This window comes from Cuculus canorus, chromosome 11, assembly GCF_017976375.1.
Source record: "Cuculus canorus isolate bCucCan1 chromosome 11, bCucCan1.pri, whole genome shotgun sequence".
Taxonomy (NCBI): Eukaryota; Metazoa; Chordata; class Aves; order Cuculiformes; family Cuculidae; genus Cuculus; species Cuculus canorus.
Genome location: NC_071411.1, coordinates 3,435,909 through 3,571,400, shown reverse-complemented (window position 1 = coordinate 3,571,400; position 135,492 = coordinate 3,435,909). Strand labels below are relative to the sequence as shown.

The window sequence follows — 135,492 nt, the reverse complement described above, 5'->3', positions numbered from 1 at the left end:
ATGTGTAACCACACAATAGGGCCAGCCAAGCCAGGGGACGTGGCACCTGTCACTGGGGTGACAGTGAACGTAACACCCCAGCAAGGAGTCCTGGGGGGTCTCCCCAAGCTGGAAGAACCCCCAGACTCGGTGCTAATGGCTCAGCACCTTCCTGCTTGCTGCCTCACAGCCCCCCTTCTCCCCCAGCATGGTGCTGGTGGAACACGGATTCGACAGGGGTCCTGACCACTGCTATCCACTGCCAGGGGGAGACGGGCCAGTCCAAGCTTGTGCCCTATGCCTCGCTGGAAGCTGCCAAGAAGGACTTTGAGAAGAAGTTTCGGGAGAAAACCAAGAACAGTTGGGCAGCGAGGGAGAACTTTGTGGCCCAGCCAGGAAAGTACACACTCATCGAGGTGCAACCAGGGGCTGGGCAGGAGGTGGAGGTCATCGTCAAGGTAAGTGTGCAGGGCAGCTGAGGCATTATCACAATGAGGTGGTCCCCACATCCCACCCAGGCTCGTTGGGCACCAGAACATCTGAAAAGGTCAGCAGCATGGAATGGGTTTTAAGAGGGAAAGGGATCTGGGTGTGAGCTGAAACAGCCTGTGGGCAGAGATTTGGGGCTGATGGGTTAGGGTGGGAAGACATCCCAAGCAAGCATCATGGGCATCTGGGTGGCATCAGTGGTGGAAAATACCAGCAGTGCTTGCCCATGGCTCAGCTGCTTGAAGAGCCAGGCTCTCCCACTGGGCAGCTGCGGTTCCTTGTCCCTGCAGCCTCCTGCAGGCTCACAGGCGGCACAGTGATATTGGGACTCTGCAGGTGGATGATGTGGACGGGGACAAGGCCTGCAAGCAGCGGGTGCTGCCGTGCACATTGGACAAAGCCACGCAGGACCTCGTGTCCCTCATCTTCAGCAGCGACATGTTCCGTGATGCCATGCAGACCATGAATATCGGTAGGAGGTCATGGGTGGCCTGGAGTGGGTCGGGCGGTGCAGGTGGGGAGGTGAACAGGGTGGAGGTGCTGGTGGATTTTAGAGTGCCCCTGCTGACAGCCTGGCACCTGGTGGGACCGTGCCCCCCCCCCCCCCCCAAGTCAGGTGTCCTTGTGTGCCTGTGATCATGCTGGAGGTTCTTGGAAGTAGGTGTGGGGCAAGTGGAGTGGGTGGGTTCACTCACGCAGTGCCCTGTGCTGCCAGCCAGATGTGAAGAAGATGCCGCTGGGAAAGCTGACCAAGCAGCAGATCGCAAAGGGCTTTGAGGTGCTGGAGGAACTGGAGGCAGCGCTGCAGGAGCAGCCCCCCTCAGCCGCCCACCTGGAGGAAATCTCCTCCCGCTTCTACACTATCATCCCCCATAACTTTGGGCGGGCACGGCCACCTCCCATCAGTTCCCCTGAACTGCTGCGTGCCAAGAAGGACATGTTGTTGGTGAGATGCCAAGGGACATGGCGGGTGTCATCCATCCCTGTGGAGGGCTCCTGCCTGTGGGACAGGGAAGTGCTGGCAGGAGGCTGGTCCCCCCAGGCACTATGCCCAGCACTGGTGGTGAGGGTGTCCCTGGTCTGTGCCTGCCAGGTGCTGGCCGACATCGAGGTGGCACAGAGCCTGCAGGCGCAGAAGGTAAAGGAGGAGGAGAAGGAAGTTGCCCACCCGTTGGATCAGGATTATGCCTTGCTCTGCTGCCAGCTCTCCCTGCTGGACCCAGCTTCCCGGGAATACCAGGTGCCACTTGTGCCACGGTGCCCCATGATGGGGAATAGCCATGCCAGGCCTGAGGGCACCCCAAAGGTCCCTGCTGTCCCAGGATGGGGCACTGCTGGGATGGCTGACTGCATTGACACTGCTCTCCTGCCTCTCTCCCCGGCAGCTGATCCAAAACTATGTGACACAAACCGGGCACGAACTCCACATTCTCAACATCTGGCAGGTGGCCCGAGATGGTGAGGTGAGAAGAAGGAGATTATTATCCCCATCCTGCAGTGGAGAAGCCCTGCTTGCAGTAAAGGACTGCATTGAGGCTCTGGCTTTCTCCACCCAGGGTGGACCTCAGCCCAGCTGGCCGGGGCAATCAGATACCTGCACCCTTGTCCCTCCTGCCTGGCATCCGTGTTGGACTGGGGAGACTGGGTGGCAGTCCCCCAATCCCAGGCATCCATGACTCCCCCTGTGGACAGCCTTTAGCTCTTCTTCTCTCTAGGATGAGCGCTTCAAAGCCCATGACCTCTTGGAGCACCGGCGCCTGCTTTGGCATGGCACCAATGTGGCAGTGGTCGCAGCCATCCTGAAGAGCGGGTTGCGCATCATGCCCCACTCGGGTGGGCGCGTAGGCAAGGGCATCTACTTCGCCTCTGAGAACAGCAAGTCAGCCTGCTACGGTGAGGGTCGTGGGATGGGCAGGGCTGCTTGAGATGCTTTCAGGGACTGTGCAAGCCCAACTACCTTTGCATACCCCTGCCAGGCAGCTGTGGGCATGGCAAGATCCTTGGCTGCCATGGTGGCCGGTCCCTGTATGCCAGGGTGGCCTGGGCACAACCAGATGGGAACACCAGCACTGGTGCCATCATCCCTATCTCCTTCTCTCATGGCAGTGGTCTGCACATCCAAGAATGTTGGTATCATGTTCCTGTCAGAGGTGGCCCTGGGCAAGCCCTACCACATCACCTGCGATGACCCCACACTGTGTCAGCCACCCGCCGGCTACGACAGTGTTCTGGCTTGTGGCCAGACAGAGCCGGGTGAGCCTGGGGCAGGAGGAAGTGCGGGGTCTGTGGGTTGGGATGGGCATGGGGTGGGAAGATCTTGGGCTTGATGTGGTGTTGATGGGATGTCTTCTCATGCAGACCCTGCGCTGGATGAGGAGTTGCTGTTGGATGGCAAGAAGGTGCTGGTGAGCCAGGGCAAGCCTATCCACATGCCCGCTTACAAGGACTCCTCCTTCACCCAAAGCGAGTACCTCATCTACCAGGAAAGCCAGTGCCGGATCCGCTACCTCATCCAGCTCCGCTTCTGAGGGTGCCTGGATGCCCCATAGACCTGCCCCAGCACCAGCTGGTGATGCCCACCAACCTGGAGAACGATGATGTGGACTCTCTGGCCACCCCACCTTGGGCTTGGCCAGGGACAGGCTAGTGTGGGGACAGAGCTTGCTTTGCCAGTGAATAAAAACACTGTGCCTTGTATTGAGTAGTGCCAGATCTTCCATGCCCGCGAGGTGGATGTGGAGCAGGGAAGGGTGGTGGTGGGTCCCTGCAGGGATGGTGGTGTGTGGCTCGGGGAGGGTCTGCAGCCTGTTGTGGTCACCTGGTGCTGGCAGCCTTCAGGTGAAAGCTAGTGGCTTTGTGAGCCAGGTACCCTTACCACCTTAGCAAGGCACCTGGCTAGTGCCCATCCCCGTGGTGTCAGAGCTATGGAGGATGAGCAAGATGTGCTGCCCTGCTTGGACGTGGAGCAGCTCATCCATCCATCTGGAGGGCAAGTGCTTGCCCTCCCTCTGATGCCATGCTTGGAGGCATGCCTGCTGTCCTGTCCCAGGCTGGTGCCCATGCCAAGCCCCTGTCTGTGCTCCTGCTCACATGTCCGCGTCCCCAGGGTGCCGGAGAAGGCCACTTCCCAGCTGGGTTACTCCGGTGCTCCATGGATGCTCCATAGCACCTGGAGGTGGGGAGAAGACACCACAGACTGTAGGTCTGTCCCCTGAGCGCTGGGGACCTCGAGGTTGAGCTGTCATAGAATGGTAGAATCATTTGGTTGGAAAAGACCTTTAAGATCCTCAAGTCCATCTGTACCTGTCCCCTCCTACTACTTGCAGAAGGACCGGGTTTGGTGCAGTGGGTGGCCACGCTGGTAGGGCACAGGGCTCAGAGACCCCAGTCCCCCCTTCCCAACCCCCCGCTGGCTGCTAGGACCCAGCAGCTGTCCCCGTGGGACTGCCACGAGTGCAGGCAGCGCCCGGGAGTGACAGCTGGTGCCATCCGCAGCTGGCGGGCGGCAGGCAAACAGGATGACGAGCGGGTGACGGGGCGCGAGGAAGGGGGAGTGTGGCCTTGCAGAGTCCCTGATCTTCTGCAGGAGCGACGCTGGTGAGAAGGAGCCCTGGTGAGAAGGAGAACATCACCCACCTTCCCAAGACCAAGGTGCGCTGGGTCCTCACCCTCAACACCATGGGGTCCCTTGTTGCTGGAGCAAGGAGCAGGGATGGGGCAAAGGGGTTCATGCTGTCCCTCCTTGGGGCATGATGGTGCGGTTGGGGCAGTTTAGGGTAGGATGACACCTCAGGGATGGGGTGGCAGCACGGCATGAGTGCCTGCTGGTCCCTGCAGTGCTGTCACCGGCCAATTTGGGGGACAGCCTAGATGCTAGCTGTGGGGTCAGCAGGGTGCCGCCACCTCGTCAGGCACCTCTCTCTGCTCCGGCATCTGGGAGAGGTTTGGGACATCTCTGGGTTTCTCTGTGGCTCTTCTTCCATTTGGTTCTTCTCCTTCATGCCCCACTCCCCTCCCTAATAGGCAGGGAGAAGATAGTGGCCATGGTCACGGTGGGGTTTCCCTCTAAGAGATGCAGGAGAAGAGCCCTTACTGCCCAGGCATCGGAGCTGCTGGCTTAGCCCTCAGAGGGGATGGCGAGCCGAACGGGGCTGAACACCACGGACAACCTAGATCTGCTCTCTGTCCCCGAGCAGTCCATCGCCCAGGAGGTGGTGGGCCTCTTCTGCATGGTCCTGCTCACCCTTACTGCCTTGGTGGCCAACACTGTGGTGATGATCGTCATTCTCAAAACTACCCTTCTCAGGAAGTTCATCTTTGTCTGCCATCTCTGCGCAGTTGACCTCCTCTCTGCCATTTTCCTCATGCCCCTGGGGATCATCTCCAGCTCCTCCTGCTTCAGCAGAGTGATCTACAGCATTGCTGAGTGCCAAGGCTTGATGTTCCTGAATGTCTGTTTCATCAGTGCTTCCATCCTCACCATCTCCATCATAAGCGTGGAGCGGTACTACTATATCGTCCACCCCATGAGGTACGAGGTCAAGATGACCATCAGGCTGGCAGTGGCCGGAGTGATCTTCATTTGGGTCAAGTCCGTTCTCATCACTGTCTTGGTAGTGGTGGGTTGGCCTCAAGGCACCGGGGCCACCAGCGCCAGCCGCTGCACGGTCTACTGGAGCCCTGGAGCCTACAAGGTGGCTTTTGTGATCATCTTCAGCATTGTCTGCTTTGTTCTGCCCACCATCATCATCTTTGCTGTCTACTGCAGAGTCTACCGTGTGGCCCGGATGGCATCCCTGCAGCACGCGCCCGTGCAGGCACAGGCAGTTGTGCCAAGATACCGATCCAACTCCATTGCCAGTCAAGTGACCATCATCACCACCAGGAACCTGCCGCTGCCCAGGCTGATGCCAGAGCGCTTTTTGGGAAGCAATAAGGCCATCCTCACCTTGGTCCTCATTGTGGGACAGTTCTTGTGCTGCTGGCTGCCCTTCTTCGCTTTCCACTTGCACTCCTCTGTCACCACTGGCACAGTGGGTGGTGGGCATGGGGAGATGGTGGTCACCTGGATTGCCTACTCCTCCTTTGCCATCAATCCCTTCTTCTACGGATTGCTGAACCGCCAGATCCGGGAGGAGCTGGCCCGGTTCCGGCGCAGCTGTCTTAACCGGCCACTGGGCCAGGAGCTCTGTCTTTCTGTCTCAGAGGCTTCTGTCCAGGAAAACATCTTGCAGTTCCTCCAGAGAGCAACTTGCACACTGGAGACCCATGCCAGCTGCATCAGCCCCAGTCCCAGGAACAGGCTGGACCAGACCAAGATGGGCTTCCCCATCCCGGGTCAAGTTCCTGAAGAAAGCAGCTGAGAAGCAGGAGGCCCTGTCCCACCACGCTGGGTAGAAGGGTGGGCAGGGGACCAGCAAGAGACCAATCAGACCTGCTAGGACTCAGCCTCTTGGATTTGGAGGGGTCCTTGTTCAGGTTTTGCCTCTTCTCTGAGCTTATGGTAGAAGACGGTTTCTTTACCCAGGAGAAAGCACCAGATCTGGGGAAGCCTCATTTCCTTTCTGCAGGATGGGATTGTCTCTGGCTCCACCAACACAGTTGCATTGACGTGCTCTCCTCGGGACACAGGATGCCAAAGGGCTATTACATGGCCAGGCAGAGAGGACCCCTCCATCTCTGTCACCCTGTTGGGACCACTTGTGGCCAGTGGGGAAGAGCAGATGTCCCTTGCAGCCTACCCAGGAGCAGTGGCCCAGCTAATACCACTAACACCAGTAACACCAGGGCCATGGGCACCCTGCTGAGCCTGAAGCCATCCATCCTTGGCAGTTTAACCCAAAACTAACATCTGGGTGCAGGAGCTCCTGTCACCCATGGTACCTATCAGGAGATGACACCTGTGGGGCTGGCTCTGACCACGGCTGTGTTTTTCATGTCAATGATGCCTGTGGCCATGCCCGGCCATGCCCTCTGTCCCATCCCCTCCATCTCTGGAAGGACGTTGGCCGGCTGGGTGTCGGTGCCAGGCTCTTTATGGACACAGCTGCCCAGCTGAAGCCCAGCCAGAGGTGACACATGCCAACCAAACCAGGCTGCTGGCCAAGGGTGCGCTAGGGTGGATGTGGTGGCACAGGGGGATGGTGGGGGGCCATGTGGGGTGCCCCCAGGCAGCGGCAGTTGGAGGGAACCAGGAGCTTGTCCCCCTTCAGTCTCCTTGCTTCTGCAGGGCTTGGGAACCATCCCAGGAGGGAGGTGGTGAGCTGAGAGGGACTGAACAGCACGGACAACCTAGAGCTGCTCTCAGTTCCTGAGCAGTCCATAGCCCACGAGGCTGTGGGCTTCTTCTGCATGGTCCTGCTCACCCTTACTGCCTTGGTGGCAGACACAGTGGTGATGATCATCATTTTCAAAACTACCCTTCTCAGGAAGTTCATCTTCTTCTGCCACCTCTGCAAGCAAGGACCCTGCTGAGGGGATGCTGGACCCACAAAGGTCCCACAGATGGTGCTGGCACAGCAGCACCACAGCACCACAGCACTCTATGTGGTCTCAAACTGCCCCGTGGCCTCTGAAGTGTCCCATGGCAGGGAGGGGGCTCTGGGAAGACCCTCCAGGGAACCGAGGCTGAGGGCCAGCACCCGCCTGGCCACTGGGATGTCCTTCCAACCACCACCCTGTGTCCCTAGAGCTGGGGCTGCCCCTGGGGTGGGGAGGTGTCTCCATCCAGGGTGGAAGATATTATTATTATTATTATCATCATCATCTTGTAAATTTTATCTTTTTATTAAACCATTGATAAGTTACAAAGGAGGAAAAAATATAGACTTATATATACAGCATTTCCAAGCCAGCAGGGACCAGCTCTGGGATGGGGTTGCTGGGAGGCGATTGCCCTGGGGTGGCCCGGGGAGGGGTCTCACCAGAGCCCGGTGACAGGGGATGCCAGGAGAGGCCAGGCAGCCCCTCATCTGGTGGGACCTGCCTTTTGGGTGCCAGGCGGAGGGTGGGCAGGAGCAGGATGGCAGGGCGAGGGGTAGGAGGTGGAGGTCCCACTCCAGCCCAGGGCACTCCAGGCTGGTTGGGACATCCCACCCCCCATAGCAGGGCACATAGTCCCCGTGTTGGAAAATCGGGGCACAGCGCTGCCAGGACAGGCAGTGGGACAGCCCTTTCCTCCAGCAGACATCGCTACTGGCAAGACCCTCCCCTGGAATGGGGGGCAAGGGGGTCCACCCCGGGCATGGGGCACCTGGCAGGGGCTGGGGACAGGGTGGGCAGTCGAGAGGTGGCACCAGGTGGCACCCCAGACCCCTTGCCCGTCCAGTGGTGGGGTTCAGTAGGGTGAGAACTTCTGCCGGTCAGCTTTCTTGGTGCCGTTGGCTGCTGAGATCTTGTTCGTGTAGGTCGCAGTGCCGCCGTTGGGACCTGCCACGGAGGATGGGGACAGCGCCAGGAAGGATACTGGCTTCAGACCGATGAAGTTGGAGAGGGAGATGGTGTAGGGGGTGCCCAGGAGGGCTGGAGGGCCTGGAGCGACGGCAGGCAGTGCAGCACCAGAGCCCGGGGTGAGGGGCTGGGGAAAGCCCATGCCGAGGTCCACAGAGCCAGGGCCTGGTGGCGCCTGGGAGGTAGATTTGGCCGTCTCTAAGCTGGGAAGTGAGTAAGAAGGATGGAGTGGTGAGCACCACGGTGAAAGAGCAGGTCCTCCACCCCAACCTGCCCATCTCAGGGTGCAGGAACCTCACACCCCATCCCTTCTGTCACAGGTCTCCATGGCACAGCCTGGGCATCCCACTGCAGAGGGTTAAAAGCTGGGGCTCAAACCCCATGCAGCCTTGGGTTCTGCACCCACCATCTCAGGACATCAAAGCACGAGCCAACTCATCCTTCCTGAGGATGCTGGAGTGGGAATGTCCACAAAAAGATGCCACCTCTCACTAGGAGCCAGCATGCGTCCCCCCAGGGCTGGCACTTACCAGGCTGTGATGAGGTACTGAGCCAAGGTGATGCTGACAGGGGACCCTGTGATGGTTATATGCCGCTCGCTGGAGCCCTCGGTCTGGTTCCCGATCTTGATGTGGGCACCTGACATCTGCCGGATCTCACTGATCTTGCTGCCATGCCGGCCGATGATGCAGCCGATGAGCTGGAGAGGCAGGGACTGAGGTGAGCTGGGAGCAACTGGAGGACCCACACGGTGCAGGAGCTCACCCTCTATACCAAGGATGACTGGGGAAACTGAGGCAGGCACCGGGAGAGCAGGGTGCTGCATTCCTTGAGCAGATCCTGCTTTTTGGTCTCACTCAAGTCCCCGTGGCTGGCATTGCTGGGCTGCCACACCCCAAGGTTCTTCCTTGCCACTGGCCAAGCCCTTTCCCTCTCCCATGCCTCAGTTTTCCTTTTCTTCCAGTTACTTCTACCCCAGCAGCCCCTCCTGCTCCCAAGCTCTGGGGCTGAAGCAGAGCTTCCGCTGTGCGCAGCAGTGGGTGCTGGCCCTTGCAAAGTGGCTGCGGGGTGGGACACATGCATGGGGGCAAGCTGTGGTCCCCCTCACCATCCCCGAGACCCACACGTACGTCATTGGGCACCAGAAACTCCTGGGAGGTGCTCTGGGAGCTGGGGTCCAGGCCTGGAGGGAGAGACAGAGGTGTTAGCAGAGGGGAGCCAGGTCTCCAGAAGTTCCATGTCCCCACCCCACCAGTGACCTTGAGGACAAACCTGAAGGATTTCTAGGGAGAGACAGGGAGGATGAACATAGGCACCAGTTGTGCTGGTGCTCCCCCACTGCAGGCTTGGGGGACTCTGGTGGGTTCAGGGATCTCAGGAAATCAAGGACAGGGTCGTTCTGGGGGGCAGGTAGCCAAGCTGGGGGGGCTGGGACCGGAGAGGATGGGGATGTCCTCATCAGGGCCAAGTGCCTGGCGGGGTCAGGAGATGCTCACCTGGCACCATAGGGGGTGCATGGCCCAGGGAGGCGAAGGGGAGCGTATGCCCTGACAGTTGCTGCAGCTTCGTCACCTGCCCAGGCATGGAAAGAGGTGAAAGGAGGCGTTAGGAGTGATGGCAGAGGGTCCCTGTCCCCTCCTGGTGCCGGACACTGGCACCCAGTGCCCCCCAGGACAGGCAGCCCTGGCAGCACCCATCCTGGCGGGCACAAAGCCGGTGTCCACGGGCACAGGACAGGCTGCCACAGGGACAGACTCACCTCCGCGGGAGAGAGCCCACTGTACTGGCCCTGCATGGAGAAACCCTGGGAGGGTAAGGGAAGGGACATCAGCGGAGAAGCAGGTGGAGACCCCTGCCTCAGGTGACCCTCCCCAGCAGAGCCCCCAGCCACCCCACGCCCCTGTGGAGGCTGCAGCCCCTTACCTGGTTGGCAGAGAGCAGGATGGTGCCCAGGGAGAGGCCGGGGTGGTAGGGGATGGTGGCCCCCTTCGGAGGCGACTGGAGAGGGAGGGAAGGAGGTGGAGGGGGTGAGAGATGAGGTTGAATGTTCCGTGAAGCCCCCTGGAGTGCCTTTGGCTCCCCACATCCCCAACAAGCTAGGCATGGCCTCGAGCAGCCTGATCCACTGGGAGGTGTCCCTGCCCATGGCAGGGGGGTTGGAATTAGGTGATCTCTAAGGTCTCTTCCAACTCAAACCATCCTATGATTCTATGACCCCCAGCACCACCAAGGCAGGGTGCTCTTAGGGGCTTCTCCATGGAGAACCCTGGTGCCCAGGTCCAGGTGGGCACAAGGAGCCCTGGGGAGCGGAAGGCGGGTGGTGCGTGCCCCCCCTCCTCGGGCTGGGCAAGGGGCTCAGCAGGTACCTCCAGGATGACGGCGCAGATCTGCCTCACGCACTGGATGATGGTGTCTGGCACCCCCGAGACGGTGACAGCCCGTTCGGTGGAGTTGGGCAGCAGGTCACCAGCCACTTGCACCTGTGCCCCTGTGCTCTGGTGGGGAGGAAGGGAGATTCTGGGGTGCCTCAGCCATACCTCACCCCAGAGCTCAGCACCTCACACCTCCCCTGCTCCCTCCTCAGCCCCTGGAGACCTTTGGAGGACGTGCAAGGTGATGCTTCACGCCTGCATCATCTCCCACAGCTCCCATGGGACTGGGACAGCCCTCACACCATGGGCTGCGTGGTCACCCAGAGGAAATGAAGCCCGCACCAAAGGCACCCTCAGCCTCACCTCCCGGATCTCCCTGATCTTGGCTCCTGCCTTGCCGATGAGCGAGCCGCACTGGCTGGCGGGGATGACGAGGCGCAGTGTCACTGGCACCCTGCCTGCTGCTGCCCCATCGCTCCCTGCGAGGTCCTGCGAGGCCTGGGGGGGAGATGCCACGTTGGACCTTCCCTGAGCCCATCGGCATGGGGGGAGCGCTCCTGGCCCCGGGGCACGCGCGGTGGGGTGGGGTTGCCTACCTCCTCCAGCTTGAAGGCGATCATGGAGACAGCGCGGAAGACAGCATCGGTGGAGCCGGTGATGGTGGTGATGCGCTCGGGGCAGGACCCCTCTGAGATGGTGATGCGCGCGCTGCTCTGGGGATGGTGTCACACCCCATCAGGGACATCATGGGCCCTGAGCTCAATGTCCCCCCACCCAGGGAAGGGCTCACTGCAAGTGGCCTCCATGCCTGTGGACTTAAGCTTTCCCTCTCCCAGCTGCCCCGGGGTGCAGCCGTGTCTCCCCGGAATCCACCTGGGAATGGGGTGGGGGTGCCAGGGCTTGGCACATGGGAGCCACCAGGCGCAGGCAGGACAGACAGTGAGACCCAGGAGCACCCCAGCATGCCCTTACCTGCTCTCGTATCCTCTTAACAGTCTCTCCTTTCTGCAGGGAGAGTAACGGGGGGTGGTCAGGTCCAGGACAGCCCAGGGTTGGCAGCGCCCCGGACCCCAAATCTTACCTTGCCGATGATGCTGCCGATCTCCTGCAAAGGCAGGGACAAAGGTGGCCTGTCAGCAGGCAGCTCCCTGCCTGCCACATTCCTGCTCTGCCCACAGCCTGGCCAACAGGACACAGGGAGGCCCACGGGGACACTGGGCGTCTCATTGGTGACGCTGGGGCACGGGAAAGGGGATGGGTGAATAAATCCTACTGGGAATGCTGTTCTTGAGGGGATTTGGAGCAGGGGAAGAAAACTGGGTGTGATGAGGGGCTGGTGCTGCAGCACGGCCCCTGCCCTGGGCATCGCTGACCCCCCCTTGGTGTTACCTTGCCATGCATGAGCATGCGAAGGGTCAGGGTGATGCTGAGCTCTGTCTCCTCGGGGCCACCACCCACGCAGATGGCTCCATCCGGCGATGCCATGGCGGAAGGGCGAGCTGAGCCTGCGGGACGCAGTGATACCCAGAAAAAAGGACGTCCCAACTAACAGCTCCCCCTCCAAATCTGCAACCCGAAAAGCATCATGGCTGGGAAGAGAGGAAACTGAGGCAGGGGCAGCACTACATCCGCTTCCAGTGGTACCCAGGGCCACACCAGCATCCTGCACCCCTAGTCCCCAAAGGCCCCTGCCACCATGTCTGCCTGAGCCTGGTCTGCACAGAACCCTTGGCTGGAGCCAGCCCCACACCTTCACAAAGCCAAGAGCTGGATGGATATTGGGGGAGAAGGGGAAAACTGTGGGGAGCACAGCCAGGGGAAGGAGTTCAGTTTGCGAATGCTTGCTGGGGTGGTGGCATCCGGGGTGACGGGGGCAGAGGTGGCCTGGGTGGCCTCACAGGCTGCGCAAGTCTTCCTCCTCCTCCCCTCCCATGCGTGAATCCCATGGGAAACTGAAGCAACCTCTGAGACAGTGACCATGAGCCCGACACACACCATGGCGTGATGCCCCACGCACGATGTCGCTGCACCGTCCCCCCCGAGCACCCCAGGGCCCCCCAGACTCTGTGCCAGGGCAGGGCTGGGAGGAGGACAATCGCTGTGTGTCCTGGCACGGGTGGGCGGCTGCGGCACCGCTGGCTCCCGGCAAGCCGGGCGATGCCAAGCGGCTTTGAAACAAAGCACCCGTGTTGGGGCTGGGCCCCGTGTCTGCGGGCATGGCGGGGGGGGGGGGGGCAGTTATTTTAGGTGCTGGCAGGACTCGTCACCGCTACGGCACATCTCCTGCATCAGGGTAATGGGGACAGGGGGGGCAGGTTGGTCACCTCTGCACCCCCTAAATGCTACGGCTTGCACCCCCAAGGTGGTTTGAATCCTCCATCTTCCACCAGGGGCTGGAAAAGGGGGAAATAATCACATTACAGATAAAGGGGAGCCTGAAATGGGGGGGCTAGATCCCCCTGTATCCCCTCTTTCTGCAGTGTGGCGCCGGCAGGGGTGGGCATCATGCCCAGATCCCCATACCCCGGGAATGAACGGTTGCAGGGACAAAAGATCCCACTGGGAAGAGAAGGATGAGGCAGGCGGTGGGGCAGGGGGGGAGGCGGCAGGGTCACGGGTGTCCCCCCCACTGCCACAGGCAGGGTCCGCGGGCAGGGGGTGGTTCTCTCCTCTAGGATAAACCAGGGATGCCAAAGGCCACGGTGATGGGCACAGGCCACCTGCCCCAGCGCCATCGCACAGCGGGCATCGCAGCAGCCGCCAAGCTGGGCACCGCCCGTCCTTGGGGCACCTGCCAGTGGCAAAGGCGGGGGACGGCGTGGGGGGACAGGAGGGAAGCCCCCACCCCATCCCAGGGGGAACCTGTCTCCGCTCGCCCTCCCGTCCTCCCCAAGCCCCCCGGCTCCCGCAGGAGCGAGGCTTGGTGGGTACCTTTCCGTGCGCCTCGTCCCTCCGCCGCCGGCCACCCCTCTCAGTGCCACATTGTCCCCAGCAGCGCCCAGTGACACCCGGGGCAGGAACAATGAGCTGCTTGACAGGCCAGGGCCAGGCTGGCAGCCTCGTCCCCCACCCCGGTCCACGCTGGGGGCCCCCCTTGCTCTTCCCCTCTCCCACATCCCTCCCTCCGGGATCCTATTACAGCGGATAAGAGACACTAAAAGGAACAATGCACCCTGGGTAAGGCCATCTGCCACCGCTGGGGACATTCCTGTCCCCCCCCTGTCGTGCCCCCCCCCCCCCCCCTTTTGGCTCACACATCGCCCCTTTTTTTAATTGCCGGCTTTTTTTTCCTGGAAGCTGATCAGCTGGCAGGGCTGGAGGGGCTCAAGGACATGGTGGCAGGCAGGGATGAGGCGGCTGGCACCCCAGAGCCTGCCAGCACCCAGGGGTGCTGCTTGGGGGGAGCGCTGGGGGGTGGGAAGGCACCCCTGTATGGGGGCTGGGGCTGCAACAACCGAGCTGAAGTTTGGAGGGGGGGGGGGTTGGCAAGGGATGCTCCAAACGGGGGTCACAGACACCAGCTCCTGCCCCCCGGCCCCCACACAGGCGTCCTGCGCCCACAGACAATGCCCCCCCCTTCCTCCCCTCCGCTAAATCCTCCTGTGCCCTGGCGTAAGCAGCTAAAGACCAGGCAGGCTTGGGAAAGAGGGGGGGGGCACTGGGGGGGCACCCCGCTGCCGGCTCCATCTGTGCCCCCCAGTGCCCGGTACAGCAGCACCAAAGCGAGAGGAAAAGGCAGGTGGTGGGAAGGGGGTTTGTACCCCTGTCTGTCCAGCTAGACGTCTGTCAGGCCTCTCTGCCCGTCCCCCCCATCTGTTCATGGCAAATCCACCCCCCTTCGCCGCCTCCCCAGGGCGCTGGGCTGCTGCCACCGTGGGCAGGAGCCTGGCGGGGCTGGCAGGGCCCTTTTAAGCCCCTGCGGATTAGCCTGGCCTTGGGTGCCTGCCAAGGGGTGGGAGGAGGAAGAGGAGGATGAAGAGGAAGCTGGGGACACAGGTGCCACCACCGTGGGTGGTCTACCTGTGCCCAAATGCAGCCCAAGGGCTCCCCGGGCACCTCTGAGGCTCCTGCCGCAGGTGACGGGTGGGTGGCAGTGGGTGACCTCGCAGCCAGCACTTAACCCACCCAGAGGGCAATCATCACCAAACGCCCCGTCCCTGCCCTGCTGTCACCCCTACACGTGTGTGGGATGGCAGCCACCGAGGAGGTGGGGATGGGGGAAGGAGGTGGGAAGGGCAGAAAAATGTGGGAGGAAGGTGACAGGAAAGTGGAGGCAGAGGCTGGAGTTTTATTTGGTCCCAAGGGAGGTGGCAGTGCCGGCTGGGTGGGGATGGCAGGCAAACCACAGGGCTGGTGCAAGGGTGTGTGTGCAGATGGAGGGGTGAGTGCACTGGCCACATCCCCCAGCACCAGGACCCCTCTGGGCAGCCTGTCCTGCTCAGTCCAGCTGCTGCAGGAAGGCCAGGAGCCCGCGGTGCCACTCCACAGGCTTGTCCAGGTAGCAGGCATGGCCGGCACCCTGTAGCACCAGCACCCGGTGCTCGGGAAGGTGCCGCAGGTTGTTCAGGCTGACTTGTCCCAGCTCCACGTCCTGGTCCCCGTACACGATCAGCGTGGGGGTCTGCAGAGAGGGAACATACCCTAAGCCTGCCGAGAGCACCCAGGCACTCGCTTCTCTGGACTGGACACCCTGAGACCAGGATCTGGAGGGGAAATGCTAGCAGTTCTCCCCGACCCACGAGGACAAGCAGAAACTGAGGCTTTTAAGTCTCCCAATGTCCTCTCTTTCCCTTCTGCTACCCCAGGGTCACATTCATTCACCACCACATACTCCTTTTTCAGTGGCAATGGAGTTTCTGGCCTGTACGGTCTTTCCCCTGCCCAACTCTGATGCCAAGTCCCCTCCTCGCTGTCCCCTCCCTGGTCCCCAACCTCCCTCCATCTCCCTCTAGGCCGTACTTTGATCTGGGCATACTGCTCCGGGGTGAATTTCTCGGTGCAGATGGGTGCCACGGGCACGTACGCCTTGACCAGGTGGTTGTGCTGCAAGAGGAAGGGCAGGGAGTACATCCCGCTGAGCGATGGGCTGATCACCACGGCTGGACCGAGGCTCAGAGCCTCCGAAACAGCTTTCAGGAAAGTTCCTGGTGCCGGCTGGCCCACGGGCGCCGGGGCCACGGCATCCTTCGAGCGCCCCAGCCCTGAGTCATGGGAGACAGAAGATGCGTTCTCACACTCTCCACCACCACACAACCCGGAGAAGCCGGCACAGCGGGATGCTGGGGTTGCCATCCAACCCGAACAGCTGCATCAGCTTCCCTCCGGCCCCCACCTTGCTCCTGGGTTGTGCTCTCCGTCATGCCTTACCCGGCAGGTCGATGGCCACAGCTCGGTAGCCGTTTTCAGCCAGCGTGGCAAGCGTCTGCAGCTGAAGCCAGGTGTCGGAGGAGAAGCGAATGCCGTGCAGCAGCAGTACCGTCAGCTTTGGTGCCTGCTGGGCTGGCTCAGCTCGGCGGTAGAAGAGGGTTTGCCCTTCCACCGTTACGGTGCTCTCGGTGAGCTGGGGGGTGGCCATGCCTGGGGGGGGTCAGAAGAGTGGGTGGAGGGAGTGAGAGGTGGAAAAGGGCTTCGTGCCGGCGGTGGCATTGTGCAGCCCAATAGAAGTGGTGTTGGGCTATGTCCTGGCATCGAGGCCTGGTGGCGGTGGGGAGGGAGGTGGGCTGTGGCACTGGCACCAGGAATCATAAAATCCTTTGGTTGGAAAAGGCCTTCAAGATCATCAAGTCCAACTGCACCTGACCACTGCTAAACCTGAGCATCTAATCTGCTCGTCCTTTAAACACCTCCAGAGATGGTGACTCCAGCACCTCCCTGGAGAGCTGTGCCAGGGCCTGAGAACCCGTACAGTGAAGAAATTTCTCCTGATATCCAATCTGAACCTGCCCCGACACAACTTGGGGCCATTTCCTCTCATCTCATCTCACCTCATCTCATCACTTGTTACTTGGGAGAAGACACCTGCACCCGCATTGCTACACCAGTTGTAGACAGTGATGAGGTTCCACTTCAGCCTCCTTTTCTCCAGGCTAAACAAGCCCTGTTCCCTCAGCTGCTCCTCACAGCCCTTGTTCTCCAGCCCCTTCCACAGCTCCGTTCCCACTCTCTGGACACGCTCCAGCCCCTCAATGTCCTCCTTGTAGTGAGGAACCTAAAACTGAACTCAGGATTCGAGGTGCAGCCTCACAGATGCTGAGTCCAGGGGCACAATCCCTTCTCTGGTCACGAGAAGAGGGTCTACACTGGCATCACCACCTTTTAGGTGGTGCACGGTGCATGTTGCGTGTTGCACGGTGCACCGGGAGGGTGCAGGGCTGCTTGCTCGGGCCGGGCAGGCGCACGGGCAGCCCTTGCCTCAGTTTCCCCGCCCGGCGCTGGGCTGGCGACGCTTACCTGCTCCTCCGCCCGGTGCCGCCGCTCTCGCTCCCGCTGCACCGCGGGGCTGGGGGCACCGCACCCCGGGTCCAAAGGGCGCCGGGGCGGGAGGGGGAGCGGCGGCACCTCCCACGGGGCGCAGAGCCCGGGGCAGCCCGGGAGCAGACACCGCCCCGCCGGGCCGGGCCGAGCCCAGCTAAGCTGAGCTGAGCTGAGCTGAGTTCTCCCAAGCCGAGCCAAGCGGGGCCGAGCTGAGCTCTGCCAAGCCGAGCCGGGCTGAGCCGAGCCGAGCCGAGCTGAGCTGAGCTCTGCCAAGCCTAGCCGAGCCAGGCCGAGCTGAGCTCTGCCGAGCCGAGCGCTGCCGAGCGCTGCCGAAACAAGCCGAGCGCTTCCGAGCCGAGCCGAGGGCTGCCGAGCCCTTCTCAAGCCCTGACGAGCGCTGCCGAGCGCTCCCGAGTGCTTCCCGAGCGCTGCCGAGAAGAGACGAGCGCTCCCGCGTGCTTCCCGAGCGCTGCCGAGAAGAGCCGAGCGCTCCCGAGTGCTTCCCGAGCGCTGCCGAGCGGAGCCGAGCGCTCCCGAGTGCTTCCCGAGCGCTGCCGAGCGGAGCCGAGCGCTCCCGAGTGCTTCCCGAGCGCTGCCGAGCGCTTCCCGATCCGATCCTATCCGAGCCTGGCGGAGCTGCGCTCGCCTTCCGTCCCTGTCCGTCCTGTTGGGGAGCTGAGCCGCGGGCCGGTGCGGCCCCGGCGCTCGGAGCTGCAGCGCTGGGGGCTCCCGGCAGGCGGAGCCCGGCGGCAGCTGCGGGGCCGCGGCGGAGCTGAGCGGCTCCGTTTTCGGGGCTCCCAGCCTCGCTGCCTTCGCCCTCCTCGCAGGGGCAGCGGAGATGCCGCTCGCCCGCAGCCTGGGGCTGCTGCTGCTCGCCCTCGGGCTCGCCCTGCTGCTCGCTCTCCTGCTCCCCGCCACCCAGAGCCCGACCCGGGCTGGCGAGGGCAAGCGAGGCCAGCGAGCGGCCAACGCCACGGCACGCGTGGGGACCACTGTGGGAGAGCCCCCCGTCTGCTACAGGGAGGTTCCCGCAGCGCCCAGCCCCGGGAGGTGGGTCACCCGCCGGCTCCCGGGGCGCAGAAAGGTGGGGGGACAGAGCTAGGCATCGATCCCGCCACCCCTCGTGGCTGCTGGATGCCTGCGGGTACAGCATCCTTGGGTATTGCATCTTTGTGGTACAGCGTCTTTGGGTACTGCATCTTTTGGTACAGCATCCTTGATTATTCATCTTTTGGTACGGTGTCTTTGGGGACCGCATCTTTTGGTACAGCATCTTTGGGTATCGCATCTTTTGGTACGGTGTCTTTGGGCACAGCATCTTCCCTGACTCCTTTCCCACCTATCTTCCCCACTGCAGACCTGATGTCCTGTTCCTGCACGGCCAGGCGTTCACCTCCAAGACGTGGGAAGCCTTGGGCACGCTGGCATTGCTTGCTGGAGAAGGGTACCGTGCAGTTGCAATAGATCTGCCCGGTAGGACCATGGTGCTACACTTCAGTTGACCCTTGTGGGCAGCTCTGGTTTCTTGCCTCAGCCGCTGGTGGGCTCTGGACCTCTTCAGGAGGGCTTTGTGCCCCTTTAGAGAGGGCTCTGGACCCCTTCAGAGAGGGCTCTGGACCTCTTTAGGGAGCAGCAGTGGTCCCTGGGGCAATGTGCCTGGGATTTGGCTTTTCCCTGGTGACGCTGACCTCTGTGGCCACCCAAACCCTTTGGCTTGGGCTGGCTCAGTCCAGCCAGCACATGGCTGTTGAGCTTGATGGGGTGCCTGGGTTTTGCCAGGCTGGCTAAGCCTTGGATGATAGACACTGTTGCAGGCTGTGCAGTTTGCCCTGCACCCACCCTGCATCCTCTGTTCCTTGCCAGGCCATGGGGACTCACCCCCAGCAAAGACAGTGACCACAGCGCAGGGCCGGGTGGACTTCCTTGACCATGTCCTCCAGGAGCTGGGCATGCGGAGACCTGTTCTCATCAGCCCCTCCATGAGCGGCCGCTTTGCCTTGCCCTTCCTCATGGCACGGGGGGACCGTCTGGCCGGCTTCGTGGCTGTGGCACCCGTGGGCACCAAGGACTACACCAGCAAGCAGTACCAGTGGGTGCAGGTGAGCTGGGGCACTGGGCTCCTGGGGGACCCGAGGTGCTGGTGAGCCTCGTGGGCCAGCTGGCTGTAGGGTGGCATAGAGGGGGTGATACCGAAAATGCCAGCAAATAAACTCTCTAAGACTCATTTCAGAGTTTTAGAAAGCGAGCAGCCTTTATCAGGCCTGGGCAACGCGAGGGAGTGATCTCCATCAATTGTGTGCGGTGGGACAAGAGCTGGGACAGAATCATTTCCCACTTACATGCGTGTGGATATATTTTCCCAGAAATCTTATGCATATTTTATTACTTTCCAAGGACTCATTTTAATGTTATTATGAAGTTCACAACAGCAAATCTCTTGGTGATTTGGAGCTTTGGAGCCAGCTCTGCCCGACCTTGCATTTGGGAGGGGGAGAAACTGCAAACAGAGGGGATTAGGGAAAAACACACCTCTGTTCAGCAGAGATCACACTGAACAAAAGACATTATCAGCTCCAAGGAGTGATCAGTGCCTGGAAAGATACACTGTTTGAAAGAAAACATCAGAGAAAGAAAACATGCTATCAGAAGGATGTTCTTTCTAACTTTCAAAACCTGCAATTACTTAGATGAAACTTTACCTTACATCAAAAATATTCCACTTTTTGTAATAGTAACTACTTGTTGTATCAGGTGGCCCTGTTTTGAGTTGACAAAGCCCAGGGAGAGCTGGCACCTGCCTTCCTCCGCAGCCGCTGAGGTGGGCACAGCCCAGGGGGTGCGTGGTGGCCGCTTCCCCCTCTGACGCTCCCTCTGATTTTCTCTCTGCCCTTATCAAGACGCCCACCCTGATCCTCTACGGTGACCGCGACACCAGGCTGGCTCCCCAGGCCCTGCAGAGCCTCCGTCACCTCCCTGGGCACCGCGTGGCCGTGGTGGCCGGCGCTGGCCATGCCTGCTACCTGGACAAGCCCGAGGGCTTCCACCGGGCGCTGCTGGGCTTCCTGCACCAGCTCAGTGAGCACGGAGGGACTGGGGCACCCAGGGGGACTGGGAGGGACTGGTGGCTGGTCTGAAGGGTGCTCTTCTCTTTTGGGGTGTCTCCAGGATGGGGAGGGAGGGGACTGAGGGTGTCCCTTGCTGGTAGGACAAGGGTGAAGCGTGTCATGAAGCCAATAAACTGATGCTGCTCTGGTTTTTGCCTGTGTCCCCAAACTCTGCGGGACTCCCCAGCCCCAGCTTTCTGACTCCCATGTGGGGCTGCCCCCCCCGCCCGTTGCTGCCCTGCTCCTGCTCCTCCCCTGCCCGCCCCCTGCCCGCCCCCTCCCCGCGCAGGCGCCGGCACCAGCGCCGAGGCTGGCTCGGAGCAGCAGCCCACTCGCCAACGGTACCCTGCACCCCTTCGTGCCCCCTTGCACCCCTAACCGCGGTCTCCGTACCCCTTTGCACCCCTCCTTTACCCCCATGCACTCCTAACTGCGATATTCTGCACCCCCTTGCTCCCCTCCTGCATCCTCTGTACGCCTTTGCACCCTCCTCTCCGCTCCTGCACCCCGAACCGCGATACTCTGCACCTCCCTGCACCCCTTGCACCCTCCTCTCCGCTCCTGCACCCCGAACCGCGATACTCTGCACCTCCCTGCACCCCTTGCACCTTCCTCGCCGCTCCTGCACCCCTAACCACGATACTCTGCACCCCTGTGCCTCCTTGCATCCCTTCTCTACCCTACTGCACCCCCTTGCATCCCTCTACTACCATCCTGCACCTGTGTAACCCCTTGCACCTTCCTCTCTCCTCCTGCACCCCCGTATCCCCTTGCACCCCTCCTTTATGCTCCTGCATCCCAATAACCGCTGTACTCTGCACCACCCTGTACCCCCTTGCAGCCGAAATGATGGTATCTTGCACTCTGCACCCCCAACCATGGTATCCAGCCCCCCCTGCCCTCTTGCTTTTGCTAACCCTGCACCCCAATAGCTGCTGCACCCCAACCCATGCATCCCTAACTGCAGCATCTGCCCCCTGCACCCCTAACCCCTGCACTTCCCCTTCACCCGCACCCATCGTACCCCGCACTCCTTGCAACCCAAATGGTGCCCCCACGGCACCCCAGCTGCAGCGCCTCTGCACCCCAGTTTTCCGCCTCCCTGAACCCCAGCCATGGGGCCCCTCTACCCCACTTGTGCCCCTCAGCACCCAGCCACACTGTCCCTGCATCCCTAACCAGTCGTCGTCCCCCCTTGCAGTCCCTGTGCACCCACTACTCCCACAGCCCCTCTGTGCCCCCCTTCCCCCCTCCTGCTGCACCCACACGTGCCCCTAAGCACCCCACATTGTCCCACCTCCCCTGGCCCCCCTTTGCTTACCTGCACCCCACCTTCCCTGCCTGCACCCCGCCCCCCGCATCCCACTGGACCCCCAAACACCTCCTGGTGCTCCAGACACCCTTCTTGTCCCCAGAACCCCCTTCCCCACCTTGTTGTCCCCCTTTTCTCCCTAGAAGCCCCCTATGCTCCATCTGGCATGGGGTCACACCTCATCCTGCCTCTCTACCCAAGTCGGGGGCACCTCTCCCCCATGGCAGCGTCCCAGAACTCGTGCCAGTGAGACCTTTGTCCCATCCTTCTTCAGTTTCTGTGACGCCTGAGCTCGCCGGTGGACTTTGGAGGGGCCGGTGGGTGATTAACCATCACCCCGCTCTTCCCACCAGAGCATTGCAGCCCCAGGCCCTGCCATGGCACCTGGGAAGCCCGGGAAGAGCACGGGGGCTTCAGAGAACCCCTCCGTTACGCTTTTCCGGGAGTACCTGAAGATCGACACTGTCCACCCCAAACCTGACTATGGTGAGGATGGAGGGGATGGGATGGGGAGCCGTGCAGGGATCCGGCAATGCGGCTTTGCAGCTCTGGTCTTTGGACCCAGGTGCCTGAGTCCTCAGCCAGGGCTGTTTTGATCGTGGTGTAAAGGAGCGAACGCCTTTGTTCCTTCTCTGCTAGTGCCTTTGGTTGGGACAAGGACGTCTTGAGTGCACCCAGAGGTGCTGCTTGCTCCCTCCAGCCCTGTGCCCCAGGGCCCCCTCTTTCCATACTGCCCTGGCTCTGGAGTGGATGCTTGTGGTGATCTCGTGTAGATCTCCTTCTGTTAGCGTTTCCATCCTTCCACTGAAGTGCATAGAGAGTTTTTTATTAGTGAGGAGTTCTCAAAACTCCTACAGAGGGCTGTTCCCCCTCAACTCATCCCCTTTTTTTCATGCTCCCCTAGTCCTTGCCCAAAAGAGACGGTGACAAGCTGCTCCTGTTCCTGCTCCTGGCCACCTCTTGTGCCCAGAACCTCCATCCCCTGCCCTCTCTGGTCACCTCTTTCCTTGTCCTGGGAGCCCCAGAGAGCCTTGGGGTCCCCAGGGAGTTGTGATGGGAGAGGAGGGAGATCCTGGCGTGACTCCAGGCCTCCTCGCTTCTCCCCAGATGCAGCTGTGCAGTTTCTGGAGCGCGTTGGCACCGACCTGGGCTTGGCCTGCCAGAAAGTGGAGGTGAGCAAGGCAAGGAACCGCCCCAGATCCACCCATCCATCTGTGCCCAGGTCCTTACTGACCGGAGCTGCTCTCCTGCTATGACCGCGGAGATGGGCAGGAGTGAATCGCCTCTGCCTCTAATCCTCTGCTGACCTAAGCCCTTCCTTAAGCCTGTGTTCCGGCTGGTCCTCGCCGACCTTTGCAGCCGCTGTGCTATGATTAGCCTGGCGGGGTCATGTTGGCTGGGAACCGTCCCTTCTGCTGGGCACCGGCTGTCCCAGGGGACTCCTGGGTGCCAGGCGAAGATGCTGGATTCCATCTCCCCTCCTCTGCTTAAACTGCAGCCAGGAGCTGCTTCTGAGCTCCAGCCCGCCTGTCCCAGCTGCTCTGTCCCCAGCTGGGACCCTGATGACATCCTGCCCTTGTCCCACAGGTGTGCCAGGGCCACGTGGTGCTCATCTTGACCTGGCAGGGCACGAACCCCCGCCTGCGCTCCATCCTCCTGAACTCCCACACTGACGTCGTGCCTGTCTTCGAGGTGCTGGGACAGGGCTGGCATGGGCACGGTGGGGAGGGTTGGAGGTGGCAGGTGAATGGGATCCGGTGCCCACTGCGCCATTCTGCCATCACGGCCCCTGTTCCCCCCAGGAGCACTGGACCTACCCACCCTTCGAGGCTGTTAAGGACTCGCAAGGCAACATCTATGCCCGGGGTGCCCAGGACATGAAATGTGTCTCCATCCAGTGAGTGGAGGGCATGGCATGGAGATGCCTCAGTGATGCAGGATAGGATCCCACCATCCCCAGGGTCCCTGGGGCTGAGGGTGCCACCGCTTGGCTCCACCAGGGGTGGCTCAGAGCACACCAGCCCCTCTCCTCGGTGATGCCCAGGCACTGCCTTCTCTCCACAGGTATCTCGAGGCCATCCGAAGGCTCAAGGCAGAGGGAAAGTGTTTTGCCCGCACCATCCACCTCACCTTTGTGCCTGGTGGGTCCCCAGAGTGTCCCCTCTTGGGGGCACAGGAGAGGCTGGCAGCTGGGTGATGCTCTGGAGTTACCCACAGTGTGGCAGCCGGGCACCCTCCTTGCCAGCCTCTCCAGATTTTGAGTTCCTCTGTTTCGAGGCTGAAAGGGTCTCCAGGTCCGAGGACGTCTGGTGCGCTGGTGGCACCCAGGCTGGTGTGGAAGGAGGACCGGGAGGTGGTAGGCCAGGGGATGTCCCGGTTCCTTCCTCCATGCCAGGTTCTACCCTGCAGACGAGGAGGTGGGTGGACACAAGGGCATGGAGATGTTTGTGCAACGCCCCGAATTCAGAGCACTCAACGTAGGCTTCGCCCTGGATGAAGGTGAGTGGTGACAGGGTTGGCGTGGGGAAGTGTCTTCTCTTGGCATGCACCCTGTTAACATCACGCTGTGTGCACTGGCGACTGGCACAGCTTCCGGGGACCCCTTGGAGCTCCTTCCCAGCTTGGAAGGGAAACGCTGCCAGGGCAAAGCAGAGAGGGGTGCATCATTTCACCCCCGTGCCTCGCTGATCCCCAGTCTGTGCCCACCACAGGCTTAGCCAGCCCATCTGACACCTTCAGCGTCTTCTACGGAGAGAGGAGCCCATGGTGTGAGTAACTTTGTGCCCACCGCCGTGTCCCTGGCTCTGCTGGGTGCTGGGGTATCTGTGCCACCCCGGGCTTGGTGCTCAATGCCTCCCTCTCCCACTGCTGCTGCAGGGATAAAGGTGAAGTGCATGGGCAGCCCTGGACACGGCTCCCGCTTCATCAGCAACACGGCTGCCGAGAAGATGGTGAGAGAGGGGGTACACCCTGTGCACCCCTCCTGGCCACCTTGGGGCTGCCAGGTAGCCCCCCGTTGGGCTGGTCATCACCTTCCACCTTTCCCTTCCCAGCACAAAGTCATCAGCTCCTTCCTGGCCTTCAGGGAGAGTGAGAAGCAGAGGTAGGAGCCAGGCGGGATGGCTGCGGCTTCAGTTTGGTCCGTGGAGAGGGTCTTTGGGATATTGAGCCAGGCTCTGACCCCGTGCCTTAGTTTCCCCATTTGAGTGTGGTTGTGGAGTGGGGAGCATATCCTCTCCTCCCTGGGTGGCAGAAGGTGACTCTCCCTTGCATCCCCCGAGGCTCAAGTCCGACTCAAGCCTGACCCTAGGGGACGTCACCTCGCTCAACCTCACCATGCTGGAGGGGGGCGTCTCCTTCAACGTGGTGCCCTCAGAGATGGCAGCCAGCTTTGACATCCGCATCCCACCCACTGTGGACCTGAAGGTGGGCGTCACACTACCCCCACCCTGGGGAGGAGCAGGTTGGGGGTACTCTGCTCACACCCCTCCTCTGATCTCTGCCTCAGGCCTTTGAGGAGCAGGTGGCCGCTTGGTGCCGAGGTGCTGGAGATGGTGTCACCTATGAGTTTCACCAGGTGAAGGATCTCAACCGCCTGGCTGCATGGTGCCCATCCCTCCCCTGCCACGTGCCCACCCCCCTGCCCCTCACCTGCGCTCTCCCTCCTGCAGAAATGCATGGACCAACACATCACCTCCACCGAGGAGTCGGACCCGTGGTGGAAAGCCTTCAGCGGGGTCTGCAGGGACATGTGAGTAACATCCCCAGGAAGGGCAGGACCCTGATGGGGACATCTTCTGGTGGAGCCAGGTGGTCCCTGAGCTCGTGGCAGGGGGTATTTCCCTATGCCCCCCAAAAGAGATGGAATTGAGGGCTGAGGGACCTTCCTGGTGTGGTCTTTCTCCCTGTGGGGTGGTAAGGGGACAGTGGACTTGGCTGCCCCCATGCTGACGCCAGGTTTCACTTCTCAGGAAGCTGCAGCTGAAGCTTGAGATCTTCCCAGCTGCCACCGATAGCCGCTACATCCGAGCGGTGAGTGCGATGCCAGCCCAGCCGGGAGGAGATTTGCAGCCCCAACCAGGAGCTGTGCCCGGGCTGAGAGGGGCACCCACTGCCCATCCCACCCCCATCCTCATCCCGTACCCCCTCATTTCCAGGCAGGACGCCCTGCTATCGGCTTCTCGCCCATGAACTGCACCCCGGTGCTGCTCCACGACCACAACGAGTTCCTCAATGAGCAAATCTTCCTGCGGGGCATCGACATCTACGCCCGCCTCCTGCCCGCCCTGGCATCCGTGCCCCCGCTGCCCGCTGAGGGCTGAGTGCCGCCGTGAGGAGCAGGATGGGGGCTGCCGAGAAGCAGGACACGAGGCACAGCGGGCACAGCAAGTGCCTGCCAGCGCGCGGGGGACACCGATGGTATCGTGCCACTTTGGCTGTGCTCAGGGTTGGCCCGACAGTGATGTTTGCACCCTTAAAACCTGGGTCCCAGCCACTCCCTTGGGGATTGTGTCCCCCGTGCCTGGGTGCCAGCAGAGCCCCATGCCCAGGTGCCTCCATTCCCTGTGTGCAGTGCCTCCCCTGTCCCTGTGCCATCTCCGGCTGTGCTGGCTGGTGCCCTGCTCTGCCTGCCCGTGCCTTGTCCTGCTTCCCTGCCCGCTTGCCCCGGGAGCTGGGACCAGCGCTGCCTATCCTCACCGTGCAAGTCAATAAATTTCCTTGGGAAGCACGGCCAGGAGTGGGTGGGTTTGTCTCCGTGGTGGTCTCCCGTGGGCTCGGGGAGCCCAGGCATGGATGGCAGATGGCTTTGGTATGATGGGGTCTGCTGGGGTGCTCCCTGCTCCTCTGGATTCCGTGAGCTGAAGGTGGTGCCGCGGGCAGGATCCTGCCTGGACAGGCTGTGGAGCTGCTCCTTGGGGACTTCTGGTCCAGAGGAGAGCAACACAGCTGGGGAAGGGACTGGAGAACAAGCGTTATGAGGAGCAGCTGAGGGAACAGGGGTTGCTTAGCCTGGAGAAAAGGAAGCTGGGGGGACACCTCATCACTGTCTATGACTGCCTGAAAAGAGGTTGTAGTGAGGTGGGTTTGATCTTCTCCCAAGTAACAGCAATAGGACGAGAGGAAATGGCCTCGAGTTGCACCAGGGCAGGTTCAGATTGGATATCTGGAGAAATGTCTTCACCAGAAGGATTCTCAGGCGCTAGAATGACTGCCCAGGGAGGTGGTTGAGTCCCCATACCAGGAGGTGTTCAAAAGATGGGCAGATGAAGTGCTCAGGGATGTGGTTTAGTAGCGGACAGGTACAGTTAGGCTCGATCTCAAAGCTCTTTTCCAACCAAGCGATTCTATGATTCTATGACCAGGCTCAGGCTACCGGGGCAGGGACAGGAGCAGCTGTCGATGCTGGGGTTCATCCTGCTCCCTCCCTCCCATCAGCTCCTGCTGCAGTGTTGCTCCCCAAACGCCCGTGTCGGGGCAGGCAGTGTGCGGGTCCAGGCAGGCAGCCTCTGCTTATCTGCCGGAGCTGCCCTCCGGCTGCATCTCCTCTTCGCTCTTACCCTACCCCACCTGGCTCCCCAGCTCCCAGGGGTGCTGGATGTGCCCCAGAGCCAGGATCTGCCTCCCACAATGTCATCTTCCCTGGGGAAACCAGGGCAAGAGCCAGCCCAAGGCTTGCTGAGATGAGCTGAGAGGGTTTTACCCTGGTTGGGTGGTTGTGGAACTGCTCCATCACAAAAGGTTGGGGGTGATTCAGGTGTTGTTCCCCCTCCTCAATCCTCCTGCCCTTCGTTTTAATTAATAAAGCTGCTGCAGTCCTCCAAGGGCTGAGGCTAATGAGGCTGCCCCTGTGCGGGGCTGGGAGTAGGGATGATGCCAGTGGTGATGGAAGACTGCAGGACAAGCCACCAGCTCCTCAGCTCCTTCCCCTGCATCCAGCATGAGGGGAAATCCAAAGCTTTTGGGAAGAGTGTGGATTCTCTGATGTCTCATATGGCCACATCCCCTGGCCCTGCAGCCCTGGGGGGAGGTGGTGTGGGAGAGAGTGTGTGCTGTGGGATCCTGCTGGGCTGGCTGGGGTCTGTGCCCAGTGTGCAGAGCAGGCACCCTTGAAGGCAGACAGTGTGCATCCCCACTGCCCCATGGGTGCCCCAAAGCTGCTTGCAGCACTCCATGTTCCCCTCCATCCTGCTCACCTGCCTGCCCGCTGCGATGGGACCCGAGAGCTGGGTGAAGACCACCTCATGCTGAGCATTCTTCTCAGGGGACAGCCTTGTGAGTTCTCTCCCACCCCTCCAGGAGAGCAAGGCTGGGGGACCCCACCTTGAAGGGCTGGTTTGGTTTTAGACATCAGGAGAAGTTTCTTAGAATCATAGAATGGATTGGATTGGACCTTAAAGATCATCCAGTTCCAACCCCACTGTCATAGGGACGGCTCCCACTGGATCAGGTTGCTCCAAGCCCCATCCAGCCTGTGCTTGAACACCTCCAGGGATGGGGCAGCCACAGCTTCCCTGGGCAACTGTGCCAAGGTCTCCCCACCCTCAGTGTGAAGAATTTCTTCCTGATGTCTAATCTAAATCTTCCCTGTTCCAATTTAAGGCCAATTGAAGCTGTTCTTCACCAAAAGGGTTCTCGGGCACTGGCACAGGTGTGGAGTCCCCAAACCTGGAGGTGTTTAAAAGACAAGGAGACGAGGTGCTCGGCGGGGGTTTAGTAGTGGACAGGTACGCTTGGACTCCATGATCTCAAAGGTCATTTCCAACCAAGCAATTCCATGATTCCAGGACCTCCAGCTCCCCACCTTTGGGCTCCCCATCCTCCAAGCATGAACTGGGGGGGCTGTGGGAGGACTGGGGCTGCAGCAAAGCCCGAGCAGCTGATGGCAGGCGGTGATGTGGGGTGTGCGGAGATCTGCCCCCCTTTATCCCTCCCCAGGGGATGGGTGTCCGCCCCCCCCCACCCCCCCGCCCATCCCCGAGGGATGCAGGGGGCGGGTCGGGGCGGGCCGGGGGCGGTCGGATGGCAGCTCCATAAAGGTTCGGTGCCACCGGCAGCCCCGGGAGCGGCGGGATGCGGGTGCCCGTGTGGCTGTGCTGGTTGGGGGCTGCGCTGGGGGCGGCGGGGCGCAGCCTGCCCCGGCTCCGCCTGACCTACCGCGGTGAGACTCGGGGGGCTGCTCAAACTGGGGGGTCCGAGCGTCCCCACATAGGGACCAGGGCTGGGGGCGGGCGGGGGGTGGGGGAGACTCAGGTGTGGGCGCTGCGCCTGAAACTGTGTGTTTGTGGGGTGGGTTTGGGGGTACCTTGTGCTGGAGGCTCGGTTGGGGGTTTGGTGGGTGGCTGCGCTGCAGCCCCTCTTCTCCGAACGGGACCCGGAGGAGAAGGAACGGGAGGAAAGCCGGGGATGCGCCGCCGAGCTCCGCTGCCGCCCCCAAAAGGGACCATTTCCCACGTGAGGTTGGGGGAAACTGAGGCACGGCGCCGTCCTGGCACTGCCATGGGGGTTGGGTGGGGGCTGCCCAAATTGGGGGGTCCGCAGCCTCCCCACAGGGGGCCAGGGCTGGGGGGGGGGGGGGGAACGTGAGGAGCTCGACGTGCGGGCGCTGCTCCTAAACTGTGGGTTTATGGGGTGGGTTTGGGGGTACCTTGTGCTGGAGGCTCGACTGGGGGTTTGGTGGGTGGCTGCGCTGCAGCCCCTCTTCTCCGAACGGGACCTGGGGGGCTTGGAGAAGGAGAGCCGGGTTCTGGGGGAGCCGGGAAATGCGCCGCCGAGCTCCGCTGCAGCTCCCAAGAGGGACGGGTTCCCACGTGAGGTTGAGGGAAACTGAGGCACGGCACTGTCCTGGCACTGCCATGGCGGTTGGCGGGGGGCTGGTGGCGGCGGACCACAGCTGTGGGGGGAGTGGGGAGCCCCAGGTGTGGGCGCTGCACCTGAACTGTGTGTTTATGGGGTGGGTTTGGGGATACCTTGTGCTGGAGGCTCAGTTATGAGTTTGGTGCGTGGTTGCGCTGCACCCCACTCTTCTCCAAACCTGGGGGTTTGGAGGAGGAGGAATGAGGGGAGAGGCGGGTGCTGGGGAAGCTGGGAGATGCGCTGCAGAGCTCCTCCGCAGCCCCCAAAAAGGACCGTTTCCCACGTGAGGTTGAGGGAAACTGAGGCACGGCGCCATCCCAGCACTGCCATCGGGGCTGGATGCGGGCTGTGGTGTGTGGTTGCCCTCCCTATGAGTGCTCAGCATCCCACCTGCCCAGCAGGTCCCATGGGTGATGCTCAGCCCGGGCACCCGCTGTGCTGGGGGGGCCTCAGGGTGCTGCCCTGGGAAGGTTTGGTTTTAATTAAACCTCTCGCTGTGATTGTGCTCTGGCTCACTGCGTCCCCAGCTCTGCCAGCTTAACCCAGGGACTGCTTCCAGCCAAACTTGACGGAGGAGTCTTGAGTGCCCAGATCTCCTCCTTCTTGCCTTAAAGCAATGAACCTGCTTTAAAAAAAATTAAACTAAAATCAATTTCATCGTGTGCGGCTTCCCCCTTCCCAAAGGGAAGCGCAGCCCAGCTCTTGGAGCACCCTGGGGAGAAAGCAGCCACCTGCTCTTGTGGTGCCCAAGCTGGGGTTCCCCCAGCATTGGGGTACAGGCTGGCTGCACCCCTGGCAGAGCAGGGGCTCCCTCCCTGCTGAAAGGGTGAAACTGAGGCACGCAGTGGCTGTGCTTACCTTGGGCGGCCACGGGTGCTCGTGAGGGCTCCCAGCTCTCATGGTGGGACCTGGTGTCCTCAGGCTGGACTTGGTAGGATGTCTTGGGGGTACTGGCAGAGCTTGGCCGAGGGGCTTAGGGTTTGGTGTTTGATTCACTCCAGCCCGAAGCCCGGCCGTGCTGCGCTCTTCCTCAGGTGCGAGGAGCTTGCCAGGGCTGGCGGGGCTCCTCACCTCCCGTGGGGAGCCAGCAGCTTTTTGAAGCTTTTTTTTTTTTCCCCTCCTCCCTTCTTAAACTGATTATTCTGTTCCTCTTCCAAATTGGAAACAGAAACAGAAATTTCCCATGAAAGAAATCCTGCCACCGCCTTCTCCCGGGGGGGGGGGGGAAAGAAAAAAGAAAATGAAAATTTCAATTAAAACCATTAAAAGCCTCTGCAATGAAACACTGGGTGAAGCGAAGCCGCTCGTGCTTCGCTCGGCAGCTGGGTGCGTGGCTACGGGGTGGCTTTGGCTACGGGGTGGCTTTGGAGGGTGGTGACAGGGGAAGGGGTGTTGTGTGGGTGCAGGGGTGACCCCAGTCATGCTTGAAGCCCCTCTTTTCCTTTTCCTCAATGTCCAGTGGCTCCTCTAAGAGGTGAAAGAGCATTTTGTTGCCACGCTGACCGCGAGCGTTGCGGCACAGCCCCTCTGAAGGGATGCCCCAACTTAGGGGGTGGCTCTGTGGGACCCCCCCAGGAGACCTAGGGATGCACGGAGAGTGCAGGGTGCTGCTCCCTGGGGAGAAGGTGCCGTGGGCTGACGTAACCCTTGGTGCAGGAGGAATTTGCTGGGGCTGGGGGAGAAGGGGAAGCTTTGCCTGAAACAATAAAAGGAGCTCGATGACTTCGCCGATGTTATTCTGAGCTGGGGAAATATTGTTACAGGGCAAGAATAGAAGGAGATGACAGCGTTTCCCCAGGCTGGGCCTGGCGATAACAGGAGGACCTGAGATGCTGGAAGGGCATGGGGAGGAGGGCACCCCACCCCGAGGGAGATGGGGTGGGGGGGACCCCGGTGCCTGCAAGCTCAGAGTTCTTCCCAGTGAGGACAGAGCAGTTGGGGCTCTATCCCTCCATGCCACCAGCATCACCAGTTAGAGCAGTCCCAGGGTGGCTTGGCAGGAATAGAAGCTGTGTGTCATGGGCTGGAGGTGGCCGTCCTCTCCTGGGAAAGGACCCTGTGCCTCTTGCAGGTCCCAGAAGAGGATTTCCCATCAGGATGTGGGCATTGTGCTGCTGGCCACCTCCTCGCTGGAGATGACATATGTCTCCCCAGCAATAGCAGGGTTTGGTACCGCAGGGTCCTGGGCTGTTGGCAGCCTGGCTTATCCGAGTGCCACCTCCTCTCTCATGGGGATGTGCGTGAGGTTGCTTAGGCTGGGGTTTTCCCCGGGGTCAGCAGTGGCAGCTGGTGGCCTTCCTCAGCAGAGGGTGTCTGGGGACATGGCTGTGCTCATCAATGGTGCTTTTTGTCCTCCTCCTCCTGCTCCGCCCTGCAGTGGCGACAGTCACTGCCATGGGGTTTCAGAGCCCAGTGGAGCTGAGACGCTCCCTCTCACCCTCTGCAGCAGCAGGATGGGCGCTGCCGTGTTGGGGTTTTCAGCTTGCTGACCCCAAAAGTAATTTCCCACCGGAGCCAGCTGTGCCGCTGCGTGGTGTCACCGTGATGGTCACCTCAGCATCCTGTGGGGTTCGGGCTTGGATCTGCTTTGGGAACCTTGATAATCAGAGTGTTTCACGCGCTGGAGGGTGCTGGTGTCCATCCAGCGATGCAGCACCCTTGTGCTGGTGCTGTGCCCCGAGCTTGGTCCTTGTGCCGTGGCGAGGAGGAAGCCTCCCTGACAGCGAAGTCTGATGGTGGTGGTGGGCTTTGTGTGCTGGTTTCCCCGTGGCACTGGCTTGGTGCCTGCTATTGTGTCCCTGGTTGGCACCCGCGGAGGTGCAGAACCTGCTCTGCCCACGCCACGTCCACTCTCATCGCCCTCCTGGGCGGACGGTGGGCGCGGGCGTTGCCAGGCTCCTGCACATCCTGACTCGCTGCGACACGGCCGTGGTGGGAGCCTGGGGGGGTTCAGCTGAACCTTGAGGAGGGGGCAAATGCGCAGGAAACTGGAGCACCTCCCGTGCGAGGAGAGGCTGAGAGAGTTGGGGTGGTTCAGCCTGGAGAAGAGAAGGCTCCGAGGAGACCTTATAGTGATCTTCCAGTTCTGAAAGGGACTCCAGGAAAGCTGGAGACGGGCCTTTTCCCGAGGGCCTGGAGTGACAGGATGAGGGGGAATGGCTTTAAATTGGAAGGGGGAAGATTTAGATTGGACATTAGGAAGAAATTCTTCATGATGAGTGTGGAGAGGCCCTGGCGCAGGTTGCTCAGGGGAGTTGTTGATGCCCCAACCCTGGAGGTGTTCCAGGCCAGGTTGGATGGGGCTTTGATCAACCTGATCCAATGGGAGGTGTCCCTGCCCATGGCAAGGTGTTGGAACTGGATGATCTTTAAGATCTCTTCCAACCCAAACCATGCTATGATTCCATAAAACCCTTCTGCCCACTGGCTCCACAGCTTTGTCCTCGTCTGGAAGGGACAGCAGCACCCCAGGCCAGGGGAGGATGGGATGCTCCTGCCTCTGGGAGTGGTTAGAGATGGATATTGTTGCCCACAGCAAATGGAAGCAGTTCTGCTGGACCTGAGATGTCTGTGATACTCAGAAGCAGCAGCTTGGAGGGACCCTCCTACCTCTGCGCCCATCGCAGCCTTCTGGTCCTCCCCTCAAAAAGCCAGGACTGCTTGGTGCCACCATTGGGGTGGGGGTCTAAGCATCCTTTCACATTTCCCAAGCAGATTTGGAGGGTGTTTGGGGGTTGCGAGACCACATGGCACCTGTGGTTGCGTTGCCCTGCTTTTTCTCTTGCTGCAGTGCCCGTTTGCTGCAGCACCCTCTGACAGCTGAGTCCCCATCTGGGGGTGCTCCCTGATGTGAGAGGACACTTAGCTGTGGGACGTTATCCATCACTTTTCCCTCCTGCTCTCGTGTTGGGTGACAGCTCGGGGTCACGATGCTGTGCTGTCCCACCTGGGTGGGCTGTGAGTTGGCATCCAGGGGACCTTGGTGTGTGCAGCAAATGGAGGGACATGGGAAGGGCCACCAGGATGTCCCCCAGGCTTGAGAAGAGCGCTCGTGCCTGTGCCCAGATGCTCTGGGCAAGTGGTGCTCACAGAGCCCTGCTGGTCATGTGGGCTCCTCCTGACTCTACCTTCCCCCCTCGGCAGAGCTTTTGAGCACCAACCGCTCTGTCCTCTTCGTTGGCCACCGAGGGTTCCTGGGCTTCCGCACCCTCTACCTGGATGAGTACCGCGACCGGCTCTTCATCGGGGGGAAGGATGTGCTCTACTCCCTGCTCCTGGATGGGGCCAGCGCAGATGCCAAGGAGGTGAGCTGAGTCCTGCTGAGCATCCTGGGGGCTCCATCCCCACCCTCACCCCTGTGGACCTCTCACCCCTCCTAGCAGATGGTGCCCAGCTGAGCCAGGAGGAGCCACCATGAAGCAAGACCTGCCTTGGGGACGTCCCCATCCCAAGCACCCTGAAATGCCTCTGAAAACTTGTGCTGCCTGGCAAGGGAGGGCTGGCCATGGTGGCTGCAGGACAATTAGCCAGCAATTAGTCATGGTTGGCAACCACCGTGACCCACCCATGAGTCCTGGGTGCTGAGTGGGGTCTTGGATGTTAGTCTCCTAAAAAACTGCCGTCAGGACAGCAAGTGTTCCTCTTCACAGGTCAAATACGCAGCTGGATGCCTGCAGAACAAGGGGCTAAAAGCGTCCATCTCTGCAACGAGCTGTGCCAGGGCTCAGCTGGCAAAGTCCCCAGAGCTCTCCTGGCTCCTTGGTGGCAGAAGTGATGGATCAGAGTGACCATGCTGAGTGGTTGTTCCCCTCCTCCTTCACCCTCTCCACTTTGATGTCTTGTTTTTTAATCATGGCTCTGTGCCCTTTCTGGCTGGAGAAAGCGGAGAAGGAAATGAAGTGCCCCTTGGCGTGCTGGGTCACTTCGATGGGGTCAAGGGCTTGTGTACCCAAGCTGCCCTTGGTCTGAGAGCCACTGGAGACTGTGGGACACCAGGGCTGCATCACTCCTTGATGTCCCCCAGCATCCTTCCCCCATGCCACCCATAAGTCCACCCCCTCTCAGGCCCAGCCTGACCACCCAAACCCAGCTGGGCTGTGGGCTGTGACCACCAAGGTGCATCTGCCATGGAGGAAAGGTTCTGCCCTGGATTGAGGGGTAGAAGCCCTGGGCTGGGTGGGCTCTGGGGAGCTCTTGGTCCCTCTCTCCATCACCATGCTACCAACAGCCTGGGGATGTGTATTTGCAAGGCTGGGTCCCTGCTCCAACAGGTTCTTTGTTTCAGATCTACTGGCCACCTCTCCCTGGGCAGACAGAGGAGTGTCTTTGGAAGGGGAAGGACCCAGGGGTGAGTCTTGTCCCGTGCATGCTCCCATCTCAGTCTGGGGGGAAGGGGGGGTTTCCGTTGTGTCCCAGTGCCAGCTGGGTCCCCCACGCCGGGGCTGTGCCACGTCGTCCTGCTGGAGATGGCCCCGTGGGGATGCAGGCCAGTTAACGCCAGGGCAGAGCAAAGGACCACCGTGGTGTAAGAGGGAAACTGAGGCAGGGAGTTGGCTAACCAAGGCTGACCGTGTGAAATGTTTGCTCTGGAAATCCCACCTCCAGGGCTCTGCTCATCCTCGTGGCCACAGAGCGGCAGCAAATGTGCCCCAAACCCTGCTGCACCGAGCGGGCAGTGATAGCCAAGCTCGGAGACCCAACCTGGGTGGAACCCAAAGCCCCGTGCTGTGCTCCAGACCCCGATGAGGTGGTTTGGCCCATCCTGGCCATCCCCTATGGTGGGAAATCAACAGTTTGCTCAAGTTCAGTGACCTCACTCTGCAAACCTTACCCCTCTTTGCATCCCCCCCGCTACAGAACAGGACTGTGGTGGGGAGAAAATCCCCCGTCCCAGACTAATTCCTCCCCGGAGTCGCCGTCCTGCCCTGCGTGTTTATTTTACAGGCTCTCGCCGACAGATCCGAGCCGGGGCAGGCTTGAGTTTTTATTTTTCTTGAACATATTTTTTCTTTTTAACTTGCTATTTTAGAGGCTCTTTGCAAAGGGAAAATAAACAGCAGGGAGGCTGGGAACCCCCAGGGCAGCTCGGCGGTGGTGTTCCCAGCAGACGAGGGGCCTCCCGTCCCGCCAGGGGAGGATGATGGGGGGCAGACAGGGCTGGGGGAGCTGCCGAGCTGCCAGCGGTGATGCTCAAGTGGGAAAAGAATGATATCCCTTTTTCAGTGGGAACTGCCAGGAGGGACCTCACAAGGTCAGAGGAGCAGCACCAGGGGTGTCATTGCCGGTCCCAGGTAGAAGGGGACAATCCCAGACTGTAGCAATCCGAGCGGTCTTGTAGGAATGTCCTTGGGTATCCGTCTCTGTCTCCTACATTTCCTTCTTTTGTTTCATCGGTGGTGTAAGCAGGAACGCAAGGAAGGACATCCCTGCGTCTGGTCACGTCCTGGGCGCTGGGAAGAAGAGGGCTCCCAGGAGTTTGGGGCTGGGTGTAGGAGCTGCTGGGCGGGTGGCTTTGCCCCCCTGGCCAGTGTGGGGTGTGCGATGGATTGCTGGGGGGGGCACACGGGTGCCTGTGGACAAGAGCTGCCCAGGTGCTGCCTGGATCACATATGGGTTCCCCAGGGATGCTCTCAGAGGCAGGAGGACCACTAAACAGCCCTGTCCCTTTGCAGTGGGCTGGGGGCCACGCAGATGGAGTTAGTGCAAGCTGCCATCTCCCACCCTGGTGCGAGGGTGAAGGCAGGGAGCCTGGGAGCAGCCCAGGAGCCAGGGCTGGGGTTCGCCCACTGTTGGGGGGCTCAAGGCAGAGTTGGGAGCTGGGGATGGGTGAAGCACGGTGCTCACTGTGAGCCTTCCTCTCCCCTGCTGTCCCCCAAGACTGACTGCGCCAACTATGTCCGTGTGCTGCACCCCTACAACCGGACGCACTTGCTGGCCTGTGGGACAGGTGCCTTTCACCCCATCTGTGCCTTCATCTACGTGGGGCTCCGCGGTGAGGTAGGACAGCACCAAAAGGAGGTGCCCGTCTTGAGCATCCCCCGTGGGAGGACACCCCTGGGAGATAGAACCCCATCTTCTGCCTCCTTCCTGGGGGGGTTGGAACTGCGTGGGGCTGCCGGATGCGGTGCTTGGCCTGTGCTGACTACTGAGGGGTGGGTTAGGAACCATCTCCCTGTGGCCCCTTTGCCCTTGTGTTGCCTCCTACCCAGCTCCTCCGCTTTTCTGTCCTAGCATCACCTTTCCAGACATGTCCCATGGGGCTGGTGTCCTGCCAAGGTGGCATTTCATCCTCTCCCAGCTTGTTGCTCAGAAATCAGGGTGGCTGGGGCAAAAAGGCAGGGCCCCCCGTTCCCTCCCCTATCGCGATGCCTCTGGCCAGGCTGACAAGCAAGTGGTGGGGCTGGCAGATCCCTTTGGTTCCTGCACATCCTCAGAGCATCAGGCTTGCTCCCAAATGCAGAGCTCCCGTTTCCAGCTGGTCCTTTTGGGAGTGTTAGGGCTGTGGATGCTTGCAGCAAGGTACCTGCAAGCTGGGCGGGGAGCAGCACCAGCCCCGGGCATGGCTTGGGGCTCACCTACCTGCTCTTCCCCACCCAGCACACCTTCAGCCTGGACCCCACCAGCGTGGAGACCGGCCGGGGCAGGTGCCCGCATGAACCCAGCCGGCCTTTCGCCAGCATGGTCATCGGTGGGTTGTCTTCCTTGGGGACCTGAGAGCCTTTGGGTTGGTGGGACCAGCGATGGTCCCCATGGCAGTTGGGGTGGGCTCTCAGCCCCGCGTTGGGATGTTTTTGCCAGGTGGGGAGTTGTACGCTGGCCTCACCGCAGATTTCCTGGGCCGCGATCCTGGCATCTTCCGCAGCATGGGTGCCCGCTCGGCCTTGCGCACCGAGGTGGACCAGCGCTTACTCAACGGTAATGACTCCTCTCTGCCTCACCATCCCTCCTGGTTGGGCTAATGCCAGGGACTGGAAGCCTTGTGGTGGCCAGAGCACCCACTGGCCATGGGGCGACATCCCCTGTGTTGGGCACAAGTGAGGAAACACACCAGGGCAGCGTGGTCTGAGGGTCTTCCTGGCCAGCATCCAGCCCTGACACGGTGCTGGGGGTCCAGAGGCGGTGGCCATGCCATCTTCCCCCGTCTGACCATGGCCAGCTCTTTCCTGTAGACCCCAAATTTGTGGCAGCACACTTAATCCCGGACAACAATGACCGAGACAACGACAAAGCCTATTTCTTCTTCACGGAGAAGGTGGTGGAGGCGGACAGCAAGGAGCATGCCATCATCAGCCGCGTGGCACGGGTCTGCGTGGTGAGATGCTGGTGGGGATCATGGGGCACATGGATGTGCCAGGTCAAAGCAGTGGCCCTGATGCTCCCTGTCCTTGCAGAATGATGCTGGAGGCCAGAGGGTGCTGGTTAACAAGTGGAGTACCTTCAACAAAGCCCGGCTGGTGTGCTCTGTCCCTGGGCCTGGTGGCATTGACACCCACTTCGATGAGCTTGGTAAGGACTGCAGAGAGCTGGGGACCCTGTTAGAGCTGGTCCCCTAGTTGGTGGCTTCGGGAAGCCCCTAGGCTTCCAGAAGAAACCCCAAGGTTTCAACCCCAGAGGATGTCTTCTTGCTGAGGACGAAGGATGGGAAGAGCCCGGAGGTCTACGCCCTCTTCAGCACCATCAGGTGGGTGATCCAGCCTCTGGGGACATCCAGCTGCAGCCACCCATGGCCTGACCAGTCACCATCACCATGTGGCTGCTGGCTGCTCCCCAGTCCTTGCCATCTCTACTCTGGTCTAGATGGAAGTGTTGGCCCTCCCACGCCCCCCACCAATGCCGCTGGTGCTGAGCGCAGCTCTGCTCAACCAATTCACCATCCCCTTTCAGCCATGTCTTCCAGGGCTCTGCTGTCTGTGTGTACCGCATGGCTGACATCCGAGAGGTCTTCAACGGGCCCTTTGCCCACCGGGAGAGCCCCCACCACCAGTGGGGTGCCTACGAGGGCAGGGTGCCCTACCCACGGCCAGGCGTGGTGAGTGACTCCCTGGATCTCTGGGTCTCCTTTGTTCCTCCAATTTCTCTTTCAGGGGGGTGATGGGGCTGATCCTCCACCTTCTTGCCTGCTGAGATGAGCTGCCTATGGGATCCACCTCCGCACATCTGGGGACCAAGATCTGGCAAAAGGGTGGAGAAGATGGATCCCAAATTGGAAGGCAGGGAGGGACCCAAATCAGCTCTGCAGAGTGATGGAGGGGGAAGGATGGATGAGTGCTGAAGCAGCCAAGCTGAGCTGGTCCCACCTCATCCCCACAGTGCCCCAGCAAGACCACCAACCAGCCACGGCGGCAGTATGGCACCACCAAGGACTTCCCCGATGAGGTGCTGCACTTCGCCCGCGCTCACCCCCTCATGTACAAGCCCGTGTACCCTTGGCACCGCCGGCCCCTCCTAGTGAAGACCGACCTGCCCTACCGCCTGCGCCAGCTGGTGGTGGACCGAGTGGAGGCTGAGGATGGGCAGCATGATGTCCTCTTCCTTGGGACAGGTGAGCAGCAGGGGTGGTGTGCAGGAAGGACACGGATCTGTTGGTGAGTCCAGAGGAGGCCATGAAGATGATCCAAGAGGTGGAGCACCTCCCGTATGAGGACAGGCTGAGTTGGGGTTGTTCAGCCTGGAGAAAAGAAGGCTCTGGGGAGACCTTAGAGCAGCTTCCAGTGCTGAAAGGGGCTCCAGGGAAGCTGCGGAGGGTTTCTTGATCAGGGAGTACAGGGATAGGATGAGGGGGAATTGTTTTAAGCTGAAAGAGGGTAGATTGGGATGAGATCTTCGGAAGAAATGTTTTCCTGTTGCTCAGAGCAGTGGTGGCTGCCCCATCCCTGGAGGTGTTCAAGGCCAGGCTGGATGGGGCTTGGAGCCCCTGATCCAGTGGGAGGGGATTGGAACTGGAGGGGCTTTAAGGTCCCTTCCAACCCAAACCATTCTGTGATTCTCTGAAGGAGCTCTGGTGCTGGGGCTACCTGTGGTCACGCTGCTGGGGTGCACAATGGCAGGGTGCTCACAACTCCATCCTACTCCTTCCTGCAGATGCTGGCTCTGTGCTGAAGGTGGTGGTCCTGCAGAAGACAAGCTCGGCCATGGCTGAGGAAGTTGTCCTGGAGGAGATGCAGGTTTTTAAGGTGCCGTTTGCTGCCCTGCATGCAAGGGACAGGGGCAGCGAGGTGGTCTCAGGTTGGGGACACGTGGGGATGGAGGCTCAGGGCTGTCACTAAGCTGCTGGGCACTGGGAGGTCTGAGGGCAGAGGGAGGCTATGGATGTTTTCACTGTCCCCAAAAACATTCCCAGTGGCCCCAAAACTCTGATGTCTCTGAACAAGCCAGGCCCTCCATGGTGAAGTTCACCATCCTCACGCCTGCTCACCCTCCCTGCAGGTGCCTGTGCCCATCACCCAGATGGAGATCTCCGTCAAGCGTGTGAGTATGGACACGGCTTGGCCATGGGGCTGGGGACAGGGCAAGTGACCAGGAGGGACTGAGCTGTTGTCCCCAGCCTCTCAAAGCCCCGTGGTGTTTGCTGGGTGTCCCAGCTGGGGACCCCAGGTGCTGTGCCTGCATCACCTTCTTGATGCTGTTCCCTCAGCAAATGCTCTACGTGGGCTCCAGCGTGGGGGTGGCTCAGGTCCGGCTGCACCGGTGTGAGACCTATGGCAAGGCTTGTGCCGAGTGCTGCCTGGCCAGGGATCCCTACTGTGCCTGGGATGGCACTGCCTGCACCCGCTACCAGCCCTCTGGCAAGCGCCGCTCTCGCCGCCAGGATGTCCACCATGGCAACCCTGTGCACCAGTGTCTGGACCAGAACCTGACTGGTGAGAGAGACCGGGGGGAAGGCTTACAGGGCTGGGGGACTCATCCAGGTGCCCAGAGGTGTCCTGGTATCCATGTCCCTCTGCACACAGAGAGACTTGCAGCCATCCCGGGTGGGCTGGAGGACACTCATCTCCCTGTCTCGTAGACTGAGGGTTGCCCCAAGAGGAGGTGGTTGCTGCTAGGGCTGGGATCTGTCCCCGGGGAGAGGGGGAGAAAGGGACTGAAGCCACGAGGTGGCCCCGAGGTGCTGATGCCTGGGTACATGGAAGCCTGGCTGTGCCCTCCCTGTCAGCCCGTGTCTGTCTTTGCCTCAGTGGATGATTTTGAGAACGTTGAGCAGAAGGTGCTTTATGGAGCTGAGGACAACAGCACCTTCCTGGAGTGCACCCCCCGGTCCCCGCAGGCCAGCGTGCAGTGGTTCGTCCAGAGGCCCCCCGATGAGCAGCGGGATGAGGTGAGGACATCCCTGCGCCGAGGACACGGGAGGGATGTAGGGATGAACCTGGCCCCCCTCTCAACCTTGTGGTGGCCAGCAGGTAAAGACGGATGAGCGGATCCTGCAGACGGAGCAAGGGCTGCTCTTCCGCAAGCTGCACCGCCATGACGCCGGCGTCTACTACTGCAAGACACTGGAGCACGGCTTCACCCAGACGGTGGCCAAGACGGTGTTGGAGGTGATCACCAGCAAGCAGCTGGCACACACCTTCCCTCGGGAGCGGGGGGATGAGCGCCCTCCTTGCCCTGAGCCCTGGATGATGCCACAAGCTCCCAAAACCTGGTTCAAGGACATCATGCACCTCGTCAGCTCTCAAAACCTGCGGCGGGTGGAGGAGTATTGCACTCGCCTCTGGTGTGGCAGCCACCACCACCACCGTAAGAGCAAGCTGGCCCAGACCAAGCATGCCCTGGTTGGCATGGATGTGGGCAAGAAGAAACGAGCGGCCAAACCTCACAGTGAGAGAGCCCGCGTGCCCCGGCAAGCAGCGGCCACTTAGAGAGAGCAGGGTAATGGACGTGGGGTGGTCAGGGGTGAGGACCAGCTCCCTGAGCTGCTGGTGGCCCCAGGGGACTCCTGTCTTGGCAGCTGGCTTGCAGCGGCGCCAGTCTGGTCCCACCATCCTCCTGGATGCAGTGGATGAGACGCCAGGGCTGGCTCCTGGGCAGGTCCCCGTCGCCCTCAGCGGCTGCAGGGCTGCCTCTGAACTGGTGGTGGGACACATCAGCCCCTCAGCTCGGCACTGTGGTGGGTTGGGGCTTGGCATGAGCGGTCCCACCATGGTGCCGTCATCCTAGGGAGCTTGCTGGCTGGCTTTCTCTGCAAATAAAGAAGCTGAGCGCGGCGCTGTGGGGAGCAGCTGACAGCTCCAAGCTCTTTCCACGCCAGCACAGGGCCTGGGAACGATGATGCCTGCTTTCACAGAGGAGGAAAAACTGACCATCGCCCCAAAAAGCCTCCAGGATGAGCCTTGTCATCCACTGTGCCTGAGGAGCTGGAGACAGGTCCTGTTCCCCAGGGGGGACAGAGGTCCCTCCAACCTCCCCTGTGGCACCAGGACATGCTCAGCCAACCCATGTCTGGGTGCAGCTCCCCTCTTCCTCTCTGTCCCCCACCAACAATGACCGTTTTAGGGCTGGGCAAGGTCAGGGAGGAAAAGCAAACGGCTGTGGGCAGGTTAGACTCGTTCCTGGGTAAACACGGGAGAGGCAGTGATGCCACCGCGGTCACTGTTCCCCGGGTGGCAGTGAGGACATGCAGCAGAAGTTGGCCCCAGCACAGTTTCGGGGGGCTGTACCCCAGGTTTGGGTGCTTGGTGGAGCAGGGCTGGGTTGGGGGAGCTTGGTGGAGCTAAACCAGCACCCCAGGCTTCCCCCAGCTGCAGGGGTCTCAGGGGGTTGGAGGTGCGTGGGGAGCACCCGCAGGCTGCCAGCACTGTCCCAGGCTGCCAGCAAGGTGCTCGCTTGCTTTCCTCACCCGACGCGAGCTCAGCCTCACCGGGTCAGCCTGGGGTGATAAAGATCTCCCCCTTCCTGAGGCAGGGCAGCCCCACACAATGGTGTGAACCGTGGCCCTGCCGGCAAGGGCATTGTTCGGCAGCAGAGGAACGGGAAAGAAAAATAATAATAATAATAATTAAACCCCCTAAATAGCTTGCGCAAAGCCAGGTCATGATATCATCGCTCCTCCCCCTCTGTGTGTGTGTGTGTTTGTCCTGCAGCAGCGGAGCCCTGCAGTGCCTTCGAAGAGAGCAAAGTCCCCCAGCAGCTCTGTCCTGCCCCATGGTGCACCCACAGAAATCAGTCCCGAGCATCTTCTCCAGCTCCCCATCCCACCCATCCTGCAAACTCAAGACTGTCTCCTGGGATGGGAGAGCTGTGGTGGGGCTGGCGAGCCAGGACATGTCCTGCCGGGAGGGAAGCAGAGCTGGTACCGCTGATTTATGGGTCAGACTGGAGCCAAACACGTGGGTTTGGTTAATCGCAGGCCTGGGGGGCACAGAAGGACAAGCAACAAGCACAGACAAGGAGGGACCTGCGTGTAAAGCCAGAAATAAGAGACAGAAGTCTGAGTCCTCAGGGCCTGGATTTAATGGCTCTGAAGTGCTTGCACAGGCAATGCCTGTGCCGCGTTGCCTCCGAAGGGGCAGCATGAGGTTGTCCTGGGGCCACTGCAGGACCTGGTTCTGAGCGGAGCTGCAGCAGAAGCTGAAGGCGACACCAGCCGTACCAGACCAGAAGAAAGCAGTCCCCCAGAAGGACTTCCCCCTTGGAAATCTCTGTACATAGAATCATAAAATGGTTTGGGCTAGAAGGGACCTTGAAGATCATCCAGTTCCAACCCCCTTGCCATGGGCAGGGATACCTCCCACTGGACTTCTCTGCAGCCTGGCACTCCTGGGCCAACTTATACCCATAAGGCAGGAGTGGGAGGGTGTTTGGCAGGGCTGCAGGCAGGATTCTGCAGGGCTCACCTTCCAGCTTGTGTCTCGTGGTAACCAGCCAACAGAGGCAACCTGAGACCCCGGAGATTTTCAGAGGCTGAGTGAACAAAAACATGTCCTCACTCATTCCATGGGGTGGAAGGAGACAATGCTGGCGGGCAGGTACTGCTGCCCCAACTTAGAATCATAGAATCAGAGATTGGTTTGGGTTGGAAGGAACCTTAAAAATCATGCAGTTCCATGCTCCCTGCCTCCCACTGGATCCGGTTGCTCCACGCCCCATCCAACCCAGCCCTGAACAACTCCAGGGATGGGGCAGCCACAGCTTCCCTGGGCAACCTGGGCCAGTGCCTCTCCATCCTCAGTGTGAAGAATTTCTTCCTTATGTCCAATCTCAATCTTCTCTCTTCTAATTTAAAGCCATTCCCCCTCGTCCTAACACTCCATGCCCTTGGAAAAAGCCCCTCCCCTGGAGCCCCTTTCAGCACTGGAAGCTGCTCTAAGGTCTCCCCAGAGCCTTCTCTTCTCCAGGCTGAACAACCCCCAACTCTCTCAGCCTGTTCTCATAGCAGAGGAGCTCCAGCCCTCGCATCATCTTCACAGCCCTTCATGCACGAGGGGGATGTGCCCTGCCCAGGTGTTGACGCTGGCAGCAGGAACAGGGCGAGGGGAGCGCAGGGGGATGGGGCGTGCGTGGGAACAGCCACAGAACAAAGCCGTGGTGGGGGACAGGCACAGCCACGGATCCGGCTCCTATTTTTAGCCCACTTCCTACGGAAGAGTAGCGCAGGGGCGCCTGCTTGCCCTGGGAGCCTTCCAGACTCCAAGATGTAGCAGGCGCTTCTGGAAGGGTCACAGCTGGTACGGCTGCCCCAGCCTCACCAAGAGCCCACGCGCCTCAACATGGGACAGCCCTGCCCGCTATGACAGGGCCAGGCCAAAGACCAGTGCACAGAATCACTTGGTTGGAAAAGACCTTTGAGATCATTGAGTCCAACCGTACCTGTCCACTAACGAACCATATTCCTGAGCACCTCATCTGTTCATCTTTTAAACACCTCCAGCAATGGTGACTCCACCACCTCCCTGGGCAGCTGTGCCAGTGCCCAAGAGCTCTTTTGGTGAGGATGTCCAATGTAAACCTCCCCTGGTGCAACTTCAGGCCATTTCCTCTTGTCCCATCACTTGTTACTTGGGAGAAGAAACCAGCATCCACCTCACTACAACCTCCTTTCAGAGTTGCAGACAGTGATGAGGTCTCCCCTCAGCCTCCTTTTCTCCAGGCTAAACAACCTCAGTTCCCTCAGCCGCCTCTCATAAGGCTTGTGCTCCAGTCCCTTCAACAGCTCCGTTCTCCTTCCCTGGACACACTCCACCCCATCGATCTCCTTCTTGTAGTGAGGGGCCCAAAACTGAACCCAGGATTCGAGGTGCAGCCTCACAAGCACCAGGCGCAGGATCCCAATCCCTTCCCTGTTCCTGCTGGCCACACCTCCTTGGCTACTGCTGGCTCATGTTCAGCTGTCACAGACCAGCATGCCCATGGTCCTTTTCCCACTGGACAGCTTTCCAGCTGCTCCTCCCCAGGTCTGGAGTGCTGCAGGGGGTTGATGCGGCCAAAGCGCAGGACCCGATACTCAGTCAGGTTGAACCTCAGACTGTTGGTCACAGCCCATGGATCCAGCCTGGCCACATCGCTCTGCAGACCCTTCCTGCCTTCCATCCATGGATGCAACTTGGCCAGACATCTCTGCAGAGCCTTCCTGCCCCTCAGCCCAAGGATCCAGCCTGTCCATGGATCCAGCCTGTCCATACACTGCACAAAGCCCTAGGGCAGGGGGGACCTTTTTAGCTCCTCCACCGTACCTCCACGCCCCTCGGGACCATTTTGGCACCACCCCCCGGCCCCGCTCTGGCGCGGCGCGATGACGTCACTTGATAGCGCGCATGGAGATGACGCACCTAGCCGGCTGGCAGGGCGGTGGCGGCGGGTCTCGGCGCGGTGCGATGACGTCACGAGGCGTCGCGCGGTGATAATGCTCTGGGGAGGGCGGCGGGGCCCGCAGTCGGGGCGGGCGGCGGGGCCGGACATGGCGGCGGGGCCAGGCCCGCGGGAAGATGAATAAGGGCTGGCTGGAGCTCGAGAGCGATCCTGGTGAGCCAGGGGCAGCTCCGGGAGACGGGGTGGAGGCCAGGCCTGCGCTGGGGAGGTGGAAGGGGCTGGGAGATCGGGGAGGCCGGGGCCTGACGGGCCGTGAGGGCCGGGCTAGTGAATCGAGGGCGCTCAAGAGGGCAAGGTAAGAGGCTGTGAGGGACTGGCCAGGGACTTGGGAGTTGTGGGGGATCAGGAGAGCTGGGTGGGAGGCTCTGAGGAGCAGGATGAGGTTAGGGGAGCTCAGGAGAGCAGCCTAGGATGCTGGAAGGCCTTGAGAGGCCGGGGACCTCGGGGACTACGCCTGGGGGATCGGGGGGCTCAGGAGGGCCAGGGGCTGTGGAGCTCTGAGGGACAGTCGGGGGGCTGGGGGACCTGGGAGGCTCTGAGTGACAGGCTGGGGCCTCAGGAGGGTGGAAGGCTCTGAGAGGCAGGCCAGGGGTGGTCATGAGGGCAGACTAGGGGGGTTCACAGGAGCAGGAAAGAGTTTGAGGACTCAGAGGAGCAGACCGAGAGCCTGGGGGGCTCAGGGCGTGCAGGCCAGGGGTGATGGTGAAATTTAGGGGTGGGAGGCTTGGAGTGCATACACAAGGTTGCGGGGTGCAGGCCTAGAGGGAGGGATGCTCCCACCCGTGTTTAGGGTGGGAGTAGGGCTTGGGGTGAGGCGTTGAGAGAGGGGTACCCAGTAAAGGGGTGTCTGGGGCACAGGCGGAGGGCTGAGAGCACCGGTGAGGGTGTAGGGGTGTGTGGGGCAGGAGTAATGTGTGGCCTGCAGGAGAGGGGGCTGTATGGGTTGTGGTGTGTGGGACATAGCCCGTTGGGGTTAGGGAGAGGCCGTGGGTGTGCAGCGCATGTGGAAAAGGGGACATTGGGAGGCTGGGTGTAGGGGTGGGATAGGGTGAACGGGGTTGCAGGAGCATTGTGAAGGCTCAGGATGGCGCCTGGTCTCTGGTAGCACTGTATGAGGTACCCCAGACACTGCGCTGCGTGTGAGCTATAAACCCAGGGATCTCCATGAAAAACAAATGCCACGCGGGTGTAGCATGAAGCATTCCTGTTGTTTTCAAAAACACACAGAAATATTACTGAAATCCAGGGAGAGGAGTGCATAGAGAGCACCCCTTCCAACAAGAACAGCTCTGACTGGTGATTGCTCCAGAGTTTTGAGGGCAATTGAACAGCCTGTGTCACTTGGGAGCACGTGAGGGTGGTATCTGCTTCCTGTGGCTGTCACATCCTGCCATGGCTTTGCTGCTGAATGAGTGGATCAAACCGTCACCCCCAGGGAGTCCAGGAAGGTGCTGAAGAGGGCTTTATGGTCCCTTCCAACCCAAACCATTCTATAATTCCATGCTCTGCAAGGACAGCTTGCCCTTTCGGGGGCTGCTGACAAGAAGGCAGCGAGGCTGCGGCGCTGCCTGAGGTCTCTGTTGATGTTGACATCGCCGTCCATGGTGCTGAGTACTTTGAGGAAAGCCATCTCTGTCAGAAAGATGCCAGGGTTTGGAGTAGCAGCGGTGGGTGGTGAGGAGGCTGTCACTGGATGGAAACATGTTATTTCCATAGCGTTTTTCTTCCCACTGACAGTTTTGTAAGAAATAAGATGTTTTCTGCTAAATTAACAAAGTTGTTTTGCTTCCAGAAATTTCCTCCCTGTTTTAGTCATTTTAACTTTGGTGCGGAAGCCACTTGGGCTCTGCCTTTCTTGACTGAGCCACTTACATTAGGTTCCTTAAATCCTTTGCTTACATAGATGTTCCTGGGGGATGAATCCTTCTTATTTATATTCCTTGTACTTCCTCCCAGGCTTTCAGCAGCTTTTACATGGGAATGAAAGAAGCAGACTTATTATTCTGGTCTCGAGCTCACTAACTCTGCTTGCAGAGGCATTGCCTGAAAATTGGGCTGACTGCCTTTGCTTCAGCATCCTAACGGAAGCTGCTACTCGGTTGCAGAGGTGTAATAAACCTTCAGTCTCTTTGCTGTTGTGCCTGTAATCCCTGGTTATGTCCCCCTGTAACGAGAATTTTGGAGACAGATTCTTGGATTTGGTTCCCCAGGAGAGAGGGAAATGAAGAAAAGGCATTCATCTCTTGGTTTTCCTCACAGCCCTGTTGCTGTGAGCTGCTTTTCCTTTTGCTGTCTTGTCTTTCCCTAACAAGAATATAAATTATCTTCTTTTGAAATACCCTGTGATCTGTTCAGCTGCATTTCCTTCCAGTCAGAAGCGTGTGTGTTGTTTAGGTGCTCCCTCCTCTTCATGGTGGAGATTTGCTTCTTGGCAGGTCATTTGCAGTGGGTCAGGACGCGGAAGGTGGACCTGGTGGACCTGGTTCACGTCCTCTTGAGGAAGAGGATGATGAGTGGGGATGGAGGGAAGAAGGGAGTCTGCCACCTCTATAGTGAGCCAAGATTTCAAGAGCTTTGCTGCTGAGGGGTCATCATGATCTGGGTGCACCGTGGCCTGGGAACATGTGGGACCTCTGGGACCTGGTGGGAGCAGGGTTCCTCTCTGCTTTCTTCAGACAGAAGTAATGTATTGGTTTTGTTCATTTTAGGTCTTTTCACACTCCTGGTTGAAGATTTTGGTGAGTACAAGAAACCTTCCTGGTGAGAGATGTCTTTCTTCGGGAGTTGTCGTTTCTGCTAGGCTTTACACCAGCCTCTGCCCTTTTGTTTGCAGGGGTCAAGGGCGTGCAGGTTGAAGAGATTTATGATCTGCAGAGCAAATGCCAAGGGTAAGTCACAGGCGTGAAAGCATCAGTTTTATTACTCAGAATGTGTCTGTGGGCCCAGGAACTCATTGCCAGGCATTCAGAAGGGCCTGTGGGAGCTTGCCAGTCAGCTTTGAAAGTGGTGAACCAAGAGTGCTTTGTCAGGTTTGGGGCAGGTGGGCTATCTCATGCCTTGAGGAGGACCTTGTGGGCCAGGTGGGGGACAGGCTTCAAGGGATTCATCTCCCTTTCTCCATGGAGAGGTGCAGTGCCAACTGGTGTGCTTGCAGCTTGGGCTTTCTCTCTGTCTCAGTGCTTTGAAATGGCTTTGAGGCTGTCTCTTAAAAGCCATTGTCTGAACTCCTTGAAAATGAACAAAACATATGTTTAAAAGAAAGGATCTTTTGGTGGCCAGGCAGTATTCTGCAGGTCGATCAGTGTCCTGAGGTGAATTTCGCCTCTCATTTCCATTTTGTATGGAGACTCTTAAGGTCTGTCAGTCTCCAAAGTTTTCAAGTTTGATTGTTTGAGCACAGTGCAGGAGAGTGTCCTGGGTAATGTGGCGCTGGGACACCTGTGGCAGGGTTAGTCACATCCAGAAGGATAGGGATGGTGGTTTGGCTCGTTCTTTCTGTCTTTGCTCTGCCCATGGTTTGAAACAGAAGGTTTCTGGTGCTGGGCAGGGAAACCCCAGTGATGTGGTCCATTTAAAACCATAGAGCTGCTGAATTCTCTCTGCAGCCCTGTGTATGGGTTCATCTTCCTGTTCAAGTGGATTGAGGAGCGCAGGTCACGCCGGAAGGTCTCTACCCTGGTGGATGAGACGTCGGTGATCGACGATGACATCGTTAATAACATGTTCTTTGCTCACCAGGTAGGCTGGAGGCGAGGAAAAAGGGGGAGGGGTGTGACACCTCAAGGAAGCAACATGGTGCTGAGAGGCTGCAGTGTTCTTGGCTCCTCTTTCCTGGGAGTCTCTCTCCTGAGCTTAAGGTTGGTGGGAATTCAGTGAGGGCTGTGAGCAGATGCTTGTGGGGGTTCGGTGTGGCTCAGAGAACGAGACTGACCCCTTCCCTTCACTGAGAGCTGAGGTCAAGTGGCTGCTCTCATAAGTGGTTTGTGCGTCAGTACTTTTCAATTGATTATTGTCGACTCCGAGGTGTTGTTGAAGGGTTGTCTTGTTCCTGCTGCTTAAGATGGTGCTTGTGTCACCCTCCAGCTGATCCCCAATTCCTGTGCCACCCATGCCCTGCTGAGCGTCCTCCTGAACTGCAACAATGTCGACCTGGGCCCCACGCTGAGCCGCATGAAGGATTTCACCAAAGGTTTCAGCCCTGAGGTAGGGGCAGGGGCATGCAGGGCTGTGCATCGGTGGCGCGTGGGAATCTGCCTCTCACTCCACTCTTGAGACGATGCTGTAACGAGCTGGCTCCTTTCCAGACCCTCATGGCGGCACACTGCATCAGTATTGCCTCTTGGCTGCGGTCTTCCTGCCTTGTCTTGCTCAGGGCCTTGGTCCCCTTACACTGGGCACAGTCCTTGGCCTTCTGTCCTATTGGACAAGTTCCATTCTCTAAGTCAGTGACCAAAAGTCCTGTCTCCTCCCTTTGCGCCTATCTCAAAGTCTGTGTTTCTTTCTAACTGTAGTTTCTTTAGTAGAAATAGTTTATACTTTTTGTCTTGTAACTCGGAGACTGAAAGTCTGTGCCTGAAAGTTGTTCTTCCAGTCCTGTGTATGGATGGAGGGAGTCGGGAGTTGGTGGGTGAAGCATTTTCTTTGTTTCATGTCCCTTCACAATTATTTTCTCTCTTGCTGTGACTACAGAGCAAAGGCTATGCCATCGGCAATGCCCCGGAGCTGGCCAAGGCCCACAACAGCCATGCCAGGTGAGTGACGGGTTGTCTTGAGCTCACGTTTGCTGGAGGAGGCAGACTTTACACTAACCTCTTGCCCTTGCAGGCCAGAGCCACGCCACTTGCCGGAGAAGCAGAATGGAATCAGTGCTGTGCGAACCATGGAAGCTTTTCATTTTGTCAGTTATGTCCCCATCAAGGGACGGCTGTTTGAGCTGGACGGGCTGAAGGTCTATCCCATTGACCATGGTAAGAGCCTGCCTGTCCCTGCTCAATGAACTGTCAAATAGACACCCTGGTGTGTCCAAACGTATGTTTTATTTTCCATTGCCACTAAGCACAGGCTAATGTTTGGGTAGAATCACGCCAGTGCCTCCTAGATTTGTCCTGAGTTTTGTTAGCTCATTTTGGAGCCTGTGCGCTGGGCGTGGAAGGCAGTTATTTCTAAATGCATTGCATCATTTTTCCGGCTTTGCCATTTTCCTCCCCAGTTGCTCAGGGTCACGAGGTCCTTCTGCAGCTCTAAAATAACTTGTTATCGCAAGCAGCATTTGTATCCTCCTTACCCTCTCCTTGTGCCAAATAACCGCTGTGTGTTGAGGCACAAGGTCCTAACAGAGATCCCAGCAGGTCACTTGGGTTACTCCCTTCTCTTACAACTTGACCGCTAGTTCTGCCTTTTACTTATTTATCCATGCTAGGACTTTGCTTTTGCTGGGCCCTTTGGCAAGGTACCCACCTCGTGTACCTGGGTTTCTAAAGCATGGCACCAGATCCACTGGCAGGTGGATCCCAGCAAGACCTAGGATTTCATTGGATTTCTTGGATTTCCCAGAGCCTGTGAATCTCTTGTGGTCTGTAGGGTTCAAAACTTACCTTTCTGCCCTGAGATGACTCACGTTTTCTGTTTGCAAGGCAGAGGCAGGGAGTTCTACATCTGGGCTGACAGTATTGTCCTTCTGCCTCCCAGGGATCTTCTTGACTTGCTCCTTGGTAAGGGAGCTGTGAGATTGCCTCTCATGGGGCTGGCAGGATCTGCTCTGAGTCTGAAGCAGGAGCCTTGGCTTGCCTTGCTAATTCCAGCTCTTTATCGTTACCACAGGGCCGTGGGCTGATGATGAGGAATGGACGGACAAAGCCAGGAGAGTAATCATGGAGCGCATCGGCCTGGCCACTGCAGGGTAATGTCCCCGGCCACGGTGACTGATCCCTTGCCATTCTTACCTGAGATTATTTCTGCTTTGGTCTCTGTGCGATGAGTTGTGGAAGCAGAGATGGAGAATGTTGCCTGGGAGGAGTGCTGGTACGCTGCCTCCTTGCCTGCAATTTGCCTGCATTTTGAGCACGCAGAGAAGCTGCACTCTGTGCGAGGCAGAGTCCCTGCAAATGGCCACACAGAGTAAGAGCGGCCAGATCAGGTCCCTCTTGGCTCAAGTCCGTAGGAGAAGGAGTGGTGCTTCTTGTCTTGAGGTAGACTCTTGGATGCTTGGGCGTGAGGGTGACTGAGCACTGGCACGAGTTGTCCAGAGAGGTTGTGGAGTCTTCATCCTTGGAGATACTCGGAAGCCATCTGGATGTGATCCTGAGCAATCAGCTCCGGGTGACTCTGCTGGAGCATGGGCGTGGAGCAGATGAGCTCCACAAGTCCCATCCCACCTCAACTGATCTGTGACTCTGTGAAGGGTGTTTTGTGTTGTGGCTGAAGCAACCTTGCTCCGCTTCTTCATCCGCCGTGAGATTGACTTGGTTTGGGGGGAAAAGCCTCCTGTGTGCTGGTGTTAAATGCCCTGGCAGGGGAGGCGCTGCCTGGGAAGAGCCTGCAGGAGGTGTGCGGGGTGTGGCTAGCAGCCGCCTCACCCCCTGTGTTGGGAGATGGGCTTTCCAGTGCCAGCCCGCGGCTGATGTCTGCTGTCCTGTCCTGCAGGGAACCATACCACGACATCCGCTTCAACCTGATGGCGGTGGTGCCTGATCGGAGGATGAAGTACGAGTCCAAACTGCACGTCCTGAAGATGAACCGCCAGACTGTGCTGGAGGCCTTGCAGCAGGTAGGACAGCCCAGGCCCTGAGTGACTGCGAGCCTGGGGTGGGCATAGGCTCTATTTTCAGAGCATCTCCATGTGCTGCGAGGGCCTGGATTTGGGGTCCTTTTCTTTGCCTTGGGAAATGTCTCCTGGGAAGAGGAGATAACCAGCCTTGCTACTTGGTCGCTTGCTGCTTTTCTGGGAGGTTATCCATGGCGTAGTCAGTAATTGTGCACATGGGTGGTCAGTGGTTGGCTTGCCCTCATGATTTCTTCTGCAGTGCTCGAATAGGGAATATGTGGTTCGGGTCATCCCAGTCCAGCACTCAGTTTCTGTCTGTCATTTGTCTTCAAGCTTATCCGAGTAACTCAGCCTGAGCTGATCCAGACCCAGAAGTCTCAGGAATCTCAGCCTCCTGAAGAGGCAAAGCCAGCCAGCAGCAAGACCGTGACTCCAGAGAGCACCCATCCAGGTAGAACCCTATAGGAGCAGTGTTGCCGCCAGCCTGGCCTGTTGTGGAACAAGCTTAGGTTGGTGATGGTGGCCGCTGACCTGGAGTTTGAGGCATGTTTATGGTCAGCTCCACTTTCTTTCCTCCAAGCCCAGCTCTGTGCTGGCGTGTGATAGGTGCCTCTGTGCCCAGGAGAAGTGTTGGAGTGACACAGACCTTAAAAATGGGAGGGCTTAAGCTTGCAGACACTGGTGACAGCTGGAGGTGGAATGGGAAGTGGGTGTGGTGGTCTGCTGGAGTGTAAAAGCTCTTCTCTTGTGTTGGGTGGGCAGAGGGTGGTAGAAGGCATTCAGTAAAAGTGGTGGTGCTGGTCATGAAAGGCTGTGCTGTGCTTGTATGACAGATGGCACTGATGAGCCTGCCAGCCATGGCCATGCTGCAGCCACACAGAGCCAACCCAACAAATCCAAAGTGGTGGCAAAGACATCAGCGAGCAGTATCAACGGGGCGCCTCCAGCAAACCCCATTGTGCAGAGGTTGCCGGCCTTCCTGGATAATCACAACTACGCCAAATCCCCCATGCAGGTAGGCCGGAGCTCCAGGCTAGCAGCATGCCTGACTCAAGCTGAGCTTTTTGCTTGCAGTCCCTCATCTCTGTGGGATGATAGCTGTCAGATGGTCTAAACCCTTCCCCTGCCTCGCAACTGGCCTGCCTTGCGCTAACCCCAGCGGGAAGGAGAGAGGGTAAATAGACTGACCTGGCAAAAGAAGTTAGCATTAATGTGGGTCAGCTGAGCAAGTGCAGGGAAGAGTCCCCTGTCTCTCAGAAGGGGCAAGCCCTGGTACTTGCTGGGCAGGGGACATGTCCACTGGGTTCTTCCTCCTTGCCCTGCTGCCAGCAGGCCATCAGCAACTGTGTTTTGCAGGAGGAGGAAGACCTTGCGGCAGGAGTGGGTCGCAGCCGAGTCCCAGTCCGGCAGCACCAGCAGTACTCAGATGATGAGGACGACTACGATGATGATGATGAGGAGGAAGTTCGTAACACCAACACAGCCATCAGGTGATGGTTTAAGCCAAGGGTGATGGGCAGGGGGCTGATATTTGTAGGATGTGATTCCCAGATATTTCTGGAGTTTGAGATACCACCTGTGTGTGCCACTAGGGCTGTTTTCCTCCTTGCCTCCTATTTTACCGTTTGCTCACTGGATTTTGTGAAGCTCTTCTGTAGCTCTTCACAATCAGCCCCGAGTTCTCTGCGCTGTGTTGGCAGCAGGCTCTGGGGAACCCCTGTTCCCAGTGCCAATTGCCAGATTGGCTCTTGGTGACAGTGTTGGTGCACTCGGACTGTTGTGGAGGTTGGGAAGGGAGGGTCACAGAGAGGCTGCTTTTGGGGCTTCTGAAAGAAGAGTTGGGGTACACAGCACCCTGTGCCCCCCAGCTGCATAGGGGTACTGGCAGCCGAGTGGTTCAGTGGAGTTGGGTGCTGCTAGAGAAGGTTTTGGGAGTGGGGGCAACCTAGAAATGTTTCAGGCCCTGCCTCATCCCATCCTGAGCGCAGAGCTGGCAGTGCCTGCCTTAGGCCCTCACCTCCTTCAGGCCCCCACCTCCTTCCAGCAGCTTCTCACCCCCTGTGCTGTGTTCCTGGGCAGGTACAAAAGGAAAGGGCAGGTGAAGCAAGAGCACGTGGCAGGGGCTGCAGATGGCCAGCTCTCCGTCCTCCAGCCCAACACCATCAACGTCCTGGCTGAGAAGCTGAAGGAATCTCAAAAGGATCTTTCCATTCCCCTGTCCATCAAGACGAGCGGTGGGGGCGCCGCCGTGGCAGTGGTCACGCACTCCCAGCCCTCTCCCACCCCCAGCAATGAGAGCACAGACACCGCTTCTGAGATCGGCAGTGCCTTCAACTCCCCACTGCGCTCTCCCATCCGCTCAGCCAACCCCACGCGCCCTTCCAGCCCTGTCACCTCCCACATCTCTAAGGTGCTCTTTGGCGAGGAGGACGGCCTGCTGCGTGTTGACTGCATGCGCTATAACCGGGCCGTTAGGGACCTGGGGCCTGTTATCAGCACCGGGCTGCTGCACCTCACGGAGGATGGCGTGTTCTGCCCACTGGCTGTTGCAGGTGGGTGCTCGCCAGCTTTTGAGGGGATGGCATCTCCCCTGTGGTGACGGGACAGTGTCCTTTGACTTCAGGAGTGGGCACCCATCCTTTGTGATGACTCTTAACCCCTCCTTCCCCTGTGTGCAGATGGGGGGAAAAGCTCCCCTCCTTCCATCAAACCCGGTGAAGAGGCCCCGGTCACAATCAAACTGGACGAGAAGGAGGGCAGTGAGGCCAGTGACAGCAAAGAGAAGGTGGGACTTGGCAGGACCAGTGATCACCCTGGGGGGGAAAAGTATTCTCCCAAGGTGAGTTTTGTGCTGTGACAGCCCTGGGAACGTGGAGCTCCCTGTGCTCACCCAGAGAAGCAGCAGCGCTGGCAGTGACCGAACCGCATGTGCACGCTGTCCCGCTCGCGTGTCGCCACAGCCGTCCCTCGAGGCACAGGGCAGAGCAGGGTTTGTGCCTTGCGTCGTCTCGGGGGTACTTGCCTGGGCAGCGGGCAGAGCTGCTGTCTCCCACAGCTGAGAAGTTTGGCGTGTTGGGCTCTCCTTTGGAGCCTGCACCCCTAAATCCCAGCCTACTGTCTTTGCTGCTGGGTCCAGGGTCAGGCAACACAAGCGCAACAAGAGCTCCCTGGAGGAGAGCCAGCTAGAAACTCTTTTACTCAAAAGGGAAGTCTTCAGGGTTTGTTATTGAGAAGAGTATTGGGGCATTTCTCGGGCATGCAGGCAATGCTTCCCCCTGTCCCAGAGAATGTGGGGCTGAGACAGGCTTGGGCACAGCCCCGCTCCCCTGGGGCTGCCCGTAGCACCGGCTGATGGAATTGCCCTCTGAGTCAGAAATTTCCTACAAGTAACTGATCTCTTCTTTTTTTTTTTTTTTGTTGCCCCTGGCAAGCATTTTTTTTTTTTTTTTTGTTCAATCCTTTCTTTCTTTTTTTTTTTTTCATGAATCCTCCCTTTCCCAGCTCGGAGAGGAACACCCACCAGCTCACCCTGCTGGTTCCTGGGCTGCAACGGGCTTCCATCTGCTCACGTTTGCTCTGCTTGATCCTGGCAGGAGCTGCTGGCACTGCTGAAGTGCGTGGAGGCAGAGATTGCGAACTATGAGGCCTGTCTGAAGGAAGAGGTGGAGAAGAGGAAGAAATTCAAGGTGTGTGAATTGTTTCATTCGAGGTGTGTTTGTTGAAGGCTTGTTTGCATTGCTGCTTTGGCTCCCTGGAGACTTCTCTCTGTCAAAGTGGAGGGAGAGTGGTTCCACTAAGAGCAGTGATGGGAAGCACTCGGGGTCCTTTTCCCCATTACCAAGCAGCACTGCAGGGCAGAGCTCTTGCCCAGACAAACCGAATTCCCTGGGCAGTGCTAACGCGCTTGAGGAAGATGGTGGAACACTGCAGCTGGGCTACTGCAGGAAGGAGGGAGTGTTTGCCCCAAAGCCTGGCAGGATTCCTCCCCTGCCCACCCCCACCTCTTCACAGCTGCCCTTTGTGCAAAAAATCTGAACTGGGATGGAGACTGTCCCAGTTGTGCACTGGCCTGAGCTGGGTTGCGAGGTGGGTCCCTTCCTGCTCCGCTCACTTTGACCTGTGAGTTGGGCCAGGCACGCTGGTTCTTTGTCCCATTAGCCTTGAGCTCTCCTTTCCCCCTGCCACCTGTTTGTGGATTGTGTGTGGATTTGTCATCTCTTTGTAGATTGATGACCAGAGGAGAACCCACAACTACGATGAGTTCATCTGTACCTTCATCTCCATGCTGGCCCAAGAAGGTGAGCTGTGGCTGTGTTGCCGATGGGGTTTGGATGCGGCCGGGAAGCCGCACTGAGCGTGGCAGATCTGCGGTTGGGAAGCTCGCCCTGCCCTGCTTCCTGGATCTGCCAGGTCTGGGCACGAGGTAGGGCTCAGTCTGGGGTGCTGCACGTCTCCACTCTGTGTCCTTAGGATTTTGTAGTCCCAGGAGAATCCCACTGATGATGAATTTCGGGTGAGAGAGGGAGGGCTGCACCCAGGCAGGATTATACCAGTGCAGGGACATGTCTGTCTGCTTCTCCCCGCTGCAGGCATGCTGGCAAGCCTGGTGGAGCAGAACATCTCCGTCCGCAGGCGTCAGGGCGTCAGCATCGGCCGTCTTCACAAGCAGAGGAAGCCGGACCGCCGGAAACGCTCCCGGCCATATAAAGCCAAGCGGCAGTAGCGTGAGGGTCAGGACTGTGAGAAGGAGGAGCTGGGCTTTGTGGCTTTGGGCAGTGGCACTTGGATCTGTGTTACCCTTTGCCCAGGGAAGAGGGACTGCAGTGACAAGCCCTTGGCCAAGGTGGAGCCTGAGGAGAAAGAGAAATCGGATTTTCCTCTTGAGCCTGAGTTGTGAAAGATGGAAACGCATTGTCTTGAGGGCATTCCCTGCAGCAGAAGGCGAGCCCGAGTGCCCAGCTGCCTGACTGTGCCACCGCAGCACATGGATGCCATGGGCCTGGATCTGAGGACTGTGACAGGAGGGGAAGAGCCCACCCGGCCCGGGGCAGGTTTAACATTGTGGGAATTGCAGGTGATGCCGACGTGGGGCTGCGGTGGCTGCAGCTGGCTGTGGCTTGTGTCCTCCTGTGTCCAGGCCTCCAGCTCTGTGCTTCCCCAGGACATTTGTGACTGATTTCTATTCCTCCCCTTCCCCAAATCTGTTTGTGGTTCTGACCCACCTTTTGGCCGCCGCTGAGCGAGGTGGCTTCTGTACAGAGCCCCTTCTCCTGCATCCACCCGGGCTGCACTGTGCAGCTCAGAGCTGGCCCACACGTGGCCATGTTCCCCTGTGGGCCTTGCCAGCTCTCTCGCCAGGAGAGGATGGGTGGGCTTATCCCTGGAGCCGGGCCTTGTGCCCAGCCCTCTGCGGTGGTGCTGGCGGGCGGCACGTGGCTCTGCTGCCATGGCTGCTCTCCTAGGGACCAGCTCTGTGGCCTTGGCAGTGCCTGTGGGTCACATAGGGCTGCTCCAGGCCCAAGAAACCCTGTGTGTTATGAAAAGACAAAGTTCATAGTGTGGCCCTGGTGCTGCTGGGCATGGCACTGGGGTGGACACCAGACGTGGAGTCACTTGGTGCCCTTGTTGAAGCCTCTCGGCTTGGGGGGAGAGAGGTGACAGTGGTTGTAATGCTCAAGGCGGGACAGGGACTGCAGAGGTGAGGGATCCCAAAGCTGCTTCTCCTGCCCAAGCTGCTCGCTGGTTTTCTACTGCAGCAGGGCCTGGCCTGCCTCTCCTCTGCTGCCTCCATGGTCTTCTCCTGCCTGTCCCCAGCAGCCCGGCCAGGTCTCAGTAGCCAAAGGTCAGCACCGCTCTGCTGAGGTCCTGAGGTGGAGCTGGACCAAGGGGTGGAGCTGCCCAGGAGAGCAGCGAGTTTGCAAATGTGCAAATTTGTACAGATCTTTGTCATGAAATGAAATTGGTTTTTTTGGTATTTGTTGAAGGGAAGAAAGCCCTTCTGTCTCTTGCTGTGTCCAATATCAAGTGCTGTAAATAACGGATATGCCTGAAGGAATAAAGCTATCCTGTAACAGCCAGCCAAGTGAGAGGTGTGTGTGCGGCTGGGAGCACTGAATCCCTGCTCCGGGCCACGTCCCCATTGGCAGCTCTCTTGTGGTGCTGAACACTTGAGGTAATGGGGATTGCAATACCACCATGTTAAGGCAATGCTGGTGGAGTCAAACTCAATTTATTGACAGGGTAGGAAAGGGGGAGTGGCTGCTGCCTGCCCGCGCTGCCTACCTCTGCGATGGGTTCCTGGGTGGGTTTTCAGGCTAGAAGTCCAGGGCGCAGATCAAGGCTGTGCCCCGTTTGATCCAGTGCTTCTGTGTTTTGTCCGTAGGGATCTCCACAGCAATCACGTAGTTGGTGGAATGGCCTGTTGTTGACAGTGTGCCTGTAAGGGGGGGGAAGCAAGGGCAAGAGGGTGGCACTGCAGCCCTGGCTGCTGCACAGACTGAGGGGTCCTGTACAAGTGACAACATGTGACATCCCCAATCCCATCCCCGTGCTAGGTGACAGGCTGAGCACAGCTCAGGGAAAAGGCTTGTGTGTTTTCAGGTGTGGGCTTGAGGAGAGTCCGGCCAGAGGCACCGCTGCATAGCCAAGGGTCTGTGCTCCATCTCCACAACCACAGCAGGAGGAATCCTGGGTGGTCTCAGCCAATAGCACCTTGCTCACTGTCACTGTGTGACAGGAGGAGCTCCTGCAGCTTCTCCAAGCTTCCCCTACTATCTCCTTGGCTGCTGGAGACGTTTCTTTAGGGCACCTACCTGCACGAGTGAGTGTCTTGTAGATTGGGCACAGGTAGATGCCGGTTGCTGGAGGCTTGCGGTTGGGGACAGGAATCAGCCAGATGACAGCCATCTCTGTGTAAAGCTCCTTGGGGCGTGACTCCGCTAGCTGGAACGCAATGGGGTCCCAGCGGGCGCCTTCGAGAAACAAGCCGTGGATGTAGCAGCCCTCGCTGGGCTGGCGAGTGAGCTCGCTCACCGACTCCTTCATTACCTGCAGAGTAGAGCGGCCTTAGGGCCCTGAGCAAGGCACGGCCCAGGAGGCTCAGCCCCAGGGAAGCCCTTCAGCAGCTCTTAGCAAAGCCGAGCCTGCCCAGCTCTCATGGGCTGGGCTGGGTTTTGTGGTGTCTCCCATCATCATCTCCCTGTGGCAAAGCCTGTAGAGAGGAACGTGAACAGGCCTGGAGAGGCAGAGGTCTCTCCTTGCCTTGTGGAGGTGCCTGTTGGGTGCATCTAAGCACAAAGGGGATGATGGAGTACACGGGCAGCTGGTGGCTTCACCCCCTGGCCAGGTCAGGGCTGAAACTGCTGCCAATTCTAGCAGCAGAGTCCAAAAGAATCCAGAGCCTCTGGCTGACTTTCTCACCTTGAAGCTAAATGAGAGAGTGTCTATGGAGATGACTGATTTCCTGGCAAAGTTCTGCAGTGTCCCAGTGAGGAAGGCCTGGGGGAAGAAGAACCCGCTGATCCAGAACACTGAAGGGATCCCGTGGCTGATCCATTTCTGCAGGAATTCAATCCGCTGCACCAAGTCGTTCACCCAGGATGCCAAGGGCTTCAGCGATGGGTAAGCCTGCAGGGCACCAACAGGAGAAGGTATTAAGGGTATGCAAGGACACTTAGGCTTTGTGCCCCAGTTGCTGACAGCTGCCCAGAGCCCAGGGATTCATCCAGCCCGAGGCTGGGAACAACTCTAAGCTGCGCTAGGCAGGAGACATTTCCGTGCTTGGGGAGCAAGAACCAGCTCCATGTGAGACATCCCAGTTCAGCCGTGGTGGCTGACAAACCATTCCCCTGCTTCAGGTGAGTTTCTGTGGGCAGCTGGGGCACCTACCATGGCATTCCACATCTTGGGGACAGTGTTGTTGTACAAGCTGGTGGCCATCAGCTCCAGCTGAGAAGACATCACCACCAGGCCCTTGAGGGCTTTCAGCAAATCCTTCAGCGTCTGAGCAATCACCCCCAGGAGCTTGTTGTACCTATGGACAAGGAAGAGAGGGATCAGAGAGACTCTGGGCGGTGGTTTATTGCCCACATCTGTCCAGAGAGGGTCTGGATCTCTGCACAGTGAGGGAAGCTCCTCTCCATCACCCCTGGCCCCATTCCTCTTGAACAGGGTCTCATAGCTGCGCCCCAGCCCTGGACTGCTGATCATAGCAGATGGAGACACTTCTCAGTCCCTGCAGGACAGGGATTGGCTGAAGGCTCTGGCTGGGACAACACGGTTGCTACTGTGGCTGCCAGTCCTGCTGCCATGCCCAGCAATGAGGCTCCTCAAGGGTTGGTGGCCCAGGACGCGATCCCACAGGGTTTTACCTGATCACCTCCTGCACAAGCACCGTGTTCATGGACTCCTCGTAGAGCAGCGGGTATTTGTGGATGACCTCCTGCAGGTTCATGGGGGCAGGCAGCTTTGCCAGGATGTCGTTGGAAGTCTCCTCCACTAGCTGGATGGAAAAGACTGCTGAGAAGGGAGAGAGGTAACACCTGGCTGGCAGTGCCACTGCTGGCACCTGGCAGGCAGGGTGGCACTCGCATTGGTGGCATCTGCTGACAGCTGGTGTTTGTGCCCACTGCTCATGCCAGGCACTGCCAGGATTGGGACACCCACCTCTTCCCTGCTGCGTCCTCCCACCGTGAAGGTCTTGGGTTGCAGCTGCAGAATGGCCTCCAGCAGAGCACTGGTCTCGTTCTGAGCGAAGGTAATGTTGGCGTTGTCGTGTAAACCAAAGAGGTCTGGGCTATCGTTGAGTGGCAGGCCCCTGATGTACTGCAGGTAGCCCTGGAGAGGAAGCCACATGGGTTGTGAGGCCAAGAACACAGGCACAAAGCTGTGGTGCCCCTTCACGCTGCTCTAGGCCTGGCCCAAAAGAAATGACTGAGCCAGGGTTGTGCGATGAGTTAAACCCAGCAGATATTGGACCTGTAGGTTTGGTTGGGAGATAGCCCTTGACTTGGTGTTTGAGATTCATTCATCTGACTTTTACACAGCTCCTCGTCCTGTCACAGCCAGGAAACCTAACTTGCAGCTTTGTCTTAGGGACAGCTTCTGTGTGCTCTGAGCAATGCTGGCTGACACAGGACTTGGGCTGCAGGGAGCCTGAGGGGGCGGCAGCTCCTCTGAGCCAGGTCTGGTGGCCGAGCAGAGCCCACAGCCATGGTTTGTGGTCTGGCTGGGGAGTTAAACTGCATTTGTGCGGAAGCAAACACATGGTATCAGAAGGGGCAGCTCCGCAGTGAGCTTCCTGCCGTGCCTCCCACAGAGCTCTTGGGTACTTTGGGTCTGTGATAGCAAAATGATCCCAAGTACAAAAGCTTTCAGCTGGGGAAACTTGTCAACAGTTCCTATGCCTCCTGGGCACAGGGACAAAGTTTTCCTCCTCTTGCTTCCTGAAAGCAGCTGAAAATTCCCAGTCCTTATGAACTTTATTTCCTCAGGGAACTAGGAACGCAGTGGGTTCCAGGGAGTGGATCCCCTTTGCACTGTGACGATCCCCTGGATCTCCAAGCTGCAGTTCATTACTCGAGTACTTACGCTGAGGTCAGCAGAGGGACTGATCTGCTTGTAGATCCCTGATTCCGAATAAGCAAACTCAGGAATGAGAACGTCAGGCTTGTAGAAGTCTTCCAAAATATTCATGATGCAGCGCCTGTCCCAGTCATCAGTGACGCGGCCACCGTAGTTGATCTCCCCAGCCGTGTACTTCAGTACCTGTGAGGGACCCCGCCGGGGCTTTCTGACCCACATGTCCATCACGAGCCCGTTCCTCCCGCAGGAGAGGCCAGCTCACACGCTTACCTTGTACGGGATGTCTGCATATTCGCTCAAGAACATCTGTAGCTGACTGATGCAGATGCGGAGGTCTCCGTCTGTGAACTCATAGGGGATGTTGAACCCCAGAGGCCCAAACTTTCTCCTCTCTAGCATGTTCCCATGGAAGAAACAGAGTGACAGCAACAAGGATTTAAACTCTGTGACCTGTGGACAGGAGAGGAGGGAGAAGAGGTGCTCAGCTTGGGAGAAGGCATCCTTGCACGGGATAAGTTCCTACGAGGACCTGGCAGAGGAGATGTGCCGTTCAGCACTGCCAAGTGGAGTGGGGAGAGGTGGAAACCTCAGTCAGCCTGCTGAGGTGTGGAAGGTGGTGGCCCACTGCCCTGCTTAGGGAGAGCTGCAAGTGCATTACAACAGGTCCTCTTGCTTCTGTTCCTCAAAACAGAGGCTCATCACAGAGTAGATGTAGACTCACAAGAAATAACACCCGCCCACTTCTAACACGTGAGAGCTCTAACAGAGAGGCAGAACTATGCCCAGAGAGGAGCAGCATCCAGGTGGAGAGCTGGGACAGCAAACCAAAGCACAATCTGGATCTTACCTTGGGGCAAGAATTCAAGAATTCATCACTGAAACTAATGTAGGACTTGAGCAGGTTGGCCTTGACCCCACGGGGGGGCTCAATGGTCATCTTAGAGCCATTCTGGAGTATGGACACGGGGAAGCGGTTGCTTGGCAGACTGGTGAGCCAGAGACGGAAATCCTGATGCACCTGGAAATCCATAAGGCAGCAAACGCTCAGAGGGTGCAGGCAGAGCCACTGCCACCACTCCTGCTCTGACCCTTGGTTTTACAGGGAACCCGTGTCTGGGATGGAAGTAGCTCTGGACTCCTCCCAGGGCTCCAGCCTCCGGCTTGTCATCCTCTGAGCAGTCAGGCTGCTCGGTGAAACAGCTCACCTTGCTGGGGTCAATGCCCTCGACGAGCCTCTCCAGTGAAGGCATCCAACTGGGGGCCAGGTGGCAGTTCTGGAAGAAGACCCAGTTGCCCTGCTCCATGGCTTTGTGCATCATGGCTTCAGCACGGGGGCCCTGAGGAGACAGATGAGAAGAGCTCAGAGACCCTGGTCCGTCATGGGTTGTGCTCTGCTGAGCTGGACAGGGAGACAGCTGCTGGGTGGAAGGACTGCTTTCCAGAGCTACAGCCTGGCTTTGTCCCCAGGGCTCCACAGGTTCTTCACTGGCTGATGGTGCAGCAAAGGCCCTTTTGCAGGCCTGCGGGTCTCAGTATGGGAGGGTGGAGGGAATGGAAGAACTAGTGATGGATTTGGCAGACAGTCTTGAGGGAAGAGGGTGTTTTCACTGTGCTGTAAGGGTGTTCACAGAATCACAGAATAGTTTCAGAAAAGACCTTTAAGATCATTGAGTCCAACCATGGATCCAGCCCCGCTAGGTCTGCCACCAGACCATGTTCCCAAGTACAACATTGTTTAAACACTTCCAGGGATGGTGACTCAACCACCACCCTGGGCAGCTGTGCTCGAGAGCCCTTTCAATAAAGAATTTCCTCTGAATATCCAACTTAAATCTCCCTTGATGCAGCTTGAGGCCATTTCCTCTTGTCCTGTCATTGGCTACCAGGGAGAAGAGACAACACCCACCTACTACAACCTCCTTTCGGGTAGTTGTAAAGAGTGATAAGGTCACCCTTCAGCCTCCTTTTCTCCAGACTAAACAACCCCAGTTTCCTCAGCTGCTCTTCATAAGGCTTGTGCTCTTAACTCTTCACCAGCTTTATTGCCCTTTGATCTCCTTGGAGCTAGATGAGGTGGCTGGGAGTGACAGCAGGACAGCACCAGCAGCTTACCTGGCCTTGGCCCAGAGAAATAGCAGAGAGATTTTTAGAGAACTTCATTTCTTCAGCAAACTTGTAGAGATCAGCAGCTGGGTCGGTGCCAGGGGACAGAACGAACACCAGTGGGGTGGTGGCACCGGACTCCCTGAAGATGACTGAGAGGTCAGTGGCCTGCAACACAGAAATTTGGTCAGAGTGGAGGAGACATAGTGTCACCACATGTGGCCCCTCCTCACCCTGCCTGGCCTCCAGCCCCTCTCCAAAGCACCGGCACACTCTCAGATGCTGAGGCCAGAAATGTGTTGAATCAGGGACTAGTACAGCTCTCTTCCAGCAGCGTTTGGATCAGAGGACTAGTACAGCTCTCTTCCAGCAGCATTTGGATCAGAGCAGTGACCACTTTACTATTTGTCAAACTCTTCTCTCGTGCGTCTCTTGTACAACCTGCTCCCTCCTAGTGCTGTTTAAGGGATGGACAACAGGTAGGTTGTGGATGAGGGACATCCTAAGTGTTGTTACCCTAGCTGTGGGGATACTGTTGGTGCAGCCCTTCTTGGCAGCTGGAGAGACATGAGCACTCCCACTGCAACTGGAAAATGCTGACAGCCCATTGACCGCAAGCTCGAGACCTCCTGATCCACTTATGGCTCCAGCAGAGCTTCCTTTTGTCTGGTTACCTGTGGCTCAATGAAGCGCCGATCCAGTTTCAGCGCCACAAAGTCCTGCATGGCGTTCGTGATCTTATCTCCTCGCAGGCACCGAAGAACCAGCAGCTTCTGGAATGCATCAAGCTCAGTCTCCCACTTCCCAGGCAGGGGCTCCCTGCAAAGCAATTCAGTGCTTTCTGGGGAGATGTGCCAGACCCGGCACCTCCCCAGGAAGCACCCAAGCTGCCTGCAGGCAGCCACTGGGGTTCCAGAAGGGACAAGAACCTTCCAGTCACTTGGCTGAAGTTGTTGTACATAGCTCTGAACCCATCAGCAAGCAAGCCAGAGCTGCTTCCAGTGGGGAAGCACCGAGTGCTGTGGGGCTAAGGCATTGAGCGGCTCTGCCTTGTGCAAGCAGCATGAACAGGCAAGGGCCACCCTTGAGAAGATGAGGCAATGCCACGTGTGGCACAGCTCTTACTGTGGCTGTGTTGGCTCCTCATGCCATTACCTGCCGGGTGCAGTACAGCTAAGCCGACAAAGCAGGGGACACTTGCCTATGAGGCTTGGGGCTGTCAAAAATGGTCCTGAACGCTGCAAGGTTGGCTACGAAATCATCTGCGAAGCCAGAGAAGTTCTTCAGGTTGCTCAAGGCCAGGATGTCTCCCCATGCTCTCTCGTACAGCCAGGCTGGAGCTGGGTTCTCCCGCATCTCCTTTACAGTCCCTCCTGAGAGCAGGTACCTCCACTCCTCCTGGGAACAGAGTAGGATGTGGTGATGGATCGTAACCTACCTGCCTGAGCCTGAGGGATGGGTTTGTTCTGTGTCCAAGTAACATCCTGTAGTAACTTTCTGGTTGCCTCTCCTGGCAGATGTGTGTGTTGAGGAAGAAGGAAACTGGATGGTCTGGTGAGATCAACATCACTGTTCAGCTGTCACTAGCTTTTCTCTGCCTTCTAATCCTTGCCTGCTCCCTCAGAACTTGCTCACCTTTGCACCAGTCTGACAGTAAACTCAACAAAAGGTGCAGGTGACTTCATTCAAGCTATGCAACTTTGCATATAGACATAGGCCAAGGTTTGCCCACCAGCCTGCCCTCAGTGCCAGGCAGCAAGGCTCCCTTCCCACCCCAGCATGCTATTTAAGGGGACTGACCAGGCTGGGCTTGAGTTGCTCTGATGGGATCCCATCAAAGGATCAAGGTGACTCGCTCACCAGATCGATCTGCCCGTTGTTCATCAGAATCCGGACGCAAACCAGGAAGGCAAACATGAGTTTGTGCTTCTCAAAGAGGCTACGGCACACGTTGCTGTAGAGACTGAAGGTGATGTAGTTGTTGATGTTTGTGACCCGGTCCTTCAGGTTGTCTGAAATAAAAGGCATCAACCAGACAAGGCTGGTGGGCGCTCTCCATGCCAGCTGCACACCCACACCTTGCCCAAGAAGAGACATCGCTGCCTGTCTGACCAGGCAGGAAGGACGCCAGGGCCAGGGCACAGGCAAAGTACACGCCATCCTGGTCACAGCACAGAAACTCCATGAAAGCACAAGGCTGTGAGATTCAGCACGCAGAAGAAAACACGGCCCCAGTACCAGGAGGGAGCCCACACTGCACCACAGCAGCTGACACGGGCCCACCACCCCCAGCCTGGCTACCATGCGCTGCCGGGTGGGGAGAGCGGCTCCTAGCCTGGCAGGAGCAGCCAGGACCTGTGACTCCGTGACAAGTAGAGCCACACCTATGCCAGGATGGTGTGTACCTTGCCTGTGCCCTGGCACTGCCACCCTCCCACATCGTCAGACAGGGCGGCAGAGAAGTGGGGAAGCAAACGGAGGGCAGAGTGAGACTGAACCTTCCCTTCCCTCACGTTGGCACAGCTAGGGGCAGATCTGGACCATGCGGAGAGACAACGCAAGCAGGCATGTTTGCCTTGACTCTGCAGGTGTCCTAGCTTCTGCTGCCACTACGCAAGGAACGTGAAGTAAGAAAGGGGATTGGAGGCACCTGCTTTCTCAGAGTTAGTGATCCCCATTAGAAAGATGTTGAGGAACCACTCGAGTGAGTACTGGTACATGGGGTCCACGTTGGACAAGTCTGAGACGCAGAAGTAGAGGATCTGCGAGCGGACGGCAACAGGCACATACTGCAGGCGGGTGGTGTTGATGTCCTTCTCTGTCTGCTCTGCCACCATCACCTTGGCCTGGGGTACAGAGGAGACAATCCGGTTAGTGCAGTGCTGACAGGGGACGCACAGCTGCGGGGGGAGAGCACCTCTGCCTCTCACCTGGATCTCCCCTGCCTTGACCTTGGACGCCTCCAGCACTTTGATGAGCTCCAAGTCATCTACAGGGTTTCCTTCAGAAGTGCTAAGCTGATACAGGATCTGGTCTTCTATCTTCTTCAGCTCCTGATGCATCTCAGCATTGCTAACAATTAGCCGGTTTCTAGCTTCTTCTAAGTCAGGTCGCTCCGCAGCCACCACTTGTCCCAGCAGTTGGTCTTCCAAACCACTACAAACAAAAGCCACGGGGGTGAGGATGGGTGCAACAGGCCTGAATGTTTGAGGGTTGTAAGAAATGAGTTTGAGCAGCACGAGCAGCTAAGGGGTAAGCAGGTACCTGGGTGAGAGGGTGAAGTTGATGAGGGTGAGCTTCGTGGAAATCTCAGGGCTGTAGTGAGGGTTGGGCAGGCTGGTGGTGATGTACATCTTGAAACCATCATGGTAGGGGATCACCGCATCCCCCAGCTTCAACACTGTGTTGCCTTGCTGTTTGTAAGTCTGTATCAGAGAGGGACAAATGCAGGAAAGCTGGGATGACTACCTTTGTGTAGCTCTGCTGCGAGGAAGGAATCTGAAGACCCTCTGGACAGAGGATATCAGTGTTTCCCAGCAGACATGAAAGTATCATCTGTATTTCATGGCCCTGCCCATCAGGCCAAGACAAAATGCCTGCTGGCAGTAGACTGGGATGTGCAGGAGGTTACCAACACTTTGCAGCCCTGGCCAAGAGAGACGAGCACAGAAGAGGCAGCATCCACTTGAGTGCTGCCTGCCCAGAGAGACCTGCAAACCCACCAAGTCCCACTGCGCCCCAAATAAATAGCCCCTTCCAGCCCCCCCCAGGTACCCACGGCCCTCCTTGCCAAAATGAGACACAGGACCTGTTTCAGCAGAACAGGCTCAAGGGCTGGATCCAGCTCCTCGCCAACATTCTCCAGCAGGAAGGGCTTCCCGAAGGTAATGGCATTTTCCAGGCAGCTGAGGAAGTCCCGGTCGCTCAGTTTGGCCACCTCCAGGCCATTCACCTTCTCCTGAAAGGTAGAAGGGGAGGGCCAGGTTCCCTGTGGTGTCCTGCCCACCTTCACATCCAGCGCTGGTACATGGTAAGCCTCTCATTGGGCTGATTTAGCCCTCCAGAGCAGAAAAAATAATATCTTTTCTTGCTCAGCTAGGTTTTGACTATTATGGCAGGCTTAGCCCAAGTCACCGTGCTCTGAGACAGCCCTAGGAGGCAGCAGGAAGGGGGAGAATGGGGAGAAGCTCCTTCATGAGTTTCAGGAGCCATGTCCCTGCGGAGCCCCACACTGGTAACTCAGAGCTTGTTTGCCTTCAAAGTAAGAGCAGGTGGGTAGGAAAAACCTTCAAGGAGCAAAATAGGAGCAGCTGTCTGAGCCTCCAACCTGACCCTTCAAAAGAGCAGTGGGTGGCTCTCTTCTGGGAGAGAAGAGGTGGTGACCTGTGCTCCTACAGCTCTAGCAGCAAGGACTGTGCTCATTGGCCAGGTAATGCTACCCTGATCCCTTCTGTCCTAGGGACCCTAAAGGCTGTTACAGGAGATGCTAACGTCGTTCTGTGTGATTTAGGGTGTGCGGAAGGATGTAAAGCCCCAAGAGTGCTAGTAAGGAGCTAGAAGGATTTTGATGTCTTACTTGCTTGTAGTGGCCCTGCTCCTGCCCTGTGCTGATCTCCCCAAGCAGAGAAGTCCACCTGGGATAAATATGGATGTGGAGCTTGTCTGGTGCTAGCGAGGCTGGGCTGGGGCAGTGGGGGGGCGGTCCTGGAGTTCTGGAGCAAAAAGCCTGAGGTTGCTTTGTGTAACTCCTAACAGAAAGCTTTTGTCCACTATTGGTGGCAGACCTGACTTTCCTCCCATGGCTCTTACCAGATTCTTGATCCATTTGTTTGCTTGTCCTTGGGGATCTATGTAGTGAGTCCAGCGCTGGGAGAACTGTGTTATTACTCCATTCTCCACAGACAGAGTGTCATTGGGTAAACCAGCAATCTGATGGGGCAGAAAAAGCTGTTGTAGCACAAGACAGCTGACTGGAGAGAAGTCCTTGCTGTCCTGGGCCCTGTGTGGTCCCACTGTGGTGGGCAGGGGATGGTGGTGAGAGTATCTTTAAAGCAGCTGAGTCCAGAGCTGCAGCTCTTGCCTGAAGCGGCTGAGCTATGGAACAGAGCTGTGCTGGCAGAGTTAGGCTTGGACAGGCGATGGCCAGGGCTTTGCTCTAAGCCTGTGCTTTGAAAATGGGAAGCCTTACAGGTTGAGGCTGATGCCCTCGAATTGCTGTTGTCATCCTGTATGCTGCCAGATCCTCTCCTGCCCACAATTTGGAGCCTGGCAGTGATTCCAGCTCTGCATTGCAGAGGTGCTCGGTCGTTATTGAGCTGTTTGGTTTGGGGTCTGCCCTTTGGCATGGGTGACCTCAGCGAGTGTGAGCTGAGCATTTTAGCCTTTGCCTCAGGTGCCTTCAGCCCGGAGTGTTGGGGTTTTCTGCAACTTGCCTGCCAGGAGCGGATTTTCACAGGCTCTCCAAGGGTGCTGATCAGGCTCTGCTCCTTAGTGTGAGGAATGTTGTTTTCTGACAGCTGCTTCAGCCACTCCTTGCACAGTGCTACGCGGTAGTGTCCCTGCCACAAGAAGCACTGTCATAGCCTTTCTTTTACTGGCACCCAGTGTGCTGTCATCATCTAAACCCTCCTATTTCCAACCAAATGGGACCACATGCAGCCTCGGGCACAAATGGGGAGAGATCCAGAAGGGACCTTGCACCTTTTTGCCCTGTTTCTTTCTCCCAGCAAGCAACAGCAAGAGGCCAGGAGAGCAGAGCAGCCAAGAGAACCCCTCGCAGAGAGCATTGTACGCTTACCATAAAAGGGCCCAGGTAGGCCACAAAGCCAGCTGCAACCAGCATGTCCCCAGTGATATTGTGGATCTTGGAATCCAAGTTCTCGACAGTGTCCTGCCAGCGCACCTTCTCATCAGCCAGGCTGTTTATGAGCTGTGGGATAAGTCGCATGTGTGAGAACTGCTGTATGATCTATCTCTTGTGTCCTATACCTGCTGCTCTCTGGGGGATGCTGCAGGAGACCAGAGGTTGCAGGGGTGGCCCCTGCATATCGAGAATTGTCCCCAGCTTTAAGCACTTAGTCTTGGGATTACTGGGCTGCTCTCAGCTCTCCTAGACACCCACTGCTGGCTGAACAAGCTGCACACTGGAGGACAGCAGCTTTTCATGCCAGTGCCTGGCTAGCTTGGCTTCCTCAGTCATGTTGTCTTGCTGAGATCTGGCCAGGCAGCTTCAACTGAGGATTGTTGAGTTGCAGGCACATAATGTCTTATTCACCACTGTACTCCTTATTCTGAAATTAGGTTGTTTCGGTGAGCAAGCAGAACCCAACTTTGTCCCTTACCGTATTGGCACGGCCCAATCTCTGCTGACACAGCTCACACTTCATCTCCAACTCCTCCTTCTCATCTACGCAGGTCTTGTATTTGGCTTGCAGCATGGCAATGCCATTTTCAACCTCGCTCAGGCGGTCCTTTGCTTCCTGAAGGACCTGCTGAGTGGCACGCAGGTCCTCTTCTGCCTCCTTCCAGGCTCGCTGAGGAGATGCACAAGGAAACAGTGGGTATTTCGGGCATGTGGCCAAGCTCTTTCCTAAAAAGCCAGAGACCTTGGAGCAAGAGTTGCTTTTCCATAAAAGCACTAGCTGATACTGAGATCCTTCCTTGTGTGACAAAGGCTGACCACCCTAAATCCAGGGGGGTGTTCTGCAAGCCCAGGAGTAAAAGTAGGAGTAAGGAGGGCCTTTCTACATAGCTTCAAAAAGCCAAGAGCCTGTGCTAGCTTACACAAGCTCAGGATGGGGCCCACTGGTGAACAGGAGAATGGTTCCTCCACTTGCCCCAAAATAATAAAGAACTGGCTAGGCTTGGAGGGGATTAGGGCTGAAACACCAGTAAGATGTGGGAATGCCTCTCTAAGTACAGTCTCTGCTGAGCCAGGAACTTGGCAAAAAGAACAAGGTATTACTTCTGTCCCAGCATATTCTAGGCTGATTTATTCTACTTGATGATGTTAACAGGTTTTGGGGTGCTGGCTCTGCCAAGGCGTGGTCTGAACATGGTGACACTTGGCATCTCCTGCAGAAGGAGCTGCTAGTACTGCATTCCCTACCACCCAGAGCGATCGAGTCGCACTGTCTCTTACCCGCTTAGGCTCCACAGTCTTGGCGACAAAGTGGTACTTGTGCATGGCACGGACCCACTGGCAGATGGAGGTGCAAGCTTTGGAAACCTTGGCAATAGCAGCTGGCTGAAACTCCTCACTGTCAATGTATGGCTGGATGGCTTTGATCACAGTGTCTGCAATATTGTCCTGCAAGGAATGGTGAGAGAGAAAAGAGATGGGTGATAAGGATGCCAGAGGTCTGACCGAGGAGGGTCTCAAAAGGCTTCCCCCAGTGACTGCAGCCTGCCTGTGCACTGGCAGAGTTAAGGCATTGCACTGGAGCAAAAGGAATCAAATTACTGCATGTTGAGGCCTGGGAGGCACGGATGTGGGATTGGTTAAATCCATTCCCATAGCATTTCCATCCAGGCCCTCCACATGAAAGAGCAAGAGGGACAGAAGCAGAGGACCTGTGCTTCTGCGTCCTATTGCCCAAGGCAACCAAGTGCAGCCAGCTGACACGAGGACTTCCAGAATGAATACATCCTCATCCTCTGTGCTGCTGATGGATTTTGCCCATAAAGCTTCAATCCTGTCAGAAGAATCTCTGTAAGGCAATACCTTGGTCACAGCCTTCCTCTGCCACTGCTTACCTTATCATACTTAAACAGACTGTCCAGGAACCTCCCTGGGTCCTGGAGAAGGGCTCTGCCTGGTTCCCAGTAGTCATCCACCTTGGACCCCAGCTTTTCTCCTGCCACCCTTCTGGGTTTGATTCCTTTCATAATGCAGACGGCTTCAATCACCATCTTCACACCGATGGGAGGCCGCTGCAGTGCTCGTACCTTTAAAACCCAAATAGAGACAGTGGGTTGGCTTGGGTCTCGGTGAGACAGGGCGCTACTCCCTTAGCTGGCCCAGCAGAGGCCGGGACCAGAGGCAAGACATTTAGAGGATGCAGTGCACAGGCAGGAAGGAGAGAGGTACCAGAAGGGAAAGCTGGTTATTCGAAAGGGCGTGGAGCAAGCCATAGGAAGGCTGAAAAAGCCTGCCCTCATGCTACTTATCTTACTGGCTGAAGATGTCTTGGTGAAGGAGCTAGATCTGTACAGCCTTGAAAAGGAGACTGTATGGAAATGGGGTATGGGCAGGCTTTCTCCTTCACTCTGTGGGTTCTCACTTGTCTTGTACCCCACTGCAGCAATGCTGTACCCCATGAGCTGGTGGGTTGAGTTGGCATTGCAAGCCTTGTACATACAGGACACTTTTCATGCCAGCTCTACAAGAGGACAGGTGCTGGGGGCAAAGAGACACTTGTCTGTCTTTCCCCACCTTCCCGAGAAAGGAGTTTTGTATGTTTTGTGGGGAATAAATCTGTCATTCACAATTGCAGAACAAAAGCCTGATCGCTCCTCAACACCCCCACCCGTTGCATCCTGTGCAGTAAAATCTTGTACTTGCTGAGTTTGCTCTCTTGGTTATAGGTTGTGACACTTGCCAGGCTCAGAATCACCCTCCTTTCTCAGACTACCCTATTTCAAGCCAGTGCTCCTTTAAGTTACCCCACTAGCTATCACTTCTTGCTCTTCTCCGAGGTGGAACCCCTTTCAAAAGAGCCTGCTGGTTCAGACTGTGTTGCTACATCTGTCCTTGGGCTGAGCAGTCAATACTTGGGGCTGCATCATGGCACTGCCCTCCTCAACACCTTCTCTGGTGCAAGCTGGAAGCAATGTGTAGGAGCACCCAGGAGCCATTTGCTGTGTCTCTGCCCCTCAAAACTCTGGTTCTGAAGGAGAGAAGCTGCATAGGCAGCTGCCCAGGGGGTTGGCTAGAGATGCTAGAAAAGGCTGGGGATGCTGCAAACCTATAGAAGTAGAACTGCTGCAAAGTGAGAGGCCGTCCAGGACCAAACCCAGCTCTTCCACCCTCCCCCCCCTCAACCCAGTTACCTCTGAAACATCACTTTTGTTGAGGTTCCTAAGACTGGCAAGAGCAGCGTCCAGGGCTGGGAGGGCTTCATCCAAGTCCTTCTGAGCATCATCTGCAATGGCCTGGGCTGCCTGAGCTTTCACTTTAGCCTTCATCTCCTCAGCCTGCACAGCACTTCTTGTCTCTTCAGCCACAGCTGTGTCCACCTGCAACCCCAGAGAGAGCCTCAGAAGCAAGCAGCAGCCAGAGCACCCCCATGGCTTGGCTCAGCACCACTAGGTAAGGATCACAGCCCTCCTGGCAGGTCATGTGTGCTCTTCCAGCAGAGACAAGCTGGAGCCTAAGTGCTGGAGGGGAGCCCCTTCCACATCATACCAGCAGGAGGTTTTTGCCAGCCTGTAGAGATCAACCACAAGCTCCATCTCTGTGCCTGGAATGGTGTTAGTCCTGCAGGAATTGGCTGCTCTACCCATTTTTCCTCTTGGCACAGGAAGAGGATGCACAGGGGTGCGGGAGATGGAGGAATAAGAAGATATGCTGAGGGTTTTGTTTCTAGAACTGTCACTTCTGTCTCCCCCCAGGGTTAAAACACTACCACGAGGTGTAAAGGGAAAGTGGAATGTAGCCAAATCTTTATTTGCTCTGTGGGAACATGGAAGACTGCAGACTCTTTCCCCTTCACATGCAGAGTTGTGTGATGTCAGTGTCTCTTCCCTCTGTCTCAGTCTGGCCACCCCACAGCAGGAGACAGGCAGGGAGGAACACAGAGAGGAGGGAAGGCAGCAACATCCAACAGAGGACAGCTTTTTCTTCTGCAGCAGCACGACTGACCGTGTGTGCTGATCCCTGAGGTCTGGGCCAGCAGGGCAGGCTGCAGCTGGACCAGCTGCTTGAGGATGGGAGGAGGGGGAAGAATCCCTTTCAGCAGCAGCAGTCTGAGCTCAGAGCTTCTCGGGAGCGTTTTAGTAATGTTCCTAGTCTGTGCTTGCAGGGATTGAAACCCGTGAAGAAAGGGAGCGGGTATCTTGGCTGACTGACCCCTGGGCTGTGGTTTCGGACAGAGCCTTGTGAGCCAATGCTTCTGTCATCAGCGGATTGGGAGGTTTTTTGACTGCGTCCCCCCCCCCCCACCAGCAGAACGGGGATCACAGCAGAGGCCACTTTTGCTGGCAGCGCTGCTCTGCAGGGATAGCTGCTCTGCTAACCTGGGGCCCTTTTACTGTCAGATTAAGCAGGGTTTTGTACAATCCCTTGTGTCCAGTCTGAGCAGCCAGACTTGGGAAGCGTGGGGCTGTTCAGCAGCAGTACCTGCAGTTGCTCCATGGTTGCTGCTGTGTCCTTGGCTGCTTGTGCCAGAAGAGGGCGGGCGGACTCCAGCTCCTCCTGCATCCTTGCTACATCCTCTGCTGTTTGCAGGAGCTGTGGGAGCAGAGCAGAATGAGACCACACAAACCCATGGAAAAGCCCCAGGAAAGAGCTGTGCTGCCCTGTGGGTGCTCACTGCCTGGTGTCAGGCTGTACAAAGCAGATCTTGCCCTGGTCCCTGCTTGAGCACCACTTGGACACTGTGGTGTGCTTATAAACAGCAGCGTCTGCACGTGATGTACATTATTTCGTAAGCTCACGGCCATGAGTCATGGAATGGTTTGGGTCAGAAGGGATGTCAAAGACCATCCAGTTCCAATCCCTGTGACATGGGCAGGGACACCTCCCACTGGATCGGGTTGTTCAAAGCCCCATCCAACCTGGCCTTCAACACCTCCAGGGATGGGGCAGCCATGACTTCTCTGGGCAAGCTGTGCCAGTACCTCACCCCTCTCACAGGGAAACACTTCTTTCTAAGATCTAATGTAAATCTCCCGTCTTTCAGCTTAAAATAATTCCTGCAACTCCCTAATAAAGACCCCCTCCCCAGCTTTCCTGTAGCCTCTTTCAGTACTGGAAGGCTGCTAAGGTCTCCCTGGAGCCTTCTCTTCTCCAGGCTGAACAACCCCAATTCTCTCAGCTTGTTACAGGGCTTTTGATTAAAAAGTTATTAAGGAACATCCTGAGAGATGAGCGACAGCGATGTCTACAGCTCCCCATAGACCGGGGACCGTGATTCTTTCAGAGCTGTTACAGACTCAGACCTTCAGAAAGACTGGCTCTGGCAGAAGGCACGGTTCTTGCTTGCTTTAGCACGAGTTTTCTCCTACTATACTCTGCTTGAAGCAGGTAAGGGAGGCTCCAAAGCTCTCCTGGGTGTGAGGGACAAACCTTGTCCAGGCCACTCTTCATCCTTTTCTTGGCTGTCTCCAGTTCCTGTTTCTTCTTTCCAATCAGGGAACCGAAGATGCCAAGGAACTCGAGGTAGCTCTTGGGAGTGACATAATTGTGTCTGCCCAGCTCTGCCAAGTACACTTGGCACTTCTCTGCCACACTCTGATGGATTTCTACACACACTTGAATCTACAAGGAAAGAAATAATCTTATTCAGTACTGAACACGTGGTAGGCAAGTTAATGTGATGCCCGCATAGGGCACAAGGGGTTTATAAAGAGCCTAAGCATACTGGCACAGCAGAGCTTATATACGCATGTGGCTTCAAATCTGTGCAGAGACAGGGTGACAAACGGGGATGGCCACTTCAAGGCATACAAAAGATAAACAGCTATGTATATGAATGATCCTGCCATGAAACATTTCTGCTACAGGATAAGACTTCTCTGCAGGTTTGTCCTACATCTATTGTCTAGAGTTATGGCACACTGAGCATACAGGAGCTGTATGTTGTCCATTGAGTGTGGTACCTACCACCCCCTTGACATCTTCAGGACTGGCACTGAGATGTGGGATCTCTTGCAAGAAGAAGGAGGCAACGCACTGCAGAGCTTCAGCAGGCCACTCGTTAAACCAGTCGATGGTACAGCAGTTCACAAGAGAGGGGAACTGTCTCAAACGTGAGCGGAAGACTTCTCCAATAGGGCTAAGGGAAAGACATGCAGAAAAGAGATGTCACAACTAGTGAGAGATACAGGGAGAAAATAGCTTTCCTACTTCCCTAGAACCACCCTGAATTCTTATGGAGTAAGAAGGAAGGGAGCATTCCCAAGGAAGGAAAAGGAGAGAGGGAAATAGGGAAGGAAAGTTTAGACAGTGAGCTGCATGTCCTAAGCTGAGTGTCACAGTCATGCCTGGGAAGATCTGCAAGTATTAAGATGGTAGTGGTGTAATGTTTTCTGAGCCTCTCCCTGAGGACAAGACTTAAGGGGCAAGAAATAAATGTAATGTGAAGTCTATTTTAAGCAGGTGAGTGCAGAGATCACATCACTAGATCTAAATCATGGCCCCGATTCTTCCACTTGTACTTGCACTAGGAATGCCCTGCACCTTCTGGCAAGCAAGCAAGGAAGCTGCTCATGGACTAGATTCATAAGTAAAGGTGGTGCAACTGGGCCCCAAATTCAAGCAAGATATTTTTGTAACAAACAGCTCAATGATGCTTGAAGGAGAAGGAAGCTTGTAGTTAATCCAGATCAAGTATAATCACATACTTAAACTTTTCAAACTTCATCTTGTAACTGGGAAAGTGAAAAAAGACTGTATCCAGTCCTATGGGAAGGTGGTCTGCAAACCTTACTCCTCCTCCAAAGTCAGGGGGGCTTGGAAACAAAGGTCCCATGACAAAGTGATGCAAGGCAAAGGACAAGGAGGGAATGATCAACACAGACAGCATGGAATCCTACCCCTGAACTGTACCTCATGCACAGGACCACGTGGATATTGCTGCGAACCCGTCCTGTGTATGCAGCCATCAAATTGGCCTTGGTAGGCTGCTGGCCTAGATCTCGAACAACGGGCTTCATAGCTGTCATGATCTGTTCTTGATCATCGAGGCCATAAATGTTGGGAACTTCACCTGAGTTGAGTAGGTTGTTGATATCCTCAAGGAAGGATTCATTTTTAATCTAAGTAGATGGTAGGGGGAAAAAAAACCAAACAGTTTTCTAAGTTGTAAGTCTCCACATGCCATGTACATCATGTCTGGATAAAGAGAGCCCTCAGCCTGTTATAAGAAATCAATTCTATGATCACTTGGCCCCAGTAAAGCATACTCTAACCCTTGTCCAGTGTTCATGATCAAACAGCCACTTTCAGTCATTCCAGGGGTGGGGGGCTTGCCTGAGAACAAGCCTCCTTCTGCCCATTTGCATCTCCTTACAGACAAATTGCACTTGGGCCTCCACATGACTGCAAGCAGACCCCAGGTTGCTCTGGGTCTTCATTCCTCCAGCACAGAAACTTCACTATTAGGATAAAGCTCATCAATGTGGGAGACAGAATAATTGTAAGGATGTGTCTCAGTCTGCAGGACAGTCCTCCTCCAGAGCTACTCTTGCCTCTCCACCTTTGCTGAATCAGAAACACACAGGATACACCAATGTGACTAAATGCACCCTTTCTCCCATATGTGCTTCTCACTGCAGGGGAAAGATGCAGGAACAAGCAGGATTTGACAGATGCTCATTTCACTGCTTAGGGCACTGCCAGAAGGGCCTTGGTTCCTATGATAATGAAGGCAGTAAAAAAGCCTATGGGGAACATAACCGTGAATTCCAGAAGTTGGCCGAGTCATTAGCAAGCTACAGTTTACAGTAACTACCTAACATTATCCTGTGAAACGAGAAGGCACAAAGCCTTAAATCTCCTGGTATCTTTGAAAAGAAAGAGCATAATGTTGCTTGGGACTTCTAGTATCAGTGGTCAGCACAGCGCTTAGCTTCAGGTCTAAAATCTTGAATCCCACCAAACCCCTGGATGGAGCTGAAAAAGGCTTCCTTAGGCAACAGAAGAATGAGCCCACTTTGACACAGCTCTACAGTCCCTCCAGCAACCAGCTTTAGTGTCCCTGGGGCTTTTTTTTATACGATGATGAAGACGCACTACTAAAGAAATACGAGCTGTGTCTAGTTTGTATCAACCTCCTCAATCCTCTTTAGGGGGATTTATTGAGCTTAGAGATGTGCTTCTGAGTCCCTTTGAGGTAGAGTCCACCACGATGATATTCCTGTACCTGTGTGTCTACAAACAGGAATGTCTTGGGTAGATTTTGAAGGCCTGCCTTCATCATGATCTTCCTCAAATCATCTCGCCATTCGGTCACGTCATAATTTTTGGACAGTTCAATCTGGAAACACTCATAATCTGCCCTAAAGGAAAGAGAAGCTGGTGGAGTTACATCCAATTAAAATCTCCTCTTTTGTCAATCCTAAGTATGTGTCATAGACTCAAAGGAAGAGGACTCAAGCAAGCTGTTTTCCTGCAATGAATCCTGAGCACACGCCTGTCCTTGTGCATGTTCAGCCACCAACCCAAGAGCATATTTTACTCAAAGCAGAGACACATAAGCTAGCGAGAAACCAGCAGAAGCACAACTCCATGAGCAAACAGTCACCCTGCTACAAGGGCCCAGTGCCTCTGGGCACAGAGGGAGCAACTCAACATGGATTCTTTTGTGGTGCTGCCCTTGGAGGCTGGTGCATCTGGGAACTGTGATTGTACCTCTGTAGGATCACACTCTGTATTCAAAGCTGGAAGAATTTGCTTCCCCAGCCTAGTTTCACGTCTTTTCATGTTTCCTTCTTGAGACCCCTTGCATCCCAAGGCTCACAAGTCCTACTTGCCAGGCTGCCAGTGTCACTTGATCACCTATCACCAGTAACTCCCGTCTTTGTCTTCCTGCTCTCTAGCTCCCAGGAAGGATTTTTCTAGTGCATGTTAACTGAGCCCTAGCTCTTGAGTGTTAAATCTGAAGAGTCAGCAACCAGAAAAATGTGTAACCAGTAGCAGGAAGGGCAGGAAAAGAGATTATCTGGAGGCAACCCCAATGGAGCTGCTCCATATTACGTGCATAGGAGTGCATCACTCACATGTGAGACGCCAGCCTGGTGAGAGACTGTTTCCCACTTCCTGCAACACCCAGGAGAAGAGCATTCCCTGGAGCCTGCCGCAGGATCCGGCTGATTCGGCAGATGTGCTGTATCGCATCCATGAAAAGCACAAGCTTCAGCTCTGGGGTGTTGCTTTGATTGTACTCCTCCAGGTAATCTTCAATCACAACCTTCAGCTGTGGGCAGAACCAGTCAATTGTAGCTACCAGGAAAAAGCAGCTGTGAGGGGGTGGGTGGTTGTAAGCACAGCCAGGCCTCTGGGAGGCCACAGCCTGGTGCTCAGTGGTGTTCAGGAGCAGCTGCCTCTCTCAATTGCTCCCTAGGAGCTGCTCGTGGTGATGGCTCTCTTTGCTCCATGCTCCTGTAGCAACTGCCATTGAACTGGGCTGCATTTAGCTAGTGCTGGCAGCAGAACCTGCTGGATGGTGACCTCAAACTAGCTCAGGCAAGAGATTAAGGCCCGCTGTTCCCAACGGTGCTGTTTGCATGAAGAAACAGCAAGGTGTAGTTCAAAATAAAATAGCTTATGGCTGCCTGACCCATGCTGTTCCAGGTTCTCCCTCTGGGAGACCTTCCTTGCCCTGTAGCTGACCACTGCCTGCTGCTGCATCCTGTGGCTAGGATCCTCCCTGGAAAGGGCAGGTGCCAGAAGAAAACTTTGCTGGTTGTAGATAAGCACAGAAGTGTGTTCCTCTCCTGGTCCAGCCATTGCAGAGAATACCTGTGGGAGCAGCCTCCCCTGCCCTTTCCAGGGCTTTCTTCAACATCACCTTCAGGCCAGAGCAGGAGATGAACCATGAAGACACCTGGGATTTTGGTCCTGAACCCCCCAGCAATCTCACTGGGAATCTGGACAAGCAACATCAGCTGGAATTCATACAGTGCTGAGATCCCTGCCTAGATGCCAAAGCCCTGTGCACATCAGTGGACTGCGCAGCAGCTTGGTAAGTCTGGCTGTCTCAGCTGCGCTCACATCGGTGGGGCACAGGCCTACCCACTCTGCAAAAGAGACTGGAAAGCTCAGTTAATTACTAGTCCTTGTCCTTGTCACACAGCTATCACATGAGGAGAGACGACAGGATAATCATCTGTTTCCTGATAATGAGTGCAAAACACACTGCTCATTGCCTTTGCTTAATTATCACTACCAAAGTACTTGCAGTATCTTCTCCAACAGAGAATCTGGCAGCAACATTAATTACTTGTAAAGGTCAATTGTGAAGTCTTTAATGGCAAAAGTAGTATAGTCTGGGGGTAATGTGCCATTTCTTTCCAGCAGATTTCACTTTTCAGTCCCAAGTGCTGCTCATTTGGGACATTTGCCATAGCAGGCTGCCCCCAGGATGGCAATGCAGAGATAGCTTGTTCCACCTCAACTTCCCACTGCACCAAATGTAGCCACTATCCACATCTCAGCTACGAGTTCACAGAAGGGCCCCTAGGAGCATTTGTGATCCCACACACTTTCAATTCAAGCAGCCCCATGGTTACTATTAACTGTTTTCTTTTGTCTGCAGAAGACTTGGAAGATATGAAAACAGTTCACATGATCATGATTCCCAAGGTCCTTACCTCTTCCTGGCTGTTGATTGCTTGGTACAGTTTGGTATTGGCACCTGGTTCCATGAAGTCCCCGAACAGAACTGGCTGGGAGGGGACGACCTCCTCAAAAGTGGTGCCTAATTCCTCCATCATCCTCTTCATCAGGTCGTCAAACCAGGTGCGGTCCTCTTCACTGACCAGGCGGTCACAGAAGACCCGACAGCTCTCATGGTACCACAGTCTCAGCAGGTGCAGCTTGTCCTGGTAGGAAATTCCAGCAAAACACCCCCATGAGGGAAGCAGAGAAGTATTGAGAGCCTTGCTGTCAGGAAAGGTGGTTCCTGCCCAGCATGTGGCCAGCCCTGCTCCTGCCAGAAGGCAGCTGGAGTGGAGGAAGAATTGGGTGGAGGAAGCTGCACTCCCCTCTCTCAAAAACAGCTGTTGTCAAAACAGCTGCTTTACAGAGAGCTCATTACAGCTTCAGCCAATCCCCTCTCTATTTGTCCACATGTCAGGCTTTCTTTACATGTTGTTTGTCCTTGTCTTCCCCCGAGTTTGATTTAATTGTTATTGTTCTCAAAAGTTCTCATGTTTTACGGAAAGACCCATTTATTTGGGTGTAGCACAGAACCAGGGTCCCAAGTACTTCCTGAGATAAACCAGTCTTTACTAGCTAGGCTGGAGCCAGAGCAAGGTCCTCAGGAGAGCCAAAGGGGCAGAAGCCCTCCATCGTTACAAGATGGTAACAGGACAACACCTCTGCCCTGTGTGGTCTCCTGTCTGGTCCTCTATGGCTCCATCCAGGATGTGACTCCCTGTGGTCACTGGCCTGCTTCCATGCCAAGGAAGGGCTGGGTGGCAGGAGGCCTGGTACCAGGTAATGTAGCCAAACGGAAGGTAACCATGCTCGCTCAACAGTACCAAAATGCAGCTTCAACAAGAAACTGAGGCCTGTTTGCAGGCCTATCAATAAAGCCTTAACTAGAATGCTTCTGGTCTTCCCCTGAGTGGCATGGCTGTGCTAATAGGAGGACTCACCTTGATCTTGCTGGGCTCAGCCATGAGAATGCCCTGGAACACCTTGGAGAGGTCTCTGAGGTTGAAGGTGTAATGTGACTTTGCTGGTGTGGGCAGCAGCTGGGACGTGATGGTCGAATACACACTGATAGTGGCATCAACCAAGGGCTCGTTCAGGTCTTTGACTGCAAGCGCTTCCGCTGCAGAGACAGAGGAAGGTACCGAGAATGCCAAGGTGAGGACTGTGGTTAAAGAAGGCCTGAGCAGTGCATACAGAAGGCACTGAGTAGCAGAGGTGTTGCTAGGACTTGGCCAGGAACACACTTTTCTTCTGCTTTCTTAATGCGGAGATTGTGTGGGGACCTGACCAAGCACTGGCAACGGACAGTTTGACAATGAGTTTCCAAAACAAAGAAAATCAGATTTGGGGAGAGAAGAACGCATCACAACAATTCTGCATTGTTAAGACTTCATGCACCCCAAGGAGAGAGGAAATGCTGCCAGATGGGTAATTGGTACCTACCTGAAATACTCCAAACAGGTTTCCCTTCTCCTTCCTTGTACTCCCACAGTGGTGTCTCAGCTACTTTTAAGCTAGAAGGCGCGAGTGCCCTCTTAGCTAAAGCACCTTGTAATTCATTGAGCTTAGCAAATGCAAAGCCACCGAGGAATAATTTCTTATGCAATAGTCTGGCAAGAATTAAACACAGCTGCCAGTTTTAGAGCACAAAATAGTGGTGTGGGGTTTTTTTACCCCCAATTAAGTTCATTACAAACACTCCTGTGGAAGCAGAGCCCTGTGATACTCCAGCATTTTGCACGTTTTTGATGATTTCCAACATTCTTTAATTTCTTTTCAATTCCCACCTATACACTTCAGCGTGCCCCTAAGCTCATAGTCAGGTACCGATGCTTCTGAATATTGCAAGCTCTCAAAGCTCTACTCCCCTTCTCTCATAGCTCACTATTCTCACTCCTTCGTACTGGCAGATTTGCAGATGAGGGCACATTTGCAAAGATGATCCTAAATTCCCACCCTGTCAAATGTAAGAGGACTCATTTCACTTCAAATGAACCCTTTTTTCTGTGTGGCTGTAGCACGGTGCTTAGATCCACCCTGCTCAGCTGTCCACAGGCTGCAGCAGATGGAGAGTAACAGAAGGCTCAGCTTCCACAGAAGGCTCTTGTCTGGGCAAGTGTCTGTCTGCTGAAAGCACAGGTAGGCTACGCTATGCTGCACCCACCAGCTTGTTCTGCTCGCAGTCTCTCTGCTCTTACTTACACACTGGATCTCTGTAACCTTTCTTCCCGAGGAGTCCAGTTAGAAAAAGACAGAAAACCCAAGTTACCACCCTATCTGCTGAGATGAAGGCTATCTGCATCATCCATCACAAGCAAAATCCTCTTTGAAAGGCCTAGGCTATGGGATACTAAGAAATTATGAGAGCCAAAGCTGAAGTTTGGTTGATTTGCAGAGTTTGGCCCTGAGATCAGTGCATGAGCCCCCTGTTTGTGAACATTCAAACACTACTTTCCCAACAGCATCTTCAAGTAACGAATGCAAGTTCCAGCTTCCAACATTCTGATCAGATCATCAGTATTAATTCTCCCCCTTCCAACCTCCATTATCACTGTGCTGACTTGCAACAGGAGGAGAAGGTGGCAGATGTCTGCAGAACTCACCCATCCAGCTGCCAAGGATGGTGGAGAAGATAGTCTTCTTGCTGTTCTCCTCCATCTCGGTGAAGGAGAGGTAGTTGAAATGGCGAGTGAGACGTGGAGTGACAGCATTCCTTCCCCCACCGGGAGGTCCCATGGCACAGACAAAATTAATATCTACCAGCTTCTTAAAAGTACCTTGAAGTGTTCAAAACCAGGAATTAGTTCTAAGTTCTAGTTAAAACCCTCACCACAACTCCCCACAGCAGGTATGTGTATCTATCAATGGAATAGCTTTGGCCAAGAGTACTGGGCAAAGGATGTGGGTCGTACCAATCTGCTTCCTGTCGTACCAGCCGCGGTGGTCCATCCACTGCCGCAGCAGCTCGATGGGTGGCTGAGCACCATATTCCTCCAGCTTGGGCATGTTCAAGTCATCAATAAAAAATATGAAGTAGCGCCCAACTGGAGGTCCGAACACACCTTTCCGCCTGTAAAGACAGAAGCTGTGTAAGGACACAGGACAACTCCTTCTGCAACTTGATCCTAAAGCAGTTTTTTTTCTCCAGAGGCTTCCTGGGTCAGCAGTATCAGCTATCCTTACACCTACATTCCATATACTCCGGCCTTTGCATGGAAAAGATCAAGAGCAATGTTTGAGGCACTGGCTTCTTTCCAAAAACAAGTGAAATTTTGTCTACTTATGCACAACACCAATGAACTAATTGAGTGAAAATAAAAGCAAAGCTTAAGTCCAGAAATCCATTGGAAACTTCAAACCAGTGGCTGACCAGAGAGACAAAAGGGAAGCTGTTAACTGTGAGGAATGGGATTGGGGGTCAGCAGCCATATTTTTCCCCCCTCCTATAAAGATCCCACACCAGGGTTTGCAAACTCCTGTGCTGTCAAATGTCCTTTTTCTGGAATAACTACAATTGGAGCAGCTTTTACAGACCCTTACTAATCCTTCTCACTTTCTTGCTGTTGTATCAAGTTATTAATAGCTTTCACAATGCCAGCTCAGATTTACTGTGTGTCCTATCTGTTATTCAGTGCATGCCTGGGGCTCTTTCAGGTCTTGGGATGAAAATAAAAGGCCAAGTTGACAGAAACACTGAGCTCGGGCATACTGCCTTTGCAAACACAAAGTAAACTTGCCTCTTATCCAGCTTGCTGTCAATGAGATCCTGGGTTTGGTTAGCAGAGGTGCGTGCCGAAAACATCAGGAAGTGGGTGATGTATTTGAGAGGCAATTTCTTCAGAAGCTTGTCTGTAATTGTGAGAGTCTTCCCTGTGCCAGTGGGACCGATGCAGAGAACCTAAAAGTATAATCAGCAATGTAGCACAACCACGGACAGCCTGTGTTTCCCAGCCCTCTGACATTTTCTGGAGAAAATGCAGGTTACAGCTCACTTCGGCATTCAAAGGCTGGGAGAAGAGAGAAGGCTTCCTTCTGCATTAAGGACAGATGTTCAACATAACAGATCTCTGCATGGAAGGAATCAAAGAAGTATGAAATGGAACCACAGGAAAAGGGTAAAAATGGCAACAAGCTATCATCAGGGTGGGGAGGGGATTGAGAATTTACTGCATTTTGATCCAACAACTAAGAGCTGATTTTCCTTTCCAGCACTGGCACGGTGCCTGAGGACTGAATGGAGAACTCTTGGCGCTTGGGGACAGCTTTTGAGCAGAGGAACACAAATCCATGAGCGTGGGAAACAATCTCAAGGTATCAGGTAGCTCATAGGTTCTAATTGCACTGGGAGAGGAAAAGGTGCCCTTGTTGAAGAGAACATGGCTGGATCAAAAATATCAAAAATAAGGCTAGATACGTACTGGCTTGTGGTTGGTGAGCAGCAGCTCCAGCAGATGGGCTATTCGGACTGTGTTCATCGTGGGCACAATAATGTCACAGAAGCTGGTATCAGGAGCCATGGTGAACTTTGCTGTAGAGTCCAGCCACTTCTCCCAGTGCACCTGAAAAGTATGGGTGTGTTTAGAGGGGTCAGTTATATCTGTCCCCTAAGGGAACAGAAAAACAGTATTTCTGCTGCATTTTCCCCATCACAACTCCTTGTGTCACAGCTCAGACTCTGACAGGGCATTCAGGTTTCCAGCCCCTCTGTCTAGTCTTGCCACCTATACCTTTGCGTATGGCAATGCTTGTGAGTGCCTGACTCATTTCCTGTGGGAGAGATGTAGTCCAAGATTTAGATATCATTGCCCCTGCAGCAACACACTTGCTCCTGTTCTGAAAACTGGGATCAAAGAAAGATGGAGCATTTGTGATACTTGCAAGAATGGGAATTCTGTCCTAAGCTGACCTACCCTATAAGTATCTCCACAGCCAAAGGCCAGAGAGGGCTTAGCTGGGACCCCATCTTCATGTTTGGTGCTGTAGCCTTTGTCGCACTCAAGAGGCACACAGAGGCTTTGTACTCATCTCTAAGACCTGGATGACTTGTGCTAGAATCAAGTCACAGACTAACCTCCCAGAGGCCACTGGACAAGTGAGATAGAGGGTTTGTTGCTGGAGAACACTGAGAAAACGTGCATTCCTGACCACCCCACGTGGCCTGCCCACAGAGGTGATGCTGGCAGTTTCTGCCCAGCACCTGATGCTCATGTAGGGCTCCTCCCCTTGCTCTGTAAGAAGGGAAGGATTTTTCCCCTTTTCTGTTTTTCCCTTGCAGCCCAGGGGCTGATGACTGTCAGTCAGATGGGCCTTGCATGCCCTACTGCTCTGACGTCTCCTGTGGAAAAGATGGCATATTTGTCTGCCTTGCTCCTCCTACAGACTTTGCCGCGCACAGCTCTTTTGTTGTTGTTTTGTGCTGCTTTCTAACACAGACAGATCTTTCCATCTGAGCTTCAACAGCAGCCACGCTTGTAGAGCCCTCTCACTTTCCTGGGCACTGGCAAAGGCACTCAGGTTTGAATTGACCAGCTCTAGGCTTAGATTTGAAAGACTTGCTTTACAACCCTTAGGGCAAAAAACTGCCTTCTCCCGCTAATGAAAAGCTTGATTTCACTTTAAACATTCCCAATTGGTTCCTATAGGCCTTTCTTATTTGTCCTTGATCAGAAGATCCTACCAAATCCTGAGGCCTGTGTTGGTTTCTGGTCCTCCCCCTAGATTTCCCAGCTTGGTGTTGGAAGTCTTTTACCTGTCGAATGACCTCCTCATCCGTATCATCTTCAGCATTGCTGAGCTCAGCATCATGCAGTCTATAGTCATAAACCAGCCCTTCTTCAGGGAAAAGTAACTGGATCTGTGGGGATAAAGCTGTGGTAAACCCGGCAGTTCGAAGCAGATCTGGGATGTCAGATCCCAAGAGGAAGACCATCCCAAGCTTACAGGCACACAAGAAGCTCTGGCTCCCATTCCTTACTACAGGTTCCTCTACAATGAGAGAAGTTCTGCTGTGCCTTTACTCACCTTTTCCTTTGCCATCTTCTCCCTCAGCCACAAACTGAAGGCCATGCGGCCTTGGGAATCTCCAGTTGCACCAACGCTCCAGATCAAGGCAAATATAAACCAGGGTTCAATCAGCTCTTTAATATGAGCTGACTTCTCCTGGGGAATCCTCCTAATACCCTGAGACACAGAGAGGAAGGGAAGTAAAATTTGCAGGCATGGTTAAGGTACACAAAACCTAGACTCTTCTTGATGTGCTTCTAATTCTATTCAGCTTCTATGCAGCTTTTTCTAGACAGTTTTTCAAAGGCCTTATTAATGTATTCTGTGGATTAAAACTTGCTGTTTCATTGCTGTACTTGAGAGACTCCCCTCGCTGAACTAATGTCACTCAACAGGAGCTTGGAGAAGAATTTAGTCTTTGGTTTTTAATTTGGAAGTTGACTAGCCTTCTCAGTACTAATTCTCAAAGGAGCTGCAATCTGAAGTGCTTTGCTGCTTAGCTCTGATCTCTGCTTTCCACTCATTCTCCAATTCCCTCTGCTATAAATAAAAGTGAACCTTTCCCCTTCAGTCTGGTAGGCATGGAGCTTATCTTTTGCTTTTTCAGTGGGTAAAGCATAATCCTTCCAGGTTTACCTGTGCTTTGCAGGATGCTGTATTACCTTCTGCCATGTAGATGAGCTACAGCACAACCTTTCCGCACCAACATCTTGTTCTCTGGTGATTAACCCTCTGCATGACTTAGTGCCCTTAAGAGTTACAGGCACACACAAGTGATAAAGGTATCAAAATCCTACCTCAGTAGGAATGAAAGGCTGAAACAAACATTCCAAGAGCATGAGGAGGCTCCTTGTGAGGTTACTGTCTGTTGAGGCAATTATTTCCTTCACAAACGTCCGGATGAATCTGATGGCGTCCTGTAAGGAGAGGCAGGAACAGCTCAGTGTCACCATCCAACACATTTGACTTTGGTTTTACCTTCCAGGATTCTGGTTTCTCCTCCTCTCCCTGCAGCCTATGTTTAGCATGGAGGGTATGAGTGAGAACGTTGCCATTTCCCATTGTGTCCCACTGTTTTGACTGAAGAGAAGCAAGCCAAAGCCCTGGGTTTAGTCTTAACTACAAGAAACCTCTGGGCTGGCCTTTGGTGCAACAGTGACGTACCTTGAGCCATCGCTGCTGCTAAATGGTTCGCTTCCTTCAGAGATCTCATCTGCACCTCTGGATTATTCATTAAACTGGTGGCTTAGGAGCAGAGTAGAAATAACAAGACTTGTTCTTACAACTTTCTCCCTGGAGTAGCTCCACTGTAAGCAATGGAGCTGCATCAGGGATGATTTTTTCCAGAAAACAATTTTAATATGAAATAAAACAAACTATAATGACCATTAAAATTAACTCACATCTGTAGGGATCAGTGAATAATCTCTATTAAACCCAGGAAATTCACAGAGAAGTTTGTATACCAGCAGTCTGAAGTGTTCCCACAATGGCATTTAAAGCCAGGCCTTGGCCAGTCTGTGCCACTTGATACCTGAGCTGACAAGCTCTGAGCCACGGAAGGGCTGGAATGGCATGGTAGCTCACCTTGAGGAATCTCTTGAAGAGAGATGCTAGCATCTCTGAGAAGGGCTGCATGACACCTGGGATATTTTTCAGCCAGCACTCGACGAAGGGCTCCAGCCCCAAGATGCTGGGTTCCAGGTAAACCATGCCACAGCGGGAGACCGTGGCAGGAGAAGCAACAGCCAGATCTTGGACTTCAAACATCATGGTCATGCTCTGGAAATTGCAAAACAAGAGAAAGCAAGGATCTTTCAGCAAAATTCGGTGAAGCTGAATTTTTTCCCTTTATTGCATAAGCCCTCTTTTTGTTGCCTTTGTGCAAGAGCAGAGATCTGGCAGCACAGGGCTGCCACTGAGACATCAATTCCCATACAAGTTCATCACAGACATCAGCAAGGCAAGTCTGTTCGAAAAGGAAGAACAATATGCAACAGGTAGCAAAAGCAGGAGGGATGAGTTACCTCTGTCAGCTTGATGATTTCCCCTGAGCTGAGACACAGCTTCTTATTGTCATCTAGAACTGTGTTCATGTTCTCAATCCACAAAGCATCGACTGGCCCATCAAACATGTACCACTTCTTGCTGGAGTCGGTGGCTGCAGCTCCCCGACGGATGAGTGAGGAAAGGATCCCATCTGTCCTGAAAGGTGGGAGGAAGGCAGGGTTTGGCCCATTCTGGTTTTGCTGAAATCAGTGGCAAAGCTTCCACCGTACAAGGCAACAGAGAGAGACTCTTACTCTGGTCAAGGATACTCGTGCCTCACCTGTTCTTAAGCTGCATAAAAGCGATTTCATTCTTTCTTTTACCGAGACAGACATCTCAGCCTGAGTAGCACCATGAGACAATTTCATTGGGCACAAGGATCTGAACTTCACATCACCTAACTATAAAATGCAGAGCTTCCTTTTAACACCTCTGTCCTCAGTGGAAAAAGCAAAGAGGCCTTGCTAGCATCCAGTCCAGGTTCATAGGTGAATTATCTGCTCTCTTCTCTTTTTCACTAAGTGTATAGGGAGGCTCAGTACAGCTACTCTGCCAATTCAGATGATTCAGTTGGGTTGCTATACGTTAGGAGGATGAATCCAGGATGGAGAGCATGATTCTACCCTCCTTATAACTGAAGCTGTCCATCCTCAGCTGCCTGTGAGCCCAGGTGATGGTGGAGCTGGTGAACGGGAGAGCAGACGCACAAGGACTGCTGGCTATTGACAGCAAGAACTTAATCTGTACATGGAAACCTGAAGTGCAATTGCCGTTCAGGCCCTGGACTCTACTTCCATTACTAAATAATTATTTGTTATTTTTGTAGTGGTAGTGAATTCCAGGGTATTGTTACTGAGATCAAGTGAAAACAGTCTGTTCTAAAGCTCAGCTGATTAAAACAGATGGATTTGTCTGCAAATACATTTTACGTTGCTGCTGTATTTTTCTTTTTGTCATGTTGATGTGCCTGCGTGCTGCCCTTGGGTTGTCATACCATAAATAAACTGTCAAGCTTAACTGAAATATCCTATGGAATGTCCTTCAGTAGAGATGCACCAAAGTGCAGGTTGGGAAGCTCTGGGTCACAGCATCAGTAACGTTTATTTGCTTGCACTTTTCTCAGAGGCAGTTAATTTCATATTTATCTAGCTTCCCTGCTTTTACAGAACACAGCATTTAGCTCTGCCCCTAAGCAAGTGGTGGGTGACAGGGCCAAAGGGAGATTCACACTGCTTCTCACACCCTAGCTTCTGGATAGAGTGATCTGCAAAGTCACCCTCAGGTCACATACAGAACCACAAGCAGTACGACCTGGCTGTCAAGAGGGCGAAGGGGCTATTGGCTCTCACTTCCAACCTGTGTAAGCAAGCAGGAGCCCCGGTAATGGGAATGAAATACCCCTTTATGCCTGAAAGTCATACCTCATCATTCAGCGCCACCAGTGTATTTATAAAGAACAATTCAAGAGCGCAGCACAGAGGTCACTTTTCTTCAGAAGCAAAGCAAGTGTTTTTAAGCTGCTGTATTTTAGAGCAGGGACATGTGCTCCAAAGCAATTGAATTATTCCTTGTTACGCAGATAATGCTGCCAGCGGAGCTGCAGTAACCGTCTGGGCATGTGCTGGCAGCCGGGCCAAGCGCACAATAAAAGATGTCAGTTTAAATCGCCGTGACTGGCTCTTGGAGCTTGGTGAGGATAAGGACCTGATCACTTCTGGTTTTATGCCACTACCCTAGATAGTTTTCAGCTTGCAAGAGAAGATGTACAAACCTAGAAGAAAAGCATTTCCCGTCTGGAAGGAAGGAAAGCAGGTTTTGTACTTTACCACTCATGCGTTAGCAAGTTGAACTCTCCATAAAGCTGGCCCATTGTAATGGATTTGGGATTCAGTACAAAGTAGCTGACTGCTTCGTAATTCCCACCACTGGCTGCAGGCTGACCTCTCAGCGACGTCATTGCAGCTGCCAGGACTTCATAACTCTGCAAAAGCAGGAAAGTTAACTACCATGGTTCCACCATGACAAAAAGCCACTTGTTCGCACAGCAACTGCATTCAAAAGGCAGTAAGAAAGCAGAGCTAGTGAAGGATAGTACCATAGTAAGGAGATGCCCATCTGTAGTCACAGAAATAAAGCAATTATTTCTGTGCAGGGGGAGGAAGTTAGACCTCCCGTACAAGAGGCCTGAAGAATCTTGGGATGTCAAAGTAGGATGCCTTAGAAATTTGCTGCAGAGCTAATAAACTTCAGTCTAATCTTCCAACTTGAAATAGTGACTTACTAATATATTTCCCCATAGTGATAAACCATGGAATCATTAAGGTTGGAAAACACCTCTAAGATCACAACCCCACCATGCCTACTAAATCATATCCCCAAGTGCCATGGCCACACGTTTTTTTAAGCCCTCCAGGGATGGGGACTCTACCACTTCCTTGGGCAGCCTCTGCAAGTGCTTCACCACTCCTTCAGTAAAGGATTTTTTCCTAATACTGAAAAGCAGCATCTTGGTTCCCTGATGTCTATCAGAGAGAAGCCAGAAATGCTGCAGTGTGAGTCTTCTGTGAAGCTTAACCATCTGCATCACGAGGCAGTGGTTTGCTGGGGCAGTGCAGTGTCTCAACCATACCTTTGTCTTCCCAGAGCCTGTCGGCCCCACTAGCATAAGGCCATGACGAACCACAGTGGTTTCATAGAGCTGGATGCACTTAGCCACAAAACCTGTAGAGGAAGATGATGCAGAGTGGGTCTGGGAGCAACTGCCTCTTTCCAAGGGCAGAGGACTGGACTGAAAGCCCAGGCCTGGAGGGAACTTGTGAAAAGCCTTTCCCCTCACCATCAACATCCTTCAGATTCTCTTTGATGCAGGATTTGCGAATGGCTTCTTCCAGGATGCCATAATCAACAGGCTTTTCTATGATCTTGGGAAACAAATCTGAGACAATACCATTGAAAAGCTTGAGGTCATCCTGCAGGAATTTGGGTACGTTGGCATCCCTGATAGCCCGCAGGCAGATCAGCTCCTGCAAAGATTTAAGAACTCAGAACTTCAAAGATCCTCCCTCTCCTGTGTGGCTGCAGAAAAGGTCACATAAGTCTACCACAGTGTGAAGTATAAGCACATTTACCTCATTCATAGTAGGATTTTCTCTTTTGAGGTTGCCAGCTGTTGAGATGACGGTCTTCACAGCTCTCATCCCAAAGTCATAGTGGTCCTAGAAAAGGCACAGAGGAAAAAAATGTCATCGGATACAGAGGCATCACCTAAAAAGAGACCTATGATGAACTTAGCTAGCAGGTAAGGAAAGAAAAATGAGAGAGTTATGCCTTCAGAACTACTGCTCCTTCATCCACATCTGCTCTCAGGATCCTTCAAACAACTAACTAGTCCTCAGCTGTACCGACTACAGGTGAGGAAAACAGGAATAACTGGATGATGAAAAATCCTAAATGCAGGGAGAAGTAGGCAGGGCTGCTTGGCTCAACCGTCCTGCCACTGTAATCCTAACTAGGACTGAAAGTAAATGCAAATCCAGCCAAAGGAGAAGAAATGAGAATTAGAAAGCAGGAAGGTAGATGTAAAATGGATATTGTGACTTTTTTTGTGAGACGCTATCACAAGGCAGCACAAGAACCACCCAAGTTCTTTATGCCTAGGCTGAGAAAGTTTCACATTTAAAAAGCATCCATGGACATTAAGACATTTACCTGGCTGCTGAGCTGCTCTGACAATAGTTTGAATGTTGTGGTGATTTTCTTTGCAAGGACTTTGGCTTCATTAAACCCAAAGGAGTAGAGTGAAATCTCTGCAATCATGGTGTAATCTGGGACCATCATAGCCACAGGACGAAAGAGCGCCTGAAATATACAGTTCCAACACGAGATCAAAACACTGCTGGTTCTTGCTTTTTGCAGCAAACTGACAACGCTGACTACCTACCCCAGACAACTCAGAGGACAGAGCCTGCACACTGCAGGAGTATCCCTGCAGACTACAATCTGAGAACTGCCACTTGCTTACAGATGTGATTCAAATCTCAAAATCATAGAATCATAGAATCACTTGGTTGGAAAAGACCTTTGAAATCACTGAGACCAGCCATACCTGTTCACTACTACACCATATCCTTGAGAACCTCATCCACCCGTCCTTTACACACCTCCAGGGATAGTGACAACAACTTCTCTGGGCAGCTGTGCCAGGGCCTGAGAACCCTTTTGGTGAATAATTTTTTCCTGATGTCTGATGTTGTTCTGGTGCAACTTGAGGTCATTTCCTCTCATCCTATCGCCTGTCACTTGGGAGAAGAGACCAGCACTCACCTCACTACAACCTCCTTTCAGGCAGTTGTAGACAGTGACAAGGTCTCCCCTCAGCCTCCTTTTCTCCAGGCTAAACAAACCCAGTTCCCTGAGACGCTCCTCATAAGATTTGTTCTCCAATGATCCTATAAACTTTCCAAAACCATCACATCCTCATCCTTGTCATGGACACACTGGTGGTCTGGGTAGCATCCAGTACCTGTATTTCGGTCTGTGCAATCCACCCTCCTTACCTTCAGGTTATCAGGCAGTTCTGTACGCCCGGCATACCCTGGGTTCATTGTGATGAAGACTGCACAGGATGGCACCAGTGGGATCTCCGTGCCTTCAAACACAAAGCGATCCACCTAGAAAATTAAATATATGATCATCTTCAAAGAACAGAGCCTGATCTGCAAACTAAATAACATAGCAAAATCTTCCAAGAGGAAAACAACAACTTTCAGTAGTTAAATTAGCAAGCACAGACACACACAGCTGCTCACAACTGTAGTGACTCAATCTGGTCCCACTGCAGGAATCCATTATTACCAGTAGTATTTTTCCCTGTTTAAGAAACTGGGCTCATAGAAGATTTACTGATAGGATACCACTTTTTTTCTTGGGTCTTGAATAGACTTCTTTCCCTCCAGCTGTAAATAAACATCTTTCCATTTATTCTGCAGTAGAGTTTGGACCTGAATTAATTCGTGGCAGAGAGGGCAAAGAGAAACCTAAATCCTTTTTAAAGCTGTGTAGGTAGTAATTTCAGAGGAAGGATAAAGTAATGCAGAAGAATTCACAGAGAGCAAGTTTCTAATTCCAAGCCAAAGTCAAGGAGATTTGGGTCTTAACCCCTCTGAGTCTCTGAAGAACAAAGCAGAGGCTGGTTACTAGACTGGCTGACAGCTGAGTCTCCACGTAAAGCAAACAACCACTTTGCATGGCAACTCTGTGTGTGCATAAGCATGCATTTTTATGCACATACTGGGTTTTGTGAATCCACTAAGGCTTGGGTAGCACATTTAGACAAATGTGATGCTGAGCAACTCCTGGCAGAACACTGGCTGCCTTTATCACAGCTCCAATATTTATCAGCTCAGTGGATCTTCACTGGAGTGTCTCCCACACCACAGTCTGCTGGCACTACAGCTCAAGCTGAGATGTACTTCAGCCTCTGAGAGTGTGGGCAACTGTGGCAGCACAGACTAGGGTGAAACTACAAAACCTGCCCAGGATGCTGCCTTTGTAATGGCCTGATATGATGCGTCACAGCTAGGGCTTTATTCATGCCTCTCCAAGCTTAAGTAGGTCTGTCTGAGTTGCCCCTGAGCAGTGAAGCCTGTCCTTCATGAAGAGGCACGCAAACACAAGGACTAGGCAAGACTAGCCCAAGCAGAGAATTTTGTCTGCCTTTGCATCCACACATTTGTTACGTACCCTCTGCTGCTGTGCTTTCTGAATGGTTGTGATCTGGTGGGCCACCACTGACAGCACCTCGATATCAATGCGGTTGAACTCGTCAAAGCAAGCCCATGCGCCAGAGCTGGGCAAGCAAGAAGAAATGAGGGGAGTCAAAAACGAGGGGAGTCAGAAACATCACACAGGAGACAAACTTGCAGTCAGAAGCTGAGCTAGATCTAGAAATTACAAATCCACAAACTGGGGAGGCAGCACAGAGACAAGTGAACCTAAAAGGCTCTTAACGTCCCACAGCCACAGTGGAAGGGGCTGTAGCCCTGCACCCCAACTATGCAACCCAGGCCACGTGATAAGTCCTTGAAAGACCACAGCAATGTCCTACCCTCCAGCCTGGCACAAATTCTTCATTTTACAAGGTTTGGGCTTTAAAGTGGTATCCCGCTGAATTCCTGTTTTGTTCTCGAGCTATGCGCAGAGTAGACACAATTTAAACATCTCTTAAGTCCACTTCTCAGAGCTTGGAAGGCTACGTATAAAGCTGGGAGCATGTATATGAGGAAGGTGATCTTCCCACAAGGCACCATTTAAGAAAGAAGTGAAATTACTTACAAAGAAAACATCTGAGAAAAGAGCATTAGCTTTTGTTGGAGTGACTAATTCAGATTCACCAGTGGGCAACTGACTAATTGGGCCAGCTCTGTTTGAAATGTGAAGATAGAAGCTTCTCCGAGAGGATTCCTCAGGGTTTGGAGCAGTCTCTCTTGGCTACCCAATTTTGGATACATTCAGCAGATTCTTTCCTTCTAAAGATTAAGCTGCTTGTGGGCAGACTCTCAGTCTGATGTATATAATATTAAAACAGAGGCCAGAGCTGCAAATATTAGGTTTGCATAGGTTTCTAACACTGGATTAGTGCAAAGCACTTTAATTTTGCATCAAATGAATAAGATTTCTTTTTATCCTGTTTTTTTTGTTGTTGTTGTTGTTTTAAATTGGCTCATCTGTCCTTCCTTTCTGGCAGGAATTTTGTAGCTTTGCTCATTCTGGAACACCGTAATTCCCTTATGAGAGCTTTGCTTGCTTTTCTGGGCTGCTATGAAGATACCCACCAATTCCCAGTGGCCGCCATCCCTCTATCCTACCCACTCCTTCATAATGACACACAGCATTCAATTGTACCTGGCTAGTCCTTTGAAAAACTTTCCCATTGCCATAAAGTCAAGCTGGTCAGAGCAGTTGAACACCACAGTTTGGATTGCTAGTGCTTTGCCCAGGTCTTTTGTTGTTTCTGTTTTGCCTGTTCCTGCTGGTCCTGCAGGTGCTCCTCCAAATTTCAAGTGCAGAGCTCCTGTAAGCGTCAGATAACACCTACAACAAAGAAGAGACCAGACTATGAGAAGCATTTCTACTACTGATTTCAGTAAGATATGATCTATCAGATATGATCTATCCAGCTGGAGTCAGGTAAGAATCCATCCTTTACTGTTCTGCAGAACCGCTTGGGTATGCGGCACTCTGCAAAGGAGTCAGCTACATGGCCTTGATTAGTATTCATGGGGGCCTGCGTGGATAAATCCTTCTGCCACTGGCTACAAATCCACTCTCCAGAAAAAGGACAGTTACAAAAGGGTAAAACTATTATTGCTGATGCATATTCCAGAGTATTAGATGTCCCTGTCCTGGTTTATAGAAGAGCTCCTTAGCTATCAGGTGGGCATTTTATGAGTCAGAGCACTACACATTAAGAATTAGGAGAGTGAAAGCAATCACTCTGAGCACTGATCACTAGGAATACAGTAGAACCAATGCCAGCATGTTCCTATGCCCTTATCTCAGGTAATCCTTTACTGTGCAAATGGTTTCTATTTACATACATTAAGAAGTAAGAGCAGCATAATCAGATCCTTGGTTTAATCTCCAGTGAGGCTTGCTCATCGAGGGGAAAAAGAAAAAAATCAACCCAAAAAGATACTTATTACCCAGAAAACAATCTCTTTACCTGTCCGTGAGGGGCGTGATAACCAGACGGCCAGTGTTTCCCAGATACTCATAGCCATAGATAAATTCTGCATTGACTGCTCTGATGTACAGGTCCCCCCGCGTCCAGTAGTATCTAACAATGAGTGAACACGACATCAGAAAGATAAACACTGTCTGGCAGACAACACAGCAGCTCATAAGACTACAGTCTGCAAGTTTGGAGACCTGCAGGTCATTTCCTTCTTGAGAGAAGAAAGAATAAGGTAAACATAACAGGGTGGACAGGAGTTCTCACAGGACTTGAAATCAGGAGTTGATATCAAGTGTTGCACTCCCTGGGCAGGAGTGCATCCCTTCACAGGGAGGCTGAGAATCACCATGCTGTGGCTTAGTCTCTGATGCAAAAGTGGATGCCATCAAAACCACATCTGTCTCAAATGCGGTAGAACCAGCATCCTTAGCAGACTTCAATCCTACTCCTCACAGGGCTGTTAGTGGCGACTTGGGAACACTGCTTATGCAAAATCCTGTTTCCATTTGTCATGGACACGGCTTGTGGGTAAGGAGAATGAAGACTGGCCAGGGAGGCCAGGTGAGGTTCAACAGCAGTCTCTACCTGAGCTGGGAGATCCACTCAAAATCATTCATGCTTGTCACGTTCTCCTCAATCAGCTTTGCTGCAACATCCTTGGCATGAACCTCAATCACAATAAGAGCTGACAACACCGCTCGCTGTGTCTTAGACAATTTGCCACGGACCAGGGCAACCAAATCGCTCAGCTAGGTAAGGAAAAGAAAGTACACTGAAGTAACCCATATCCCAAAGACCCAGCCTATACCATCACAATGCAATCAAAACCATGGCATGCTAAATCCAGGTCAGACATGTGAATGACTGTTCAGAAAGCAAATACTGCTCAGGGCTGGCTCAGAGCTGACTTTTGCCTACACTATTACCACGTTCAGGTGAAAGGAAAGAGTCAGGGCCACCATGAGCCCCAGAGCTGAGGACACTGTATCTCTCAGGTATTAGGTGTGATTAGATGCACAGAACAGGTATGAAGGATGCTGCTTCACTTTTATTTCTACTGTCCATCACTTCATTCTCTCCTACCTTTGATTTCTTGGGTGACTCTGGAGAAGTTAACTTTCATCATCTTTCAGTCTTCAGGTAATGATCCTATTATTAGTCCTGTACATTATTTGAGGTTTACGATGACAAATATCCTAATGATTCAGATGATAAGAACCTGGGTTTTAACCTGTTTTTGAGCTGTGTCTCTGTTTCTCCTACAGTATTGTCCTGCTTGTATTTATAAGTTATCTAAGGTCTGCTGATTGAAAAATCTCCACCTGGCAAAATCCCACCATAGATTCATTTTCATACCTGAGCACTCAGCTGAGGGAAAAGCTTGCTGGACAAATCTCCAGCTTCCAGAGCTTCAGACACTTCCTTTGTCCAGAAAATCTGGCAGCCAGCAATGACCACTTGGCCAGGCCACTGCAGGACCCATGTAGCACGTGGAGTCTTAAAAAGAAAAGATGGTAAGACAATGATTTATTTCTTTTTAATTTCAATGCCCTTCTGCTCCGAGATGAATCTGTGAGACCCTGTTGGCCTGTTCTAACCTTCCTAGTTGCACATTTTCATCCTGAGTAGAAAACAGTAACAGAAATATGTGAGGCCTTCTGGTTTTTTTTTCAGCCTTTCTTCCTCCCTAGACCCAAACAAGTAAAAACCTAGATTTTTATACTTTTTTTTTTAATAAATATAACTTTTACGCAGAAACCAGAGCCAAGATGCATTCCCTGATGCACTGACTGTAACCAACAGTTCACAGTGCTTTGGTTGCCTTTATCACCATGCTGTGTGAGCCATGAGAGCTGAAGAAGACAAAGGAGGGTAGATCCTTATAAAGGGGAAGTTTCCCAGAGAGAGGAATAGAAATGTATTCACACAGTGTTGTTCTCTGATATTCAGAAGTGTTCTGTGGCTGTTAAGTGAGTTTGGAGGGTTTGCATTCTTCTGGACCTTTAGCTATTTCCCCAACTGCGCACTCTGCGCTTGACCCCCACACAGTCGGATTAAAGGTTGTGTTTTAAAACTAATAGAACATCACAAATTCATCAGCCTCTTCACTGGTGACCCCTATGGCAAGCCTGGAACCAAAACATCAGAGACCTGCCAGTCCGCAATAAACCTCTTACCTCTGGATAAACACGAACTGATCTTTCTATATTGTCCCGTACACTGGCCTTCATGGATTTCTCAACTTCTAGCAGCCAATCCTCCACATTTTCAGTGGGATAGATGGGAACAAAGAGCTTCACCTCTTCTCCTTCAGCAGAGTACATGTGCGTGATCTGTAGGTCCTCCTGGAACTGCAGCTAATGGAAGAAGTGCAACAGGAGATGTGAATGGAGGATTTATTTTCTATCCCTTGCTTCCTGCCTCAGGGGAGAGCCAGGCTGCAGTGGTTTATGATCATTACAAATCTGGTGCCAAATTTAGTTGTCAATAATGATAATAAAGCCTGCAAAAGACATGCAAAACAACCTCTCCAAAAAATGGAGGATGATGGCATGAAAACAAGAGATTCACATCATTGGTTTAACTTGAGTAAAGCAAATGAAATTATAGGCAGGATGAACATTTCTCATTGCCTGTCTAGGATTCAAACCCACGATTCCTGTTCAATTCCGTAGACTCAATTTCCCATGAAGTTAGAGTGCCTGATTTTAAGAGTAAAATTTTAACAACTTCTTCAGTGCCTCAGCATATCACTGCAAGTCCCCTTATTTATTCCAATGGTTTTGCACCAGGTTTCTAGCTCAATTTCCTTTCTATTTTCCCACATTAACGACTGGGAGATTGGTTTTAGTGTCTGAGTATTGCGATGGTGTACGCTGTGACCAGTCATGGAGCCTGAAGTTTATCAGGAATAATAAAGAGAAAATAGCCAAGTTAACCTCAGATCCTAAGTAGGGATGAAGGCAGAAACTTAATTCAGTTCAGGCTTGTTCACTCCTTGCCCCTCCTGAGGCAGTCAGCAAGAGCAGGATTGCATCCTAACCAGGTGCCTGTATACAATGCCAGACAGGCAACTCTGAGCTATTTCTCTTGGCCTTCATGGTGAGACGGACAGACATCTCCAGAGGGAGGTGTCTAAGTGAATTTCCATAAGTTGCCCTTTGCAGATGTCTATTTTCTCCTCATTGTCTAAAAAGCAATTGAGGGTGCCCAGTTCATAGGCAGATGCCTGGCTTTGAAATGACATTGTTTAAATCCCCCTCCAGGGCAGGCAGCACCTTGCAATGCCTACACACAGTTACAGGTTCCCAGGAGATACATGTGAACGTTCCTCATCTCAGCACACCCCCAAGTTCCCATGACGCCAGCATCCAAAGGTGGGCCAAGCCACCAGGGGGCTTGCTTTGCCTACCCGTGCAATGTTCTCGAAGCATTTGCGGAGGTGAGGTTGTACAGCAGTGGGGTCTTTTGTCTGAGACAGTATTTCCAGCAGCTCATCATCTGATAGGAAGTAGAACCTAAAAAGACAGAGTGAGGAGAGGTGTTCTTCACTGTAGCATCAGGGGCTAGTCCTGGCAAGATGAGGAACAAGCCTGTTGCTAGAGACACCATTCCTGACTGCTCACTAATCTCGCTGTATAAGAGAAGGAGTTACACAAAGGTTTTCATTTAACCCCATCCTTTCTAGACAAATCAGAAGGTACAGATACGCAATGATGCTACCAGGCTGCCGTTAACTCACAACACTTGCGTCTGCCTGCTTTCTCCCCATCAGATGGCAGCATTGAAAGGCGCAGCCTTGCTTATGTTTGCAGTCTCATGACAATATTCTAAGCTGAGATTGTTTTGCTTTTTCTTGGCAGAGTGAACTGGACTGAGCCTCTCCTTTTGTAATTTCTGAATCAAGGAGTGTGATCCAGCCCACTGAAATTTGGGGTTACCTGGGAAAAGCTCTTCTCTTGGTTTCCAGGTATTCACTCAGCCCCTTCTGCACAAGTTCGAGCAGTTTGTTACATTTTCTCAGGTTCTCTAGTAGCGTAGGATCAGGGCACAAAGAAATCACCTACAAACAGAAAAGAGAACAGAGGAAGCATCAGTATTCTGAGCATGTGGGAGCTAAAGCAGCGGAGATAATTGGGTTGCCCAGTGATATTACTGATAGGATTTAAATGACTCATTCACAGGAGTACTTTCACAGAGATCTGTAAAAGGAGAGGTGTGAGCTTTGTGGGCAAGGAGGGGAAACAGGGCTTAGGGATGTGACAGCCGCATTTCTGGGCTCCCCTTAATACCAACATTTGTAATATGGAATTCAAATGGTGCTAGAGTCCTGCGAAGTGGAGACTGGAGAACAGAAGAGCAGAGCACTGCTACCAGGACACAGAAACAGGTAAATGGCACCAGAAGAACCAAACAATGGCTCTAAATAATTTTAAAGAGACAGTCTTGAGGAGGAAATCAAAGGAGTTACTTTACAGGTTAGGGTTATAAGCAGGGCTGGTTTCAAGAGCTATAGGAGGTAAGGAGTCTGCGTGCTGAGGATAACGTATCTGGTTGTGTGGAAAGCTTGGTGCAAGGTATTGTGGGGAACTACTCTATTTGGACACCAGAGCCAAAGGCTGTGTTCCAAGAGAAGGAAACTAGCACACCAACCTGGGCAAAGTTGCATGGTTTATATGTTGCTGCTTATGCCCACACCGTTACAAAAGCAACAAGTCAAAGGCTGTCCTTCTGTGAAGACAGCTCCAAGGAATTTGGGATACCTGCACCAGCTTTCATCAAGGCACACACCTCAGGGTTTTCATTAGCGTTTTTCATGATGTTCCTCCACTCGGTATCCATGGCCTGGTAGTGTTGGCTTTCCAATGGGAGCTGTCTTTTGATGTCCTCTGATCTAAAGATGGGCTCCAAGTAGAGCCAAGAACGTTGGCAGTTCAGCCATTCCTCTAGGACATCCTAGTGGGAAGGAAGAAGGGCGTATCAGGACACCAGATTACAAATCTGTTTGACAAAACCATTCAAACTGTGCTGTAGGATGGGTTTAAAAAAAAAGAAAAGAAAAAGAAAAAAGAGGTGATGCTGACTTTCCACCATTCTGAAATCCACCTGCAGCACCAGGAGCTGGAAGCTCATTCACAAATAATTAACAGTGAAATAAAATAATCATCCCCTTTGAAAACCATTATCAGCAGGCATTGGAACCAACACCCACTGATTTAATGTAGGTAGTTTAGATCTACAGGTAAGCCAATACTACAGCTCAAAGGGACTTTGTGGTGCTAGGTCAAATTTCCACAGCTAGCATTCCTCTACTTTACAGAAGACAGAAGTGAGCACACAGTAAGACGGGGATTTTATTTTGTGAAAAGAGCTTTTTATGGGAAGAAGAATGACAAATAAAATATGCCACGCTCTGCAATTTTTGTCACATCTTTTCTGCTGCCCGATACACCTCAGTCTGAGCATTGCCTACAGAATGATCCAAGAAAACATTTTTGAATTAAGAGAAAGAATGAAAAGCTAAAGACTTAAATTAGGCATCAGACGGGAAACTCTGCTTGTCAGGCATTCAAAGGAGCAAGAATTAGGTTGGAAGAACATCCTCCTCTTCCATTTTCAGGTACGGGAGACTGGAAGGTATAAGGAACCTGCCCAACATTGCAAAGCAGCTCAGGTATTGACTGCCTCAGTCACATGCACTATCTACTGTTCCTGAATGCAGGCAGCCACTCGATCTAGCAAGAGATGGGTTTTCCAATAACACAGGCAATGGTGCCCAGCATGCTCCATCGGCTAACCCTGATAAGCCATTTCCCAGAGGGGATTCACGGGCCTTCAGCGACAGGCAAACCAAAAGAAGGGCTAGGAAAGGCAGGGTGAAAACACAGACAACATCACAGCCAAAACTACACAGTAAATAACTGAATTGTCCCATGTCACCCACTGCCTTAGGGCATAGAGTAACATTTCTATGTCCTCATAAGACAAAGCCAGCACTCTGACAGCCTGTGGCCAAGCACCAGATGGTAAGCACCAATAAAAAGAATAAGGTATTTATGAATAACAGATAACAATGCTGCCATGCATCAAATATCAGAATTTACAGAGAGGTCCCCCTCCAGATAAGTGTATTGGAATTTTTCTCCTGCAGCAAAACACTGTTCTGCTAGCCGAGTCCTGCTAGCTACTGAGCATTCAGGCTCTGGTCTGATGAAGAAGTGCTGGCATGGTCTGCCAGATCCTGCTCTAAACAGCAGCCTTCCACGTGCTTTCCTACACTGAGGTGTGAACGATTAGCAAGGATTTCACAGGTCCTGCAAGAATCTGTAAGGTTCACTTAGTATACTATGATTTGAGATGCCAGGAGGAGAGAGTAGCAATGGGAGTGTCCTGCCCCCACCAAAGACCGTTGCAATAGGAAGCAAACCAGCTGGAATTTATTGCACTGCTGTTTGCAGAATAAGGCCCCGAGTTTAGCCTCACTTTGGCTAGAGTCAGAGGGCTTTGACAGGTCCTCTTCCTCCCTGCAGATTGATATTCTCGTGATAGCTGTCCTCTCAGTTCCCTCGCACAGTGTCCATGTTTGAGCATGCAGTGCAGCTCAGCTGCCTGCCTTCACCACATGTGTGTGGGTAAGAGACTGATACCTGTGTCATCTTCAGCTTATTTTCCCACGTATTCATCCTTTCCTCAAAATGCTTCTTGAATGGAGAGAAGGACATGCTCTGAACCATGCCAATGTGATCATCTAGGAGCTGAGAAGCTTCATCGGTGCTTTTCAGAATAAAGGTACCTGTGTCTTTGTAAAGCATCACAGTAAATAAAACAGAGTTCCATTCACTCTCCATCTTGTTTAGTGCCTGAAACGGAGAGACAAGCAATTTAATTTTCAGATACAACCTGTGCAATGGTTATCCCAGCTTCCACAACTCTCTTAATGCCTCCCGCTAGCGAGTGATAGATTTTTTGCTCTGAGATTCCACTGGAAGCTGCAGGTGTGCGTGACACACTCAGTAACTCAGTGTTTCCTCTGCACTGCCCATGGATTCAACACCTCAACGCTGTCCTAAAAGTAAAACCTTGAGGGGAAAAAAAGGGCAATTTCCTCTCCAGGCCCATTTGCACCACTAGATGCACAGAGGCTGCTAGCAAAGTGCCTATTAAAGGCTATGGTTAACGATGGCTTTGTGAAAGGCATAGCTGTCTATCGGGAACTCATCTGAGGTTTCACAGAACGCAAGCTGCCAGAAGGTAATGACTTTCAATCAACACCACCTTAGGTCACATCCAAACTGGTGAACTGAAGCTGAAAGACTATCTAACCTATGAATCTCCAGAGCCAGCAAGTCTTCCCTGCATGTTTACCGTGTTAAAAGATCTGCCACCTCCATTTCCAGTCACAGCTGATCTCCCTGACATAATGTTTGAATGGCAGAATGCAGACAATCAATTTTTTTAAACTTAAACAATTACTAACCTCACATTGAGGTGTGCGACCCAACCAGTGGATCAGTGTAACCACCAGACAGTGCTATTACGCTACAACTGTAAATTTGACACAAGGTGAAACGACTTCTAGTGTGTGAACACAGTTGCGTGAACACATTGATTCTCTAAGAGCAGCAGCCTTCTTACTTGTGCTGCACAATGTGTCTAACACTCTGGGACAAAAGGAACACGACCCAAAGAAATGACTGCCCACTCAACAGAAAAACATTTGAAAAGCAACCAAAGACACAGCAAGTCCCTCTCTCCTCACATTCTCAATGGTGTACTCCTTGCCAGCTATCTCAGCTACTTTGGTAATGCTCTCGATATGGTCCAGTAGCTTCATGTCCAAGCAGAAACCAAGTGTCAGATTGGGTCCTAGCTTGATATCGATGTTAATATCTTTCGACAGCATCTCCCAGTGCCGGCTTCTCATGCCAGGATTGTGCAGCCCTTGAATTAAGGGGATGTACGGTCTGAATTCTTCAATCTTGTCTCGAAACTCCATTGCCACACTCTGGCAGGCTTTCAGGGAGAGAAACAAAAGAACATCAGCAACAACAGCATATGAGGAATTTGCCTTAAGGAATTGTCTACAAGTTATATACAGCTTGATGTGCTTATGGACACATGGTACAGGGCAGGTAAGCAGCAGGAGAGAGCAGTGGAAAACGCAGGTTGAAGTAATGAGGACACAAAGGCTCTCTCTATGTGGCTACTAAGCAAGGATGCAAGCCCATTCTCAGAAGCAGAACTGCCAGTTAGTCACAAGTCTGTTACAAAAGTCCACAGTGAACGTGAGTGTGCCTTAGCCTAGAGCTCACTGGAAGACGAGAAGCAGACAAATTTAATTCCTTAATATGGTCCCAGGCATGATGAAGCCCCATCTGCCAACAGATATTTTAGAAGATACAGTCATCGTTCCACAATCTTCGCTTTCTTAACAAGATTGGACTGCGAGTTATCTCACACCTCAGGTCAGGCCAATCTAAACAGAAGATGGACACTATACACAGGAATTAGAGGTAGGCTAGGATCACAACCAGCTGTGGAAGTGGAAACCACGCAGGAGAGTCTGTGCCAGCCTATGGCCACACTAGAGCCAAAGGTACTTCTGCCTTATAGGAAGGACAAAGGCAAGGAAAGGGCTTTTGCTCTCCAAGGGCATCCTGGAAGCCAATGTCTCCACACTGTTCACATCCTGCCTTTTTCAGCTTGTGCTATTATACGCATAGGCAAAGAACAAGGGACTTGCTTCCTTTCCAAAATCTGGAAACAGCATGTGCCTCCCTTTATTGCACCCTGAGTGCTCGCACTGCACACTCACAGCAAGGATGTGACCACACTCCCTCCTGGGTGCTCTGCAAAGACAAGGCAGACTCAAGGATGAAACATATATTTTACCACATGCTAGGGAATATTGCAATGAATATGAGCAGGTATTCTTAGTATTTCTGTTTACCATAATGATTCATAGTTACTCATGCATCCACTCATCACCTCCTCCATTGGGACTGATTCATGGCATTGTTTAAGAGCAAGTTCAAGTTAAAAAGGATGAATCAAAAATCTCCCACTGCAAAATATATTTCAATCTAAGCCATCTGGCAGAAGATTTTAGAATTATCTCTAAAGAATGACCAAAGCACCTCTGAGAATCGTGGAATGGGAAGTTAAGCTACAATTGAAGCCTCAATTCCAGCTTTACTAGGAGCCATGATTAAAAGACCTTCACACGAATTGCAAGGGCTGAATGTGATCATCTGAACTTCTCACACATTCAGGCAGGAAAGAAAACAGTTATTACATTCGCACAGGTAATTTCCAGATTCCACAATTTCATTTGATTCCTAATGAAACCAAGATATCTTCTGGCTTTCCATTAAATTAATCGGCTGATAGAAAAAATAAGATTGGCCAAGAAAACAGCACCTAGAAGATGCAGATTCAAGTTCCTCTGCTGTCTGACTTGCGTAAGGGCTTAAACCCACATGTCTAGCCTCTGGGCTACCTAGTAATTTGCTATGACTAGTCTGGGTTATTGTACTTTAGATAAATGAGTAAATATTAACTGCAAGATAAGCGGGCAGCTTTTATCTCGGTATTGTCTTGGGAATTAGATATAAAAGGGATTTGCAGCCTAGTTGTTTCCATGCCAAACTGGTACTCCAAGCAGCAAACTAACATCTAGATGTGAATCATCATAGACCCAGACAAAATAAAGTGGAAAATGACTTTGCTAGCATTTTCTCAGCTGGCTCCAATACACATAACACATCCATGCGACACCTTGACAATCCCTGTACACGGCACTCTGTGACACACCTCACACCAAAATGCTGATATGCACTGATTTCCTTTCCCCAGGCTGTATACCTACCTGGTGAATCCTTGAACTGCTTCACGCATCTCTGCATTGTCTTAAAGGAGTCATTGACATTCTTTTCTAGCTGCTCAGTGTCGATTTCCGCAAGAGGACCATCTATCCAACTGTTATACCACTGCGTCCAGTCTGACACTGAAGTCCAGAGATCGAAGTACGGCTGGAACTCCTTAACCATCCTGGATAGCTTGTTGTACTTTGGACAGAGAGAAAAAGCAAGCATAAACATCAAGCGTGTTCTCCTCTGGATGTCAGCTTGTGTGTCAAAAGGCAAAAAAAGCACAATTCCTATTTTGAATTTCAAGCAAGCAATGAGAAAACATGTACTTCAAAAGGATGTATCAGACTGCCTCTCCTGAGACCACATTGTAGATTCCAAGGGAGAAGAGCTGGGCTTTACACATCCAGGCCAAAACGCATCCAGTGGAGCTGTGCCTGCACCATGTGTCTGGCATGGAAAGCACTCTCTCCACGCGCCTCTACAAAAGCTCTGCTGCAGAATGAGGAGATTTGGATGGGCAGGCCACACACAATCAGTGAAAGCACACACTGCACATCTTACTGACACCGTAGACTAAGAGGTAGGAAAGGAGTACATGAACTCCACTTCTAATCTGTGGCCTGACTGGGCTGGATGTGGATGACAACTACAGGCAAAACCACTGTTTGCAACTACAGAAACTGTTGCCTTAGGAGAACAGGCTACACCAAGCCCAACTAGCTGCCTGCACGCCACTATGCAACCGCTCTCATTAGCATCTATGTAACTGCAGTAGCAGCCTTAGAGAAACTGATGCATCTTAACTGCTGCTTCAAGACCTTCCCCACCCAATTCTTCCTCAGTAACATCACTCAGACCTGAAGTTTCTCACAGAAGTGGCAATATCAGGTCCACAAACAGTCTTCCACGTTCACCTGGGATCAGCTTTCCTGCTCACAGGGGAGTGATGGAGCAGTGTGGTCACTCTACAGGACCACAGAGCAGTTAATCAGATGAAGAAAGAACATGAAGGATTCCTTCCTAAGGAACTGTATCTCATTATTTACTTTACCTACCACCTAGAAGGCCGAACAAAGATTAGGGTCCTGTAAGTACAGGACCTGACACTTACATTAGTGACTTTCATCCCAAAGATTCTTTCCCTGTTGTTGTAGAGAACTGCCAGATTCTGAAGCTCCTTCAGCTGCTTCTTGACCTCCCTTGTTTTGTTAGCCAATTCTTGAGCTTGGCTAACGTCTACCTGGATGGAAAATCCACCTATAGTCAACTGGGAGAGAAAGGGAAGGCATGAGGTGTGGCTCTGAAAACGATTGATGCCTCTGGATATCTCTGCTTCCTGATGTGTTCTTTGTTACATTCAAAGGTAACATTTTTACGCTTACAATTTTACCTCCCCTAATCCAATTCCACTTTTGTTTAGACCACAACAAAAATGGTAAGGAGAAGCATTAACCACTGGTCAGGTGGACACAAATGTAAATGTGATGACCAGCTGCTTTTCACCTTTGTGACCACAGTCAGTCCTTGAGGAACAGGAGCAAAGAGTCTGTGCCCAAACTTCCTGGTACAGAATTAATACTGTCATTAATTATGGAATCGGTGAAGAGAAAATAATAGCTCTACTATTTTTATATAATATAGCTCTACTATAATTTTTGTCTTTCACACAAAAATTAAACTCTTGATGAAAAGTCCAACTTCCAAGAAAAAAAGCGGGGTGAAGGTGTGATAATTTTTGGTCCAACGATACACTGATCTAAAATCTCATCTGACCAAAATCTCATCTGACAGTTTCCCACCTGGCTGACCACAAAACCTTCAAGGTCCCCTTCTCTGGACTGAGTTTTATTGTCAGTGGCTTAATACCTGCATCTCTTCCAGTTTGTCTTGAAAGCCATGCTGATCTACGACCTGGATTTTGCGAAATTTGTCTTCATCCTCCAGGTGCTGGAGGCAAACAGACTCAGTTTGCATACTTATTTTCTGAGGCCAGAAACTTGCAGCCCACCTGCACTCACATGATTGAACAAAACAAGCCAAAAAAAAAAAAAGAGAAAAAGTGGAATGAGAGAAAGAAGCTTTTTGAGCATATGTTTGAAATGCTCAAAATAACAGAATGAGAAAGCCAACTCCTACCAAAAAAGGAAGCTTTACAACAACAGAAACACATGTGGTTTCAACAAAACACTTTTTTCCAGCTTGTCTTGTTGATATGCAGTCCTTGTGACTAGGCTATTCAATTGGAGAAGGCTGGGGAAAAGTGGAGGGCCTTTTCAAAAGGAACAAATCCAGTATGTTGCTGAAAAGCGAGGAGACAGCAAAATAACGGTTGGCATCCAGAGGGAATGTCTATCTTTGAATGTATTCACAAGGAATTGAAAAAAAAAAATGGGGTCAGAGTCTTGGCTTGTGGCTTTTCAGAGCTACTGAAAAAGCCAGACTCCTGCTAAGCAGGGCAGTGAGGGGCCAGGGTAACCCAGATCCAGTGGAGCCCTGGATAGCAAGGCTTCTGCAGGGCACCCTGTGGAGTCTGATACAGATAAAGGAGGGGCTGCACAAAGTGGCTGCTCACGCCAGGCAGGTTTCTTGGCTCTTGCTCAGCCGTGGCCCACCCATTACTCCATTTGGACTCGTTAGCTTGTGTGCAATGCCAGATGCAAGCCTTGCAGCATTACGCTCGAGGTCACCTCCCTCTGAGAGCCTGGGGATGCAGCAGTCTCCTACTAGTGCTGCGCGTGCCAGATCTGGCCAGTGGCACAGCCACATCTGTGCTAAGTCTTCCTAGAGCTGAGCTGCTTTCCTGCAGCTCCTCCGGGTTTTTTGCACCATGTGTCCCATGTTTCTAGCTTCAGGAGCACTTTGCAGAGACTCAGTCTGGTTGCAGACACTGGACCAAGCCCATGTCATAAAAGACATGCTTCTAGGGCTGAGCTGACTTTAGAAGCTGTGTACCTGTGTTTGTGAGCTGACGCTGCTACTGAAGCATAGTAAGGCCCCAATCTGAATAACATTGCCAAAGATAAGATGAAGAGGAGACTGCATGGAAAAGAAATGCAGGAACAATAAATAACTCAGGGTTCATGTTCCTTCCTAGCGCCAAGCATACCCCAGTGGCATTCCTACCCTGGAAGTTTTCATTAAGTTTCACACACAGACAAAACCATGCACTTTGAGACCTTGCAAATGCCTCAAAAAAAAAAAAAAAAAAAAAAAAAAAAGGAAAAAACCCAAGAGAAAGGAACCTTAATGTGTTAAACAGGCTAAAGCTACCAGTTTGCCTTGCCCCAGGCCAGAAAGCAGCATGAAGCCATGCTTCTTCCCTACAAACTTCATTTCATGAAGTCAGTGCTCATATCCTGACAGGCACTTAAAGGTTCTGCTGGAACCCTTGATAGACACATAACCCCTGAAGCACTGAGAATGGTAATTGCTGCTAAGAGTCCCACTTTGACAGTGGGAGAAATGCCTTGTGCTCACTTGTCATTGAAATCTTCTTCGGTGAGATTGTAGAGGAATTCCTCCATGACCTCGTAATCTTCCATGACTTCACGAATCAGTTCCTGCATAGGGTGAGAGAAAGAGACAAAAAATAGACACCTTTAGACTGTACCGATTCCAGCTCTCTGGTGTATTCCTCATTTTCATCAGGTTCCTTTGAAGGGCGTTAGTCACACAAACTTAATGTGATGTAGGCTGCTTCTCTGCTTCATGGACAGTGGGAACGGACTTACAACCCCTTGTTCTGCAAATGATCACATCATTATCATCCTCTGTTCTATGGGAAGGAAAAGAAGTGTGACCTAGTGGATAAAACGCTAGACAGAAAATTGAGTGTTTTAGGATATCCCCCAGGTTCCTTCCTTGGCATGAACAAGTCAGCTTATAGTTTGATGTCTTTGTACCCTATTTGTTCAGCTGGGAGAAGACGACATTTCAAACAACTCTGAAATAACTCAGCATTAGTATGCCCTGTTAGAAGAGATACATTAACAGCAATATGAGCATTTGGTGGTAGAAGTATTTTCTTGAAAACAATGTTCATTTTTAGAAGACAGATATTCAGTACACAAATGCTGCATGGATTGTGAAGCAAACAAGTCTTTCGGGAAAGATTTTTAACTGCTATTTTGTTTTCTATAGATCTTTAAATTCATGATATGTGTATTTAAAAATCCAAATCCTGGGCATTACAAAAGTACAAAACCAGGAATCTTATGGCACTGCATACAGAGACAGAGTTCCGCTTCTGAGACCCTGCACGTTGCACTGATGAATTTCCTCTTCCCTTCCCTTGATGCCCCTTGTCTGTAAGGAGAGCGTGCCCTACCTCCTGCACAGCCAGCTGCTCAGGGACTCCCTTCATCCACTCCCGCAGCTCAGCCAGCTCCTCAATGCAGTTTGGTTTCTCATGCATTTTGCAGCTGATGGCTTTATATGCATTACAGATCTGCAGGAGGACACAGCAGAGAAGAGACCATCAAAAAGTCGTTAATCGCTAAGTCATAAATTGCTAATGGGCAAAGTGGAAAACCTGCCACGATCCACCCACTTCCCATTCTAAAGGTGGATTGAAGTGATGAGTACAATCATGTTTTGTCTTATCCTTTCCACAGTCTTTTTCCATCCATCTCATTTGAGCTCAAATGGAACGAGACTGCCAAAAAAAGAGGAAGGGGAACTGCAGGTATACAGTTGAAATGATGACAATAACAGATTCAGACAACCCTCCGGCACATGCCGTTGTCTACATTCCAGTTATCCTCAGAGCAAGCAGAAGGAACTTCCAGTTGGCTACTAGGCAGATCCTTTCAATTAACCAACACACTTCTACAGAACGGCCAGGTCTTGAAGAATTTCATCTCAAGATGTACAGCTTTCAGGCATGTTAAGTCCATTTAATACTCGATTCGGTTGAGTTTGCTTATCTCCCCTCTACTAGTCTTTTAAATAATCACTCTGATGCAATCTTTAAAATGAACTCATTAATGTTGCCCCAGGTGCTGTCTTTTGAACATTTCACAGTGACTTCAAAAACAGAAGGACAAGACAAGACATTGACAGATAACCCATTGGACCAGGTAACTTACATTCTCCACCTGCAAATGGAGGTTTTTTGCCAGTATGTCCAACATGGAAGTGGCAAGCGCTTTGTATTTTTTGGACAGATTCTGCTTAACATTTTCTGTGCTAATATGGAAGGGACCAATGGTAATAGAACTAGGTAAAGCGTTGTCCAGATTCTCCTTTTCAGACAAGTATGTGTTTACTATATTCATCACCTCCTGGGCAGATGGACATTGCTCTTCACAGTCTCTGTAAATAAAAACAGCAACAAAAATAGGGAAACGTAGACCTTAAGATTATTTGAGCATCCAGGCTGTTTGTAGGATGCCCAGAGGTGTATGCCTAAAGGATTAAGACATTAAATAATGAGCCTATTTACTGTTATTAAAACACACATCTATTTAAACTTATATAACTTTCTGCAAGCACAGACTGAGAGGGTACCAATACCTTCTAGAACTTACTACCGCAGATATGCCTACATCAGAAGCGAGTGTTTGTATTACAGTCGAGTACATGAGTGCTAGCTATAACGGAGCACGGGAAGCTATAGCGGCAAAGGCATCCTATCTAAGTCCACTTCTTTGGGTGACCAGCCTGCACTGTATCAGTGCCTTCACCGCTACGGTTACCGATGCCAAGAAGAGGACGCCAGGCTGCCTATGCCCACCTGCACTGCAAGTACACCCATGTAGCAGTGCAGACTGGACTCCAGTTTCACAAGTATAGGAAAAGACACAGAACTGGTATGTAGCTGAGAAACATTCCTGGGGAGAAAGGGAAAGGACAGACTCAAATCTACAATCAGTTATAAAGCCCCATAGGTGTGGAATAAGAACACAAATTATTTTAGCGCAGAAAAGGAGCGGAAGGAAGAGATGAAAGAGGTAAATAAGGCAAGAGGAGAGGGAGAGACAAAATGAAAGCACTAGTATAAACAGGGCAAAATCAGGAGGCACCTTAGGAGAGGGCAGGCACTTCAGTACAGTGTGGGAATAGACAGGAATTTGTCAGATGAGATGTGTAAATCGATTAAGCTGGAATAAAGCAAGAGAAAAAGGGGTTCAGTCCCACTGTCTGGAGAAAATGTGAGACCTAAAAGAAGACCATCAAAGTAACAGAGGCTAAAGGAGAGCAGAGGTGCAAAGAGGTTTGGCAGTGAAAACAATGAGACCAAAACAAAAGAAAACATTACTTTCTACTGAATGCTATCAGCCTGAATAGATTCTGTTTGAAGGAGGTCAGAGTCAAGTATGCAAACTGGATTTTCAAACAAGATGAGTCATTTTTAGGCCCATTAATGTCTCCAATTACACTTAGAAACATGACAGGAATGTGACTGCTGTCAGAGGCAGAAAGATATTCTCACTGCCACCACTGATGTCCTCTAAAAGCACGGAGCATCGACCATGGCTGAAGGCTGCCTCTGATGGATGCCTGATCTCACATTTGAGGCACAACATGCACATCTGTGGTCTCAGAACAGGTCCTGCATTCTCACACACATCCACACCACAGCTTCTGAAAAAGCTTGCCATTTGGGTTAGAGGTGCCTCTGTTACAAGCCACTTACCTTAGGAAGTATTGGATGTCATTGTTATTTAGCTCTAAGAACTTCTCATATCTCTTGGCATAGGCTTGCAGAGGGATCTGTGCCTTTTGAATGGCAGACCTCACGGTCTCACGTAGTTCTTCCACCTCTGGTTCGTGCAAGCCCACAGAGTCCAGCAAGGGTGTGTCTGTGATAAGCAAGTTCTCCAATACATACTGGAAGAGAAAGGAGAGAGGTCTTCCAGGACTAGAAGAGCTAGCCGTGCCTCCCAAGGAGAGAGGCGAGACGATCACTAGTGGCACCTTTGGGAAGTTATCCTTCTACATTGTGTCAGGAATTGTTTTATCGGTTTTACATTGCCTCCCCACAGAAGGGGGATCAAGGGAGACAGATCTTTCACAGTAAGTGGCAGAAGGATGCCTATGCAGAAAAGCCCTGCACCAGACTGACAGCACTGGAAAAGGTGCTATTTCCTTTATGCGCCTGCTTTTACCAGCTGCCAGGCACTTAGGACAACCAGGTTACTTAGGACATACCTCTACAGACTGTGCAGCGCCAAATGAGAGGTAACAACCACATAAAATAGCTACAGAGCTGGGGAACTTGAAGAAATCCTGTTAGAATAGAACTGTATTAATACAGTGCTGTGCCTAAATTAATTTAGCTGGATTCCCAACTCCCTACTTCTGCAGCTCTCCCTCAGCACAAGCTCAGGGGTGTCTATGCAATGCACTCAGGAGACTTGCACAACTACATCGCTGTTGATGCAGAAGAGTTCACCTTCTCCAGCTGTGGGACAGTGTGAGTCACCAGGATTCCCTTGTCGAACAGAGAAACGAGGGACTTCTCAAAGCTCTCCACAGGGGGGCTGAAGTGAACACCATCGCTGTCCAGCACAAGGTCTGTTACAAAGAGTGGATTCCTTTGAGGCCTGCAGTGGGAAGAGATAAGGAAGAACAGGGACGTTTTTTGAGACAATAGTACACAACTATATGGCTCTGGTGGTGATATTAAAACGCTTACTGGACAGGAAAGGAAAGCAGAGAAGAGGAGGACTGTCTCATGTAGATGAAGACATGAAACGTTACATTCTGAAGTTACTTGTGAAGACACTGAGAACTCTTGTCTATGAAAGGTGAAGGAACATTACACACCAGGATCCCTAAAAGCCATAACCTTGTGTTGAGAATTGGAGCTGCTTTACAGAAAAGCAGATGCTTTTCAAACCAGCTATTGAGCATCTCCAATGTAGTCTTAAAAGGTACCTTCCAGAAGTTATATTCAGTATCTTCCAGTCCTGTATGTTACCAGCATGGCTCAGGATCAGCTGAAGTCAGTGTCAAGGCTTCCACCGATTCCAAGGAAAAAGGCCTCATGCGAGTGACAGGGGTTTTTATCCCCTGTTTTCTAAACCTTCTTTTTTTTAATACCATGAAGGACAGAAATCCCCAAATCAATATCCAATAGAAAAAAATTGTAGGCACTGTGACGACCCAAATTTGGTATTTAAAGAATACCCAGGCAAGATGCTACTCCCGAGGTTTAATTCAAGAACAGAATTAAGCAGCCATGCATCCTGGCGTTCTTCTCCCTGACCTCCAGAGAAAAGCTGGTAGTAATCATTTGCTCCGTCGAGAATGCTGGAAGTAGCTCATTGTTAGAACAGCATGTCAAAGTCACAGACCTTGGTTCTGATGGGCTGCCTCATGTCACTAACGGCAACGTGAAATCCATACTAAGAGAGCAGCCAGCTCTGTGTCATTCTTCTAGGCTCAAGCAAACACGTCAGCTGGAGGACTAGGAGAAACAGCTCAGCCTGAAGTGTTCATACAGTGTAAAGCTTGCTTGCAAGAACAGTAGCTAGAAAGACAATGGCACTACACTTTTCCACTTCTGCACTTTTCCACCCATCACTCTCTTTCTTACCTGTATGGACTATTGATGAGGTCATCTCCCCATTCCATGTCCTCTGAGCAATTCAGGATACCATGGCAAGCATCCAGCAAAAGCTGGGTGAAGCTAATCAGTGACTTCTGGACCAGACAGCGCAGAGAGTTCTGAAGAATGAATCTGATGCGCTTCATCAGCTTACACAGCTTGGACATCTGGTAGGCATCCCAGTCCCTCTCCTCCAGGTTGTACCAGTCTTTGCCTGCATCTCTCAGGCTGCTCTCTACTGCAGCCTTTAGATTGCTGATCCAAGTATTCTTGAGAAACACCTGAACCTAGCGCAAAGAAACAAAGCAAGCTGTGTAATCCTCCAAGGGTGGACAGGAAAGCAGCACAGCAAGGTTAGCTGCTAGCTGGGACTGCTGAACTTTTCTCTGCTGTGAAAGGTAACTGTTCTCTTAGAGCTGCGGCAGCTAAACAGTAGCTCTCAAATTCATGCACACACACGCGGCATCTCAACCTGGCCATACATCTCCTTTCACTGACAAAAGACCTACAAAGAGAAAGCCTGATATTAAAAAGCCGGAGCACTCTATTCTTTCTTTTCATACACAGCGTTTCCCTTTTGTTCTCTTTTCTATACAGCAGCATCCCCGGAGCTGCCAGTGTCAGGGTCCCTCATAAAAAGTTGTGCAGACGGTATGATGAGCAAGTAAAGGACAGAATGCTGTCTTCTCTTGACAAGCAAGGAGAAAGAGGTGCAGAAGCCAAGGGCGGCTGCAGTCTGTGGTGTTTTAATTTATTAAAATACCACCAAGTGTCAGGTTTGCTCCACAGGCAGCTGCGGCTTGTGTGTAATAAAACAACCTCAGTCACTGAGTGGATGACAGCACTGCCTAGCCGAAACAGCATGGGATTGGGAAGGACCAGCGCATGCCCTCCGCCACTGATTTATGGTGTAACCCTGTGCAAGCTACTCTGTGTGGCCATATTCAGGGTGCAAAGTGCTGCCCCCATTTAGAGGACATGAAGATCTTCTGGCAAGAGTTACCAGAGAGCTGCAAATTTTTGTCCTAGTCTGTCTGCTGGCTTTGCAAGCAGGGTGATTTAATTAAGTCCATAAAGAACATGGAGTGTAGAAAAGTATTATCGCCACAAGTGCTTCGGAGGTAAAAAGCTGTTGTGCCTTGCAGCTGGAGGGGTGGGGAAATAAAACAAAAAAAAAAAAAAGGAAACTCTTGAGTGCTAACCAGGACTGTTACCTGCATGGAGATGAGGAGGAGGAAAGAGGAGTTGTAGCCATGCGTGGTCACTCGCTTAACGCATGACTAAGAGCATGGTCAGCATTGGCCGATACTAACTAGGAGGCTATGGTTCCTTCAGCCCCTACTCCCCATATCCCAATAAATTTGGCAGCACATGCAAATTCCTCCCAGTCCCACCCACAATGTCTCCTTTGAAAGCTCATCCGTTTCCAGGGAATTGATCTGCAGCTGCTGCATCTGTCTGATACAGGCTGACAGCTCTACAGGCTGCTCCGTGTGTTCACCCCCCAACACTCCTCCGCTCACCTGAGTGAAGGTCTGGGTCTGGATCTGTTCAAATTCCTCCAAGCAGACATGCTTGGCTAAGTTTATGTTAAACAGAGACATGGTGGCTGCCTTGTTGCACTCATCTTGCACTTCTGCAAGGAGAAGAATGACTTCTGGCATCGTCAGGAGTGAGATAAAGTTGAAATCTGCTTGTCGTTCAGCAAAAGGATAGTCTGGGATCCAGATGAGCCCTGGCATTGAAAAAAAAAGAAAAGAACGTTATTGTCTGCAACGGCCATCCCAGCTTCTATTTTAGAGGAAGAGTACAGCTCCCTTTGGGACAGCGCTTGTGAAAAGGCCTCTCCTCTGATGCGCAAATCTTATCATGCAGCACTATCAGCAGATGGCTGGATAAAAAGAGATTCTCTGCTCTGCAGCAGAGACTTTCTGCAACCTCTCATTAGGGGTTGAGAGACTGCCCGGGTGCCTGACTTTCCTGAGGCTTGTCTCTTGAAGTTTCCATGAGAAAGAACATTGGACTTGAAGAATCTTCCCAGAGAGGCTTCAAGGCACAGCTGCCCCATCTTTTACCGTGGTCATTTTCCTCTAGTTCAGGATTCCAGAAGAGCCAGAGCCCTCTTGCACACCTGAAGTGCGCCACAGCTGGGGACAGCAAAGGGAAGGCAGCCAACCCCAGCACAGCACCAAGCAGAAAGCAGTTAAGCTAATTACACTGCCTTCTTTGCATTTGGTGCCATTAAGGGCACACGTGCAGAGTTACTGCAGCTTAGCTGAGAGATAGTAATGTGTTCAACTGAGGTAACATGGACATGCAAATATACCTTAAAAAAGAGCAAACATACTCAAAAGTCTCATGTCATCTCCTGCTGCTAGCTCTCATGAGCCCTAATGATTAACATGAACCTGAGAGTTTCTACAACAAAGATATCTCCTATCAAAGATAAGATACCCTATGATCATGCCGCGCTTAAACTGCTTCACTACGTCGCGTACCTTTCTCTGGTACTTTCTTCTCTTCTTCATCTGGCAAGGTGACATAAAAAAAGGTCTGAGGTTTGGAAGTGACGACTCTGTCAAAGCTGATCCTGTTCATGGTGCGTTGGTAGTCTAACCTCACTTCTTTCTCCAAGCAGCACATACGGTCTAACACCCTATCATAAGACATGGAAACAATGATAACCCAGAGAGTTTGAGCAGAATTATGTCTATACTTCTATGCCTTCTCTTCTCCCAAGTGACAAGTGATAAGAGGAAAGGAAATGACTTCAAGTTGCGCCAGGGGAGGTTTAGACCGGATATTAGGAAAGCTCTCTTTACTGAAATTGCTCAGGGCAGGGAACTGGTGGAGTCTCCATCCCTGGAGGTATTCAAAAGGCATTTAGATATGGCACTTTGGGGCATGGTTCAGTAGGCACAGTGGTATTGGCTGATGGTTGGACTGGATGATCTTAGAGGTCCTTTCCAACCTTAATGATTCTATACCTTTACTGCAAAACCTACCTTTCACTCCCTTCCACCTGCATTTGCTAATCCAGAAGCTCACCTCCTACTGAATGCATCAGGAAAACTGTACAGACTAGGAAGCAGACAGCAAAGCCATCAACTGGACGTTTAATGACTGAGGCAAGAGGGGACATGGGACAAGGACTGCAGCCTTCTCAACTATCTTTTGAGATCAAAACGAAATCTCCACTGCAGGTGTGCAGGGGGAGAAGCATTATAGAGAGGAGGGGTGAAAAACAGGAACTTAGAAAGCCAGCTGGCAGTTCTGGAAAAGTTAGACTACCTGAGCTGTCCTGCCAACTGCCTCCTGCTGAACACCTCTTGAAATCAGTCTCCTCAGCCAAAACGTGTATAAGTGCCGAAACCCTGCTCTGTTTGCCCTAGGAAATCATCATCTTTCACCTCAAGTAGGCAGAATGCTTTTCTTTATACCCATATTTCTGCTCACAAACAAAGCCTAATTACTCTCCTGCTCTCTAGTTCAGGCTGGCAGACCACGTAGCCCTTCACATCTTCCTGTCTCTAAGCCAGGCAATCAGTCATGGCTGATTCCCAGCGACACCACCAATGGCTCATGAGTCATCAGCCCAGAGACTCTTAAAACACCTTTCTGATATGAACTGCATCTCAAAGACTATATCCAGGTGAAGATCCGCTGTTCTGTTTGCTTCATGCTGTGCAGAACTTCTTCTGATTTTAGCAGCTGTTAATAAGTAGAAGAGTAACCAGCAGACAACAGCTAACTCTGGAGATAGCTGGTGGTTTGCACATCACTTCAGCAATGTCTGATCTGTTCCCTGAAAGACCAGGGAGACAACAAGGTCAACCATGCCATTTCTGTCCAACTACTCCGCCGGTGAAGGCTGCTTAAATGTAGGTGTAAGCAAAGCTCACTGGATCTGCACATGAAGTACATGTATTTCATCCGGGAATGCTGACAGATCACCCATCCTAGACAGATGTTCCTGGGGCTCTTGTCCTATCAACTTCTGATCACACCTCGGGCAAGAGAGAGGTATGCATGTGCACAGGCTGGAAAGCAGATAAGATCCATGGCCTGTGAGTTGGATGCTCAAGGTCTGCCTCCACTACCACTCATTTTGTTGCTCTATGAACCCTATAAGGTTAATGGACTGGAGGCTGAGACCCCAGATGTGTACTTGATGCTTTACCATTTCTCTTTCTTCAGCTTGGGAGTGTGCAGAGTCAACAGCTTCATTCTCCCTAGGCTCTTCTCGTTGATGCTACTGAGTCCATCTGTGGGCATGCAGTCCACATACAGGTGATAAAGTAGCAGTGCTTGTGTCTTCTTACGCAAGCTGTCGGCAGAAACTACTCGCTGTGCGAACACCCGGGGATCTTCAGCAAGAAACATCAGGCAGATTCGTGGCACCCAGTACTGACATGGCAACAACAGGGCTCTTCCTGGGAAAGAAAAGTAAAGCTTACATGAATCTACAGGGAACACAAACCCCAAAATGGCTTGCAACACCGACAGCAGCTTTTTGATGGACAATATAATTGGTTTGGCTTACTGGAGATCAAAACGAGGGACCAAATCTAAACACAGCAAGAGACAAGAAGCATGGAATTACCAGCATCTCCAAACCTTTCAAAGGGGTGTACTTCATCTTTATCTGTCCACATCTGTCTCAAAATGGCATTGGCCCAGAAAGATCATCATTTAATTTATCTTGAAAGCATAATAGATGGGTGATAAGAGTAAAAGGAAAGGCATCTCCAAAAGGAAGGACACAAACAGGCTGCCAAATTAAGGAGTGGAGCTCTCTCCACTGGAAGTTTTTCAGGATAGGTTAAAGATGTCTGTCAAGAGTAGTAACAGAGAGAGGAATTAAATGACTTCTTGATGCCCTTTCCATCTCTGCCCAGGACCAGCATGGGTAATGGATTGGATCTCAGAGTATATGTCAGGTTCCAAAAGGCCTTGCTCAAAACATACCTTCTGGAGTTATTCCTCCATTCAGGATGGGTCTCCCTTCTTCATCCCGCACCTGCCCATTCTTATCTGTTTTATGGACCAAGTAGAGCTCTGTCTCCTTGTCATAATCCAGAACACCAACATCAATCCACTCATAGATTAACTCCTGGCTTTTTGGGTCCTCTGAGAAAATCAAGAAAACAGGGTTAAGTCCATTCTCCTGGAGGCTATAGCAAATGAATTTCCCTGATCAGAGTGGTGATGCTACAGTCAAATCCATTTAATAGCTTGAATTTCAGTCAATCTCACATAATTTCTACTGTGATCAACTATAATGAACTCATGTCTTACAGCTTGGCATTTCCAGAGCCTTCCATTTTCCTCCTCCTCTCACCTCCGTGGGTTCCTGGTGGACTATCCTCCCACCTCCTGCTTCTGGCAGTCTCTATCATTCTTTCCATCCACAGTCTCATATTTGGGTCCTGTGTGCTCTTACATCCTCACTTTTAGCCCATACCTGAGGACCCCTTCACCTCCCGATTCCTTCGCCCCTTGACTGAGGACCCGTCATTACCCACACGGGCTCTGTGAGGATCCCGTTCTCCTTTCCCATGTGAGGCTCTAGTCCTGTGTTGCCCTCCACATGAGTCCTCATTCTTCTAATTGGGAGTAGGAGTAAACCCCTGTGCTTTCTCCTCCAGTCTATTATTTCTCTGGGTCACTCCCAGGGCATGTCTTAAGTGTTTGGACCCTCTTAATGCTGGGAGGTGCTAACCAGATCAATATATATTTATATCACTACCAATATAGATCAAGGTAGTGTTATAATGAAGTTAGTTGTGAATGGATGCTGTTAACCACAGGTCTGAGCTACAGGAATTTGCAGCAGCGCTGAGGCTATGTGGATGCCACCGGTCTCAGAGGGTCTGACCACTCACGTGCAGAACCTGGGGGGCGATCAGGTGTTGTGTTCCCTAACTCAGCTGTGAGCAGAACTCACCAGCACATGCTGTCTGCACAAGGATCCACACAGCTTACATTTTATGCTTACATTTTGCAGACACCCGAGCCTCTGGAAATTGCCCCAGAGCTGCAGCCAGTGTGCATGCCAGTTCCTGTGCTTTAAAGTGAGTGCAGATGTGTTGATATGAGCTGCAGCAACAACTGGACACCAGTACAGGCGTATCTGGTCATGCCCTCTCACTGGGAAGGCTTTGAGTGACAGGAAAACAACAGATATCGACATCAATTTATTTGCCCCAGATTTACTACTTAGATTTCCACTGCAATCTGAACTTGACTTCTGATCCCACATTCGCAGTGAAATCCAGACAGAACATACTGTGTTCAAACTAACTAACTTTATAATAATATCTATATATCAATAAAGTGAAATTTTGATTGTACTGACTTCCAGGCACAGAAATAGGAGGGCAAAAGGCAGAAGCTATTTCTAAAAAAGTGGAAATAGTCAGTCCAGGGCAGGACTGACAGTTGTCAAGGTCCCTGGTCTCTTGCTTTGACTGCCTGGTCAGAATGAGATATTGCTTTTCCGTTATGCAGAGCTGCATTTGTCACAATCTACATGCTCCCTGCTGTGGAATGGGTCTGTAATTGTTAGCGTGGCCTCGCTTGAGTAGTAAGTCATTCAAGCTTTACCATGTCCCAGTACATCATCTGTAGGTAAAAGTGCTTTTCCAGGCACTGGCTTTCTATCGTGAGATCCTGGTTCCAGTCCTAGCGAGATCCACTCTTCTGGAGTTCGACAGTCATAGTCGTCGTTGTCAAATATCTAAAAAGCCAAGACAGGAGTTCAATGAAGTCTTATTTCAGAAAGAAGAAAATTCTTAATAGAAAATTTCATGGGAAGAAAATGAATATGCAGTTCCTAAACGGGCTAGAAAAAGAGAACACAATGCCGGTGCAAAAGCTATGCTGATCTTTGATCAACAATCTTCTCCCACACAGCGACATCTGTATCTCTAACCCTTTCCCAGGGAGCAGAGACACCACCTGGAGAGGTCTCACGCAGTTAATACAGCTGACTACGAAGGAAACATGAGACGGCATCTTTTATTTGGACACAAAAATGACAGCAAGGAGTACCCTCAAGGGCTATTCATTCTGATAAAGTTGTGAGGACCCTGCAGAAGATGCTCAGCATCTTGTAAAGATCCTTCACAGCGCAGACCTGCCCTAAAGTATTTCCTTGTTTTATCATTTGTTGTATCAACGATCTCCAAGTGAACTGCAGTTCTCAGGAACATCCTGTGATATAAGCAAGGAGATAGATCATGAGTGCCAAACACATCATCTTACCGTTAGTGGGAGGTAGATGGGAAAGACAGGATCTCTCTTCTCCTCAATAGTTGGCATATTGTCAGGTTTGCGGTGCCTCGGCATCAGCTGGTTGGAGTCTATCCCCTTGCTGGCCAAGAGCTCAGCGATATCAAAGGTGAGATATAGCCGTCTTCTCCTGTTTCGAATCAGATGGGGGAGTAACTACTTAATACGCCTAGAAAGGCTCCTATCCCTGAAAACCCACTTTTTCATCGTACACACCATCAGCAAAAGTTTTTGAGTACACACCACATATATAAAAATATATTTCTCCATCTATAGAATAAAATAGTTCAGTTGGAAGGGACCTACAACAATCACCTCGTCCAGTTCACAAATTATATACATATACACTGTACTGATATATTATGTACATTAGAGAGCATAGAAAAATGGAAATCAAAAAAATATGAGAAAAAGGTGAAATAAACACTATTTTAAAACTATATTTTCTTCTCGCATCCCAGTGAACTGTCTTGTGCACCTCCTTCAACGCACACCTCCCACTTTGGGAACCACTGCCCTAATGGGTAACATTTTCCTAAGGATTTTTGACACGTCATGTCACGCAAGCAAAAATCAACACCCTAATCTGCTGTGTCCATTCCATAAAGACATCTCTAGCCACCTTCTGGCTACTTACCTCTCTACCTCAATCTTCCGAGGGCATTGCCCTGGAAGCCTTTGGAAGGCAATCTGCACTTTAGGCTTAAATGATTGTACTGGGAAGTCTGACTTGATGAGGTTCTCGGTGGTTGGTCCAGTCACTTGCTTATCCAGGATACTTACAAAGTCCTCAGGCATCTTGAAGGTTGTGACTAAGAGGTAAAGAGAAGCACATGTCTGAAATCCCCGGACATCAACTGCTTTGCGCGCGCGCACACACACACACACACACACACACACAGAGATCAAATGGGAAGCAGAAAGGAAAACATTTTTCCTGCTGCAATACGTCATTGTGGTTTTCCAGTATCAAAATGATGGCAAAGAAGAAGCATTCACTGAGAATTACCGTCACGCACCTTATTAGAAGGTAGGGCACTGACCTGGCTCTAAGGAGCTCTGTTCTATTCCCAGTTTTCCTGCACATTCTACACGATTGTGGGCAGGTTGCTGACTCTAGTACCCAGCTTACCTCACTCTCAGAAACAGGTGGGAGTCCTCCGCCTCCCCAGGGTGACCTGAGACCAAGAGTCACTTGGAGCTGAGAGGAACTCGGTCAAGATGGTGATAAAGAGCTTATGAATATTGCAGGAGAGAACAAGCCGCTCAGGTCATCTCCATGTGTTGAAGTCCCTATTCACACCTTACTTGGGACAAACATCTCCTCAGTTTTTGCTTAAGCAAAACTCCCACTCACATCAGCAGTGGTATGAGAAAAAAAGTGAGTTAAACAGCTAACAATCTCACAATTTGGCCAAGTGTTTTCAATGGAAATTTGGACTAAGCCAAAAGTATATATTTCCAAGAAGTGGCTGAAATTAAACCATGTCATTTACACCATAAATAAACTAAATTGTTTATATCGCTAAGCAAGCCGCAAATAATAGAACAGCAGCAAAGTGGGAATTTGAAGCTTAACCTAAATTAAGTAACTGCATGCAAGCTTTAAAAAGCACTATTCCCTAGACAGAGATAGGCATTGAGTTAAAAATAGATTTCAGTGGAGTGGATGCTTTTCATTTGATGAACTTTCACACTTTACCAAGGAGAAACTTAAAGGTTGGCTCATAAGTGTGTGTTTTGGATGTCAAGCTTTGGACACCCTGCTCTGGGTGCTTCTGCTTGCTTCATGGACGCGACCCCTTGATTTCGAAGCAATTGTGCAGAGCAGGCAATAATGCTGAACCCAGACATAATTCAGGATTATCAGGTACAGAAAAGGTCTTTTAAGAGGCTACTTTCTTGTTCTTCCTAAATGGCCTCTGACAAGACCCCCCTGGCTACACATTGTCTGCTTAGGGATTAAAGGAAACAGCCACTAAATGGGCTCCTCTCTCTTAGGAAGGGCATCTAAATATGATCCTAAACACTTCCATTGTCAACACCAATATGCGTGTTTACAATAACCTTGAGGAATCCTTAAAATGCAAAAGGTTTACTACAACTCCTTTAGCCTCATGCATATCTCTTGCTTGGGGTCCTTCCAGAATGGCCCTGATTTATATTTCTTGTCAGGGAGCACAGCTGTTCCAATTTTGTCACTTCATTGTTGCAAAATCCATGGCACCATCCATTATGGCACTTTGTGCACTATCAACTATTTATGTCAATACTTAGCGTTTCATTTGCATTTACATTTCCAGCCTGATAGCTTCTTCCCCCTTGAAGAAGCAGCAGATCATAAATAGAGATCTGTCTCCACTTGTTAGGGATGAGTCTAGCTTGTCAAGATTCACTTGAGGATGCAGTCATTTGTCCTCACTCATGAAAATAAATGTCACTTCTAAGCACAGGAAGGTGGTATATATAGTTACCATCTTTCTCTGAGGCTAAAATCCTCTCACACTCACACTTTCTCTCCACCCGCCACCAGCCTATGATCCATATCCCCAGGAGTGCTTTGGGGGCCAGGAGAGTGCTGGCTAACCATGCTCTGTTCCTGTGTTTGAGCATCTGTGATACTACAAGCTCTTGTAAGCAGGTGGGACCAGAAGCTTTGTAGACACAAAGACCTCTTGCATCTAGAAAGAGTAAGCCGCTTCGGGGCACAGCTGGATGCAGAATGAATAAAAGGAGAGACGATCATGCTTTTGGCTCTGGGTATCTAGATCCTGAATACAGCTCTCACAGGCAGGTCCCATTTTCAAAGAAAAGGGGCGTTGCTGGCCCCATATGCAACAATAACGCATGCAAATTCAGTGCTCTCTCAGCGCATGGCCTGTGGGATCAAACTTTCATAGGCAGCAATGCAGTCTACCCTGGACCCTGGGGGGGAGTAGCTATATCCAGGAGAAAAGGGGGCATAGTTCTACCATCCAGTCAGAGTACTTTGCTCCAGCTCTAAATAAAATTTACTTTTCACAGGACATTCAAACAGCTCAGCATCATTCCTGGCGCTGAGAGCAGAATGAAAGCAGTGCACTAAACCTAGAGTCATCAGCCTAGTTCCCAGCACACTCACTATAAGCAGCCTAAAGCATTATGGCCCCATGTCCTGCCACATCATGTTCCCTCTCAGTATATTTACCTTTAGGGGTGTGCTGCTCCAGGTCCGCCTGTCCTAGCAAAGAACGGTACATGTGGGGGGCAGCACAAACATCCTGAAATGCAGCATGAGATGGAAGTGTGAGAGATAAAGCACAGTTGTAGCACAGTGGGAGGGTGGCTTATAGAGGTCCAGACAGAGAATGAGGCTGTAAGGCTCATTTTACCAGAGCTTTAGGGACAATTGAGACTGTGAGTAATGGTCAGAAAAGGCTCAAAGACACACACATACCTGGAAACTTCAGCCTAATCCACAGAGAGGCAGAGGATTTGTCAGTAGCCTCATGCCAGCTCAAAACATGGACTGGGGCCTCATGGCAGGGAGTCACTAGGGTTTTACTTCCAAATATCATCTGCAGTTGCAATCATATGCCTGCTCTGCCATGCTGGCATCCTAAACCCTAGCAACATCATGACGAAAGTGACAGCACTGGCCACCGGGAACAGCTGCACAACTATGATCCAGAAGAACCTTATGGCTTCACTTGGTCTTGCACAAAGGCCTCTGACCAAAGCAAAGAGCTAGGACCTGGGGTGAAAGCTATATTTCTCCATACCAAGTGGACCATAGGTCTTTCCATTTTAGAAGTACAGTGTCAGAAAAAGAATTATTATTTGTACTTACCCCTGAGATGCTGGAGGCACCTGGGCCGAGGACATCAGCATGAAACACCTTTTGTGTAAACGCTGAGTGTTTGTTTGGCCCCTGGTTGCAGCTACCAGGAAGCAACAGACTCATTCTTGGATCACATTCCCAAGATGAAGCCTCATTGCTGGTGTCAACAGGGTTGGGGCTCCCACTCAGAGAATTTGTCAAATCCTTCTTTGCTTTATCCATCTTCTTAGGTAACCCTGGGCTTGCTGGAGTAGAAAGACATTGATACTGTTAAACATTATCTTTTGCACTCCTCCACACCCTCCCACCACGCTGGATATCCTTGGCTTGCTATGAAGACAAGTGAGTAACAAGGTAGGTGTGACCTCCTGCTTCGGTACCAAGAGATGCCTTCATGACCTGGGGGGTATCCGTCTCACGAGGGTGACTCAATGGCTCACTAACCCTGGGGAAAGAGACTGCTTTATTATTCCAAATGGGTTTTGGAGAGGGAAAACCAGCAGTATACATGTGAAAAGCTGCTTTCCTGAAGCAGCAGGGTCTTCCTGGATCTGTGACAGCATTCAAAAGGCTGCCAGGAGAATTTGAGTAAACTGGGACTACAAGAAAAGTGCTACTTTTGCTGTACCCAAATCCCTTAAAAACCTTGACTCCAGTGGGAGTATGCTGCAGCCTGGATACCAATACAGCTACTCCCAGGTGTCAAGTCTGACTCTTTCATTTAAATAATTCAGGAGAGATGTTTAAACATCGCCTAACGAATATTAAAATATAGCCAGAAGCACCCTTCTCTCTCTCCTCCTGCGGGAGATACTTTTGCTGGTGATCTCAGCTCACTAATAATTTCTACTTTCCCACCTTGGAAGACACAAGTTCAGGCAAATATCAGAGCCGTACCACTTCATTTTATACAAACCGTTGTGTACTGAGATACTAATTAAGAGCAGCCCTTGGACTTGTGGCCCAATGATAACGCAACCCTTGATTTGAGGCTTGTCTAAACACTGAGATGACTACTGTAACTAATTAGTACAGCTAAAGACACACAAGCCCCTCCAGCCTGCACACACATGCACCAAAGTAATGATGTATACATAGCCTATTCCCATAAATTATGAGTCAAAGCTCTCTGCGGTGCCTCTCAAGGGTGCTCCGAGTGCAATACAGCTTATTCAAAAATTCCTGCTCAGGGCTAGACCCAGACTCCTCATCCAGCCCTACCCGACTAACAGTTTGTGTCCTGCACCCTTGCTAGGACCTACCCATCTGCCCTGCTTCCTTCTGGAGGCCAAGCCTCTGCAACAGGCTGCTGTGCCGGAGTCCTCCAGCTTGCCGCAGTTATGCCCTAGAAAGACCTTGCCTGGTCTTGTGGGCCACAGCTGGCACAGTACCTGTCTGGAGAGTCATCTTGACATGGAGACAACACTACAGCATCCCTTCCTCCCATGCCCTCTCTGCTCTGCTCTTGAATGGAGCGAAAACTCTGCCTGTCCTATACTCTTGATCAGAAAGGACAATCTTTTCTGAATTTCACCTTGCTGCCTGTCTGCAAGAATGAATCGGGTACACACAGCAGAGAAAGCATTACATGCATGCCGGAGATAAGGGGGAATAACTGTGCTGGTTTATTACTGCAGGTTCAAGCCAATGCACAATTTTGAGAGGTTGATTCAAAAGAGAAACCAGATAATAAATCAAGGTTACCATGACACAAATCTTTTAAGAGAAATGAAGTAAAAGACCAGATTGAAGAGACTCGGGAGATGAGATCAATAACACTCCCTCCCCTCTTTCAGGCTCGAAAATCTCAAATCTTTCCCTTCTCAGCCTCTCTTTGGCACGGCAACTGGAACCTCGTACCCTGAAGAATGAATTTTCCATGGAGGATTTTGTTTTTATTAGCTATTTTATGCTTTGGCCATATCTATTTTAGCAGCCCAGCAGGATTGATTGGTATCAGCCAAGATCCAAGGATTCATGATGAATCACTGCTGGACTCCTTCGTGCCTGCTGCACCGACACAGAGAACAGCAGCAAGGCAGAACAACCCTGCGGCGGCTCTCTTGATATGTCACCTGAGCATCCTCTTCCCGGGCACAGATGGCGACGTGCCTTGCTGTACTTTTTCCTCTTAGGACCAGAATCCTAAACCCATCCAATTCAAAAAACCTAATGCCAGGACACAAGGTCCATCTGAACCTTTAGCAGGGTGAGCAATGGAGCCCAGTCCCTATTAAGCAGGACTGCCAATCATAGAATCATAGAATGTTTTGGGTTGGAAGGGACCTTAAAGATCATCCAGTTAATAATGTGGCTGCTGCCCATGACTACCGAGTTCCCATGATGGGGCAGAAGTGTGTACCCAGCCTGCCCACAGCAGTCCTAATTCTTCACTGCTTTGCTCCCCATATACTCAACTCACACCTCTGTAAATTCATTCCTGAGCACTTACCTCAAAATAAAACAAACCCCTACTCAGTGTCCATCTCAGAACCATCCATCTGTCACGCTTTCACCACTGCACAGAGGGAGGCTCTGGTGTTTCTAACTGTAAAAAAGCAACCTGGCACACACCATCCCAAAATAAAGAACAAAATCAAGACTCCAAAGCTTCCCAAACAGTAGAATTGAGCATGCCAAAGCTCATACGGAGATGGGATAATTGCTAAGCACAAAGGGTACCCTACTTCCCTTCCAGCCCAGCTGCTGGGATGTGGCCAGGCTTTCCAGCAAGGAGGTTTCCCAGAGCACGGTGGGAAGCTCACTGTGGTGCAAGCCTCCAGCTAGCTAGTGGTTTGGAGTTCCCATCCAGTTCTCAGGAATGGTCTCCAGATTGGTTTAAAAGATGAGAAGAGATATCATCTCTCTTCTATTCAGCTGTTGTGGTTTTAACCCCAGCTGGTAACTGGGACCATGCAGGTATTCTCTCACTCCCTTCCCCATCTCCAGTGGGATGGGGAGAATTGAAAAAATTGGTAACTTGCGGGTTGAGATAAAGACAAAGGAAGAGTGAATAAGGATAATAATAATATACAAATCAAGTGATGCACAATGAATTGCTCACCACCCAAAAACCGATGCTCAGCCTGTTCCTGAGCAGCTACCCTGGAGCAATGAACACTGTCCCACTTCCCATTTATATAGTGAGGATGACGTTCCATAGTACCGGGTATCTCTCCGGCCGGCTGCTGGGCTGCGCTCTGTCCTGACTTCTTGTGCACCCGCGCTCTAGCAGAGCACAAGAAACTGGAAAAATCCTTGATTTCTTCGCAACAACTAAACCCATCAGTGTATTATCAATGTTCTCCTTACACTAACTCTAAAACACAGCGGCTGCTGTGAAGAAAATCAACTCTGTCCCAGCCAAACATAAACATTACATAGCAACAACTAAAACAATGTTCTTGACACTATTTTCATACAAAATTCAAAACACAACAGCTACTGGGAAGAAACTTAACTATTCTATGCCAGCTGAAACCAGGACATCAGCCTAGCTGCTGAGCCAAGGGATTTCTTGCAGAGTAATTCACTCTTCTCCATCCTCCAACAGCACCAGCAGCATCTTCCACCCTCCCAGTTCCCCCAAAATGACAAGGAGTATGTGGACTCCAGGGCTGTCCTCCCCACTCTCTATCCAAGGGTGATCCTGGACCCTGATCCTTGGGCAGCACAGCTTGGTGTGGATTGTCAACGCTGTTGACACACACTGGAGGCCAGCTGCCTGCCGTGTTTGCAGCCTTCAATCTTGTCCTACTGGGAGCTGGAGCTCCCCTTCAACAAGGAGAGGTTCAAAGATGGGGGGAAAGGAGAGCACCTCCTTGCAATTGGATGTCTTTCTGAAAGCAGACCCTCTACTCACCCTTCATTCTCCACTGCCCCTGTATATCATAGAATCAGAATGGCTTGGGTTGGAAGGGACCTTAAAGCCTATCCAAAACCAACCCTCCATCATGGGCAGGGGCACCTCCCACTACACCAGGCTACCCAAGGCCCATCCAACCTGGCCCTGAGCACCTCCAGCGATGGGGCAGCCACAACTCCCCCTGGCAACCTGCACCAGGGCCTCCCCACCCTCATCATGAAGAATTTCTTCCTAATGTCTAATCTATATCTTCACCCTTCCAATTTAAAGCCATTGCCCAACATCCTACCACTCCATGCTCTTGTAAAGAGTCCCTCACCAGTTCTCTTGCAGGCCCCCTTCAGGTACTGGAAAGCCTGAAGTCTGGGAGTATCTTCCCACTCTTCAACAGCAAACATCTGCCTGGCACCTTGTCATCCCAGCTTTGGCTACGATAAGCTTTGAAAGTCTTTTCACGGCTGCTGAAATACCCATCTTTCCAGCAGCTCAGTCATGCTCTCTCACACCTGAAAAGCATGTTTCCTAGATATACCAGGTGCGTTGTACTAAACTGAACTGTTCAAAATGAGAGCATATTCGAATGTCACTGCTGACACAATATTAGCTACAGCGTCTGTGTGTCATCGTGGCAAAACTATAATTACAATTTCTCAGTACATCCAGGCTTTACATATCCAAGAAGTCAAACTCCCACGTGTCTTGCTCAATGTCTGGTACAAGCTTTTTGATCTGTTTCCTCTACTTCAGTTCTTTGATCCAAAGCTTTGACAAAATGGATTCTTTTCTTTCAAATAAGGTTCAAAATGGCTAAAATTTGCAACAGAAAAAGAGAAAAGTACTTTTAAAATAATCTAACCCCTAAGCAAAACTGCAGATTGAAATCTAGTAGTCATTTATCTGAAATCTATTTATCTGTGGATAGCCAAACCAACTACTACACATCCAGATGCTAACACATAGAAATTCTTTCTTCCTATAATTTAAACCATATAATATAAGCTCAGACAAGGTGATGCGCTCTCAAACTGCTTTAAACATTATCCTCTTCAAACCTCTTCTACTTTAAAAGGGAGCTGAAAGTAATTTTGAGTTTTATAGCAGCCCATTCCCTCCAACAATTTGCGTGGGTTTAAAATTGATTTTCCTCTGGGTTCTCAAACACATTCCTTTCTCCATGGGAAAGCACCATGCAAACACCACTAGAACACAGGGACGCAGGGGGGGAACAGCAAGACTGATGGCGAACGGCGTTACTCATTACACCGAGTGCCGTAACAACAAGGTTACACCACACATTTTGAGTTTATAGCCGTGGCGGGTGTTCCAAGACATCACACAAAGTATTCAGACCGTGACCCCCAACAGTTTGTTTCGTTTACGAAGCACCACAGGCTCTGTTGGTACCGAAGCTCAAGAGGAACAACCTCAGGGCAGCAAAGTGCTCGTGGAGACCAGAGGGCAGGGGAGCAGCTCCCCACACCTCCGGCTCTGCACCAGTGGAGGGGGGACACCTTACTTAGAATCACAGAGGTTGGAAAAGACCTCTAAGCTCATCAAGTCCACCTGTCAGCTCAACACCATCGTGTCTACTAAACAACGTCCCAAAGTGCCATGTCTATATGTTTTCTGAACCCCTCCAGGGAGGGAGACTCCACCACTCCCCTGCGCAGCCTCTGCCAGTGCTTCACCACTGTTTCGGGAAAGAAATTTTTGCTAATACCCAGTCTAATCCTTCCCTGGTGCAACTTGAGGCTATTCCCTCTCATCCTATCACTTGTTACATGAGAGAACAGACCAGCACCCGCCTCACTGCAGCCTCTGGGAGATGAAGTCTCCCCTCCAGCCCCCGTTCCCTCAGCTGCTCCTCACAGCCCTTGTTCTCCAGCCCCTTCCCCAGCTCCGTTCCCCCTCTCTGGACACGCTCCAGCCCCTCAACGTCCTTCTCGTAGTGAGGGCCCCAAACCTGAACCCAAGCTTCGAGGTGCCGCCTCCCCAGCGCCGAGTCCCGAGGCAGAACTCCCCCCCCCACTCCTCTCGCCCCCCTCACGGCTGGTTCTGCCCGTGCGAGGAGCCCAAACCCCGCCCCACACCCTCAGCCCCAGGCGGGCGGGTCTCTCATCGCCCGCACCTGCGTGTCCGTCTGTCTGTCTAAAACGCACCTGCACCCCCGGGCCGCCCCGCCTGCCTCCCCCGCCGCCCCGGCACCTCGTGCCGCCCCTTCCCGGCCCCGGCCCCGCCCGCCGGGCGCTACACAGCGGCCCCCGGCCGGGCTGCAGCGACCGGACGCTGCGATCGTTGCTACGGGTGGAGCGGGGGAGGCGCCGGGGGAGGAGGGACCCGGCTCGGGGCCACCCGGGGACGCTGCGGAGAGCCACCTGGGAGCTGGCAGAGGCACTGCCGAGTGCCCACCGCCACCCCGGGGACACTGCGGAGCCCCCACTGCCGCCCCAGAGCCACCCCGGGGACACTGCAAAGTGCCCTCTGCAACCCCAGAGCCATCACAGGGACACTGCAAAGTGCCCAGTGCCAACCCAGAGCCACCCCGGGGACACTGCAAAGTGCCCAGTGCCAACCCAGAGCCACCACAGGGACACTGCAAAGTGCCCAGTGCCACCCCAGAGCCACCCCGGGGACACTGCAAAGTGCCCTCTGCCACCCCAGAGCCATCACAGGGACAATGAAGAGAGCCCAGTGCCACCTCTGAGCTGCCTCAGGGACACTGCAAAGCACCCAGTGCCACCCCAGAGCCGCCCCAGGGACACTGCAAAGCACCCACTGCCACTACAGGGACACTGCAAAGCGCCCACTGCTACCGTAGAGCCACCTCAGGGACACTGCAGAGCACCCACTCCCACCCCAGCGCCACCGCAAGGACACTGCAAAGTGCCCACTGCCACCTTAGAGTCACTGCCACCAATCCCCTGCTGCTGCCTCAGAGTCCTCAGTATGGAGCTCCCACTGCCACCTCAGAGCTGCCACCGCAGGGACAGTGCAAAGCATCCAGTGCCACCTCTGAGCCACCACCACAGGTGGCACCAAGACCTTCTAGGAGGGACAACAAGCGGATTGCTCAGGGAGGGGATGGTGGGCAAGGGATGAGCAGTGCCAGCCCAACGGGGGAGGGAGGAAGAACGAGTTTGGATTATTTTGGGGGAGAAGGAGGAGGTGGTAGAAGTAGAGAGGAAAGGATTTAAAGAGGAAAAAAAAAAATTAAAAGCCTTAACAGTAAGAGATTTCATGCAAGGGAGAATGAAGGGCAGAGGAGGAGGATGAAAGGATGAAGCAGCAGAGCAGAGCCTCCTGCAGGAGGGGAGTGTTTCATAGCCCCTTCATCCGCCACGCCTGGCCAGGCAGGCAGGGAGCTGAGAGCAGGTCCTGCTGCACAGCCCTGCGCCCCGCAGATGAACATGTCCTTGTGAGCAGGATGAGAGGAGCAGAGCTCCGCAGGGCTTCCTGTGGACACAACAGCCATTGGGCTGGATGGAAGGACACCTGCATAGCCTGGCATGGGGGCAGAGGGTCAGGCAGGGTGGCACGGAGCTGGGGGAGACAGGGGGCAATGCCACGAGGAGGCAGTAGGGCCCAGGCCACGAGCACCTGCCCTGGCACCTGCCCCAGCAGCCAGGTTGGCACTGGGTGCAAAAGGCCCAGGAGTCAAGGGTGGAAGGGGCATTTGTGCCATCCAGGAATTCGCAAAGGATGCGAGATTCAGGCAGAGAGAGAGCTGGGGGCTGTGGCAAGCAGAGCCTCAGGGAAGAAACACAAGCTTCTCCTGGTAAGAAAGCTCCCTCCTGGCAATTCTCAGCTCCTGCCAAGATGATCTCCAGATCAGACCGTTGTCTGGATCAGGGAGGTCTCTGTGCGGATTCACAACCTGCAACAAACTGCCTCTGCCCGTGCTCAAAGCAGCGGCTGCTGGGGAAACTCCCAGGTGTCAGTTCTCCGTCACGCTGCCGGCCTCACTGCTTTATTTAGGAAAGGAGTGTGTGCTGGCTTGCCTTGATTAGGTTTGATATAATTACAGCTCTTGCTGGAGTTCCCAGGAGCTGCATCCCAGATGGCTCCTCTGGCTGGGAGGAAGGGATGGTGGAGCTCCTTGCCCTTTCCATGGGAAAAATACTGACCCGTTTCATGCTGTCTTTGTTTCCCCTGCAGCAGGCTGGGATTCACAGCAGGTCTTGTTGTCCCTGCACTTCGTTGTGCTTCATTTTTGACCAGGCTTTCAAAAGCCCAACACAAAATGCTTCAGCAGGTCAAGAGATGAGGAGATGAAAGCTGAGCTGTTTCGTCTGGCTGGACCTTCAGAAATGCATCAGCCCAGAACAGAACGCAGACAGGTGTGTGAGCCACCCTGCTTTCTATCCACACGCTGCCACAACTGACTCATTTCCTGACCTGCCTTCAAAGGAACGTTTATGGTTCCCCAGAGGCTCACTCCTAGGCGTTGCAGCAACTTGCTGACACCGTGTCCTGTTTCCATGGGTGCTCCCTTAGCCCGCGATGGCCGGGCAGGGGAGCGCGGGACCTAATCCCTGGCAAAAGGCAGGGTCAGAGTGGTTGGCAGTGGGCAGTCACAGCTGACTGCAGCACTGCTCAATGTCTCTGCTTTCTCCTTGCATCAGTCTAAGCTGAGATGCTGTCCCCCAGCTGGGCCAAGCACAAAAGAAGTAGTGCTGTTTTTCTTCAAAGAGTTCTTTTCCTGCTGCTTTTCTGCTGTGGGCAATTTTGAGGCCACAGATCTGACTTTACTTACAGGTGATTCTGAGTTCCTGAAAAAACAGTTCTGCAAGAAGAGGTTCCTGAATTCCTGCTGAAACAGGACAATCAGTGACTTAACCAGGATTTTCCCTAGTACAAAACTGTTTCGGGAGAAAAAAAATCCCACTGCTCTCGCTGTCCAACCAACCAGGTCATTGGTGTGGTGAAAGCACAGCAAGGGTTAGCAGAGTCTGGACCCACAGTGAGGGAGAGAGCTCCCATTGCTCCCAGTTGCCACACATGAGAATCAAACCAGTTTCCATAGGTGTTAGGATGTGAGCTGGCAGTGGAAAGGGGTAATACGTGAAATGTGCTAATGGTTTATTCTGTCTCTGAGGCTCTTCATTCTCCTTTCTGGCTGAAAAGCCCAGCTTCTGTCTTACATTGTCTACAAGCTGATGGAGCCATATTTTCTCCCCTCCACTTTCACCCCTTCAGTTCTAATGCATCTATTCCAAACCAATAGCTCAAAATCCACCATTGCCAGGACACCGTATCACACCAAAGCTCATTTCTACGAAGAACAGCCTTCCTCTAGTTATGGGAGGAATAATCTAATATGAAAAAGCCCAACTTTGGTGAACCTCAGAGATGATGCACTGGTTGTTTTGTTTCATCACTTGCACCTACCCGATGTGGGTTGTGAGCCCTTCAGATTTAGCACTTCTTCGTATCCACCCCCCACATATTTTGCTGAAGGTGTAAATGATCTTCAAAGCCCAAGACCACTGAAGAATAAGGCCCTAGATTTCTCTGTCTCCACACCTACATGTGTTCCCACACACAAAAACAAGATCTAGCATTAATCTAGAGTAAAACACCACATGTTGACAATGCTAGCAGTACATTTGACATAAATTCCTTAGACTGAGCCCCAAAACACATGAGAAAGGCATAAAGCAGGAAGAATGAGGATAACATTGGGCTTGGTGTTGCCCGTGTCCTTCTCCTGAAGAGGCAGCTTGATTCAGGGAAGGTGATATCAAGTCAGATTCACCTTATATTCCTGCTACTTTTGACAGCTCTCTCAACAAAAGGCTATTACCTTGAATTCAGGAAGGCTGACGCTGGAGGAGTTTGTAGCAGCCAGCTGCAAATTCTGTGCTTTCCAACCACAATTTTCACTGCAGCCTCAAAAAATAAACGAGACTTTGACCCTGATAGAGTGACATTTTTGTTGGTTAGCTTTCTCCCTCGTCTCCACACCAAGCCGCAGCAAATCATCTCCCCAGGATGCGTTCTTTCACATTCAGGATCACACCATCAACTCAGCCAGAAGGCATCCTCCAGGAATTTGCAGGCAGAGGTTGCTTCTTTGAGCAGGGTGAGCAGGAAGCGTGGAGCTGGCCAGAAGTGGGAAGATGACAATGAGGATTACCAGGGCCAATCCTGAGTAGGCAGGGAGTGGTGGTGATGCTAAGCAAGCCTTAGATGAGATCTCAGGAGCAGTGGGCAGAGAAGCTTGCAGTAGGCATTTTTTACACAACTGTTTTAGCTGAATTGGCCATAACTCTCTAATGTAACACTGCCATCTCCTCCATAGGGCTGCAGATAGAAAGAGCCTGACAGCCACCAGTGAACTTCGATATTTTTCCAAGAAGAGCCTCTATGTAGTTTCTAAGGACCTTGATTTCAGAGGGGATTAGCGGCAGAGGTGCTCC

At 52.8% G+C, this 135,492-nt stretch overlaps 8 protein-coding genes across 17 annotated transcripts in view; 5 read left to right on the top strand and 3 right to left on the bottom strand.

The window, feature by feature from the left end:
• The window catches only part of PARP3 (poly(ADP-ribose) polymerase family member 3), a 4,804-nt gene extending 1,639 nt beyond the window's left edge, over window positions 1-3,165 (top strand). Inside the window, exons 4-11 of the mRNA XM_009569362.2 lie at window positions 246-437; window positions 805-940; window positions 1,188-1,414; window positions 1,562-1,708; window positions 1,854-1,931; window positions 2,184-2,361; window positions 2,575-2,721; window positions 2,827-3,165. Of these exons, the coding sequence (XP_009567657.2) occupies window positions 246-437; window positions 805-940; window positions 1,188-1,414; window positions 1,562-1,708; window positions 1,854-1,931; window positions 2,184-2,361; window positions 2,575-2,721; window positions 2,827-2,996 (1,275 nt within the window). The 3' untranslated portion in view covers window positions 2,997-3,165. The remainder of the gene's footprint in view (window positions 1-245; window positions 438-804; window positions 941-1,187; window positions 1,415-1,561; window positions 1,709-1,853; window positions 1,932-2,183; window positions 2,362-2,574; window positions 2,722-2,826) is intronic.
• A 152-nt stretch (window positions 3,166-3,317) lies between these two features.
• Window positions 3,318-7,243, top strand: LOC104066746 (probable G-protein coupled receptor). Of its 2 annotated transcripts, XM_054076224.1 has the most exons (3): window positions 3,318-4,119; window positions 4,492-4,999; window positions 5,237-7,243. In XM_054076224.1, exons 2-3 carry the CDS (start codon window positions 4,602-4,604, stop codon window positions 5,829-5,831), a joined length of 993 nt encoding a protein of 330 aa, XP_053932199.1. In that variant the 5' UTR covers window positions 3,318-4,119; window positions 4,492-4,601; the 3' UTR covers window positions 5,832-7,243. The 2 variants fall into 2 exon arrangements, with proteins under 2 accessions (XP_053932199.1, XP_009567696.2); XM_009569401.2 differs by having other exon boundaries at window positions 4,492-7,242.
• Window positions 7,244-7,269: 26 nt separating this feature from the next.
• PCBP4 (poly(rC) binding protein 4) lies at window positions 7,270-13,398 on the bottom strand. 3 transcript variants are annotated; one of them, XM_054076222.1, is made up of 13 exons: window positions 13,221-13,398; window positions 11,679-11,794; window positions 11,371-11,394; window positions 11,262-11,294; window positions 10,886-10,997; window positions 10,653-10,787; window positions 10,284-10,412; window positions 9,841-9,915; window positions 9,677-9,721; window positions 9,414-9,489; window positions 9,048-9,100; window positions 8,448-8,617; window positions 7,270-8,120 (listed from the first exon to the last, which is right to left on the bottom strand). In XM_054076222.1, exons 2-13 carry the CDS (start codon window positions 11,684-11,686, stop codon window positions 7,805-7,807), a joined length of 1,176 nt encoding a protein of 391 aa, XP_053932197.1. In that variant the 5' UTR covers window positions 11,687-11,794; window positions 13,221-13,398; the 3' UTR covers window positions 7,270-7,804. The 3 variants fall into 3 exon arrangements, with proteins under 3 accessions (XP_053932197.1, XP_053932195.1, XP_053932196.1); XM_054076220.1 differs by having other exon boundaries at window positions 10,886-11,002; window positions 13,221-13,397; XM_054076221.1 differs by lacking the exon at window positions 9,841-9,915 and having other exon boundaries at window positions 10,886-11,002.
• A 1,154-nt stretch (window positions 13,399-14,552) lies between these two features.
• Window positions 14,553-17,084, bottom strand: LOC104066744 (putative protein-lysine deacylase ABHD14B). Its single transcript, XM_054076983.1, has 4 exons — window positions 16,740-17,084; window positions 15,657-15,866; window positions 15,249-15,490; window positions 14,553-14,910 (listed from the first exon to the last, which is right to left on the bottom strand). Exons 2-4 carry the CDS (start codon window positions 15,862-15,864, stop codon window positions 14,728-14,730), a joined length of 633 nt encoding a protein of 210 aa, XP_053932958.1. The 5' UTR covers window positions 15,865-15,866; window positions 16,740-17,084; the 3' UTR covers window positions 14,553-14,727.
• Window positions 17,085-18,720: 1,636 nt separating this feature from the next.
• On the top strand, window positions 18,721-26,524 carry ACY1 (aminoacylase 1). Of its 3 annotated transcripts, XM_054076980.1 has the most exons (16): window positions 18,721-18,862; window positions 19,661-19,838; window positions 21,533-21,665; window positions 22,287-22,351; window positions 22,767-22,871; window positions 22,982-23,076; window positions 23,244-23,320; window positions 23,589-23,678; window positions 23,891-23,947; window positions 24,057-24,130; window positions 24,233-24,282; window positions 24,461-24,605; window positions 24,688-24,756; window positions 24,851-24,930; window positions 25,151-25,211; window positions 25,337-26,524. In XM_054076980.1, the coding sequence occupies exons 2-16, from the start codon at window positions 19,773-19,775 to the stop codon at window positions 25,499-25,501; spliced, it is 1,332 nt and encodes a 443-aa protein (XP_053932955.1). In that variant the 5' UTR covers window positions 18,721-18,862; window positions 19,661-19,772; the 3' UTR covers window positions 25,502-26,524. The 3 variants fall into 3 exon arrangements, with proteins under 3 accessions (XP_053932955.1, XP_053932956.1, XP_009567656.2); XM_054076981.1 differs by lacking the exons at window positions 18,721-18,862; window positions 19,661-19,838 and adding an exon at window positions 20,134-20,208 and having other exon boundaries at window positions 21,454-21,665; XM_009569361.2 differs by lacking the exons at window positions 18,721-18,862; window positions 19,661-19,838 and adding an exon at window positions 20,138-20,208.
• Window positions 26,525-28,205: 1,681 nt separating this feature from the next.
• SEMA3G (semaphorin 3G) lies at window positions 28,206-42,451 on the top strand. 4 transcript variants are annotated; one of them, XM_054077006.1, is made up of 17 exons: window positions 28,206-28,338; window positions 33,177-33,337; window positions 34,318-34,380; window positions 35,910-36,029; window positions 36,630-36,720; window positions 36,831-36,947; window positions 37,202-37,344; window positions 37,424-37,538; window positions 37,644-37,713; window positions 37,917-38,061; window positions 38,343-38,574; window positions 39,114-39,205; window positions 39,459-39,500; window positions 39,667-39,892; window positions 40,208-40,347; window positions 40,427-40,898; window positions 41,187-42,448. In XM_054077006.1, exons 1-16 carry the CDS (start codon window positions 28,251-28,253, stop codon window positions 40,886-40,888), a joined length of 2,307 nt encoding a protein of 768 aa, XP_053932981.1. In that variant the 5' UTR covers window positions 28,206-28,250; the 3' UTR covers window positions 40,889-40,898; window positions 41,187-42,448. The 4 variants fall into 4 exon arrangements, with proteins under 4 accessions (XP_053932981.1, XP_053932983.1, XP_053932980.1 ...); XM_054077008.1 differs by having other exon boundaries at window positions 37,202-37,335; window positions 40,427-42,451; XM_054077005.1 differs by having other exon boundaries at window positions 40,427-42,447.
• A 2,414-nt stretch (window positions 42,452-44,865) lies between these two features.
• BAP1 (BRCA1 associated protein 1) lies at window positions 44,866-56,914 on the top strand. Of its 2 annotated transcripts, none has more exons than XM_054076997.1 (17): window positions 44,866-44,987; window positions 47,543-47,572; window positions 47,668-47,722; window positions 48,440-48,572; window positions 48,918-49,037; window positions 49,524-49,585; window positions 49,659-49,801; window positions 50,655-50,733; window positions 51,477-51,600; window positions 51,931-52,048; window positions 52,431-52,612; window positions 52,954-53,087; window positions 53,677-54,149; window positions 54,276-54,382; window positions 55,191-55,283; window positions 55,823-55,895; window positions 56,187-56,914. In XM_054076997.1, exons 1-17 carry the CDS (start codon window positions 44,951-44,953, stop codon window positions 56,318-56,320), a joined length of 2,097 nt encoding a protein of 698 aa, XP_053932972.1. In that variant the 5' UTR covers window positions 44,866-44,950; the 3' UTR covers window positions 56,321-56,914. The 2 variants fall into 2 exon arrangements, with proteins under 2 accessions (XP_053932972.1, XP_009567655.1); XM_009569360.2 differs by having other exon boundaries at window positions 54,276-54,436.
• A 933-nt stretch (window positions 56,915-57,847) lies between these two features.
• On the bottom strand, window positions 57,848-125,433 carry DNAH1 (dynein axonemal heavy chain 1). The gene is made up of 77 exons (XM_054077049.1): window positions 125,218-125,433; window positions 124,576-124,648; window positions 122,026-122,200; window positions 121,362-121,518; window positions 120,702-120,834; window positions 119,064-119,225; window positions 118,276-118,528; window positions 116,594-116,751; window positions 115,619-115,830; window positions 114,084-114,382; window positions 112,938-113,088; window positions 112,179-112,372; window positions 110,629-110,854; window positions 109,869-109,988; window positions 109,019-109,101; window positions 107,408-107,549; window positions 106,653-106,808; window positions 105,538-105,736; window positions 103,429-103,682; window positions 102,317-102,529; window positions 100,461-100,625; window positions 99,611-99,732; window positions 99,082-99,187; window positions 97,847-98,026; window positions 97,026-97,166; window positions 96,255-96,418; window positions 95,658-95,771; window positions 94,838-95,026; window positions 93,677-93,782; window positions 92,491-92,604; window positions 91,643-91,792; window positions 91,063-91,149; window positions 90,771-90,957; window positions 90,564-90,655; window positions 89,761-89,915; window positions 87,913-88,090; window positions 87,473-87,667; window positions 86,683-86,802; window positions 85,904-86,062; window positions 85,632-85,736; window positions 84,301-84,441; window positions 83,620-83,780; window positions 82,795-82,952; window positions 82,486-82,659; window positions 80,824-81,002; window positions 79,816-80,046; window positions 78,223-78,419; window positions 77,367-77,502; window positions 76,052-76,260; window positions 75,107-75,278; window positions 74,570-74,761; window positions 73,622-73,732; window positions 72,334-72,519; window positions 71,038-71,229; window positions 70,424-70,591; window positions 69,624-69,815; window positions 69,080-69,211; window positions 68,715-68,840; window positions 68,092-68,211; window positions 67,091-67,240; window positions 66,547-66,707; window positions 66,213-66,438; window positions 65,933-66,128; window positions 65,143-65,294; window positions 64,480-64,680; window positions 63,957-64,097; window positions 63,292-63,450; window positions 62,385-62,516; window positions 62,027-62,197; window positions 61,450-61,629; window positions 61,186-61,362; window positions 60,262-60,432; window positions 59,967-60,097; window positions 59,485-59,629; window positions 59,017-59,223; window positions 58,410-58,644; window positions 57,848-58,033 (listed from the first exon to the last, which is right to left on the bottom strand). The coding sequence occupies exons 1-77, from the start codon at window positions 125,428-125,430 to the stop codon at window positions 57,912-57,914; spliced, it is 12,636 nt and encodes a 4,211-aa protein (XP_053933024.1). The 5' UTR covers window positions 125,431-125,433; the 3' UTR covers window positions 57,848-57,911.
• Between the last annotated feature and the right edge of the window lie 10,059 nt (window positions 125,434-135,492).

Excerpts from the sequence above, each read along its gene's own strand:
- LOC104066746 (XM_009569401.2), top strand. The coding sequence starts at position 4,602 with ATGGCGAGCCGAACGGGGCTGAACACCACGGACAACCTAGATCTGCTC.
- PCBP4 (XM_054076220.1), bottom strand. The coding sequence starts at position 11,774 with ATGGCATCGCCGGATGGAGCCATCTGCGTGGGTGGTGGCCCCGAGGAG. Across the intron at positions 10,788-10,885 it reads TCGCCTTCAAGCTGGAGGAG|GCCTCGCAGGACCTCGCAGG; the intron begins GTAGGCAACCCC and ends TCTCCCCCCCAG. Across the intron at positions 9,101-9,413 it reads TGCACCCCCTATGGTGCCAG|GCCTGGACCCCAGCTCCCAG; the intron begins GTGAGCATCTCC and ends CTCTCCCTCCAG.
- LOC104066744 (XM_054076983.1), bottom strand. The coding sequence starts at position 15,864 with ATGGCCACCCCCCAGCTCACCGAGAGCACCGTAACGGTGGAAGGGCAA. Across the intron at positions 15,491-15,656 it reads TGTGGCCATCGACCTGCCGG|GGCTGGGGCGCTCGAAGGAT; the intron begins GTAAGGCATGAC and ends CCCATGACTCAG. Across the intron at positions 14,911-15,248 it reads AGCAGTATGCCCAGATCAAA|ACCCCCACGCTGATCGTGTA; the intron begins GTACGGCCTAGA and ends CCCTCTCTGCAG.
- ACY1 (XM_054076980.1), top strand. The coding sequence starts at position 19,773 with ATGCCTGCTACCTGGACAAGCCCGAGGGCTTCCACCGGGCGCTGCTGG. Across the intron at positions 19,839-21,532 it reads GGGCTTCCTGCACCAGCTCA|AGCATTGCAGCCCCAGGCCC; the intron begins GTGAGCACGGAG and ends TCTTCCCACCAG. Across the intron at positions 23,679-23,890 it reads AGGCTTCGCCCTGGATGAAG|GCTTAGCCAGCCCATCTGAC; the intron begins GTGAGTGGTGAC and ends TGCCCACCACAG.
- SEMA3G (XM_054077006.1), top strand. The coding sequence starts at position 28,251 with ATGCGGGTGCCCGTGTGGCTGTGCTGGTTGGGGGCTGCGCTGGGGGCG. Across the intron at positions 37,539-37,643 it reads CACCCACTTCGATGAGCTTG|AGGATGTCTTCTTGCTGAGG; the intron begins GTAAGGACTGCA and ends TTTCAACCCCAG. Across the intron at positions 38,575-39,113 it reads TGTCCTCTTCCTTGGGACAG|ATGCTGGCTCTGTGCTGAAG; the intron begins GTGAGCAGCAGG and ends TCCTTCCTGCAG.
- BAP1 (XM_009569360.2), top strand. The coding sequence starts at position 44,951 with ATGAATAAGGGCTGGCTGGAGCTCGAGAGCGATCCTG. Across the intron at positions 53,088-53,676 it reads AACACCAACACAGCCATCAG|GTACAAAAGGAAAGGGCAGG; the intron begins GTGATGGTTTAA and ends GTTCCTGGGCAG. Across the intron at positions 55,284-55,822 it reads AGAAGAGGAAGAAATTCAAG|ATTGATGACCAGAGGAGAAC; the intron begins GTGTGTGAATTG and ends ATCTCTTTGTAG.
- DNAH1 (XM_054077049.1), bottom strand. The coding sequence starts at position 125,430 with ATGGATAAAGCAAAGAAGGATTTGACAAATTCTCTGAGTGGGAGCCCC. Across the intron at positions 98,027-99,081 it reads GCTTCGAGAACATTGCACGG|CTGCAGTTCCAGGAGGACCT; the intron begins GTAGGCAAAGCA and ends TTCTTCCATTAG. Across the intron at positions 67,241-68,091 it reads ACAAATGGATCAAGAATCTG|GAGAAGGTGAATGGCCTGGA; the intron begins GTAAGAGCCATG and ends TCTACCTTTCAG.